General features: G+C 58.4%; 5 protein-coding genes across 6 annotated transcripts; 1 reads left to right on the top strand and 4 right to left on the bottom strand.

Annotated features, from left to right (window-relative positions):
• Positions 1-10,786: 10,786 nt before the first annotated feature.
• LOC121167220 (keratin, type II cytoskeletal 80-like) lies at positions 10,787-25,450 on the top strand. Its single transcript, XM_040996619.1, has 9 exons — positions 10,787-11,080; positions 15,575-15,783; positions 19,292-19,352; positions 19,583-19,678; positions 23,268-23,432; positions 23,790-23,915; positions 24,380-24,600; positions 24,974-25,029; positions 25,156-25,450. Exons 1-9 carry the CDS (start codon positions 10,787-10,789, stop codon positions 25,278-25,280), a joined length of 1,353 nt encoding a protein of 450 aa, XP_040852553.1. The 3' UTR covers positions 25,281-25,450.
• Positions 25,451-61,291: 35,841 nt separating this feature from the next.
• SMIM41 (small integral membrane protein 41) lies at positions 61,292-64,484 on the bottom strand. Its single transcript, XM_040996642.1, has 2 exons — positions 63,220-64,484; positions 61,292-61,358 (listed from the first exon to the last, which is right to left on the bottom strand). The coding sequence occupies exon 1, from the start codon at positions 63,604-63,606 to the stop codon at positions 63,331-63,333; it is 276 nt and encodes a 91-aa protein (XP_040852576.1). The 5' UTR covers positions 63,607-64,484; the 3' UTR covers positions 61,292-61,358; positions 63,220-63,330.
• Positions 64,485-64,788: 304 nt separating this feature from the next.
• ATG101 (autophagy related 101) lies at positions 64,789-70,103 on the bottom strand. 2 transcript variants are annotated; one of them, XM_040996641.1, is made up of 3 exons: positions 70,072-70,103; positions 67,789-68,082; positions 64,789-65,323 (listed from the first exon to the last, which is right to left on the bottom strand). In XM_040996641.1, the coding sequence occupies exons 2-3, from the start codon at positions 68,038-68,040 to the stop codon at positions 64,919-64,921; spliced, it is 657 nt and encodes a 218-aa protein (XP_040852575.1). In that variant the 5' UTR covers positions 68,041-68,082; positions 70,072-70,103; the 3' UTR covers positions 64,789-64,918. The 2 variants fall into 2 exon arrangements, with proteins under 2 accessions (XP_040852575.1, XP_040852574.1); XM_040996640.1 differs by lacking the exon at positions 70,072-70,103 and adding an exon at positions 69,733-69,897.
• Positions 70,104-78,208: 8,105 nt separating this feature from the next.
• NR4A1 (nuclear receptor subfamily 4 group A member 1) lies at positions 78,209-83,843 on the bottom strand. The gene is made up of 6 exons (XM_040996639.1): positions 82,797-83,843; positions 81,918-82,047; positions 81,509-81,660; positions 81,079-81,281; positions 80,769-80,947; positions 78,209-78,791 (listed from the first exon to the last, which is right to left on the bottom strand). The coding sequence occupies exons 1-6, from the start codon at positions 83,802-83,804 to the stop codon at positions 78,511-78,513; spliced, it is 1,953 nt and encodes a 650-aa protein (XP_040852573.1). The 5' UTR covers positions 83,805-83,843; the 3' UTR covers positions 78,209-78,510.
• A 36,935-nt stretch (positions 83,844-120,778) lies between these two features.
• TAMALIN (trafficking regulator and scaffold protein tamalin) lies at positions 120,779-127,000 on the bottom strand. The gene is made up of 8 exons (XM_040996636.1): positions 126,727-127,000; positions 125,301-125,350; positions 123,834-123,888; positions 123,632-123,734; positions 122,690-122,783; positions 122,542-122,608; positions 122,272-122,338; positions 120,779-121,954 (listed from the first exon to the last, which is right to left on the bottom strand). The coding sequence occupies exons 1-8, from the start codon at positions 126,949-126,951 to the stop codon at positions 121,440-121,442; spliced, it is 1,176 nt and encodes a 391-aa protein (XP_040852570.1). The 5' UTR covers positions 126,952-127,000; the 3' UTR covers positions 120,779-121,439.
• Between the last annotated feature and the right edge of the window lie 6,595 nt (positions 127,001-133,595).

Below are 133,595 nucleotides of genomic sequence, written 5' to 3' on the forward strand. Positions count from 1 at the left end.
CATGTTCACACTGTGACGACATGAATGTTCATGTTTACATAGTACCACCATGTACACATGTCCGCATGGTCACCTGGCGATCACATGCATGTTCACATGCACACGGTGATGACACACATGTTCACACACTTGCTGTACGATGTTCACACCGCATGTATGCACATGTTCTCACATACGCAGTAACAGCACACTTACGTTCACATGCACGTACATGATAACAGTATACACGTGTTCATACATGCGTTCAAAAACACACTGGTAATCACACATTTGTACATTCACACAACAACACAGCAGCCACACTTGTTTACATGCTTGAAAATGCTCATGTTCGGGCCCAGTGCAGTAACCTAGTGGCTAAAGTCCTCACCTTGCATGTGCCAGCATCCCATATGGACGCCAGTTCCAATCCCGGCAGCTCCACTTCCCATCCAGCTCCCTGCTTGTGGCCTGGGAGAGCAGCAGAGGACGGCCCAAAGCCTTGGGACCCTGCACCCGTGTGGGAGACCCGGAAGAGCTCCTGGCTCCTGGCTTCGGATTGGCTCAGCTCTACCTGTTGCTGCCATTTGGGGAGTGAATCATCGGATGGAAGATCTTCCTCTCTGTCTTTCCTCCTCTCTGTATATCTGACTTTCCAATAAAAATAGATAAATCTTTCTAAAATGGCACATGTTCACACACTCACATGGTAACAATACACACACATGTTCACACCCTTACACACAGGGTACCTCAGCAGACCTGCATTGTACACAGTAGCACAACACACATGTATTCACACACAGTAACAGCACACACACATGTTCATACACTTAGACACAGTAACACAGCGCACATGGTAACACAGCCCACACACACCAGGGGAAGCTGGGCAGGGCTGGCGGGGGAGGCTCAGAGGAAGAGGAGGAGGAGGGAGAGAAGGGAGACCCAAGCGCTGCCCAACCCCAAGTGTTCTCTCCTGCCCTCCTTGGCACGGGCCCTCCGAGCTGTGAGCCCAACTTGCCTCGGGAAACGTGGGCAGAGCAGAGGCCGAGCTCCCCACCCCCTGATTCAGAGAGTGGCTGCAGGACAGAGTATGGGGGACTGCAGGGCTGCGTCCTGCAGAAGCTTGGGGGAACCCCCATCTCCCAGCCTCTTCCAGTTTCCTGAGGTCGCCTCATGCCAGGGTCCCCAGTGCTCATGCCAGGGTAGCTATGCCAGGAGATAAGAGGCAAGAGAGAGTGTTTTCCTCACCCCACCCCTATCTCCCACCCCTTCTTCCACTTTCAAAGGGCTGCCTGCACACCCGGTGGGGGTTCTGGGGGCATCCCTCCAGCTCAGGACTCACACAGGCAAAGCCCCTGCAGCCGCATCAGGGAACAGATCCACAGGCTCTGGGACAGGGACGGCTATGGAGAGCGGGGAGGAGAGGGGTCATCGCTCTGCTTCTCACTTGGGCCAGACACCCCTCAGCTGCACCACAGAGTTCAGGGGGACTTAGGAAGCCATGTAAATGTGGGGAATGGGTTGGGGAGTCTTTGGGACAGTGGGGAGAGGCCTGGGGAGGCAGGCAGATGTCTGCAAGGGGACTTCGCAGCTCTTGGCGGTGACGAGTGGAGCCACCCTACCACCAAGAGCACCCACACCTGCGTGACCCGGGACTCGAGGCAGGGCAGGGTGGGGACATCACTCCTGTTTGTTCCCCTGCCTGCCTCTCTGGCACCTGCTGCCATCTGTGCATCAGTTAGGCGGGTCCTAGGGGCCAGCGTGCGGGCAGGAGGCTCCTGACCAGCCTACTATTACCCTGGCAAGTGTAAATGATAGAGCGATGACCGGACAAGATATGCCATCTCACATAGAGGAACAGCCCACTGAAAAACATTCATTAATCCCCGGTTGTGCCCAGCCCTGCATGCCCATCAGGGGCAGCCCAGGGCACCTCAGAAAGGAAGGAGCTGAGGTTGTCGGATTCCCTACCGGCTACTTCTGCTCCACTCAGCATCGCAGGCTGGGGACCTGGCACTGCACCTGCTGGCACCCCACACCCTCCCCTGCCTCCCAGAAGCTTTCTCCAGGAACTCAGACCCCAAGAAAGCACAGGGAACTTGGACTGCAGCCCAAGGTATGAAGTAGGAGACCAGGGCCCCACTCTTGGCCAAGTGGCAGTACAGAGGCATTTGGGTGCAAGACGACCTAGCACATGGGACTCAGCACTCAAACATACCAGTTCCCTCCCCTCAGTGTGAGCACTTGGGATACAAGCACCCGTCTCCCCCCACTTTCTCCCTGACGTGCAGGCTGATGTTTCGGGGACCGTGCCCCCAGCTCGCCACAGCAGAGTTAGGATGGCAGGGGGAGGGAAAACACAGCTGCCTGCATGCAGTAAATCCTCAACAAACACAGGCTCAATGTCTCAAGTTCACACACTGTGTTCCTGCTGCAAGCCAGTCACTGACCAGGGCCTTCCCTTCTGTCTGGGTCTTGGGGACACCTTCTCCCCCCGCCCCGCCACACCCCGCAGACAAGTGGACCATCCCCATGTGACTCTCTGGCTGGCTGCAGCTTCCCAGCACTGACTGGCCTGTGTCATCTGGAGCCTTGCCCAGCGCCACCCCGGGCCCACTGCCACCCCAGCATGCTCCTGGGCCACTCGACAGGGAGCAGACGGTGGTGGTTTCGGTCTATTATCAGAACAGATAAAGGCAGCGGCTGCTGTGCCAGGGCACGATCAGGCTCACAAACAAGTGTCTCCCCGTGCCACACCACTCCCCTGGGCCCAGTCAGCTGCCCGGCCTTCCTTCCTGAGCCTCTTTGTTCCTCTCTGAAAGCAGCTGGAGGGAGGGGGGGACACCTCTTAAGTGATGCCTGTGTGCTGTGGTGACCCAGAAGGGCAGGGCCAGGAAATTGGAACCAGACGGGCTGGGGCTGGCTAGAGAGCTTTCCTGTGCTCGGAACATTCTATCTTGGGAGGTAGAAGGGACCTGGAATTGGAGGGGCGAGGGGAGAGCAGGGTAAGAGCCCAACTCCCACCCTGCTTTAGCATCTCTGCACTGCCCCACTGCTCAGTACAAGGCGCGGGGGGGGGGGGGGGGGGAGAACACAAGCGCCCAGACAGTAGGGCTGGAGAAGGTAGGGGGAGATTTTCCTGGGACCCAGCTTCCAGGCATTAGGGGGACCAAGAGGGAGGGCAGAGTCCCCAGACTCTCCAATGGGGAGAGGAAAGAAAGAAACCTTGCCCGAGTGAGCAACAGGTGCCCAGGCTAACAGAAGGCCCAGTGTGCACTAACTGAACCCTTGTTTGTTGCACATCTGTTACATGAGCGGAACAATGTTAGCATGGCAACCACTTGTGACACTGACATCCTGGACCACAGTGCTCATTCCAGTCCTTGCTACTCCATTTCTGATCCATCTCCCTGCTAAGGAGCCTGGAAAGGCACCAGATGACGGCTCCAGAACTTGGGATCCTACACTCATGTGGGAGGTCTGGATGAAGTCCCTGACCCCTGGCTTTAGCTCGGTCCAGCCCCTGACAGTTGCAGCCACTTGGGGATGGAACTAATATATGGAAAATTCCTCTTTCTCTCATTCTGCCACTTTTTCACATCAACAGATCCATCCATCCATCAATCTTTTATTTTAAAAAATTTGTTTATTATTTGAAAGGCAGATTTTACAGACAGAAGGGGAGACAGAGGGAAAGATCTTTCATGTGCTGGTTCACTCCTCAGTGGCCAGAGCTAAGCTGATTTAAAGCCAGGAGCCAGGAGCTTCTTCTGGGTCTCCCACATAGGCAGTGGGGCCCAAGGACTTAAGCCACCCTCCATTGCTTTCTCGGGCCATTAACAAGGAGCTGGATGGGAAGTGAAGCAGTCAAGACTAGAACCAGTGCCCATGTGGGATGAAGGTACTGCAGGATGAAGGATTAGCCTGTTGAGCCACCACACTTGCCCCTAATCAATCTTTTTTGAAAGAACATCCCTGCCATGGTGAGGCTGCTTCTGAAAGTTTCCCTTGCAAAAGGACGAGTGAGGAGGGCTCCTCCTTCTGCAGGGAAGGCTGGGGGGAAGGCTCCAGGACAGAGAAAGAGAAAGAAAGAAAGCAAGCGAGCTCACGGGTTTGTCTGGCACATGAGCAATGATGGCTATGAGCACCAGGTGAGGTGGGTGGCCCAGGGCATGAGCCCAAATGGCATCCTGGGCTTGAACCTGGCCTTGCCTCCTAAGAGAGGAAGTGGAGGAGAGGATGAGGAATTTCTCAGAGCACCCAGGCAGCCCCGCTGTCCCCAGCCCTCCCTGGGAGGCATGGGGCGGCCACAGGAAAGCGCCTGCCAGTTTCCCTTTGTGCAATCCTTCTTCCTGCTCCTCTCCACCCAGAAGCAGGCCAGGCGACTGTGCCAAAAGGCACCTGGCATAACTGCAGCACCCACACGGCCTGGCAGGGGTTGGTGCTCCCCAGGTAGCCAGGACTACGGGGAGCCTGTAGTAGGGTCCCCGCTCAGCCCCTAGGGGCACATGAGAGCAAACTCCAGCCCTGCAAGTGTTGGGGGACAGGCTTCCTCTGCTTTTCTGTCCATCTCACCCCTCCAAGATAGTTTGAAAGCACTGACACGGAGCAGGAAAGAGCAGGTGGAGGGGAATCAGCCTGTGGCTCAACAAGCTCATCCTCCACCTCCAAGCGCCAACATCCTATATGAGCACCAGTTTGTGTCCCAGCTGTTCCACTTCCCATCCAGCTTCTTACTTACAGCCTGGGAAAGCAGTGGAGGGTGGTCCAAAGCCTTGGGACCCTGCACCCACATGGGAGACCTGGAGGAGACTCCTTGCTCCAGGTTTAGGATTGGCTCAGCTCTGGCTGTTGCACCCATCTGAGGAATGAACCAGCAGATGGAAGATGTTTCTCTGTCTCTCTTCTCTTTAAATCTGCCTTTCCAATAAAAATAAATCTTTTCTTTAAAAAAAAGCAGGCAGAGGATACAAGTGGAGGCTTGACCGCAGCATCCGTGGCCCCAGAAGTTGCTGAACTCCCAGCTCCCCCCGCCTACCCACTGCACCTGCTTATATTCCCACTTTCATCATCACCCCTGACCCACACAACCCAGCTCCTTGCACTACCCCACTCCCACCCCCAGAATACCATCTGTTCCCCTAACCTGGACAGCTGTCCCCTCTGTCTCTGAGCTTCACTCACTGCCTGCCTCTGAGAAGGTGACCATCCTGGGATCCACGTCTGGCAAGGGGACAACTACATCCCATGAGCCAGTCTCTCCCTGCCACACCTCCCAAGCTCTTGATGTGTCCCTGTGTCGCAATCTAACGTAGCAGAGGCCCTGGTGCAAGAGTGGCCTTCTGTTCATCCCAGCAGGACGCAGTCACCAGGCACCCCTATTGTGCATCAGGCACTAGGACACCCCACAAGTACCCAGAGCCTGTCCAGGGAGGTTGACACACACAGGTAAACAACCAACAACAAATAATTACAAATTGGGCTAAGTGCTTAGAGACAGGAAAGTGTAATTAACCTGCACTTCCTCTCCCGGCCCCAGAGGCCTGGCCTCATTAGAGAACAGCTGTTCCTGTCCATCACACTGGAAGCCAAGCACCAGGCCTAGCAACAGACTGAGGGACCGAGGTGAGGGGTGGAAGGGAGCGTGGAAACAGTGGTCACCCAGCACATCCCAATTTTACAGACCTTTTTGCCCAGAGAACCCACGTATTTGGCCCCAAGCCACACAGCAGGCATCTGGCTGCAGATTCAGGGCATGGACCACCACACCAGGCTGCCCTCCAGGTTCTCTTAGATAGCTCCCAGCCTGCAGCAACTCACAGCTCATGGTCCCAGTGCCATGCTAGGCATGAAGACGGGAGGCCAGAGGGTGCGGAGCAAAGGATCTGGTTGGACTTTGCCAGCAAACATTGATCCCATGAGCCACTCGGCCAGAAGAAGTCTTGAACACAGCATCCATTGCCCCCCAGAAGACATTGCACTTCTGAGCGCCAAGCCCCTCCCGCCCTGATGCACCTGCTCTTACTCCCACCCTCATCAGCATCATCCCTGACTCACACAACCCAGCTCCTGACACCACTCCACCCCCACCTCCAGAATGCCATCCCCTCCCCAACCTAGACAAATCACCACCCTCCCACCCTCTCTCTGAGTTTCTTCACTCACTGCCCAGTGCTGGAAAGGTGGACTGTCGTGGGGTCAGTGCTGCAACCTGCTCTACCCTCCCCAGGCCTTGCCTCTGCCCAGCCCTCATCCCTTAGCCCTCCTCTACCTATGACAATGAGGATATGTCCTGTGGCCCCGGAACAAGGGATCAACACCAAAGGGGCCTCCCTGGGTGTGGGGGAGAGGGGAGAAAGCCTGAGTCCTCCTTCTCATTAGCTCCCTTGTTCTTGACCTTGACCTTGTTCAAGCCCCCAACCCCCGTCCCGAAAAGCCTCCTACCACACAGCCCGCAAGTACAGCATGTCTCCCTAGACCTGGCTCCTCAGCACAGCCCTGCTCATGAGGAAAATCTAGAAAAAAAAAACAGTGTGGGAGCCTCTAGCCTCACCAGCAAGGGAAGCTGGTTAGGCATTCGGGAGAGAAGGTGAGAGGGTACCAGGGACTTGAGCCAGATCTCCAGGAAGACTTCCTGGAGGAGTGGCCCCAGGGCTGAGATTCTCCCCTGCAGAGCTGTATTCTCCCCAAGAAAAGTTGAGTCTAGCCAGGATGTGCCAACTGGAACATTCATCCAGCAGCTATGTCTTGCCACCATCACCACCATGGCCTGGGGGACCTGCCGCTCCACCAGCCAAACGGGGAACAGGGCGGAGAGGAGGCGATGAAACTGTGACACTGGGATGCCATTCCCATAAGGCCATCACCAGGTAGTTGGGGGGGTGGTGACCCAGACACCTCTCCTCTCCTCCCCCAGGGCTGACGGAGCCAGGTCTGCCTGTGTGGGCAGGAGACTCTGAGAGCTACAGCCCAGAGACCGGAAAGCATGGAGCAAGAAGGGGGCTGAGGAGGCAAGGGAGACACACACCAGGAGGGGTTGATGCAGAAGAAGACATGGAGGAAAGAGGAGCAGGCGCCCGTTGCACAAGGACCACCCCTCATCCAAGCCCCCTAGCCTCTGCCTTTTGATCAGGGAAGCCGGGTTGACTGGGGAAGGTTCAGCCCCTAGCCACAGAAAGAACAACACAGACAGGATGAGATGCCCAAAAGCCATCTCCAGCTACAGTCTCCCAGATCCACCTGCAGGCCTCGGCCCAGCAGGCTGTGTGTTAGTAACTGCAGGTTATCCCCTGCCCCCAGCCTGAACATCCCCAGAGAGGCCCTAACCCCCAGCTTCCCTAGGAGCTGAAACCCTAGGTGGGTTGGGGTTCTTTGCCAGAAAGCATGTCCTGGGGGAGAGTGGAGAGCCTCATGAACCCCCCACAGTACCCCCTCCCACCCTGTCCTGCCAAGGGGTGAAGGGAGACCTGGAGGAGTTAGGGAGGGGAGGAGCAGGGGGCTGAGGCAAGGGAGGCAGGGGAGGCAGGGGAGGAGGCAGGAGGAGGCAGGGGAGGCAGGGCTGGGCGGGGAGCAGTTTTGTTTATTTTGGGCTTTTCTGCTGCTGTTCCAGTTCGGCAGCTGGAGCTGACAGCCATCTCCACCAACTGCACCCTGGGGAGCCTCCACCACCGGGGGGTGGGAGCCTCACAGCCCCACCCCGGCTGGAACCCCAGGGCAGCAAGTCTCCATTCCTCCCACAGGAAAAGCCATCCGGGTGGGTGCTCAGGGCTCAGAAACAAACCCTCAAGCCTGGCCTGGGTGCCCAGGATTCAGCAATTCACTGCAAGCTATCCGGCAGCTCCAGCAAGAAGTCCAGCAGGAGCACTTATGGGAACCGGGCCGAGCGACCACCCTAAGCAGCCTCCTTGGCTGGCCCAGACCTCAAGCCTGGAGCAAGCACTTAGCACATTTGCTGCTTGGCACCTCTGCACCCCATAGGGAAATATCTAGTCTCCACTCTGCTTCCATCTTAGCTTCCTGCTCATGCGTACCCTGGAGAGCAGCAGGGGTCCCGGCCACCCTCATGGGAGACCTGGAGGAAGCTTCTGGCTCCTGGCTTCAGCCTGGCCCCTCCCTAGCCACCAGGGCCATTTGGGGAGTGAACCAGCAGATGGAAGTTTCTCTCTCTCTGCCCTTTAAATAAATAAATAAATAAATCTGTTTTAATATAATAATAATTTAAAACTCAGGGACTAAGATAACAGGAAGAACTGGCATTCCAAGTGTTGGGGCAAGTCCACTTCTGTTACACGGATCATGGGGCCTGAGGCCAGGCCCGCAGCCCCCCCAGCTTCCTGCTGTGTAATCCCCTCACCTAAGCTTGTGGCGAAGAGAAAGGGGGTGCATCTTTCAATAACACAGGGGATATCGTCCTCTCTATCTGCTTGGGCACTGGGGATGCCCCCAACGCTGACTGGCACAGGGGAGATCAGAGTGCCAGATCTGACAATACGCCATCCAGATACCAAGCCAGGAGGCAAGGTGGGTCGGGCAGCTGGTGTAGAGCAGAGGAGGGCAGCAGTGGCAGCTCTGGGCTCCTGAGGCCTCACTAGGGCCCTGAGTCCCAGTGGTCCTGAATGACCAGTGTGTGGGAAGGATGGACAATGTGGATAGCAAGAGACCACTCTCAGATCTCTCTTCCCTGGTCCCTTCCATCTCAGACCACAAGAATACACAGAGCGGGCCCGGCGCGGTGGCACAGTGGTTAAGGTCCTCGCCTTGCATGCCCGGGATCCCATATGGGCGCCGGTTCTATCCCGGCAGCCCCGCTTCCCTTCCAGCTCCCTGCCTGTGGCCCAGGAAAGCAGTGGAGGACGGCCCAAAGCTTTGGGACCCTGCACCCACGTGGGAGACCTGGAAGAGGCTCCTGGCTTCGGATCGGCATAGCATCGGCCATTGCGCTCACTTGGGGAGTGAATCATCGGACGGAAGATCTTCCTCTCTGTCTCTCCTCTCTGTATATCCGCCTTTCCAATTAAAAAAAATTAAAAAAAAAGAAAGAATACACAGAGCAGTTAGACCCCAGGGGCTCCACCTGGAAAGCTGGGGGTCAACTGGAAGTACCTCAGGTAGGGAAACTGCCTACTGGCACTCAAGAGATCCAGGGGTACCAGTAAAAGGAGGAGTAGGAGGTAGGCAGAAGGCAGCGGGGATGGTCTCCAAGCCACAGAGCTGAGGGGATGCTGACAGCTCCGCTGCAGGCCCCGCCCCTGGGCCAGCTGCCCTCAGCCCACCCGCAGCGACTTCCCATACACCTCCTCCTGTGAGTGAAGCCTTCTCACCCCCACTTTGTAACACAAAAGTCAAGTCACCTAGGTCGGACTGGCACGAGGTGTTACAGGTTAAGCCACCACCTGTGATATCAAATACAGTGCTGTTTCCAGTCCCAGCTGCTCCACTTCCCACCCAACCTCCTGCCAGGCACCTGGGAAAACAGCAGAAGATGGCCCGAGGGCTTCTGCCACCAGTAGGGGAGACCCAAATGAAGCTCCTGGTTCCTGGCTCTGGTCTGAGCAGCCCTGGCCACTGCAGTCATTTGGGAAGTAAACCACCAGATGGACAGTGTCTCTCTCTCTCTCTCCTCTCTCTCTCTCTCTCTGCCTTTCACTATGAAAATAAATAGGATTGGCACCATGGAGTAGCAAGTTAAACTTCCACCCATGGTGTTGGTGTCCCATATGGCCACTGGTTCAAATCCCAGCTGCTCCATTTCCAATCCATCTTCCCGCTTATAACCTGGGACAGCAACAGCGGATGACCCTGCACACATGTGGGAGATCCAGAAGAAGCTCCTGTCTCCTGGCCTCAGATTGGCTCAGCTTCTGCCATTACAGCCACTTGGAAAATGAACCAGCAACTGGAAAATCTCTCTGTAAAACTGCCTTTCCAATTTAAAAAATATATATATTTTTTTAAATGAGAATAAATAAAAAATGTTTTTGAAACATCAACTGGCCTGTCCAAGGTCACGCCAGAGACAATCGGCCAAGCTGGAACCTGGACCCCTCTCTTTTCCAAAGTCAAGGACTCCAAGCCTCCACCACCCATTTCCCAGCCGCTTCTGAGACTGAGGGGAACACACAGTGGGTTCTCAACAAACAACAGCGAGAAGTCAGGAAGAGGGAAAAGAAGGGTGTGTGTGTGTGTGTGTGTGTGTGTGTGTGTGTGTGTGTGGTCGGGGGAGATAAGCCAAGGAGACTCGGGCAGGGAGAATAAAGGTGCTGTTTTCCAGGGCCAGGCTGGCACAGTGCCCCGTAACAGCTGCCCTACACTAAGAGCTCAGGGCTGGCCTCATCTTTTCCAGAAGTATGCAAGCCCGGATGCGTCACCTTGCAGGTATGTGGCAAGGTCTGCGGCCAGAGGCACGCGCTCACGCGCTCTCCTCTTCTTCTTGGAGTTCCCCACCCCCGAAAACATCCAGTCAGCTCAGCCTCAGGCCCCCTCCCTGGGCCCAGCCCGACGAGGTCGGGGTTTGCAACCAGCACCCCCTTGGACAGGTAGCTTCCCCCGGGGCAGGCAGCTTCGGGGCGGGAGATGCCGCGAGGTGCTGGGGGCGGGGCAGGCACGCCACAGCATCCAGCAGGTTGGTCAGGCTGCGAGGCGCCCCGCCCTCCCGCAGTAATGAGCACTGTGCGACAGGTGTTTGCTTTTCAGTCGCCAACCTGCCCTGGCAGCGACAGGAGCCCACAGCCCACCGCCACCACCCGTCTGAGTCTCGCTCGCTCGCCCCTGGGCCCTGCCGCTTGCCGGGCCGGGGTGCGCCATGGCCTGCCGCTCCTGCGTCGTTGGTTTCAACAGCGACTGTGAGGTGACCTCGGCAGGCAGCCCCCGGCCTGGAACCTCAGGATGGAGCCGATGCGGGGACTCCGGGCTGGGGTTCAGCTCCCGCAGCCTCACGGGCTGCTGGCCAACCGGCACCATGCCGCAGGTGACCGTGAACCCCAGCCTGCTGGTGCCCCTGGACCTCAAGGTCGACCCAGCCGTCCAGCAGCAGAAGAACCAGGAAAAGGAGGAGATGAAAGTGCTTAATGACAAATTCGCCTCCCTCATTGGCAAGGTGAGCTGCAGCAAGGACTGGAGTGGGGTCCGGAGCCTCAGCCCAGGGCTGCCTGGCACCCCCGGAGGCAGGTGGCTAGGCTCTGCCTTCCAAAGCTTGAGTCGGGGGCCCCGCCCCTGCCCGCAGCCAATGACAAAGCTGCTAACCTGGGCAGCGTAAAGATGCCAGGCAGGGGGCAACAGGCCAGCCTCAGAGGCTGTTTGGGTAAGAACGCGCCAGTGTGAGCTGGAGGCGTGAGAGGGGGGGAGATCGCCCACCCACCACCCCCAATGTGAGGACCAAGGAGGAACCTGTGTGCCCATGACCTGCTAAGGTTTGGAACTCAAAGCAGCCCTGCTCAGAAGTCGCAGTGGGGCCCCAGGAGGTGTGGGGCTGCAGTGGAGGCAGGGAGGGTGGGAGAGTGGAGAAGCTTCTGGTCCACGTTAGGCTGTCTCAAACTCCCCCCTGAAGCATAGGGACCTAGTCCCGGCGCCCCAACCCTTACATGTCCTGCACTCCCTCCTATCCGGGGCCTGCAACCAGCCACAGGGCACCTATGTCCATCTCTTTCCCCGACCAAGGGTCGCCACTGCTGCTGCCTGCCTGCTTCATGCCAAGCCTTATGCAGGCACTGCTACGAAAGCAGACAGCTTCCTGCATCTCAGCCAGTGTGCCTGTTCCTCCTGGAGGGGGTGGGGAGGAGAGACTTATGCAGGGCAGTGGGAGGAGGAGGGCAACAGGCCCTAGCCTCTGTGGCAGGTAGCAACCCGCAGGGCAACACTGCCATAACTCTTACTTCCCCTACCACCACCACCACCAACCCCTGTGCACGTGAGAAAACCCAGGCCCACAGAGGTTAGCCGCCCAGCAAGCAGCACGGTCTGGATCTGAACTTGCATCTCTGAGGTGGACACTGCCCTCTGCCTATGCCAAGATGGGAATCTTTGTCTCCATGCTGAGGGTGCCCAGGCTGGGGTGGAGGAGGCAGGCAGAGTGGGAAAATGAGTGTGTGCAGAGAACACACCTGGCTTTGATTCACTCCAAGGGAGACCTGCCGTGTCTTCCAGCTCAGGTGGTGGGTGGCTTTGCTCCCTACGCTGCCAATGTTGGTATCAGTCTGGGCCACTTGCCACGGTACTGGGGCCCAGTGCTGGGGCCCAGTGCTGGGGCCCGGTGCTGGGGCCCCGGAGCAGGCACAGGGAGGAGACCCTCAGGGCGGGACTCAGGGAGCCATGGTTACCAGCCTGTTAGGGGCCATTGCCCCAGGAGCTCCACAGAGCCCCAACTCCATGGGGGGTGGGAACTTTGTTAGCCCCTATCCCTCTGCATCTAGGCTGTGAGAGCCCTAAGGGATAGGAGGTGGGGAGCAGGAAGGGAAGGGGGAGCGGGCAGACAGCCAGCAGCCAATGTGAAATCTGCAGCAGCATGATGGCTGCTCCATAGCTGAGCAACCTCAAGGAAACCACCCAACCTCTCTGGGCCTGAACACATTTGGCTGGAATGTGCTTGTGGGAATGGAATGGGGTCGTTTGGGAAAAGCAGCTAGAACACTGCTGGTCTGTGGTGTCTTGTGGCACTCCTTGGCTACTGAATACATCAAAATAATTAGACAGCAACTCAGGGAAATCCTCCTTAAACCCCATTAGCCACCTCCAAGCAGGAACCTGGGAGGGGAGGTCCCTGGTGGGTGGGCGCACAGCACAGGTGTGAGATGCATGGCCAGTGCAGGGAGCGGGTTCTGGACTAAGAGAGCGGAGGGAGAGGGTGACCCAGCTCCAGCATACCCTCCTCTGGGCTTGGAGACATCAGGGAACACCCAGGAGGAAGGGGAGGAAGACGCAGGAAGGGACATGGGGAGAGATTCAAGAGGAGGGAGACTCTGAAGCAGTTCCTCCCCCCAGCAGCTGTGCCTCCTTGGGCAAGACACCCTCTCTGTGCCTTGGTTTCCACCACTCTGCTATGCTCTGTGGTGCCAGGACTCGGAGTGAGGGATGGGGAACTGCAAAGGAAGGCAAGCAGGACTGGGAGAGGGCCGTGCCCAGGGCGGCTGCAGGGCTGACAAGAGGAAGGACAGTACAAGGTGGGGCCGGGCAGACTGTAGCAGGGGAGCCTTGAAGAAGAGGGGGGGGGCGGGAAAAAACACCAGCCCTTGCAGGCCAGCCTAGGGGGCTCCCTAGGGAATGGAGCTGAGGCCCCTCCCCAGGGAATCTACCTTGCATGGCCCAGAGGGGCGCCCTGGAGACCTAGGGGCCTGGACCCTCCCAGAAGGACGGCTTCCTCCTTGCCTCAGTGGCCAGGGGTTGCGGTTTGGCCCACTCAGTTTGTCCTACAAAAACTCTGTCACTCCCACAGGACTCTTGCCTGGGCAGGCCAATGCCACCAAGTCAGTCCTGGGCCTCCAGGCCTCAGTTTATTCATCTGTAAAATGGGGAGACAGATGAGGCAGACATGGGCTCCTCGTCCAGTGGCGGTTGCAGCATCTAAGGCAGGGGCTCCGGCCAGAGCAGAGAGGAGGAGAAGGGGAGAGGAACGGCAGCTTAGCAACCATTCTGCACCTCTCCAGGTACAGGATTCACTGGGTTTTTGTTCCAAGAGGGAGGAACCTGAAGGGGGCGCTGCTCCTAGTGTCCCAAGACCATAAGTGCCATGCGACTGGACCAGCTGCCCAAAGCCACATCATCAGGTTAAGCGCTGTAGCACACACACACAGAATCGAGGTTAGACTATGGGAAGAACTTCCCAGTGTGAAGGCTTTGCTGTTGCTCTTAGTTGAGGAAGGAACCTCCCATCTCTCTTCTCACCCCACCCTCAGTGTAAACATGGGGTTCTGCTTGTCAAAACAGGGGCGAGGTGGGGTGAGCGGAGGCCTCCCCCTGCAACGCTCCCTCTTGAACACAAAGCAGGGCACCCTTCCTTCGGACTTCCCTTCCTACTGAACCCGCCTGGCTGCAAGTGATGGCAGCCAACAGGAAGCCCTAAGGGGGCTGGCAGGCCCACAGACAGATGCCAGCATCCTTGCTATGAATATCACAGGGGGCTTCCCAGGTTCAACAACCTATCTGGGGGGAGACCCCCTTCCCGGCACCCACTTGAGGAGGCACAAAGTAAACAGGGGCCCATGTGGGAAGCTTGGCCAGCAGGAGGCCCCGGGCAGGTCATCTGCCCACCGTGTCACTCACCCCCATTGCCAATGCACAGGGCACTAGCCCAGAAGGCTGCCATTCCAGCTGCTGCTCCAGGCACAGATGCCCACTGGAAGCCTGGCCAGGGCGGGAAAGAGGCCCAGTCGCTCCGCTGTGGCTGCAGGGAACACCTGTGGCTCAGTGGCCTAGCATCCTAACGACAAGCCCCAGCCCTCCCTTCTTACTGCAGCGGCTACCACGGCCTGGGGAGCCAAGGGGCAGAGGACTCAGCCTGTCTGTGGCTCGGGACACACAGAGGGCACCTTGGTACCAAAGAGGTGGGGGTGAATCTCAGGCTCTGAATGCGCCAACAGGGCTTCCTATAGCGGGCGGTGCTAGGAGTTACAGGTGGGGACAGAGGGATGGTGTGAGGAAGAACTGCTGAGGGAGGCTGGGGTGCATGGGGGACCCTGACTGCCACAGGAGCCCCTGCACAAGGAGAGGCGTATGGGGGAGACAGAGCAGGAGAGAGGCAGTACCCAAAAGGCAAAGCAAGCCCAGGTTGGGCCACTGGGAGTCCCACAAGGGGCCCAACCCCAGATACGGAGCCCACGGAGCACCCCAGATTCCAGGGGCCAGTTGCCTGCGTCCTAGGCCTGGCTCTGCCTCATGCTAATTTTACCACTGTGGGCAAGTTCTTTGCTGCTGCTCGCGCTACTTGGTCGTGTATAAAACACGGGTTGATGTTGACACGAGTGGCTGCAGGGATTGACTGGAGCTAAAGGTGACAAGCATGTACAGCCAGGCCCGCACACAGTTGGCGTCACATGAGTGTTTGCTACCTACCGTCACTGCACCAAAGCAGCTCACAGGTTCTTCCCCCTGACAGACTTCAGGGCTTGTTCTAGCTATGTAAACTGAGGCTCCAGTGGTGAAAACGGGGGTTTGGGGAGGAAAACTCCTCACTTGAGTGCTAAGTGGACCCCGAGTTCTCCAAAGGCAGCGCGAGATCAGATTTGTTGAGGCCAGAAGCGAGCAGATGCACCTGCGACAGCCCTTGTCCCTGGAGTCCCCCATCCTTACTCAGCCCAGACAAACAGCCGTGGAGCCATGGAGCCATGGAGAGCCTGCCAGGCACTCCTGCACCCTGGGCCCCCCTCCCTCAGCCCGCAGGCCGGGCCTTCCCCTAGAAAGCCCTGCTGATTGGCTCTGCCTGTCAGAGCCTCTGCTAGTTTGGCACCTGTAGAGGATCGGTGTGTCACGGGAGGTGCACTCCCAGCACAGAGTCCCGGGTGGACGTGCACAGATGAGCTGCCCACTCCCAGGAAGGCCCCCAGCGGGGCACACCTGCGGGTCCCCATCTGACCCACTCAACGCCCTCCTACTCTCCCAGGTGCAGGCCCTGGAGCAGCGCAACCAGCTGCTGGAAACACGCTGGAGCTTTCTACAGGGCCAGGACCCCACCACGTTCGATCTTGGCCACCACTACGAGGAGTACCAGGGCCGGCTGCAGGACGAGCTGCGTGCGGTGAGCCAAGAGCGGGTCCAGCTGGAGGCCAATCTGCTGCAGGTGCTGGAAAAGGTCGAGGAGTTTCGAATCAGGTAGGGGCATCTGGGGGTAGGGCGAGACTGGGAGCCTGAGGGTGTAAGCAGGGGCACCCAGCAGTCCTGGGGCAGAAGGCACCCAAGCCTGAGAAAGAAAGACGCCCAATCAAAGTAATTCTATCAAGACCTAGGCATACGCCAGATGCTGCGTACAGGCACAACACCATGGTGGAAGGCACATGGCCATGAACCCGCGGCCACAGCCTCCAAGAGACCCCTTTAGCACAGTCGGTCTCCGTGCTCTGCAAGCTGCATCCCCTTCCTCGCGAACTTGTAAACACGCTGGGTCCTGCCCACACGCCTGCCTGGCAGGGAAATTATGTCACCGCAGCTGGAACAACACAGAGGATCCTTGCTGGGGACGTGGCTTGCAATTTTCATCTTGATTGAGCTGGAAGGCAGAGAGACATCCAGGGTGCCATGAAGGTCCAGAAGAGGTAGATTTCATGGGAATAAAGAAGTGTCCTCTTGAGGTGACCACATGCCTGGACATGAAGGGAACCAGCAATTAAAGAGAAAAGGAAAAGACAGCTCTGGGGGGCAGGCAGAGAAGTGGGGCGGGCGGGGGCAAGGGCAGCATACGGCTGAGTCCTGGCCCTCACACACACCTTGCACCAGGTGCTTCATGTCCGCACTGCTCCCACAAGAAGGGCAGTGGTGGCTGGGTTCCAAGGAGAAAGTGGGCAGCTCCCGCTCGGGGCCTGGAGATGTCAAGTAGCAGCCTTCTCCCACCCTGGAGGACTGGTGTTCCCAGCGCACGGCAGGGCCTTGCCACAGGTTTGCGGCACTGACTGGGACAGGCTGGGCAGGTGTGTGAGGGCTGGGGCCGTAGCTCAGTTTGCACATCCCCTCTCTGGGAGCCCTGCCCGCCCTGATCTCAAGTTCCCCAGTGCCTGACCATGACCCGGACAAGGAAAATCAAGTCAGCTCACCTGATTCCTCATCCCTTAAAGGTCTTTGGCCATCAAAGGGCTGAATGGGGCGGGGGGGGGGGGGGAACGGGGACTCCTGGGTCGTCCTTTTATGGAGAAGTAACCGAGCCCAGAGAGGGTAGGGCTGGTCCTTAGTCACACAGCCAGGCACGCTACGTCCCACCCCGAACCTCCTCGGCCAGCCACCCGCCCAGCCAGATCACTTTGCCACTGCTAGCTCTGTGCAAATGCCACACATTGTTCTCACCTGGCTCCGCCCATTCGCCTGGCTTGCTGCCTGCCTGCTGGTTGGCTTCACTTGCCAGAGGCTGGGGGCCTCTCTTCCCCTCTTCCCCTTCTCTGGCTAGGCTGGAGGCTCCACCATCTCCCCTACCACCGCCCCCAGCTGGGCCCCCCCCAGGGGCTGGGAGACGCCCCAGGGCGGAGCCCTGCCAAGGAGGGACTGCCAGGCCCCCCACAGGGAGGGTGGATGAGATCAGTCTCCCAGAAATAAACAAAGTGGGGAAGGGAGTCCCTGGGAGGGCATTGGAGGAACCCAAAGAGGCCTCAAGGCTGTCGGAGTACCCCGTAGCCGCCATAGCTGGCAGAGCCAAGGATGGTATTGGAAGGGTGGGGCATCGTGTGGGTAGCAGGGACCCCATGAATGGGCTGGCCTAACCCCACAGTGGAGCAAGGCCAATACAGATGCCCAGCCAGGGCAGGCTGTTTGCCTAAAGTCACACAGCAAATGACTCAGGCATGCCACTGGCAGTTGTGCAAGCCATTCAGTGAGTTACAGCATGGTCAGAGAGGTTCAAGGCCTAGCTGTCCGCAGCCCACTCCCACCACCACCCCTGGGCAGGCTGCTGTGATGATGGGGGCTGGTGTGGGGTGAGGGGTCCTGTGGTTCCACACCCTGGCCCAGCCCCCCCACTGTTCTCCACCTTCCCCCCCTGCAGGTTGAGGGGGGTGGGGAGCCCCAGTCCCAGGCCAGGGGTTCCCCTCCTAAGGCTTTTCAAGGGGCAGCAGGCCCCCACACAAGTAAAAAATGAGGGCATCTGATGAGGAAGGCAGGAAGAGTGCCAACCTGAGATCAGAGCGGACAGACAGCGAAGGGCGAGGAGGGGGCTGGGCACTTGGTGGGACTCTGCCGTTCAGACAGGAAGACAGAAGAAGATGGCACCCAGGCCTGCACAGGGCGGCCCCCTGCCACCACCACGATTGCTGGGGTCGGCCATCCCCAAGGGTTGGTGCTCAGTGTGCACAGCATCAGAAGCCACGGCAGTGGGGGAGAGCGCCAAGCTGCAGAGAACACCACGCATCACCGTGGGGGCCACGAGCCTCAGCCGACTGCCTCCCCAAGTCCCAGACATGCATGGGGGCTCACTGAGGCCTCTCAGAAAGGAAGCCAGGATTGTGCACCCCACGCAGGGCTCCCAAGCCCCTCCCCATAAAAGATGACGCCCCTCTCCCAACCCACAGTCTACAGATGCAGGCTTGCTGAGGGGTGCACCTGCCCTGGCATTCGCCCTCCAGCCACAGCACCCCCTCACCGCAAGCTCAGCATCTCCCCAGCACCCCCACAGCCCTCAGCGACCGGCGGAAGCCAGGCACAGTCAGGCAACAGGGAAGGTGTGCTCCAGAGGGCAGAGGGACGCGGTCCCTACTGCTGTGAGGTCAGGACCCAGGGCGGGCCAGCGGCTGTAATTAGGGCTGCCAGTGATTAAGGCATTCTTGGAGAGGAGGGAGGGAAACGCAAGGCAGGGAACCCCCATGGCTGTCAAGGCCAGCAGACACCCCACCCCCACCCCGTGAAGCCAAACAGCATCTTGAGTGTGAAGCCTGGGACCTGGGGGTCCAGCCCCTACCCCCCACCACCACACACACATCATCCCATCAAGTAATGTCCTTGACCCAAAGGCCTTGAGTAAAGAACTGGCCAGACGGGGAAGGAAGCTGCCAAACTTTACTATGCAATATGGCTGTGTGCATCCGAGGTGGGCTTCAGCACACACACACACACACACACACACACACACACGAGAAGGGAGGAAAGTAGGGTTCCTCAACACCTTATAGGTCTGCCAGGAAACCCCAAGCTCTTCTTACTGTCCCTTACGAGGGAACCAGCTGGGACAAGGTCCGTCATAGCAAAGCAAGGAGAAGGAGGGATAGGGCAGGGAAGGCTGGGAGGAGGGAGAAGGTGAACTGTGAGTAGCAATAGCCAAGCCCAGCTTGCCTGAATCTGAGGAACAGGAGGGCAGAGGTAGGGACAACATGAACAAGCAGAGTGATGAGTGTAAACACTGTACAATCCGGGGAGGCTTCCTGGAAGAGGCATATGTAGGCAAGAAAAGATAGGAGAGGAAAGAGGGGCTGAGCAGGAGGGGGTGAGGACAGGGGGCCAGTGTCAGGTGTCACAGCAGAGGAGCGCCCCTGCACAAAGGAAGAAAGGGCTACTCTCTTCACTGGCCCCAGGCCCCAGGTGGGGTGGCAGAAGCAGTGAGCCCCACCCAGGATAGGTCAGCAGGCCCCTCTGCCCTCCTCACCCCACGTCCTGCTGAGCCACCTACCACCCTGCTTCTCCCACCCAGGTATGAAGAGGAGATTTCCAAGCGCACAGACCTGGAGTTCACCTTTGTCCAGCTGAAGAAGGTAGCGTCAGCCCGCCCCAAGGTTCCTCCCACAGGGCCCCGGGCCCTGTCCCTCAGGGCCGCCTGCTGTCCTTTATACCCGTGCCAGCCGGCCTCAGAGGCTCGTCTCCAGGGCCAGCAGACAGCCCTGGCCACAGGCCACTCCCTTCCCAGGCCCCCATCGCCTCTGGGAGCCACACCCACTCTTACTCCATCGCTCTATCCGTACTCATCCCATCTCCCCAACCCTAGGACCTGGACACGGAATGTCTGCGACGGACCGAGCTGGAGACCAAGCTCAAAGGCCTGCAGGGCTTCGTGGAGCTGATGAGGACCATCTATGAGCAAGTATGTGACATAGAGCCGTTGTCCTGTGTAGCTCGGGGCTGACCCCACCACAGGCAAGGAAGCATCGAGTCGGGCCAGGGGAGGGTGTGCGGAGAGAAGGCATGGAACCTGTAGTACTCACGATGTCCTAAGCATCCTGCTGCCCACAATCCCACATATCACCTTGGACTCATTTTGTGGCAGCAGGTGCACCAGGCAGGGAGTGGGAGCCTGGCCTCAGCCCAGGAGCTTCAAGCAGCCATAGTGATGGCTCCAGTCTCTCTCTCTGTAACCCCTTAGAGGTCCTCGCGGCCGGGAGGAGGGGAAGGCTGTGGCCCTGGCAGGTACCACTGCACAGAGAACACATGGGCAAGCAGGCACACCGTCCACACCAGCCCAGCTCCCTGCAAAGCTGCCTGTCTCAAGCCAAGCCCTCCACAGCCAAGCAAGCCCACGGGGAGGCGGGCAGGGTTCCAGCCAGGGAACCGTGCCCATCAGCTTGCTGTGAGAGGTATGGAGGGGTGCGGTCAAGGCAGACATCAGTGCGGCCAGTGTTTCTGAAGCCACCCTTGACCCCGCTCATGGACACAGAGACTGGCTAGCCCTACCCACCTCTCCACTTCTAGCACCCGAGACCATGGACTTGACCTGCAGAGAGAGGGGGGTGTTACACTGAACTGGTTAGGAAAGAGTGACAAGAGCCAGGTCTCTGGGTTCTCAGAACAGGTGCAATATTTTGTCCTGCTATGTTCACTCCTCTTTGATTGGACGGGAGGATGTGGGGTTGACCTCACCAGAGGCACTGGGACCTTTGAAAGCAGCCAGGTGACAGAGAAGGCCACCCCAGCCCTTGGCTACAAAACCTCTGCACCCCGTCTATACCAGCGCTGTATGCTAGAACCATGAGCCACAGATGGGAATTGAAGCTTTCTGGCTGTCCCATTTCTTTTACGGAGAGACAGGTCCAGAGAGAGCTGTCATCGGCTGTCCCCCAATGCCCACAGTAACAGACCAGGCTAGTATCAAATCCAGGAACCAGGAATTCAACTTGGGTCTCCCATGTGGGAGCCCAATATCCTGAGCCATCAACACTGCCTTTTAGGGTCTGTGCCAGCAGGGAGCTGGAGTCCAGAGCTCAAGTCGGGTATTGAACCCAGGCACCCCAATGTGGGATGTAGGCATCTTAACCACTGGGCTAAACGCCCACCCCTACCTGCCACATTTGCTTAAAAAAAAAATAGGAGAGAGGGTAATATTTAACCATGCATATTGTTTAGCCCAATTTATTCAAAACAAATACAAATTCAAATACAAAAACAAAATACAACTTCCAGCTTCAGCATCTTCACCAGTTACTGGCTGAAATTACTTGCTTCTGTCTTTGTCATTAGACAGATGGCAGAAAGAGCGAGACAGACAGAGCTCTCATCCATTGGTTCATTTCTCAAATGCCCACAGCAGCTGCTGAGGCTGGGCCAGGCTGAAGCCAGGAGCCCAGAACTTGATCGAGAGCCACACATGCGTGGCAAAGACCCAAGTGCTTGAGCCATCATCTGCTGCCTCCCACAGGAGCAGGAAGACAGCCAGGCCTCACGCAGAAGCCCTCTCCGCTCTGGGATGAGGGTGTGAACCAGCAGCCTCGCCGCCAGGCAAACAGCCAGCCCCCTTACTGTTTACTGTGCACCTGCTAAATTCTGGGCTAATCTCAGTTAATCCCCACAACCCCACGAAGCAGGAGTGATGAAAACAGCACTGAGTTTTGAGCAATTGACTGCGTGAACGCTGGCTCCGTAACTCGGTATACTGGGACAGGTTCTTTGAAACCTTCCTGTTTCCGTTTCCTCACCTGTATAGTGGACAGAATACCAGTGCCTGCCTCACCAGGCTGTTGGGGGACTTTGTACTGCTAGCATCTCCTAAAGCATTGAGAACTGCGACTGGCATAGGGTGGGAGCTATATAAACCCTCGCTGTTTCTGGGTTTCCAATTATACCCATTTCACAGATGAGAAAGCTTGACAACCTGACGGAGCTGGGATGGGGGTGATGTCTGGTGCCATCAGCTGCTGCATTCCGCTAGCCAGCATTCAGGAGCCCATTAGAGTCCCCTTCTGACACAGGAAATGCCGCAGGAGTTGGTCACATAAGCCCCAGCCTGCTCTGTGTCCTGGCTCCTAAGGAAAGCCCCAAGCTGCATCCCAGTGTCCCTCTGGACAACTTGCTATTGCCCGATGAGGCCCGAACTTGCATGTGCCCTGAGAATTCTCTGGAGGATGCCCCACAACACATCAACCAGGAAACCACGAAGTGGCAACTCTAAAGTGGTCCCTAGCCATGCCAGCTCCAGGTGGAGATGGCAGTGTTGTTCCTGGGGGCAGCAGGAATAAGGACCATGGTCCCATGTGATGCTGGAGGGAGTCAGGGCTGCACCTGCTTCTGTTAAGTTCACGCACCATCCAGCCAGGATGCCCTAATGGGAGACCCCCCCCAGCCGGGATGCCCTAATGGGAAACCCCCAAAAGGCCTATCAGCCCCAGAGTAGAAGCCTGCTGCCCCCAGAGGGGCTCTGAATGCCCACCACCACTGCGCAGTTTCCCTTCCTTGCCAGCAGGCAATAGCCCGTGCGACAACCATCATCTTGTACCCGCCGCTCCAAGGTACACGGGCCACTGGAGGAGGCAGAAACCAGAGCATCCGCTGTGAGCCTGCAGGTAGACGTAGGTTCAGGAGGGGTCCCACGTCAGGAGCTGAGATCAGGGAGCCGTCCCAAACCAGGCAGCTGGACTTGGGTCTGAGGAGGCCTCCAGAACCAGCAGCCCCATTCTCGGGGTCCAGGTGCACCCATGAAGTCCACGGTGCGAGACAGCCAGCACGAGATAGGGAGTCAGAGGTGAGAGGAGATTTGGTACCAGGCCGTTTCAAAGCTATGCGGGTAGGAAAGGAAACATTGATGGGGCCGTATTTAACGAAGTGCAAGCCAGTCAGCCAGCTGGGCCCACCGACCACAATCTGATGGTTTAAACAGGGTCAAGAGGTGGGCTTCTGAGCCAGCAGGTGCAGGGCACAGGTGCTGTCCCAACCCTAGCAGCAAGGCCCTTGCCAGACCCCATGCCCACCAGCCTCCCTCTCTGCCTCCAGCCCTCTCTATGACTGATTCACCCCTTCTACAAGGCTGGCAGGGGCAGGTCTGTTGACCTCTCAGCCTCCCTCCCATGCTGGGGCCGCAAAGGCCCCAGGGCTATTAATCAATAAGAAAAGACCCCTTTTGCAGGTTTTGACGAGAGCACTGAAGCCAGGGGCTGCCAGGAGACCAGCCAACAGGGCTGGAAGGACAAACCATCCAGCTCCTGGCCCAGCCCTGCCACCTCCTGTGGCCTGGGGAGAGGGGCTGGCTACCTGGTGATCCCCAGAGAGGTAGAGGACTTCACTTGGCACTAGTCTGTAGGGCCACCCACCCCCATCTCTCTGGGAACATGGCATGAGCCCTTCCTCCTCTGGGACATACCAGGCCTGGGAGTGGCAGGAGCGGGGGTGGTGGAGGGAAGTCCTGGGACCCTGCCCTCCCTCAGCCCACGCCCAGCCCTGAGCCTCCCACATCTGTGCTGCACCAGGAGCTGAAGGACCTGACCGCCCAAGTGAAGGATGTGTCGGTGACCCTGGACATGAACAGTCGCTGCCACATTGACCTGAGCGGCATCGTGGAGGAGGTGAAGGCGCAATATGACGCCATCGCTGCCCGCAGCCTGGAGGAGGCTGAGGCGCACTCGCGAAGCCAGGTGGGGACCTGATGGCACAGCCAATGGCAGGAGGAGCTGCCTGGTGCCACGCTCTGGGGCCGCAGGAAGGGCTGTGGCCAGTAGCACCCCACATAGCTGCCGATCAGCATCCATGATTCTCAGAGGGGGCTGCACAGGGGCGGCTGAGAGCGTGGGACAGGGGGAACCCACGCTGTGCCCGATAACAGCACCAGGCCAGGTGGAGCACAACCCCAGGAGTTCACCTAGGCCATGGCGAGGTTAAGAAAGAAACAGGTCTGTGTGAGAGTGGTGGGGTACACAGGGGGAGCTGGGGGCGAGGAGGGGCCTCCCTCACCACCGCTGCCCTTCGCCCTCCCTCCATGGCTGACCCTGCAGCTGGAAGAGCGGGCGGCCCGCTCAGCAGAGTTCGGGAACAGCCTGCAGAGCAGCCGCTGCGAGATTGCTGCCCTCAACGTGCACATCCAGAAACTCCGCTCCCAGATCCTTTCCGCCAAGAGCCACGTGAGCACCTGCAGGACCCTACTGGGCAGGGGTGGGCAGGAAGGAAAGCAGCCTGGAGCGGCTGCCTCACGCAGCCTGGTCACCTCACACCTCCAAACTTTGGTTTCCTAACCTGTGAGATGGGATGGGAACAAGCCCCACCCCCAAGGCGGTAATGGGGGTCACGGGAGCCGTGTTCAGCAAAAGGCTTGGTAGCCACACAGAGAGAAGGCAGTGGAGGCCCCTGGAGCTGGCATCTGGCCGGGGCCCGGCAATGGCAACTGGCCAAGGACCCCCCACAGAGGCTCGAGCCCTTCCTCCACTCTTGGCAGGATGTGCATTTGGGTCTGGCACCATTGCCACAACCAAGCAAAACCACTGCTTCGTACTCCTCACCACACCCATGGGGGGGACAGAGGCGATCCCTGGCCCGCCCTGACCAGCACCCTCCCTGACTCCCCTCTCTGTGCTCCTACGGGCTGCAGTGCCTAAAACTAGAAGAGAACATCAAGGCGGCCGAGGAGCAAGGGGAGCTGGCCTTCCAGGACGCCAAGGGCAAGCTGGCCCAGCTGGAGGCCGCCCTGCAGCAGGCCAAGCAGGACATGGCTCGGCAGCTGCGAGACTACCAGGAGCTCATGAACACCAAGCTGGCCCTGGACATCGAGATCGCCACCTACAGGAAGCTGCTGGAAGGCGAGGAGAGCAGGTGCCTGGCAGGGTTGGGGAGGGGGGAAGTGCGGAGCTGGGCAGGCCTGTGTCCCATTCTGGCTTGGCCACTTACGCACTGGGATCTTGCCCCGGCACGTTGGATGCTCCAGTTTGCTCATCTTAGCAGGGCTCTCCAGCGATACGAGGGAGGGCTGGCCCGTGTTGCTTTTGCTCACTGATGAGAAGCGTGTTTGCAGAGAAGAGAGAAGGGAGCTCAGAGAGGCCAGGCAGGCTGGCCAGGGCCACACAGCAGGGCAACCTCCTAGCGCTTTCCACTTGCCAGCCCTTGAGGCTTGGTCCCTGAGGGTGTTAGAGCCCCAGGCCCCCTGCACCTCCCACCATGCCCCTGTCTCCCCTCAATTCCTCCCCAGAATGGACCTGCCCTCAGCTGCCGTGATCAGCTCAGTGCAGTCCAGATCCAGAGCAGGTAAGTCGGTGCTCCTCAGGGAACACCCCACGAGGAGGAGCGGGAGGAGGCGTGGTGACCCTGAAAGTGTCCCTGGCTGCTAACCTGTAGCACTTTCTCTTCCCCCACCCTCCCTGTGCCCAGCAGCTGCCTCCAAGTCGGGAGTCTCCAAGGGCCCCACCCGGAAGAAGAAGAACGGCAGGGGCCATGTGATTAAGATCACGGAGATGTCGGAGAAGTACCTCTCGCAGGAGTCGGAGGTCTCTGAGTAGGGTGGCCGGAGCCCCGGCTCCCAGGTCACTCCTGCTGCAGCGAGAGGGACTTCAGCTGGACCTAAGAAAGCAGCCAGAAGGGGCCACAACCTGACCCTGTGCTGATGGCAGGAGGTCTGGGGCTGCTTGGCTGTGGGCTGAGGGAGGCACGGCACCCCCACCCCGGGGACCACCTCCCCCACCCCCTGCCACTGCATTGCTTCTCACTGTCTGGGGGCCAGAGGCTCTCCCGACTGCGTGCACTGGAACTTGGGGTCTCAGGCTCTCACTCTGCCTCGGGGCTCCCGCACAGCGCCTTTGGCGTACCTGCCCCACGCTTGCCCTGGACTCGCTCAGCTCCAGCCTTGCCTGGCCTGCTGCCTGGGAGCAAGTCGCCCACCCACATATCACCACCCTGACCTCTGGCTTTTGCACCACCTGGGCTCCCCAGACACCTGACAGTATTAGGGGAGGTGGGCACAGGGGGTGTCTGTGACCTCAGGCCAACCTGGACTTCACGTCTCCTCCTCGCTCTGGGGGTCCCTTCCAAGAGACCATAGCCAGACCTGGGCATGTTACACCCAGCCAGCTCTAAGCACCTTCTCTAAAAGCTCTTCTTGCCGTGTCCCATTCCTGGGACAGTTCGAAACCAGGCAGGGAAATCAGACCCTCCCTCCAAGTCCCAACAGGTCTCCCAAGGCCCTCCCCTCTTCCAGCCCCCACCAGAACACCCAGCTTTGGGGCAACCTCACACCTGCCATGAAGCCCCAGGTTGCTGTCCATCCCTTCCAGGAGCCCAGGGTTGAGGCAACACTTCCCAGCCTTCCCCACTCCTGCACAGCTGCTCTCCCTGCCTCCAGCGGGCCATGAAGACAGCATAGGTCCCCACCAGGCCAAGTGTCAGAGCCCTTGAATCCCAGCAGGGGAGCAGGTGCTGTGGCCAGCAGGAAGCCTAGATGGGCAGGGGAGACCCCACTGCTGCCTCCTCCTGTCTCCCGCCCCATCCTCCTTCCCCTTCCTCCCCCAGGCTTTCCCATTATTATCTCCCACCCCGGGCTGGGGAGACCCCTGGCCCCTGCTCCCCAAGACCTCCTCCTCCTCCTAGTGGGCTACTGAGTCTCAGGCCAGAGGGGACCCAGCTCACCCCCAAAGTTCCAAAAAAGGGTGCTGACTGCTGCTTTTTCTCGGGCTACTTCTGGGCTTCCAGGGGCACCTGGCCCTTGGTGGGGATAGAAGAGATGTAAAGTATATATTATTTTTTCATAACTTATGTGGCTTTAACTTATTGCTTCCCTTCCTGGTCCTATATGCTCCATGCTGCAAGTACTATCTGAACATGTAAGTCAGACCCTAGCCAGCCCCCATCACCCGGCTGACTGGCGGGCTGGGGGGCCACACCCCTCCATCCCCCCACCGCCCCTGCCTTAGGGGTCAACAATAAAGTGTTGAGATTTGTCTGAAGATCAAGCTGTGGGTCTGGTTTCATCTCCGCTGTGAGATGGGTGAGCAGACCACCCTCATATCCTGAACAGTCACATGGATCTCATAACATCAGGGCTTCTCCAGTGGGGAAAGGGGTAGCCAGGCTAAGGTGTCCCTCCTGTAGACTCCAGCAGCTGCTGAGACGGATGTGCCCAGGAGGCACAGCATCCACAGGGTGTCCCCCAATGCTGGCGGGGCTCCCTCCCCAGCACCCCTGCCCAAACCAGAGCCCAATCCTGCCAGGTGAAGTTGTAGATCAACGCTTCAGGACCCACTCTTACTTCAGGCCCAGCTCAGTGCGCTCAGCCGCCATGACGAGCAGACGCTCATGGCAGCCAGTCCAAGATCACAGACACTGACCCGGTCCAGTCACCCCGGCCTCCGTGCCCAGGGCAGAAATGGATCCTGTCACAGGCGCCAGGAGACCGAGGCTGGAAGCTCACAGACCGAATTCCTCCATCCTCCTGAGGACCCCGAAACGCAGGAGAGACTCATGGGTAAATCACGCCCCCACCCGAGAAAGACCGCCAGCTGAGACAGGCTCCAGCCGCCCCTCGGTCTACGCCTGTTGTCCAAACAGGGACAACGCAGCCAGGAATACGATGTCACGTGTGTCACCTCCCTCCTCCGAGCATGATGCTGATCACCTCCCCGCTTCTGGCACTCCCCACCTTCCTCCACTCTCACCCCACAATGTCAGCATGCCAACATCACAAATGCCCCTCCAAGTCTTATTGGCAGCTTTCTTTTGTTTCCTGTGCAACGTTTTGATTATCACATGGTTAAAACAGTCCTATTTTCTTTTTAAGATTTGTTTTTATATTTGAATGGGAGGAGAGCGCGACGAGGAAGAGCATGCTTTTCCATCCACTAGTTCACTTTCCAAGTGGCTGCAACGGCCGAAGCTGATCCTCCCTCGACCTCCATCCGGGTCTCCCACATGGGCGGCTGCTGCATCGGAAGTGGAGCAGCCAGGACTTGAACCGGCATTCAGATGCGAGCCACAGTTTAGCATACTGCAGCACCACAACACAGCCCCAAAACAGTTTTTATCTTTGACTCACACGTTGTTTTTAGAAACTGATGACCCACAAGGCGGACATTCATTTCACAAACATGCGTGGGCCCCACATGCTTAGCCTGGGCCCAGCCCTGCCCTAGGCAGTTGGGAGCCGGGTCAAGAAACCCAACAAGTACCTCTGTGTCTTCCTCTCGCTCGCCCAGCTCTGCTTTGGCAGGATTTCGTGGCCTCCTCTGGGCTCCCCATCCCTGACCCCTAGACAGCCAGAAATGCCCATTCTACCCCCAGGGCTTTGCACGGGAGCCCTGGCCCATGGCAAGTACTCAGTAAACAGACTGAATCAACGAGTGTCCCTCCCACCAAGACTTCCAAGCCGGAAAATCTCATGAAATCAAGGCATGGCCATGATCTCTGGGTCCCCGGGAGGCGACAACACGGGACCTTGGCACACGCAGGCAGCCCCTTGGCACATCCAGAAGGGATGATGGCGGGGTTCTCCATCGAGGCAGACTGTGTCCACCCTTCCCAGCCAGCAAGTCCGGAGGGGTCTGACTGCCCCAGTCCTTGATCTCCAGCCCCCACTCCAGCCCTCTGCAGCGGTTCAGTGAATATGGAGCCAGTGGCTGAGGCAACAAAAAGAAGATCCTGCGGCTTGTGGCTGGGGCCTGCCCAGCAGGTGCAAGGGAGAGCGTTCGGCTTGTTTGGCTGCAAGCTTTTGTTTTTTGCCTGTGGCTACCGGCCACAGGGACAGAGCACAGAACCACCAGACCCAAACCTTGGCGAGGAGGTTCCAGGAAGGGCAGGGGAAGAGGACCCAAGGGGCTGGTGCCCAGACTGAATTCAAGGGCAGACCGCAAAGGGTTTGGGGGCCCCAACCAGCCAGGGCCCTTGCAGCTCCAGAGAAACCTTCCTTCTGGAGGGACCGAGGCTCCTGTGTGTCAGGGGTCAACCACACAACTTCCATTCCTGCTCTACCTGGGCTGAGGGGAGAAAAATCAATAACTAGAGCCACGTACAGGGACGCTACATGGGCCGATGAGGCAGGCCGGAGCTGGCACAAGAAGAGACACAGGGCTAGCTCGAGCCCCCATCCCTGTGGACCACAGAGCAACTGAGAGAGCTGCCCTGAGAGGACCTCCAGAGGAAGGGACATTATGGTTTGCAAAGAAGAGACTTGGGGGAAGGGTATGGGGGAACAGAGTTGGTCAGGCCCCAAGCTGGGGATGCAAGGGGCTGCATGGGGAGCAGGGAACTTGCGTTGCAAGGGAGGACCTGTGTGAGAGCAACATGGATGCCCTCACCAGGGACCAGAGGGGGACCATGCACGCAGTGGTGCTTACTAAATGCTGTTCCCTGAATGAGGCCATGGGTGGCCGGGACCATGGCCCCAAAGTGTTTTGAGCACCTGTGAGGCACTGCCCCTCGTTGAAAGGAAGCAGGGGACACAGGACAAGACAGGGCCTAGTTCCCAAAGTGGCCCAGGGTACAGCTCGGACGCCCCATTGTGCCTCAGTTCCCCTCTGCGGGGGGCCAGCTCCGTGCTCTGGGACCCTGGACAAGTCATCTGAACTGTCATTCACCTGTCAAAGGCAGGTCTTCAAAGTGCCCAGGAAGAACACACACTCTACTGCAGCCATGTTTGGGTACCACATAAACTTATCTTTTAAAAACACTGCTTGGGCCTGGTGGCGTGGCCTAGTGGCTAAAGTCCTCGCCTTGAACACGCCCCAGGATCCCATATAGGCTCCGGTTCTAATCCCAGCAGCTCCACTTCCCATCCAGCTCCCTGCTTGTGGCCTGGGAAAGCAGTTGAGGACGGCCCAAAGCTTTGGGACCCTGCACCCATGTGGGAGACCCAGAAGAAGTTCCTGGATTCTGGCTTCAGATCGGCATAGCATTGGCTGTTGCACTCACTTGGGGAGTGAATCATTGGACGGAAGATCTTCTTCTCTGTCTCTCCTCCTCTCTGTATATCTGACTTTGTAATGAAAATAAATAAATCTTAAAAAGAAAAAAAAAAGCTACTGTTTGTATATAAGAGATAGAACTCTCACCTACTTCTACAGGCCAGGCCTGGGCAAGGCCAAAGCAGGTGGCTGGCAGGGAGGAACTCCATGCTGGTCTCCCACATGGCTGGCAGGGACCTCAACTGCCTGAGCCGTCACTGCTGCCTCCCAGGGCCCCTCATGGGCAGGAAGTTGGATTCAGGAGGCAGGCCCCAGGCATGGAACCCAGGCCTTCCATCCGACCTGGGACCCGGGCGGCCTATGAGCTGCAACCTTAACCACTGGGCCACCTGCCCACCCCTGTACTTACATGCAAGTCCTATTTTGTGTGTGTGTTTGCATGCATCCTAGGTTTCTGGTCTTAGAAACAGCACCTGCTTGCCCCCTTGGTGGCCAAGCTTTGAAGCTGTGATGCATGAGTGAAGAATCTAGCACTGTGCCATTGTACACAGCAAGGGCTTTGTAATAACAGCAGGAGTAGGCGCACCTGCCTTCAAAGCCATTTCTGCTCTGCCCAGTGCAGCGGGAGCCTGCCCTCCCACCACCACCACTGCCAAGCCCCGGGCCTGGCCCAAGCACTCTGACCGAAGCACCACGTCTGCCCCAGAAGCCAGGGCTCAGGGGTCTGCTGAGAGGCGCTGCACCTCACAGGGCAGAAGGGAAGTGGCCTCGCCCGACTCCCTCCCTTCTGGGGCCAACCGCCCCAGCTGCATTCCTTCAGGGACAGATCAGTCCTGCTATGGCTGCTGACCCTGTGGCAACCACTGCCCTCTGCTGGCCATAACCAGACTGGCATGCTCCTCTAGGGAGAGGAGGAAAGATGGAGCAGGGGAGGCAACCAGGACTGGGTCTCACACACACACACACACACACACACACACACACACACACACACACGACTCAAACGGCAGGCCTGGAGTGGCTGTTGGGTTTATCAGTTAAGAGTCAGAGCTGTGTCAGAGCAGGTTATACCAGTTCAAGCCCCAGCTGCTCCACTTCCCATCCAGCTCCCTGCTAACGCACCTAGGAAAGCAGTGGGTCCCAGCTCCCCCTGTGGGAGACCTGCAAGAATATCCTGGCTCTTGGCTTTGGAACTTCCCAGCTCCAGGCATGGCAGCCAATTGGGGAGTGAACCAGCAGACGAAAGATCTTTCCCTTGCTCTCGCTCTAGTTCTGCCTTTGAAATAAACACGTCTTTAAAATAAAAATAAAAATAGATGGTCCCCAAGTCCTGTGTTCCATATTTCAGCCTGACTCAGCCCGGGGATTTGCAGGCATTTGGAAAGTAAATCAGAACAGCTCCACTTCCCACTCATCTCCACTGCTAAGGCATCCGGAGAAGCAGCAGAGCGTGGCCTAAGTCCTTCACGTTCCTTACCCCGGAGACCTGGAAGAAGGTTCTGGCTCCGAGATTTGGACCAGCCCAGCTTCAGACTCTGTGACTACCTGGGGAGTGAAGCAGCAGTTAGAAGATCTCTCTCTCTCTCTCTCTTTCTCTCTCTGGCCTCTGCAACTGCCCTGCCCATACCCCTCGGAACCTGTACATATCTAGGGACACTCACTGCTTGCTTACACGGCTCACTGATCTCCAGGAAGCCCCCTCCATGGACCAGCTCAGGAAGGACAGCCCAGGCCACAGCCCCTCAGCTCACTCAGCTTCCAAGAGAGGAGCCAGAGACCATCCTTGCCCGTCCTCAGCTCCCAGCACCCAGCAGTCACACACCAGGCAGGTAAACAGCCGCCCACACCTTGCCCTTGAGCAGGTTATGCACCCTCCCCCCGCCCCGTGTGAGGTGGAGGAGGGGGCTGTGGGAGGGGCAGAAGGCCAGGGCAGCCCAGGGCCATTGCACTTGACAATCCCTGAGCACCAGAACGGCCTCTTGGTGCCAACTGCCCTCTTGTCGTTCATTTTGCAATCAGAGAAGGAGGGGGACCGCAGGGCAAGGCCTCCATGTTGCTGGGTCCTGGGACCCCTCCTCCCCCTCCACGGGTGTCAGCTCTGATGCCACCATGCATGGGTGCCTGGCTCTTCCCATGCCCCACCCCCACCCAGCCTTGCAGAGGGCCCACCTGTAAACAGGGATCCGAAGGAGAGGGGACTCCGGAGCGGCATGTGTCCTGGCTTGAGTGACAGGACCTGGAGCGCCCTCTCCCACACCCCGCCTCAGCCCTGCCCGAGCCCCAAGTGTGCAGTCTGTCTGGCTCGGAGGTCCTGGCCTCCCCACCTGCCTGCAGGGGCGCCAGGGCCAGCTCGGTGCCTGCACCCTCCCCTGGACGTCAGCTCGGGCTCCCTCGCCACCCCGCGCGCCGGCCTGCACCATCCGCAGGCTCCGAGCGCCCCCTGCTGTCCACGGCCGCGACCTGCCGCTCCTCCGCGCTCTGCCCAAAGGGCCGGCCAGGACGCAATGCCCAGAGCCGGAGCTGGACCTCGCCGCTCTCTCGCCACCTGTGACCCCCAGAGAAGACTTAAGCACCCCCACCTCATCCTCTCGTTTCTTTCAAGGATCGGCATGATGGTCCGGCCCACAGATATGGGGACAGGAACCCCCACACACCCTCAGCTGGTGCTGGGCCACCTCCCTCCACCACGGTTGCAAGCTTTCTAGGCTTTGTGGGCTGGACTGGGCTGCCTGAGTCTGACCCCAGAGGGTCCTGAATCCTTGCTGTGGGGCTGCAGAAACCCAGGCCCATCGCCATCTCCAGCACAGCCCCTCTCATCCTCTGCCACCTTCTTGTTCAGCACACACGTGCACTCTTGCTCCATGCAGGTGCCTAAAGCAGACACAGCCCGGCCATCGCCAAAGCACACAGCTGCTCACACACTTCCACGTTGGTGCCCAGGTGTGCACGCTGAGGGTGATGCCACCAGACACCCTGCTGTGCCTTCCCCTCTCCCTGTGCCATGGCCTGGGCGTGTGTCACTCGCAAGGTCTCCGTTTCCCCAGCTGCAAGACAGTGGCATACAGGGTTGCCCGGAAAGCACCCAGCAAGCCTGTGCGTGTCCCACGAGGGACAATGGCCCCTGCCCGTGATGTGAGGCACAGTCCCACGAGTTGGCTGGCAGGAAGGCCTACTGCATGAACCTGCAGGGAGCCCGCCCCTCCTGCCCCGGCCCGCTGGGTCCAGGCTGCCTGCCCCCTTCCTGTTAGCTAGACACTTGGGGCGCAAGATGGATGCCTCCACCTCCCTGCTGTGGTGACTCAGGATGCTTTAGGGGCTCCCCTGATACTGAGTAGGGTTGGGGGTCTTCCTGAGGTGCCCCCAAGCCTGCCTGACCACCCCTCTAAATTCCATCACCCCAGGAGCCAGGGGTGTCTGGCACATATATCTTTGCCTCTTGGACCACGGGAGCCACCTGTGCCCCTGAGTCCTCCCATTCCGAGGACCCCAGCCCCTCTCAGATCCCTGTCCTGCCGGGTTTCAGAGGAGGCTGCCCCATCCTGTGGGCCAAGCTGGCAATGGCAGGCACCCAGAGGCCACTCTGAAGCCCCGCCCAGTGGCCCCATAGGACCTCAAGGTCATGTGTTGACCTTGAGCTTTCAGCTGCTGGACCCCTAAACTACAGGTCCCTGAAGGGCTGATCTGACACCTGACCCCCGCCCATCCTCACCCCCAGGCAGACAGGGAGCACACGAGGCCTGGCCATTTGTCCTCAGAAAACCCCGCTCAATAGCTAGTCACTAGTGAGAGCTGCTAGGCCGTTGCTAGAGCTGCTAGCTAGTAGCTGGAACTACCAGTTAGTAGCTAGAGCTGCTAGCTAGTAGCTCACGTTAGGTCTGTATCCCTTCCCACTCCCTGCCAAACAGGCCAGGTTTGCTTACACCTCAAGTTACAGCAGTTAAGACTAATATGACCCATGTGCCCATTTCACAGACAGAGAAACTGGTGCCCAGGGAGAGAGGGGACATTGCTCGAAGGTACCCAGCCTATGGGTCAGCTGCATCCCCACCCTCTCTGGAGACACAGCAGCTCTGCAGATCAGTGTGTACCTGTGAGCCTTGAGCCCCGAACTGGGGAGGAAGCTAAAAAGTCAAGAGCGACACCCCCAGCGCCACCCCAAGCTATTCCCTCGGTGGTGGGGGGCTCAGGCTGCAGGGCAGGCTCTCCCAGAACACAGGAGGCCTGGGCCAGTGCAGCCTGGGCTGCTGGAAGAAGACCCAAATTCACTCCCAGGCCCCTCCCTCTACACCAATGTGGCTTTGCAGGCTCAAACCAGCCCAAGGGACCTGCACAAGGGCCTAGTGACAATCCTCACCTTGCATGCACCAGGATCCCATATAGCGCCAGTTTGGGTCCTAGCTGCTCCATTTCCCATCCAGCTCCCTGCCTGTGGCCTGGGAAAGCAGTGGAGGACGGCCCAAAGCCTTGGGACCCTGCACCTGTGTGGGAGACCTGGAAGAGGCTCTTGGCTTCAGATCGGCTCAGCTGTAGCCTTGTGGCCATTTGGAGAGTAAATCAACAGACCAGAAGATCTTTCTCTCTGCCTCTCCTTCTCTCTGTAAAGCTGTATTTCAATTTTAAAATTAATTAATTAATCAAGACAGCCATAAATAAAGAGGACTGGACTGGGGGGACAGAACCAGCTTTTGCCAGCTCATGACTGGGGCAACTTTGGCCTTGGCTTACCCTCCTGTTTAATGGAAGCGAAGTTTGCACCCTCCCCTCACCACCACCACTTTTCCTCCCCTTCTGTTAGTGTGTAGGTCAAGGGCAGGGCCAACCAGGAGCCGAGCTGCCAGTCCTTCTCCAGCCTGCCTCATGTTCCAGGTGCCCCCAGCTTCCCTCAGGACCTGCGCTCCGGAAACCGTGCATCCCCACTTCCAGTGCCCAGGGTTGGGCCAGGCGGGTGACCGGGCGGGGTTCAGAAGCCCCGGTTCCCGCAGCCAGTGCAGACACCTGGTGTCCGCCCGCCCATCTGCCTGCAGGTTGGCATGCCCGAACAAGGAAGCTGCTCAGGGCCGCCCAGACGGGACAGGACGGGCCGGGACGCGGGTGGCGCCGCCACATCTGAGCCCGTGCGCCGCCTTGCAGGGTGCCCCACCCCGGGCAGGGCAGAGCTGTACACATCCCCCGGAGAAATCAGCAGTAGTGATGGGGGGGGTGGGAAAGGGGGCTCCTGCTCCCTGCAGAGCCCCCTACATTCATGCTGGGGCACCTTGCACTACTGGGCATCCCCTCTGGATCTGGGGCTCATTCAAGTCACATCGCCCTCTCCTACGTCTAAGTGGGCGAATTAACACTTCAGTGTGTGTGTGTGTGTACGCACCCCCACACTTCAGGCTGAAAGGACAAGTGCCCGGTCAGTGCCAGCAAAGGCTTATGTGGCACTGAGTCTGCCCACAGAGGCTGGAGCAGGAATGGGCAGTGAGCTCCCTGCTGCCAGGGCCGTAGTCAGATACCCACTATGGCCCAGCCAGTGCCTGGCGTGGGGTACATGCCACCTGAGACACAGAGGTAGAGCAGCCAGCCATACCAGAGGATGGGCATGTGTGTCCGGGGAGGGTCAGGGAAGTGTGTAAGATGGGCATCCTCAGCTGGCCTGCCAGGGTTTCCCTGAGACCAGCAGTTGGGAGACCTCCGGCTCCATGGGGATTCTGCACACGCCGGAGCACAGGCCCAGAAGAGAGCCTTGAGTCACACAACAGGTAGAACTTCCTACAGTTACTGTCAGAATTGCAAGCTAGCAAGAGGCTGGTGTCAGGGGGAGGGGGCCCAAGGCTGGGGGAGAGGGGCAGGGACACTGCACACAGGATTGGCAAGGGTTGGCAGCTCTGCCCTATGGCCCCTGTCCCGCATGTGGCCTCACTTCCTGCACGCTGTCAGGAAGGCTAGATGGGGGTCCTCCACGGATCAGACCCTGCCTCCCACCCACGCCCTCCCCCTGGCTAGGCCACACGTAGGACTGGGTTCCTGGCTCCACACCCAGCTTTGGAGGGGATGGCCACCCACAGATGCTCCCAGCCCCCAATGGTTCCCTTCCATGCACCCCGCTTCCCATGCTGTGGGGTGAGGGGGCTGGTGCCACAGGAGTCCTTGGGAGGTGTGGACTCGGTGGTCCAGTCCTGGCGCCCACAGGACAAGCGGCCATGGGCCAAGGTTGAAGGGAGGTGGGGAGAGCACAAGGTGGGGTGCAAACCTTGGAGGAAGGTGGGTTTCACTCCTGAGGGGTGGGCTGGGAACGGCAGGGGTTGGGCAGAGAATCAGGACATGGGGGTGTCAGCAAGCCTGCACCTGCTTCCTGGGGTGCTGTTTCTACCAAGCTGAGCAGGCCACAGTGCCCCAGAACTTGGGGCAGCAGGGAGCCGCATATCTGGGCCGGACAGTGTGTCAGATGTCCCCAGAATCCTCACGGGCTAGAGGAGGATGCCAAGGCTCTGAAAGTTCTCACAGTCACCCCGCAAGTCCCCCCCCCCAGGCGCCAGGCTCCCTTCCCCCCAACGTCCACCCCTGTCCCCCCCTGCCAACTTAGGCTCCCCACACCCCCACGCCAGGGCAGAGCAGCAGGGGGTTCCGGGAGAGGAGGGGTGTGGGGTGGCTGGACTCAGCAGCAGGCAGCCAGTGGGGTTCTGCCCATACCTGGATGGGGTGGGGCAGGCCTGGCTTCTCCCCAGCAAGCAGCGGCATTGTTACCTAATAAGGTGCTTTCTCACTGAGCGAGAAGCAGGGCCTGCGGGTGCAGGGGTGGGGCGCTCCTGCAGCTGCACCCCGCACAGGCGCAGCCCTGTCTGGGAGCTCGGGGACCAGGAAAGACCCCGTCTACCAGAGAAACAGGCTCACCCTGAGTGCCCATTCTCACGGCTGTCGTTAGCACCCTGCTTCCCCCACTAAAACACACACACAGAAGAACTGTAAGCTGGGGGCTGGGGGGGGCAACAAGGGCAGAGCAGGTGGCAAGATTCCAGAGCCCGCCTGCCCGCCTGCCTGCCTGCCTGCCTGCCTCCGGGCTTGGGAGCAGCTGCACGGCCTAAGACTCCCCAGGCTTGGGAATGGAGAGCGGGCAGCTGCCGCACGTCCTCCCCCAAGCAAGCAGCAGACTGGACCATGTGGCATCCCCGCCTGGCTCCAAGCCAGGGGTGCTGTAAGGGGCTGCTAGTGGGTAGGATCTGTGTCTCTGTTGTCTCCACACAGCTGGCCAAGCCACAGCAGGGCCCCCAACCCAGCTACCACTCGCTGGATGTGTGATTCTGACCCCAGTCCACATCTCCATCCCCTGCCTGCTCTGTAAAAGCAGCACAGTAGCACCCACCCCAGACTTGCATCCAAGGTATGGGGGGCTGGCCACGGGGCTCCTGAGCACACAGGGGCAGCTGAGAGGGGGTCCCTGTGCCCCCCTTGTCATCTCTGGCTGCACCTGCAGATGCCAAACCCAGAGGCAGCCCCTTGCAGGCCCTACCCAGAGTGGGGAGGCCGCCTCTGCAGCTGCTTGGGGTCAAGGGGCCACAGGATCCCCTGTCACCAAGGACCATCTCGGGATGGCTCACGGGTGGGGCTAAGACAAGCAACAACACCCACACTGGGCTCCTTGTGCCCCTCACCCACCCACCCACCATGCCCCAGTAGGAGATTGGGGGTGTCTGTGGGGAGGGGCCTCCAGGCAGCTCCGCCACACACCCTGATGAGTCAGGGCCGTGGCACGCACGCACCCCGGGCCAGTGGGAGAACAAAGCTAGCAGCTCAGAGCCCGGGCATCCAGCCTGAGTCATATACAGACACACCCAGCCTTGTGCTCCAGCCCTGCCACCCGCATGGGGTGGGAGGCAGGCAGGCAGCACCAGCACTGTACCTCAGCACACAGGGGGCAGCCGATGGAGGGACCCCCTAGCCCACCAGGGCACCCCATTCACAGAGACCCTCAGCTCTCTAAAGTAACACAGCTGGGCTTGCCTTCAAGGGGCCACTCTGGCTAAAGCCAGGCCACAGAGAGGGGCCGGGGGGGGAGGAGGAGAAGGTCTGGTTCCTCCCACCATCACCCCCAAACCTGCAGGAGCCCAGAGGAGGGGTCAGGCTTCCCAAACCAAGCCCTGGATGGAAGCAAGAAATTGGGCAGCAGAGGGCAGCTAGCAGCTGGGCACAGAGGTCTTGGCAAGCCCCTGGCAGGCAGGCAGGCACCCCAAACCCCAGGCCCCTCCTAGTATACCAGGGAGTGGGGTCCTGCTTCAGCTGGGAGGGCCCCAGGCCCTAGGGTGTCTGGGATCCAGCACAGGACACCCTAGAAGGAAGCAGAAATGGCCAACCGAGGCCACAGCTGAGAGCAACCCAGTTGAAGAAGATGGGTCCTCCAACCTTCTCAGAGGCTCCAATGTTCCCAAGCAGCGCCCCCCTAATCCCATCCCACCCACCCTGCCTCCCTGCCCTTCCCACTCCCAGGCCCTACAGAGCCCCTGTGCCGCCCTGCCCTGCCCCCAACCCACCCTCGTGGGATCGAATCCCTGTTACCTCAGTAGCAGCCAGCCCACCTCTGCCTCTCCCCAGCCAGCCCACCCCACACTCCCCAAGTCCCAGGCCCCTCATCAGCCCATCTTCCACCCACACTGCACACCACCCCCTCCACTGTGCCCACTGCCTGATCACCAGACGCCTCTTGTGGGTGTAAGAAGGACTGTGCCCGAGGGTGCTGGACCCCAGCAAATGGTCAGAGTTACCCAGGAAGCCAAGCTGGTATCATCCCAGCTCAGCCGCCTCTCCCTGCCCCCACACGATGGACTGGGTGTCCTCAGAGTCACCACCTGTGCCATGCCAGACCCCTGTCTGGCAAGGGTTCACCCCGGAAGCCCAGTCACAGGCCAGGGATATGTCTGAGAGCCATGGGATGCTGGGGGGGGGGGGTAGCAGGTGTCTCAGAAACCAGCAAGAGGCCCGTCTCCAAGCCAGTGGATCCCCAAGCCCTGGACCAGGAAGCCCTGGTCGTCTAACCCCCAACCCTTACAACACAGTTCAGGAAAGGAGGGTTCCTCCCAGATAAACCCCCACTGCTCCCTCCAATGGGGCCTGGCACGTGGCACCAGACCACCTAGACCCCTCCCAACCCAGCCCACAGCCTTGCCCTCCTCCACACTCCCCCACCTCACCGTGCCCTCCTACGAGACCCTGCGGCTGCCACCTCCTTGGCTTTGCCCATGTTGGGGTGCCCTCCCCATCCGGCTCCTGCAGCAGCTGCCACCCCCACACACCAAGCAGGCCCCCCTTCCCTCCACCCTGCCACTCGCCAGCTTCCAGAGGCCATGGCCTGCCCAGGAGGGGCAGCGCCCAAGGGGAAGAGGGTCTGCACCCCACTTCTCACTTCTCTAGCCATGGAGGGGATGCCAGAGCCAGGCATCTTCATGCCCAGGTCCTTTGCCACAATCCTATCACGCTGGCCTTATTATCCCATTTTACTGACAAGAACAACTGAGGCTACAGATGCATGCCAAGTGGGGTTAGACCCTCAAGCCCACCCTCCATAAGGGGGCTGAAGGGCCGGGGTCAGGCAGAAGTGGGTGCACACACATCCCAGCTATGGGCTCTCCAGGCCTGGGGAGCAGCCAGGCCCCCGGCCACCCCTCTACCATGCACACTGCAGCTCATCCCCCAACCCTCAGCACATGCCCATCTGGACGCACACACATAGCCCCACACCCTTCACAGCAGCTGGGCCCAGACACGCTGCTGGAAACCCTCACCAGGGCTCCCACCCAGACCGGCCGGGCGAGTCAGTCCAGCCGGCTCAGCCCCAGGGCTGGGAGCCTGCTCCACCAGCGGCTCCCCCACCCCCATTGTGCGTGCCTCCAGTGATTCCGTGGGGCAGGAGCGCCCCCAACTGGTGAGGATGAGACACACAGGAGATGTGCGCCCACCACCCACCCTTGCTCAAGCACTGTGTGTGACCTTACTGGACACCCAGGGCCGGATCAGAGAAGAGAGGAAGGGCAAGCCTGGGCACCTGCAGGAGGCAGAGGCAGGTGGCACGGCTGCCTTGTGGCCTAAAGCTTTAGCCTCGGCGATGGAGCAGGAGGAAGTGAACATGCCTTTCAGACTTGGTACACAGTGAGCCCAGGGTCTGGCAGAGCTCGCCCTGAACAGGCCAAGTCTGAAAGAGGTGGCAGCTTTCCCAGCAGAGGCCGGCACGACAGGGACATCCGTGTCTGAGAGTGGACACACGTGGCAGGACACTCCCTGGCGACACGGCTGACTGCAGCCCACTGAGCCCTCGGCTGTACCCAGGAGGTCACCAGCCTGCAGGGCCGCAGGGCTCCGTCACACGTGCTCCTGGGCGCCTCCTATCCTCCTACCTTCTGGGTCCAGAAAACCCCCTCACTTGGGTCTGGCAGCTGCCTGCAGTGCTGGCATCCCACATGGGCACCAGTTCGAGTCCTGGCTGCTCCACTTCCCATCCAGCTTCCTGTTTATGACCTGGGAAAGCAGTCAAGGACAGCCCAAAGTTTTGGAACCCTGCATCCACTTGGGAGACCCAGAAGAAGCTCCTGGCTCTTGGCTCTGGATTAACCCAACTCCAGCCATTGTGGTCATTTGGCGAGTGAATCAGCTGGTGAAAGATTTCTGTGTGTGTGTGTAATCCTACCTTTCAAACAAATTAATTTTTAAAAAACGTCCCCTCCCTTGTCCCTGTGGGAGGGGGGTTTAAGGCCTTGCCCCCAGTGCCTGCTCCGCCCTGTGGCACCAGGGAGAGCTGGGAGAGGAGCTGGCCTCCCCCAGGCCAGCAGGGAGCACCAGAGGAGGAATGGGGTTGAGAGGAGATGACCCTTCCCTCTCGAAGCTGCAGACGCTGGGCTCTGAGATCACCTGGTCTAGGCCTAGAATCTCAGGGACATCCAGAAATAAGGCACCCCTCAGCCCATACCCCAGAGCCATCCCGAACACCAGGCACTCGCCTGGCACCCCCTCCCTCTGGCCAAGCCGCGTGCTGTCACTGGGTGCCCCTGACTATGGTCCACAATGAATGCCCAGCAGAGGGTCAGAGAATAACCACACAGGTGAGTTGCAACCCAAGCGCCCCATGTGTGGAAGACCCGCATGGCTCCTGCCCGGGGACCAGGCCCACCTGTCCCCAGGGGTCCATGCTCTGTGCCCCGGCTCCCGCTTTCCAACAAAGCGCCTCCCACCCGTTAGCTAGGCAGGGGTTCCATCCCGTGTCACTCCAGTGCACACTGCTTACTCATCAGCTGAGCGCTTACTGACACTAAACTCTAGACCCCACCCAAGGTCTTGGTTGACCCTGCCCAGACGGCCTATCCACTCCAGCTGGGGAAACAGGACAGCCATGAGGGGCAGCTGACAGGCGTGCCACAGCCTGCCTTCCTGGCCTGGCCAGCCCTAGCGCTCAACGGCGTCCTTCTCCAGTTCTCAGGCCTTTTTTTGTTTGTTTGTTTTTAACATATTTGTTTATTCTAAGAGAGAGACCTTTCATCTGCTGGTCTACGCCCCAGTTGGCCACTATAATCAAAATCGGACTGATCTGAAGCCTGGAGCAAGGAGCCTCTTCCAGGTCTCCCGCACAGGTGCAGGGTCCCAAGGACTTGGGCCGTCCTCTGCTGCTTTCCCAGGTGCCTTAGCACAGAGCTGGACTGGAAGTGGAACAACAGGATAGGAACCAACGCCAGGCAGAGGCTTAATCCACTATGCCACAGCAACACCCCAATAAAATATTTTTAAAAAGAAGTGTGGGGCCCGAAGCCATAGTGGCTAAAATCCTCACCTTGCATGTGCCTGTATCCCATATGGGCACCGGTTCTAATCCCGGCAGCTCCACCTCCCATCCAGTTTCCTGCTTGTGGCCTGGGAAAGCAGTTGAGGACGACCCAAAGCCTTGGGACCCTGCACCCGCCTGGGAGACCTGGAAGAAGTTCCTGGCTCCTGGCTTTGGATCAGCGCAGCACCGGCCATTGCACTCACTTGGGGAGTGAATCATCGGATGGAAGATCTTCCTCTCTATCTCTCCTCCTCTCTGTATATTTGACTTTGCAGTAAAAAAAAAAAAAAAATTTAATAATAATTTTTTTTAAAGTGACTAAGGACCCAACGTGATGGCTTAACTGCTGATTCCCTACCTCCAGGCTCCAGGATCCCATATGGGCACAGGTTCTAATCTCGGCTGCTCCACTTCCCATCCAGCTCCCTGCTTGTGGCCTAGGAAAGCAGTCAAGGATGGCCGAAAGCCTTGGGACCCTGCACCCACATGAGAGACCTAGAAGAGGCTCCTGGCTCCTGGCTTTGGATCAGCTTAGGTCTGGCTGTTGTGGCCACTTGGGGAGTGAACTAGCAGATGGAAGCTTTTTCTCTGTGTCTCTCCTTCTCTCTGTAAAGATCTTTCTGGAAGATCATTCGCTACCCCTGCCTCAAGTCCATATGCAGTCCACACATTTACACCAGCAGCCTGCGCTGCCGGCTCTCAGCGGGCGCCAGAGTTTCATTGCTCCAATGGAAGCTTCTCCCTTTGTTGTCACTGGCAAAAAAAGCACGACTTCCCTCCAGGAAGACGGTGATGGTGCAGTGGTGCCACCTCGTGGCAGTCCTGGGCAGTGCAGAGGGACGTGAGCCAGGGACAGGCAAGGTCCTGTAAGAGCCTGCAGCTCAGGGCTGAAGGCAAAGGAAGCCCCACCCGGGTCTGGCTCAGAGGTCTCACCAGACTGAGGAGGTAGAGGCTGTCCACCCAAAGCCACGGTTGCCAAGCTCCCTTTCCTGCCTGGCTCCGGCACTCCATCCCTCAGACCTCCTCTGTCAACATCTTGCTCCTGCATCCTCAGAGAGAGGCGGTGTCTCTCGGCATGCTTTAGGCACTCACACAGCCCTGAGGGGACGGAGAGAGAAGCAGGAAGAGGAAGCTGGACGCTACCCGAGGGGCTGCCTTCTTGAAATGGGCTGGAGGAAGCCCCAGTCCCAAGGAGCCCCATGCTTTTTGCTTCCTACCAGCAAGTACGCGGCTTAGATCCAATGCGATGAGTTGATCGGTATTCCCCCCAAAAAGTCATGCCCACTCCCCAGAACCCGTGGTTGTGGCCTTCTCTGGGGTCTTTGCAGACCTGACGGGGCCTGCAGCCGACCCGACAGGCATCCTGTGAGTGGCAGCCGAAAGGCAGGGTGCGCAGACTCGCCAAGGTTCTGAAGGTTCCTGGGATGGGGAACAAGAAGGTGAGAACTTCTGGCTGCATGGAGTCTTGGAAATCCCTCGCAGAGCATCCTCATGGCACACACCGCCCACGGCCTTTAGGAAGACCCTGACCGAGCAGATGAGCTGGAGGAAGAGGGATGCAGAGGCCGAGTGATGGGGCACAACGGCAGGTGCCAGGGAAGGGAGACTCCTCCCCTGCAGTCTTCAGAAAACCAATGTGTGTGTGAAACAAATCACAAACGTTAACAGAGTGTACGCGGGCAGGCGTGTGGCCGAGTGGTTAGGAGCACGCTTTGGGGTCCACACCCGGGGTCAGAGCGCCTGAGTTTCACTCGTTCCTCTCCATGCCTGATCCAGGTTCCTGCTTCTGCACCCCTGAGGAGGCAGCAGGTGCCGGCTCTGGGCTTCAGCCTGGCCCGGCCCCAGCTGTCACAAGTGGCTGGGGAGTGGATCTCTCTCCCTCTCACATTCTCTCTCTACGCTTTTCAAAAAGAAAAGAGGAGAGGAGATGGGAGGGAAAGAAGAGAAGAGAAGAGAAAAAAAAAAAAGAAAAGGGAAGGAAAAAAAGGAAGAGAGAAAACATCTTCTTGCAGGCTTCAGTCACAAGGACTCCACCCAGCTGCCTGGTCCAGCGCAGTCACTTCCCAAGGCCTCCTTGCAGCCATGTCACGCCGCTGCCCGCTCCCCAGCCACGTCATGCAAATGCCACCTGCTGTCACAGCAGGAGCCTCCACAGGGGAAGGAAAACCCCACCTCCTCAGCCAAGCTCAGTGGAGCCTCTGAGGCCACAACATCACATCCAGCAAGGCGGGACATGCAGTGTGTGGTGGTCCACTTCTGCCTGCCAGGACAAAGCTGTCTTTTTAAGATCTGTTTTACTGATTCGAAAGGCAGAGTTAAAGAGAGAGAAGGGGGAGCGAGACAGAGAGAGATCTTTCCTCCACTGGTTGACTACCCAAGTCGCCACAACGGACAGAACTGAGCTGGCCCAAAGCTGGGAGCCAGGAGCTTTTGCCAGCTCTCCCACATGGGCGCAGGGGCCCAGCACTTGGACCATTCTCTGCTGCTCTGGATTCAAAGTGAAGTAAGTCAGGACTTAAACCACCACCCCTACCAGATGCCAGTGCTGCAGGCAGCAGCTTTACCTACTAAGCCACGGTGCCATCCCCATGCGCTGTCTTGTTTTATGTTTTTGTTTTTTAATTCTTGGCGAGGGGCTGCTGGTGACCAGCAGTCTCTGGGGTCCCCCACCCTACTCTTGCTCCCCTCCCCACATGGAATTCACACTAAAAACCTCCAGCCCTGTTATACACTAGGAGCATCAAGGAAGCAACGCTGTGTTTGGCAAGGGTTTTTAAGCCAGGCCTTGGCTGGGAAGCGCATGACCTGGCCCGCAGTAGGCTCCGTGGTGTCACCGTTTGCTCTGTCACCAAGCACCCCCAGCATCAGTTCTCTGGCCACCTGTGGGGTGGGAGACTTGGGAGCAGCTCCCACCAGACAGTGCTGTAGCCAAGTCACCAGCCGCCAGCCAGCCGGGGACACTGCCCCTCCCTCGGGACTAACACCTCCTTTGATTGTGGAGCCTACCCCACGTGTCGCTGGCTGCCAGGCTGCCTGCGTGTCCTCATGCTGGGGCAGCTGGCTTCCCCACCGGGAGGGACACAAGAGCATACAGACAGCCAGGAAGTCACAATGCCTCTCGTGAGCTGGTTCCGGAGGTCGGCCAAGGACAGCTGGCTGGCTGTGTCCTGACCAGCCCAAGCCAAGGCGGGTGTTCCCTGACGCGTCCTGACCAGCGCTGGGCTGAGGCTGAAGCTGGGAGCCAGGAACTCCTTCCAGGTCTCCCTGTGTGAGTAACAGGAAGTTAATTCATTCCCTGAGCCACCACCACGGCCTTCCTAGGTCTGTGTTTGCAAGAAGCTGGATCCAGATGCTGGTACATAACAGCCGTTTGCTGTGGGCTCTGGGCTCACAGCTGCAAGTACATAACAGCCAGGTCGCATAGCCCCTCCCTGGCAGCCAAGGCTGTTCCCTCTGTGGCCCTTGGCCAACTTCTCATCTAACTTGGAAGCACCTCCTGCTGTCACCTACTGATAAGAACCAAGTTGCTAAGGCTATGCCAGCTAGGCAGCCAAACTCGGTGGCCCAAGGCAGGCATTTAGGGTTTCCAGCCAGGCTTCATGACCAGCAGGTGCACGGATATTTGGGGTTCCCGGTCTCCAGTTCTCCCACTGCCCTTTTTGGGGAGGGCTCAGGGAATTGGTACCTGCCAGTCTGGCCATGTTTAGGACCGCTGGGGCTGCCCACATTTGCAGGGTGCAAGGTGATGACTGGCGCGCACGCGGGATGGGTTGTGGCAGCCTCGCACAGGGCGCCGGCCTTCTCTGCTTTCCCTTCCCCGGCCCTCTTCCCAGGCGCGGCTGCCAGATGAGCCGGCAGCCCTCCCAGGCTCTGGGTCAGTGTCCTTGGCTTTTTCCTCCAGGACTGGCTGCGCCGTCTCCAGGATACAACTCATCTGTTTGGCCCCGAGGGACTCCGCATCCAGCAAACCCTGTTCCCAGCCCTCCCCCTCCCCCAGGGGTCAGGTGCCCTTGGCCGCAGAGCCTGTGCTCTGTACACTCATCACGTCAGCCGGTTGACACCTCTGGCCTTGACCGTCCCGGTCCTCCCCCCACCAGGCTGTCCCTGATGCTGGGCACTCGGGGCCCCTTCTAGGTGGCCTGGGAAAAGGTGGCACGCTCAGCAGCCCTTCCCTTTGCCCTTGGTATGCCAGTGACAGGCGACTACTTGCTCCCCTCTGGGTGGCCTGCATCCCACCCTGGGATTCGTCCCAAGAGCCAGGGTGTCCCTGTACCTGCTGGTGCCTCTGCCCATGACGCGTTTACACCGTCTCTTCCTTTAAACCCTTGACCGTCCCTTCTGCGCGGAGATGTTGCCCACCCTTGACCCACCCCACCCCCAGCCAGCCTCTGCTCATCGCTTGAGGGGTCACCACCTGCCAGGCTGGAGGCTGCAGGGAGTGGGGAGGCGGGGAGAGTTCACCTCTGCCTACAGTGCCTCACAAAAGCGCTGGATATACCAAAAACATGCTCAGGGCACCACGGTTGTGCCTCAGCAGACCAAGCCACGACCCTCAATGCCAGCTCCTGTTACAGCAGAGCGCCAGTTCAAATCCCTGCAGCTCCACTTCCCATCCGGCTTCCAGCTGATGCATCCGGGGGAGCAATGAAGGATGGCCCAAGTGCTTGAACTCCCGCACCCACAGGGGAGACCCAGAAGAAGCTGCTGGCTCCTGGCTTGGAATCAGCCCGGCTCTGGCCATTGCAGTCCTCTGGGGAATGAAGCAGCAGATGGAAGATCTCTCTCTCTCCCTCTTTCTCAGTCTCTACCTCTCTCTGTGTGTAAACTCTGCTTTGCAAATAAATAAATCTTCTTTTTTTAATGTGCTAAAAAATAATAAAGCAATGGGCCCCACGCAATAGCGTAGTGGCTAAAGTCCTCGCCTTGAATGCATGGTCCTATTCAGTCGCCAGTTCTAATCCCGGCAGTCCCCGCTTCCCATCCAGCTACCTGCTTGTGGCCTGGGAAAGCAGTCGAGGTTGGCCCAAAACCTTGGGACCCTGCACCCATGTAGGAGACCTAGAAGAGGTTCCTGGCTCCTGGTTTCAGATTGGCTGAGCTCCAGCCATTGCGGTCACTTGGGGAGTGAATCATCGGACAGAGGCTGTTTGCCCAGGCTTGGGTAAGCCCCTGGTACCATTTCTGGCAAGAGCATCCTAGCAGGTGCACGTACTGGGCAGGGGGCAGGATGGAGGTTAACACTGCTGGGACAGGCAGGAAGCCAGCGTGGGGTCAGGCTGCCCTTACAGCAGCTGGCTCTGCTCCCCAGGAGAACTAACTGGCTTTACCATGAATCTGCTAACCCCTCCCCAAGAGGTTTCACCTCTCAAAGGGCCCACCATCACAGTCAGGACCCAAGCCGCCAAGTCAGGGGCCTCAGGGGAGCAAGCCACGTTGCAGTCTGAGCTTCCAAGTGACCTGGGCAAAGGCTGCGGGGAGAGGCTTCTGTGCGGGGAGGGGGCCGCCTGGACCTACCGCAGCTGCCAGGCAGGTGTGGAAGCGGCCCTCGTGGAGGGCGGGGTGCTGAGCCCTTCAGGACCCCCAGGAAGCTGCCAGAACACTGAGACCCCCTCCTCCCCGGGAGAAAAGCTGAATGAGGCCCCTTTGGACAGACCTCTCTGTTACGTATAAGATGAAGATACAATTCTTGTTTTACTTTTTACTGATGTATATAATACTCACATGGAAATATTTAAGTGTCTAAATTATAATATTTATAATTTATTATTATAATTATAAATAATACAAAATAAATTATAATTATTATATAATTTATTATTATAATTTATTATAAATATTTAAGTGTCTAAATTATAACAAAGCAAGCCCTTGTCTACCCAGGGGGAGAAAGAAGACACAGTCACCATCCCCCAAGGCCATGTCCATCCCCTCAGCTCCCGCACTAGAAGCTTCCATAATCTGACTTGATCTAGTTGGTCAAGTTTTGAGCTTTACGGAGAACCACGCAGCCCTCCTTCCTCCGTAGCTCGTCCCTGTTGTTCGCCTGTCTTGATCCACGTACTGGTGCTCCACAGCCTTTCCCTGCTGCATGGTACTCACTGGCCAGCGTTCACTCCATCGCTCTGGGCCTTGGCTCACGCCCCTTGGGGACATCACACACAACGGTGCGTAGACACAGCCGCCCGTGTGTCTCAGTGACCACACACATGCCTGGGCACAGACCTACGTCATAGAACGTGGGTGTCTTCATCTTTTTTCTTTAAACATTTGCTTTTATTTGAAAGGTGGAATTACAGAGAAGAGAGAAAAAGAGATCTTCCATCCACTGGTTCACTTCCCAAATGGCTGCCACGGCCAAGCTGAGCCCGCCAGAAGCCAGGAGCTTCTTCGGGGTCTCCCACATGGTTGCAGGATCCCAAAGACTTGGGCCATTCTCCACTGCTTTCCCAAGCCACAAGGCTGGAGCCGGATGGGAAGTGGACCACCCATGGGCCCGGTGTGGAGCCTAGTGGCTAAAGTCCTCGTCTTGCATCTGGCAGGATCCCAATGGGTGCTGGTTTGCATCCCGGCAGCTCCACTTCCCATCCAGCTCCCTGCTTGTGGCCTGGGAAAGCAGTCGAGGACGGGCCAAAGCCTTGGGACCCTGCACCTGCGTGGGAGACATGAAAGAAGCTCCTGGCTCCTGGCTTCAGATTGGCTCCTCTCCTGTCATTGTGGCCACTGGGGGAGTAAACCAAGCAGATAGAAGATCTTGTTCTCTGTCTCTCCTTTTCTCTGTAAATTTGATTTTCCAGTAAAAATAAATTAACAAATAAATAAATTAGAAAAAAAAAAGGACTCAAACTGCTGCCCATATGGGATTCTGCCATCATAGGTAGGTTGGGTTACTATGCCACAGCACCGGTCCCAAGATCTTGGCATCAAACTGCTTTCCAGTGTGCACAGCCACCAGCCGTGCCTGAGGATTTCTGCGGCTCCAGACCAACCACCTTTAAAAAAAAAAAAAAAAAAAAAAGACTCATTTATTTGTATTGCAAAGTCAGATATACAGAAAGGAGGAAGATCTTCCGTCCGATGATTCACTCCCCAAGTGAGTGCAACGGCTGGTGCTGTGCCGATCCAAAGCCAGGAGCCAAGAACTTCCTCCAGGTCTCCCGTGCGGGTGCAGGAACCCAAAGCTTTGGGTCATCCACGACTGCTTTCCCAGGCCACAAGCAGGGAACTGGATGGGAAGTCATAGCACGTGGGTGTCTTCATCTTTTTTCTGCTGCTGGTGTCTGCTGCAAACCTGCACAGTGGCCCCTCTCCCTTCCTCCGACTCGTTCCTGTCTGCGGTGAACGCGGGGTGCTCACATTGACAGAGCACCTACTATGCGTGTGAACGCAGGGTGCTCACATTGACAGAGCACCTACTACGCATGTCAGTTCCAACCTCTGACCCTCCCAGCAGCCCCTGGAGCAGCAACGACTGCCCACCATGCAGACGCACAGAGAGGCCACATGACCCGCCCAGGGTCACACAGCTGCACAGCCCAGGCTCCCGTCCCACCTGCAGCCTACACAGCCACGGGGACCCCTGGCGTCAGCTCGAGGCTTGCTGACCTCGCTCCCCTTGGCTTCCCTCTTTCTCAGACAGCCACAAAGCCCGCCCCTCCCAGCTGGGAGACTGGAGGTCGTGCCGACAAGGCTCAGGGCCAGGCCTGCTTTGCATTCTTCTGGATGAGAGCCGGCTTCTTTCCAGAGCAAATGTGGGAGGCTGTATGCAAGGCTTGGGAAAACAGGGACGCAGGACCCAATACAATAGCCTACTGGCTAAATCCTCACCTTGCATCTGCCAGGATCCCATACAGGCACCAGTTCATGTCCTGGGTACTCTCCACTTCCCCTCCAGCTACTTGCTGTGGCCTGGAAAAGCAGCCGAAGACGACCCAAAGCCTTGGGACCCTGCATCCATATGGGAGAGACCTGGAAGTATCTCCAGGCTCCTGGCTTCAGGTCGGCTCAGCTCTGGCCTTTGCGGCCAGAGTGAACCAGCGGATGGACAATCATTCTCTCTGTAAATCTTACTTTCCAATAACAATGATAAATAAATCTTTAAAACAAAAACAGGATGCAAAGAGGCTGGCCTGGGTGGCTGCCAAGGCTGGGCCCCTACTGTCAGGCAGCACCTGCAGGCTCCCCTTCTACATGTAAGTGACTGGTGGGGGCTGCTGACACTGAGAAGGCCCCACCAAGCAGTCATTTGGTTCCGGACCTAGAAAACCATTTGCACAGACAAAAAAAGCACGGGCTCCAGCTCACCGCCGATCAGCACACAGAGACACCCAGTCCTGCAGCAGCAAGGCCAGCAGGTCCAAGGACAGACTCTTCCTTGGGGAAAGATGGGGCAGTCAGGGCCAGAACGCAGGGTGCTGGCCAGCACTCAGGGCTGCAGAGCCAACCTTGCCCCCTCTGTGCCACAGCCCCTAGCCATGCCGTCTGAGGTGACTGGGAAGAGAGGACAGAAGGAGAAAGAAGGCCTCCTCGCCTGATGTGGCAGATGCATCGTTTGTCCCCCCACCCCCACTCCAGGCACCTGCTCTCTGCAGCAGCCGTGGAGCCCCAGTGTGTGGTTGGGAATGGGGTGGACCACGGTGCTCCCAGCAGCCCTCACAGCCGGGGAGATATGAGACTGGAGGTCAGTGTGTGGGACAGGAGTGAAAGTGATACGGTTGGGCTTCCCCTCCACAACACACCTGGTCCCAGGCTCTGGCTGGGACACAGAGGAGATGGTGTCTGGTCAGCTGCAGTCCAACCTGCCTGTTGGCTCATGGAGCCAAAACAAAAGGAAAAAGCTGCCAAAAAAAAAAAAAGATTTATTTTATTTCTATTGCAAAGTCAGATATACAGAGAGGAGGAAAGACAGAGAGGAAGATCTTCCATCTGATGATTCACTCCCCAAATGAGCGCAATGGCTGGTGCTGAGCCAATCTGAAGCCAGGAGCCAGAAACTTCTTCCAGGTCTCCCACATGAGTGCAGGGTCCCAAGGCTTTGGCCTGTCCTCGACTGCTTTCCCAGGCCACAAACAGGGAGCTAGATGGGAAGCAGGGCTGCCGGGATTAGAACTGGCACCCATATGGGATCTTGGCAAATCCAATGCGAGGACTTTAGCCACTAGGCCACCACACCGGGCCCTCCTCTTTTTTTTTTTTTTTTTGTTAGATTTATTTTATGGGGACTGGTATTGTGAGATAGTAAGCTAAGCCACTGCCTGGGATGTATCATCTCATATGGGCACCAATTTGAGTTCCCACTGCTCCATTTCCCATCCAGCTCCCTGCTAAGGGGCCTGGAAAAGTAGTGGAGGACAGCCCAAAGCCTTGCGACCCTGCACCCACGTGGGAGACCTAGAAGAAGCCCCTGACTCCTGGCTTCAGACCAGCCCAGCTCTGGCCATCTTGAGAATGAGCCAATGGAGAGAAGTTTATCTCTGCCTTTCAAATACACAATACAAATCCCTTTTCGTGTAAAAACACTTTTCCAACAAAAATGATTTACTTAAAGGTAGAGTTATAGAAAGAGAAGGAAGAAACCGAGATCTATTGGCTGGTTCCCTCCCCCAAGCTGCCACAACAGCCAGTGCTGAGCCAACAGAAGCCAGGGGCTTCATCTGGATCTCCCACATTAATGCAGCGACACAAGCAGTTGAGCCGTCCACCACTGCTTTCCCAGCTGCATCAGCGGGGAGATGCGCTGGAAGTGGAGCAGCTGGGATTTATGATCCGGTGCTCCAGCCCCCCGCACACGGTGGCCCCCAGCACACAGCCGCTTTCCTGGCCCTGCCCGGGAACAGCTCGGTGGCTGTGGGGACCCTCCGAGGGACAAAGGCTTGCTGGCCCCCCGGGGAGGAGGAGGAAGAGGAGGTGGTGGCTGCCTCCACCGCCAGCACCGACAGGCGCCCAGCACCGAGCCACAGGCGGCGGCTCTGCAGGCTCGCTCCTTTCCCTCGGGGCTGGAGAGCACCTCTCCTGCTTCCATCCGTCACCTCTAAAGCCGGCATAGCGGGTGACCAGCAGCCCAGCTCGCTGACCCAGCCCTGGCAGGTGCATTAGGGGTCAGCCCCGGGGTGTGTTCGCCGAGCGCCCACGAGAGGGAGCGCCAGGACCATCGGAACGCCCGGCCGGGACTCGGGGTTGGGATGAGATACCAGGAGCGAGCCAGGCGCGCGTGCGCCTTCGCAGGGCGCTGCGGGATCCGTGGGCCCCGGGAAAGAGGGGCGACTCTCTCCTCCTGCCCGCTGTCCATCTGGACAGTTCCAGCAGGGCGTAGCCGGGACAGGCCCTCCCACCTATCCCACACTCCCTGGCCTAAGTAGGAACGCGGGGAGGGGGCGCCCTGAACCTTTTCCGAATGTGCCTCCCCAAACTTCCTTGATAGCGGCCAATGGAGCAAGCATACTCTCCCTCAACTCCCCGACCCTGGGCAGGGAGAGGAAAAGCTGGGGACTCTTTTTTTTTTTTTTTTTAATGAATGAAAAAAATAAGATAAGCAGGGCTGGAACCTGATCCCGGGCACTCCTTGGAAACTTTACTGTTTTAACAAAGCCACCCTGAGCCGGAAGTCCTGGGAGCCGCTGTAGCCGTAGGCCACACGGGAACACAGCTGCTGCCCCAGGCCTGCAAGGAGCTGCCAAGTTGGGACACACTGGGACCCACCTGCTCCTACGCTGGCCGCTTAGCCCAGCAGGCAACAAGGCAATTAAGAGCCCACTGCTAACCCTAGGTGATTTCTCAAAATGTGGCCCTGAGTCTGGCGTGGTGGCCTAGTGGCTAAACGCCCCAGGATCCCATATGGGTGCTGATTCTAAACCCAGCAGCTCTAGTTCCTATCCAGCTCCCCACCTGTGGCCTGGGAAGGCAATCGAGGACGGCCCAAAGCTTTGGGTTCCTGTACCCATGTGGGAGACCTGGAGGAAGTTTCTGGCTCCTGGCTTCCAATCAACGCAGAACGGCTGTTGCGGTCACTTGGGGAGTGAATCATTGGACAAAAGATCTTCTGCTCTGGTATATCTGACTTTGAAATGTGGCCCCAACGCGTCCCCACCCCAGGGTATCCTGCTGGGTTTGGTCTGGGGATGCAGACAAGAAAGGGAGGGGCTGAGAGGGCTCTGCTAAAGGGTCTGTGGGCTGCTGGTGGTGTGTAAACCTGGGCGCTGGGGCAGGGAGCAAACCCCAAAGCAAGAGCAAGGTGCCGACCGAGCTCACAAGGAGCCAGGCTAGCCAGGCCAAAAGGTGGGTACTGCAGCCCTAGGCTGAGCAATCATTAAGAAAAATCAGGGCCCAGCGCGGTGGCCTAGCGGCTAAAGTCCTCACTTTGAATGCGCCAGGATATCATATGGGCACCTGTTCTAATCCTGGCAGCTCCACTTCCCATCCAGCTCCCTGCCTGAGGCCTGGGAAAGCAGTCGAGGACGGCCCAAAGCCTTGGGACCCTGCACCCGCATGGGAGACCTGGAAGAAGCTCCTGGCTCCTGGCTTTGGATCGGCTCAGCTCAGCCATTGAGACCATGTAGGAAATGAACCAGCAGATGGAAAATCTTTCTCTCTGACCTCCTATCTGTAAACCTACCTTTCCTGGCTCCGGTCTAGGCCTGGCACTCCTATGAAATGGCAATAGCTCAGGCAGCAACTTTACCTGCTACAGTAAAATGCCCACCCCAAAGTTTTTTAAATATATCTTATCAAAACATTCTTTTATCTTGATTTTTATTTTTAAACATGTATTTATTTTGACTTGAAAGGCAGAGTTCCAGAGAGAGGAGGTGAGACAGCGAGAGATCTTCCATCCGCTGGTTCGATCCCCAAATGGCCACAACAACCAGAGTTGGGCTAGTCTGAAACCAGGAGCCAGGAGCTTTCTCTGGATCTCCCACATGGGTGCAGGGGCTTGGGGACTAGGGCCATCCTCCACTGCTTTTCTCAGAGGCCCTAGCAAGGAGCTGGATAGGAAGTGGAGCAACTGGGATTCAAACCAGCGCCCTTATGGAAAGTCGGCACCACATGTCAAAACTCAGCCTAACACACCACAGCACTGGGACCCCAAAACATCCTTCATCTCCAAGCCCGAGTGTTTCTCCAGGCCAGAGTCTCCCCTCCTTGCCCCCAGTCCCAGAAGTCCACACCCTGAACCCCAAATTCTCACACTGAGTACTCAGGGAGGAGGTAAGAAAACTCGGGGAGGGCAAGAGAGTCTGGAAGCAGGAGCTGCAGTGTTTGTCCCAGAAAATCCACTTTTTTTTTTTCACAGTAACTCTAGCAACACAGCCAACCTTCACCAGAGGCCAAGTCCATCGCTGACTGCCAGAATGTGCTGGAATGAGCCAAGGTGAGCTCAGAACCGTGCCCAAGGAGGCAGTCCTAGCAGCTCAGCCAACTTCCCCCAGGAGCCAGCAGCAGGTCAGGCCTTGGGGTCTCCCCCACCACTGCCACCCCATGTCCTGATGCCTGAGCCTCTGGGTCAGCTCACCGCAGGCCAGAAGGTCCCTGGGCCACTACAGCCAGTCCAAAGTGAACGAGGCAGCTCTAAAAGGAACAAGCGAAGAGCCTTTGCAACAACCACACTAAGAAAAGCCAGCCAAGACCTGCCGCGTGGCTGGGACCACACAGTTTGGCGAGCAAACTCCGGGAGAAAATAGTCATGGCCAAAAGCAAAACTCCAGGACCGCATTTTGCATCCTCAAACATTTTTGGCCGTGGCTGCCTGGAGAAGCTTGTTTCCCACAAGCTGTAGATCGGAAATGTGTTTTTTAAATCACTCCTTGGGGGGGCGGGGGGGAATGGAATTAAATTTAGTAATGTGACATTACAATCCTTGGAAATAAAATTAATTTTATACTGCCATTCTGACAAAGCGAGGGAAATGAGCCATTCAAAGCAGCATCGTCTCTCTTGTTTTTCCAATGGGAAGAGACGACCTTTCTCAGCGCACGTTGTTGGATGGTGGCCCTGGAAGACGCTGCTTGAAGAAATACACATGGGCCCAGCGAGGTAGCCTAGCAGCTAGAGTCCTTGCGATGCCCCAGGATGCCATACAGGAGCCGGTTCTAGTTCTGGCGGCCCCACTTTCCATCCAGCTCCCTGCCTGTGGCCTGAGAAAGCAGTTGAGGTCAGGCCAAAGCCTTGGGACCCTGCACCCATGTGAGAGAGACCTGGAAGAAGCTCCTGGCTTCGGATCGACTCAGCTACAATCTTTGTGGCTACTTGGGGAGTGAATCATCAGACAAATCTTCCTCTCTGTGTCTCCTCCTCTCTGTATATCTGACTTCCCAATAAATAAATAAATAAAAATTTTTTAATGAATTATTGTGACTGCTGCATTGGCTCAACTGGCTAATCCTCCACCTCCAAGCACAGCATCCCATATGGGTGCTGGTTTGTGTTCTGGCTGCTCCGTTTCCCATCCAGCTCCGTACTTATGACTGGGAAAGCAATGGAGGATGGCCCAAGTCCTTGAGACCCTGCACCTGTGAGGGAAACCTGGGAGACGCTCCTGGCGTCAGCTCAGCTCAGCTCCATCTGTTGCAGGCGTTTGGGAAGTGGGCCAGCAGGTGAGAGATTTGGGGAACCCTTGGTTTAAGGTGAGGACCTTGAACGCAGTGGGGGAGGGGGGAGATTCTGAAATACTCATTTCTCCTGGTAAGACCGCAAAGGATGAAATATTGTTTCTGCTTTTCGTTCCTTCCTATTTAATGCTTGCGACATTTGCTCTGTGATAAAGATGCTTCAAACAAAAAGATACATCCAACGCCGGGATCCAACAGGCAGTGGACTTCTCCTTCCACCAGTAGCCACCTGCACATCTGAGGTGACTTCAGGGGCTCCAGGAGCCTCAGGAATGCTGTGCTGGGGGGGTCAAAAGCCCCCCTGCCCTGGTTGTCAAGTGCCCTGTCTCTCCTGCTGCTTGCAGCTTGGGGAAAACACACTCAAGGGGTTTTTGCAAAGCTGCCAGTGATGCTGTGCAAATGAAAGCTTTGCAATCGTGTTGGCGGGACTAATTTCCCCACAGAGCTTTCTTCTTGCTCTAGCCAGAGAAAGTCTCCCAGCGTCTACCAATTGTCCTGAAACATCACTGTTGCGTCTCTCCTGGGTCCCCCCACAGTGCATGTGGGTGGTCAGCACGCTGCCAGGCGCCCCTCAGATCCTGATTCATTTCTAGAAAACTAAGCCCCACCTTTATAATGCACTTGTCACTTCTTCCCTGTAAACCCAGCCTGGGATTCCAGAAGAATACACCGTTAATGATCGGTGCCAGCGATGCAAACGCATGTTTGCCGATGCTGGTCCTGTGTGCAGGCCACGTGGCAGAGCCGGCATTTGAATCTGCTGGCTCTTAGGGGAGAGCCAGGCTGGCCAGGAAGGCAAGCCCAGGCAAGGTTTTGCAGAGACTGCACTAACAGCACAGGACCGCAAAGGTGGGCAAGTTCACACGAAGGGTTACCCTCCTGGTGGCATAGGGAGAGCAGGGGGAAAGACAGAGCTGGAGTTCCAAGGCCACAGAACGCACCGGTGCAAAGAACGGCCAGGGATGCTCTAGGGACCACATGATGCCTGAGAAGGAGGGGCCAGAAACTTCACTTCAGCCTTCCCTCCAGCCACTCGAGTGCACTGGGCCAGTACACTGCCAGCTGTGGAGTCCCACATCCTGCCGGCCTCAGCCCTGTGCCCTGGCTCCCACCTGCTCCCTCAGGCCCTGTGTTCACTAACCACACAGCATCTTGGCATGACTCTCCCGTGACTCCCTGTTTGCACTCATCAGGTCTTCACTCAGGTGTCACCCCCTCAATGATTCTTTCCCTCGTGACCCCATTGGAAACCACAGCCTTGGGACCTGCATCGCAGGGTATCAGGCTAAGCCTCTGCCTGCAGCGCCGGTACCCCATATGGGCACTGGTTCAAGACCTAGCTGTTCCACTTCCAATCTAGCTCCCTGCAAATGTGCCTGAGAAAGTAGCAGATGGCCCAAGTCCTTGTACCCCTGTACCTACATGGGAGACCCAGAAGAAACTCCTGGCTCCTGGCTTTAGCCTGGCCCGGCCATGGCCATTTTGGCTATTTGGGGAATAAACCAGTAGATGGACAATCTCTACCTCTCCTCCTTCCTCTGTGTCTCTGCTTTTCAAGGAACTAAAAAATAAATCTCAAAAATAAGCAAAAACCAAAAGCTAGCCCTTGCCCCACACTCTCCCTGTTTTTCCCACCTACTCTGCGTTGAACTGTGACCCCCTCAGAGCGATGTTGAAACTCTGAGCCCCAGCACTTTGGAATGTGACCTGACTGGCTGAGGAATGTCCAGCCACTGCCAGAAGATGGGGGAATGGGAGGATGGGATGGGAGGGCCTGGGGGCAGGAGGGAGAGCGAGGGGGAGGGGGTTGGCCTAGCTGGGAGTGGGTGAAGCTGCTGCAGGACATGCAGGCCTTCCAATCCGCTCTGTCTACACTGCGTGCACAAGGGAAACAGGGACTTTATTATCATTTATTTGGAAGAGCGACAGAGAGCGCTTCCATCTGCTGGTTTATTCTGCAAATTGCAAGCTAGGCCACACCCAATCCATGAGCCAGGACCTTCTTCTGGGTCTCCCACGTGGGTGCTGGATCCCAAAGACTTGGGCCGTCCTCCTCTGCTTTCCCAGACCCCAAGCAGGGAGCTGAAAGGGAAGTGTAGCAGACGTGATTCCCAACCAGTGTCCATACGGATGCTGGTACCATGGAGGGAGCTGGGGTCTGAGTCCAAGGACAGCAGCCTCCTCCTCACCTCTGGGGACAGCCAGGGACAGGGGGGGACTCGGAGCCAGGGGGCGGGGATGGAGGCTGGCGATATTGCACAGGAGGCAGGAGGGGGTACCCAGAAGACATCAGGTGTCCCTCCAGGTAAGGGTTCACAAGGGCAGATGGCTGAGCCGACACCAGGGGCCAGGGCAGGACACGGTCACCTTCCTATCCACCCCAGGGAACTGAGCCCTTCCTTCACTCACCCAACACGCATGCACTAAGCATGTGCTGTGTACCCACTGCCACTGAATGTGGAACAGGGGACTGTGGGTAATCCCAGGGTGCTACACCAGTAACACCCCATCTCACCTGCAGTGCCATGACCCTGGAGTAGTCCCTGGGAGGCAATGGGAGGACGCATCCCAGAGGAGGAGTTGTCAGCAGGCAACAGAGGGCTAGGACACCACACTCAGACTCTGGGGCCAAGAGGTGGCGGGTCACTAGGGAGGGTGGGGCTGGACACTGCTAGACAGAGAGCTGGCCCCACAGTGCTGGCCATGGTGTGGAGAGTGGGGGCTGAAAGTGGCAGGGGTGGTAGCTAGGAGGGAGGTGGGACACAGCCTGGATGGGTTGGGTCAGGATGCATGTGGTGGAGTCGGGGAGGGAGGGAAGAATGAGGTAACAGCCTCACCACACCGGCCTCTTTTCTCTCCCTCAGGCACGCCAAGTTCATGGTCACAGCTGGACCTTTTCAGTCGTTGTCCCTCTAGCAGGAACACCATGCCCTGGAGCTTGCCCGGGCAGGTCAGCTCTGGACTCAGATGTCACCCTCTGCCCATCCCCCTGTTGTATTCTCGTCCCATCACCAGCAGTCACCTCATGCCTGACAGGTGCCTCCCATCTGACATCCATAGGCCCCGGACAGCCTCTGCTCCGACACATCTTTGCAGAATCAAAAGGGAACAGTTGGGCACCAGGCCAGCCTGCTGAGCTCAGGTGCAAGAGATGGTACAAGGTGGGGAAGAAGGTGGGTAGGAAAAAGGTCTAGGTTGGGTTCCCCAAACTGGGCCTGCAAGTGCAGGCAGAGCACCTCAAGGTCAGGGGTAACAGGTGAGAGTGACACCAACCCCCACCCTATGGGCACAGAGCTGGGGCAGTGCAGCTGGCCACAGGACAAGTGGCAGCCAGAGTAGCCAGCCATCCCAGCAGGGCTCGGTGGTTGGACCTACAGAGGGGCAGGGGCCAGGCTGGGACAGCCAAGAGGGACGGAGAATGCCAGCGGCCAAGAAACTGGAGGAGGAGGCAGCGGTAACAGAAACCTATTTTAAGGCAGAGGAAAGCCGAGCGTTTTAGCATCGGCGCCAGCGGAGACAGACACGATGCCAGGAGGCCTGGCTGCAAAGGACTCAGGCCAGGAGCAGTGCACACAGGAAGGCTACAGCGGGGGACATCAGAGCAGGGTTGTAGGGAGGAAGGGCTGAAACCTTACAGCACTGGGAGGAGGGAGATTGCAGGGGAGTGGGGGTGGGAGGTGGGACATCCTGTCTCCCAGCTCCAGGATACCCCTGGTGGCTCATCCCAAGGAGGTAGCCATCAGGCTGCCCAGAGCTGCGATGTTCTCTGTGGGCACCCTACAGCCCCAGGGCCAAGTTCAAAATGCTCCTTCAGCCAACAGGGTCAGAGAACTGGGTGGAAATGGGGAGGAGGTGGCAAAAGCAGCCGCACACCTCCCACCTCCCACCTGTACCACTCCACCTTAGCCACATCCTGGCCCCACACATCCCAGCAGTCACCTCCTACCGGGGACCTTCCCAGCCGCTCCATTTGTGTGCCCCGGGGACTGAACAGAGCCAGGCAGGGGGATATGGCAACTCCCCCACCTGCTAGGAGCACCATATTTTGATGGGGGGGAGGTATCCCCTAGTCCCAGTTCAAAGTCTAGAACATTCTAACATTCTACACCCCTCAGTGTGGGGCTGCTTCAGGATCAGCAGAGAGACAGGGGCCAGCTTCATGCATCCCAGCTTTGGCCCAAGTGTCCCAAGGAGATGACCCCTGCTTCCCTGGACAGGTTTGAACCCTAGAGGTCAGAGGGCCAGCCACTTGCCTAGCCTGGACTGGAAGCAGCGAAGGTCGGTGTCAACTTTCTCCAGCCTGCTGGACTCCTTGTGAGTCATGGCACATACTGGATCCTCCACCGGGCACCTGGCCATCTGCGGAACCCTGTGGCTCGGTGGCAGGCACAGCACCCAGTTCCCCGCACGTGTGTGTGTGTGATGGTCATCTCATCCCACAAGGAGATGGCACACACCAGGGCCACAGGCGACAGACCACAGAGGGGCCAAGCACTTCGCTCAAGTCACACAGCAAATGCGATGGTGGATTCAAACCCAGAAAGTATGGTGTCAGAACCCTGGCTACTGACCCGGCTGATGGAAGAGAAATGGAGAGTGGCCTGTGTGTGTGGGACCCCAGGGACAGGCACCCTGAGGGATGTGCATGCTGGTGAATCCCCCATGGCTACCCATATCTGGGCATCCTCCACCTTCACACCAACAAAGCCCCATCTGGTAAACCCCACCTCGCTAGAAACAAGGACATCATCCACCAGGCCTCAGCTTCACGGTTATGACCAACTCAATTAGTGCCCTCTACACGGGTTCTGGGCTGGTCCCTCCCTGCCCACAAATCCATGTGACTCCATCTCCACTGGGTGTTGCCAAGGGCCTCCTTGCTGCCTGCCTTCCACCCAGCCTTCTCCCAGCTGGAGATTAATCCCACCATTCTTAAAGCATTAATCTTGGGGTTGACTCTGTGGCATAGCCAATGTCCCTTTTGGGCACTGGTTCTTGTCCCAACTGCTTCACTTCTGACCCAGCTCCCTGTTAATGAGCCTGGAAAAGCAGTGGAGAATAGCCCAAATCCTTGGGCGCTTGCACCTGTGTGGGAGACCAGAAGAAGCTTCTGGCTTCAACCCGGCACAGCCCTAGCTGTTGTGGCCAGATGAGAAGTGAATCAGCAGCTGGAAGAGCTCTCGGTCTCTCTCTGGAACTTTGAGTTTCAAGTAAAAGAAATCTTTATTTCAAAAGATATGGATCTTACTGTGTCACTACCTCCAGACCTCTTGATCTTTCCAGCATGAATTCCAGCTCCTGGCCTTGGGGAGAGGGTGAGGGCTGACCCCTGCTTGCAAAGCCCTGCTCGCTGTCACTCCCAAGCCACCCCACCCCCAGGGAGCACCCACTCATTTTGCTCCCAGCCCTGCCGACCAGGGCCCTTCTCAGGGCGTGTTCTGACTTCAGTATATAGGGCTGTCTTGGTTCCCACTTTGTCCCTCAACATGGTCATCCTGGTTCCCTCTTTGTCCCCCAACATGGTCGACGGTCAACTCAGAGAGGAAGAGCATGAAGGCGTGTTCAGAAAACAGAACATGCATCACTTCCCTTCCTTTTGAGGATGGTCAGGTTCAGGCAGAATAATAACAAAGTCACATGGCAGTTACAGTACATGAAGCCTTTTATCAACAGGCAAGCGCTTGGCCTGCCTGGGACGCCCAGCACACCCTGGGGGGGTGGGTACCTGGTGTAATGAGGTGGAGTGCTTAACCACGCTGCCCACTAGGAGGCAGCAGTATGCTGGCCTGCCAAGTCTCTTGGTGCCAAGATGGCCACCATAAAGCAAGTGCTTAGGGGAGAGGGGCCCTGCCGTGCGCTGCTCTTTCAGTACCTGCTAGAAACAGATCGACTGCAGGGGGAAGAAGTCCCTGCTTCCAAGCACAGACCATAACAATGCAGAAAGCAATGGGGCACTGCTGGGTGCTGGGGTCTCCCAGCCCTCGCTAGGACAGGCCATGGGGCCCCTCAGACCATGGCCGTGCCTCACCTTCCAAGGCCTAGTGACAGAGGATGCATGGCCAGCCTAAGGGCATCGAGTGCCCAGGTCCCGCAGCAGCCCTCCAGGGCAGGTGGGTAGCTGGTCCGGTTTAGTCCTCCTTGGAACGTGGCCCACTTGCACCCATGACCACGAGCTTCTCAGGAGCTGGTCAGCTGCAGCACGCAGTCCCGGGTGGAGGTCTCGTAACCGTCTGCCCTGTTGGCTGCAGCATACATGGAGCAAAGTGTGCGATGTCCGGCGGCAGACCACACAGGGCTCAGAACCTGTAAGAGAGCCATCCCCTGGTTAAGGCACGTGCCCAGCCTTGCCCCACAGCACTCAGGCCACCCCCCAGCTGGAACCTCAGGGAGATGACTGCAGTGCCCACCCCCCAGTCTTCTGCCAGTCTTGACCAGGCCAACAGGCCCATGGCAAATGGCTTGGCATCTTCCCCAAGGGGGCACACAGGTCCTCAAGCTCCAGGAGAGCAAGGGCAGAAGTGGGATGGAGGAAGGCTTTGCCCAAGCCCCTTCATCCTCCTCCCCTCCCCTCCCCTGCCCAGTACTGCTGCATACCATCATTCTTATGCCCCTGTCACCTCCTGATGCTGAACTTGAACCCAAAGGACAAAGCACAGGTCAAATCTGACGCTTCCACTCTGACCGCTTGAGTCTCTACTCTTCAGACTGACCTCAGAGCCCCTCCCCACGTCAGGGTGAGTCAGGGCAAGGTGAGGCCAGTAGGTGGGCAGCTGCTGCCTGGGCACCAGGACTTCACAGCAGTGAGAGAGCTAGGGGACAGGGCCACTGAGAAACGGATACAGGAGGGGATGACGACACAGAACTGTGTGTCAAAGCCCACTCCTTTGGTGAGAAATGGATTATACCTCCCATCAGGGCTCAGAGAACCATGGGAAGGGGGAAAGCGGTCAGGACAGGTGGGGGAATGACACTCCCCCTCCCCGGGGCTTCAGACCTGCTCTTGTGAAGTGAGGGGCCTACCAGAGACCTAGGGAGCCCTCTCCCCCTGTTGGGGAGGTGTGGCCAAGGGAGTGACAGGATCCATCAGGCTGTGAGAGCCGGGGCATGACAGTCCCAAGGAGCCAGCCGTCTGGTGGGGACTGTCTCCTGGGCACAGCTGGAAACCCTGGGCTGGGACTTGGCGGGTCAGCATGTACACACACTCGCATCACTGCCCCACTGCGCCGGCCTCTCCACTAGGCACCAATGTGCAAGGTTCGAGAGGCGGTAGAGCAGCAGCGAGGCCAGGGTGGCTGCTGGGACCAACGCCAGGCCCCTGAGCTGCTCAGCAGGAGAGCAGACTATTGGCAGTTTGTTAGCTAAACTGCACCTGCCTGCCCTGCCCCTGGGCCCTCCCAGACACACACACTGGAGATCCCACCCCAGCACTAGGCCTCAGGAAGCCCCCTACCCCAAGAGTTCTCAGTAACACAGTTGAACAATAGTGATCTCCCCAGCCCATGACTCCCTCTCTGTCAGGGGTGGCCTTGGCCCCCAGTTACCTTGTCCCATGGGCCACCCAGGCCCTTCCCTCCAGATGGCTCCTGTCCTTGGAGAGACACAGGCAGGAGACCCAGACGGAGCCCCCGCCTGCAGCTGGGAACACTCAGCCCCACTTCCGGGGAAGAGCTGTGCTCCAGAGGCCCCCCAGCTGCTGGGAGCCTAGCCAGGGGGCGGCCTCCCCTGCCCCACCCCCAGCACACAGACACACGCAGGCCTGGCCTGGCCTCCAAGGGGTGGGGACCTGAGCACACCTCCCCATCACCCCCCCCCACTCCCACCCCAGCCTCAGTGCAGACCAAGGCAGAGGTCAAGGGGTGGGGAGGAAGCCGGTGGGGGTTGGTCCCAGGGACCACAGCTTTAACACACACTGTGGCTCTCCCGACCCCCCAGACACCCCTGCCCAGCAACATCATCTGTTGGCAATATAGGGAAGGACACTTGAGAAGGGAAGGGGTTTGGAGAGGGAGAGAAGGGGCCCTCCCTCCCCAGACCCCAGCACAGCGGCCCAGCCTGGCTCCAGGGCTCACACAAACAGGAGAGAAGTCCCCAAGGCAAAGCCTCCCCAAAGGGGGTTGTGGTGGGCCCCTGCACTCCTCCGCACCACACCCCCTAGCCTTTTCACCTGTGTTTGCTCAGGCCACGAATCTCCCTTCTCTGCCAAGGCCATCGGTGCAGGGCCCTGGCTCCTGGCTGCCTGGAAGCTGCCACCGCCCAGGGCAGCGCAGCCAGGCACCTAGGAGGAATCGTCGCCCACGCTGGTGTCGCTGGGCTGGGACTCACGGGAGGCACGCTGCTCCTGGGCCAGCAGTGCAGCAAGGCCCTGCGCACGCAGGAGGAGGCTGCCACCCAGGAACAGGACCCCGCAGAGCACCAGCAGTGACAGCACGCCCAGCACCACCACCTGCAGCGTGCGAGGTCCCTCGGGGAGCTCCGGAGGTGGCGCCCCCGACTGGTTGCAGCAGGTCAGCCAGGAGGCCGGGGCCACATTGCCCACCTGCGAGCCGTTCATCCTCTGCGGCAGCTGCCCAGATGTGAGCTAGAGGCCGCCAGCTGTGCAGAGCCTCAGGGGGCTGGCCGACTGGCGGCAGTGGAGGGGAGGAACACAAGGGGCGGATCCCTGAAGCCCTGGGCTCCCAGCCCCCCTTGCACAGTGCCCTGTTCAGACAAAAGCGTTCCGCCAGCATGGACTGGCCATGGCCCCTTCAACAGGCTGGCTGTGCCTGCCTCGGGCTTTGCATGACCACTTGGCAGATCCAGCCAGGCAAACCTAGGGCTCTTCCTGGCCACACCCACACAGGTAGCACCTCCTCCCAGGGGCTGGGAGGGGGCAGAAACCCCAAACCCTTCCCTGTGCCTCCCTTTCTCAGGCCCCCGTGAGCCTACAGTCATATTTACAGGTCAGTAAGAGGCTACAGATCAGGGTGACGAGCACCCCTCAACCCTGAATCAGCCGGTCCACCAACTCACAGGAACCACAATGCTAAAGGGGAGGGCATGTCACTGCTGCCCTGTCCGCCCAGTTCTCCATCCCAAGGCTTCCCAGGGGACTACTGGGACACTGCAGAAACTGCAGGTGTGACCCCAGGGCCATGGGTGGCTTGTCAACGCCCCTCCATCCCACGCCCCCATAGAGGTCCCCTCCACACACTTCCTCTGTCCATCTAGAAGTGATTTAAAAAGGGCCAAAAAGCATAGTAGTGTATGGAATAAATCCACGCAGGTCCAGTGCATGAGCGAGGAAGGGTCAGTCTGCACAGGTTAACTCGGCAGAGCAAGGCCCTCTCCAGCAGTGAGGACCAGCCCAAACCAGGTCCTCAGTCCACGGTGGCAGGCAGCCCATGGCCAAGCTCTCCAGAGGGAAACAGTCCGCTTCCTGCACGCTGTGCCTTCCCTCCAGGAGGGGACCAGAAAGCAGGCTCACAAGCAACACACAGGACCCAAGACTTCACTCACGGCTGGCCTGCGTGGCACCTGGGTGGGCAACACCTGGGTGTGGGGAGGTTGGTTTTCATGCATGCTTAACCCTGCTGCACCCATGTCCTTGCAGGAACACTCACAGGACCAACATCTGAGGACACAGTCCTGGAGAGAAGGCACATCCCAAAGTCACACTCACAACTTTATTTACCAGTGCCGTGGTGCTCTTCCACACAGGGAAGGTGGAGGGGCCTGCCCGGGCTGCGGGGCCAGGGCAGCAGGCAGGCCTGGACCAGCCGTGGCAGCAGCGGAGGCTGGCAACTGCCCATCGAGAGGGCACACAGGTCCCAGAGCCCAGGGGCTCCCAGCCCAGTCCCGAGCAGCTCCACTGGCCCCAGGGCGGCCTAGAGGGCAAGAGTGTCTTTGATGAGCCTGCGCATGGTGGTGGTGACCGAGGTGCCCAGCGCATCAGTGATCTGGAAGGAGATCTTGTAGAGGTAGGGCTGCACGTCCCGCAGGCCCGTGTCGAACACATTGTCCACCTCCGACTGCGTGGGCATCTTGGGCAGGTACTCGTGCCGGTTCATCACCTCCACGATGTTGATGAGCTTCTCGCACAGCTTCTCGCCCACCTTCTCGCGGCAGATCTGCCGCTCCTGCTCCGTGGCCAGCGCCACCACGTGCACCTTGACCGTCCACACCTCCCACGGGATGCACTCGTCCGAGAAAGGCCAGCGGGACTTCTTCTTCTGGTAGAACTCCAGGGATATCTGCCCCAGCCCGTCCCCGCCAGAGTTGCGCAGTGCTTCCTGGGGAAGATAGGGGCAAGTGGAGGAGCAGGTCCAGGCCCGTGAACTGCTGCTGCAAGCCACCCCAAATGTGCTCCCAGCTCCACCCAGAGGGGCAAGGATTTGTCTGCAGGGACTGAGCAGACTGCCAGCAAATTCGCAAAACCCAGCTACTAACCCACCCAGCCTTGTTAAGAGCTACCGTTACACGGGCCACCTTCTGTGCGCCAGCATCCCACAGTATGCCATTTTGAATCCTGGCTGCTCCACTTCCGAGCCAGCTTCCTGCTAATGCCCCTGAGAATGCAGCAGATGGCCCAAGTGCTCAGGGTCCTGCCAACCAGGTGGAAGACCTGGCCCCCCGCTGCTGTGGCCACTTTGGGAGTGAACCAGCAGGTGGGAAACTGTCCTTCAGACTCCTTCTCTGTTACTCTTTCAAATGAATACATTAAAAAAAGAGAGAGAGAGAGCTCCCATCTGCTGGTTCACTCACCACAACCCCCAGGACTGTGACAGGCTAAAGATGTGAGCCAGGAGCCAGGAGTTTCTTCAGGGTCTCCCACATGGGTGCAGGGGCCAAGCACTTGGGCCATTCTCTGCTGCTTTCCCAGGAGCATGAGCAGGGAGCTGGTGTGGAAGTGGAGCACCTGAGTCTTGGTCAGTGCCCCTATAGGATGCCAACATTACATGTGGCAGCTTTTGTAACTACACTACCGTGCCAGCTTCCGTGGTCTTCGTAAAAAGCCAGGTGGCAGACTCATAAAACCCAGTGTACCTCTGGTTTACGAGGAAGGGAACCAAGGGACAGACTGGGGAAGGTGGCGCAGCGGGCAGGCCAAAGCCACCGCTTCCCCTCTTCTCTGAAAAGCAGATAGGATGCTCTTGTCCAGCACTTCTGCTGACCCCCCAGGGGAGCAGGTGGTCCTCAACTCCTCCCCGAACAGCAGGAGCTCTGAGGCACCTGTCTGAACTCACGCCAACATGGAAGAGCTTTGGCGGCCTCCCTCAAATCCTAAACCACCTACTGGGAAACAGGCCCCCCTTCGAGGACAGAGCAAGGGCACGTGACCCTGGCTGAGCGTTAGCAACAGCAGAGCCTTTGGTAGTGCTGCCCCTCTGGCAGATGCCACTCCAAGCACCGGACACAGCTTCCCATATGCACTGCTCGCAAGACTCTGGGAGGCAGGTTCAAGGTCACTCCACTTGTATATCCAGAAAATCAAGGCTCCCAGGAAGCGAGCCCCTGGCCCAGGGTCACCTATGTGCTAAGCGCCAGAGCCTGCCTTGTTTCCGCAAGGACATAAGGGTGTAGGGCTTTCTGAAGGCTGTGGCCTGGGAGGTCACCGACAGCAGGCCACCCCATGCCACCAGCACTCAGTGCCCGGCCCTCCAGCCTGACACCACGTCACCACTCCCTGCTGCCAGCACTCAGCGCCTGGCCCAGTGGGAGGGGCTCTGCCAGTGTGTGAAAAGCGAGGCAGACAAGAGCCCCTGCACAGGCACTGTGGTACAGTGGGCAGAGCTGCTGCTGGGGGCACTCCATGCCATGTGGGAGTGCTGCTCTAAGTCCTGCCAGCTCCACTTCTGACCCCGCTTCCTGTCACTGCATCCCAGGAGGCAACGCAAGAGATTCAAGTGTCAGGGCCCCCGCCACCCACATGGGAGACTCAGGTGGAGTTCTGGGTTCCTGGCCTCGCCTGGACAAGCCCTGACTGTTCTGTCATTTGGGAAATGGACTAGCAAATCAAAGATAACTTTCTGTCACTCTGTTCCCTAGCAGACAAAAATAAACTTGCTAAAAAAAAAAAGTTCTGTCACTTCAAAATTGAAAAAACATCCATGGGTGGGAGCTGAGGGGGCTTCGGCCTAGTGGTTAATACCACTCGAGGTGCCTCATCCATCAGAGAACCTAGGTTCAAGTTCCGGGTCTGTTCTCCCATCCCAGCTTCCTGCTGATGCAATGGCGGGCAGGCAGCAGATGAGGGCCCAAGGGGGAGGCCCGGATGGGGCTCTCAGCTCCCGGCTGTGGCCCTGCGCAACCCCCGCCCCTGTAGGAACTGGATCGGAGCGCTATCATGGGCGCTCCCTGCAAATTTGTTAAAATATATATATATTAGCAAAAAATCACCTACTGAAAAAGCACAACACCATCATCCCTAAGTGACAATGACACTAACACACACACCCACTTCCACTTTGGCACGTGAGCACATTAGCAGCATAGCACGGCCCTCTCAGGCACGTATGCACGACCACGGACCACAGGGACAGCACCCCCACCCATGGTGCCACCTGGTCACCATCCTGGGAAGAACAGGAAAAGCCGGAGTAGAGGAGGTGTCCGTGGAGGGCCAGGAGCCAGAGGGCGTGCCAGCCAACACACCTGCTCCCCGCCCCTACACACACACAGGGGAGGCGAGCCTGCCAGCCAGCAGGGGCGCGGACGCACACAAGGGCGGTCCGCCACGGGCCTGGCAGGCTCCTACCTTGAACTCCCCAACCACCTTGCGCAGGGCCCGGTCCAGCTCGTCCGAGGAGACGCGCACGTAGGTGAAGTCGATGAAGTCACAGTCGACGTCCTGGGTGCCCACGGTGCCGATGGAGTAAGTGCCCTCCTTCTTGTAGTGGAACTTGCCCGTGCTGCGATGGAGCAGCACCGTGTGCAGCACGGCCAGCATGGCCTCCTCCACCTGCCGGCCCTCCACCGTCACCTCCAGCACCTCCGAGCGACAGTTCATCCTGCAGCCGGCGACGACAGCCCACGCCCAGGCTGGGCTGACCTGTGAGAGGAGCAGGTTAGGAGGCTGGGAGCACCCTGCAAGTGCCCTCTGACCTCTGACATTCAGTCCCCAGATCCTGGGCTGGGGGCTCAAGGTCCAGGACCCTGTGAGACGCATGAAACCCCCAGCCCCGGTACAGAGCCCACCCCTTGCACTCGGGGCAGCACTGTAAGGCCAGTGCGGCCCCCACCCCTGAGAAGCTCACAGAACGAGGGCAGAGCCAGGCAGGGCTAAGGGCAATTCCTGGGCCCTGGAGGTCGGCGGGAAGGGAGATGGGACAGCAAAGGGCGCACACCATCCGTGTGGGGATGAAACCCACACACTCCCTGGGGCTGGAGGGTACAGGGCTACGCTCTGCAAAGCCGCTGCAAGCCTCTAAGGCTGAGCATTCTTAAATTCGACTCTCACACACCCCCGCACCCCCAATCTCTGGGGGAAGAACGTGCTGAATGAGGCACAGGCTGGGCGGCGAGGCCAGGCCGGGGTCCCTACAGCGGCAGCAGCACCACCACGGTGAAACGTAAGATGAAGTGCAGAGCCAGGGGTGGGATGGAGGCAGTGTGTTCTGTCCAACAATTTGTTTTAAGATTTTATTTTTATTGGAAAGGCAGATCTACAGAGGAGAGACAGAGGAATATCCTCAGTCTGATGATTCACTCCCCAAGTGACTGCAACAGCCAGTGCTGTGCCGATCTGAAGCCAGGAGCCAGGAGTTTCTTCCAGGTCTCCCACGCGGGTACAGGAACCCAAGGCTTTGGGCTGTCCTCAACTGCTTTCCCAGGCCACAAACAGGGAGCAGGATGGGAAGTGGAGCTGCCAGGACTAGAACCGGTACCCATATGGGTTCCTGGCGCGTTAAAGGCGAAGACTTTAACCACTACGCTATCGCTCCAGGCCCGACTGTCCAATAACCTTGCCTTTGAATCTCAGCTTGCTTACACCTGGCGTGACCCCACACAAACCTCCCTCCGACCACCCTCCCTCCGACCACCCTCCCTCCGACCACCACCTCCATGTCAGGCCTCTAGCCTCTCCTCGCCTCGGGACAGAAGCCACTGCAGTCCCAGCCCCTCCTTATCTGAGCTCCTCTCTAAGCTCATCTGTTTCCCCTCCTGGCCATCAGCTCAGACCCCCGGCTGAAGAATACTGACAGGATCTAGGCTTCTCTCCCCGGGGGCCGGCAGTCCGTGCAGGGCAGGATCTAAACTCTTTCATCAGTACCAAGGCAAGCCAGCACCCAGCATAGCGGGACGGGGGAGGGGTACTGCTGCCAGCCTCCTCACCCAGGGGTGCGGTGGGGTTCCAGAAATGTCACACTTTTCCACCCTGAAACTCCAGCCCATACTTTCCCACCTAGGGAGACACGCGGCTCTGGCCCCAAGCTCGCGGACGCTTACCCCACCTCCTCCCCCTGCGGCCCCAGGCGCGCACACTGGCGCTGCTGCCCCACGATCCGCCCAGCCTCCTTCCCACAGCGGCCCATCCGCTGGCCGGACCCCACTGGCCCTCCCAGGGGTCAGCGGACAGTTCCCCGACCCCCCGTGCCCCCCGTGCGCGCGTGGGCTGGGACGCCGCTCGCCCAGCCCTTCCTCCCGAGCCGCGCCCCCGGAGACCCCAGCCCCGGTCCCGACCCTCCCACCGCCCGCGAACCTCCGCACGTCCAGGAGCCGAGACGCCTCTGACGCTTCGAGAACGACGCCCCGCGCCCAGCCCGGTCGGACGCAGAGGTCGGAGGGCAGTCCCCGGGGAGGGAGGCCGAGGACCCGGCGCCGGACCCCGCGCGACCACCGGCCGCCCCGCGGCCCCTCTGCCACCCAGAGGCCCCAGCCGCGCGTTCACCGCCCGGCCCCCCAGCCCCGCGGCCGGAAGCCCTCCCGCCCCGAAAGCCCAGGACGCTTCCATCTGCGCCGCGGCTTCCGGCAGGGGGGGCGGCGTCCCGGCCGGCGAGCCCCGGCTCCAGCGTGGCCCCCGCGTCTTCCGGATTGTCACCTGCGAGCACAGACGTGGTTCTGTATTCCTCCGCAACTGGAACGCTTTCTTCTTGGTTATCTCTGGACGTTAAAATATCACGGGAACCCTGTTTCCTCCCCCTGCCTCGTTTGGACCAATCCGTTCGCTCTCAGCACCAAGAGTGTTGTAGTCTGTTTGTTGTTTTTCCCGGCTGGAATGACGCATTTCCGCCATAGAGACGGGCGGGAAGGAGCGGCCGGAAACGCTCGGCGCTGCCTCTTCAGGCCAAGAGGAGTCACGGCGGCGAGACCGGCTGGCGGGGACGGAGACCGGGGAGCGGAGACCCGCGAGGACCGAGTCCGGGGGAGACGGAGACCCGGGGGGACCGAGACCCGGGGGAGATGGAGACCCCGGGGGACCGAGTCCCTGGGAGACAGACCCGGGGGCCCGAGTCCCGGAAGAACCGAGACCGGGGAGACGGAGACCCGGGGGGATCGAGTCCCGGAAGGACCGAGTCCGGGGGGACCGAGACCCGGGGGGACCGAGACCCGGGGGGGACCGAGACCCGGGGGAGATGGAGACCCCGGGGGACCGAGTCCCTGGGAGACGGAGACCCGGGGAGACCGAGGCCCTGGGAGACCGAGCCCCGGGTCCCCGGCCCGGCTGAGACCGGGCAGAGGGCGTTGATGACACGAACTCCATCAGCGGTCGGGGGCAAGGTTGCGTGTGCAGCGTGATGTCGCCAGAGTGGACGACCGCCCTGAAGCAAGCGCGCGTGTGTGTAGGGGGTGGAAGTGGGGAAGGAAAGAGGAGTCTTCACGTCATCCGCCTTTGAGTTGCGGCTGTGGAGACTGCAAGCAGCTGTGAGGGATCCCAAACAATAACTCCTGTGGGGACCTTGGGGAGGCCGCTTCCTCTTCATGCGCCAGCTCGGGAGGAGGCAGCAGGTGGTGACTCAAGTGCTCAGGCCTCTGCCCTCCTGCGGGAGACCCGAGTGGAGTCCCCCCACTCGCAACTTCAGTCTGGCGCGGTCCAGGCTGCTGAGCCGGCAGGTGGAAGCCCACCTCTGACCTGTGGTGTTAGGTCTAGCCCCTTGGTGACTTTCGGGGAACAGCTGAGGTCCACGGGAAGATGGTAAGCCGAGCTGGGCCGAGCCGTCAGTCGGCAATGCCCCCAACCTCCAGTAGGAGGCACCTCCGAGCCGTGTACTTGGGGTCTAACAAGCTAATTTTTCCCAACACAGGCTTTATCACCCGGACCAGTAATAGACAACATTTGTGGAATGCGTTTTTAAGGGGCTTAAAAAAAAAGAAGAAGAAGACTTCTTTTGTTGGCAGGAATGGTTCAATTGGCTAACCCTTCCACTGCAAGCGCCAGCATCCCATCCCATATGGTTTCTGATGTGTGTCCCAGCTGTTCCATCTCCCGTCCAGCTCCTTGCTTGTAGTCTGGGAAAACAGTCAAGGACAGCCCAAAGCCTTGGGACCCTGCACCTGCATGGGACCTGGAGGAAGCTCCTGGTTCCTGGCTTTGGATCGACTCAGCTCCAGCCATTTGGGGAGTGAACAGCAGATGGAAGATCTTTCTCTGTCTCTTTTTCCCTCCATAGATGTGCCTTTCCAATAAAAATAAATAATTTTTTTTTAAGATTCATTATTTGAAAGGCAGAAAGTGGCAGAGAGATGGAGACCTTCTCTCACTGTTTGATCTGTGTCAGCCATAGCTGGGGCCAGGCTGAAGCCAGTTGGATGGCAGGGACCCAACGTCTTCCACTGCCTTCCCAGCCCGAACGGGATGCCCGGGCGAGCAGGTGGCAGTGTGGTGCAAGTCAGCTTTATGAGGTGGTTAAGAAATTGACACTTAGGAGAGATGAAGCAACTTGCCCAAGGTTGTAAGTTGGGCTTTAAATCCAGGACTGCACAGCGAGGATGGTCCACACGAGAGCCCGTCTCAAGGCCACCCTCCCCCAGGCACTGCCACCTACAAACACGGGGGTCCCAGGGTTGGCGTCTGCCTCCTCCTGAGGCTGTGTGAAACTGTTGAATTCAGAGTCCAGAACAACTGGTTGGTTACATCTTGAGATGCAGCGGAGGAGGGGAGATCTGCCTGTAGTTGGCCCCCCAAGTGCAGAACCAGCTGTCTCCAGCACATCTCCCACACACACACCAAGGTGCACAAGCCCCTCCCCTGGCCCCCGCTCTACCCTTAGTACGTTCCCTGCCCACCCGGGGACTCTGCTCTTGTTTAGCACTTGCCTATCCCAGGCCTGGGGACTTGTCCCAGTGAAGAGGTGGAAGGGCAGGGAGAAGCCAACAACCTGTGCTAGAGCCTGCGCAGGAGGAGGGAGAGGAGCTGAAGGCCCAGCTACGCAGACAAGCAAAACTGAGGCACCATGACAGTAGCTCACTGTGATGGGTCATGCTATATGTCAGGGCAGAGAAGATCCAGACATGGGGTCCAACATCATTCTAGGTGTTTCTGGGCATCTAACATGGCCAACTAAGGGAGGGAGGCAGGTGGCCCATAACACATCAGCAGCGGCAGGCTGACTCTCCCAGCATCGGGCAGTTGGGGACTCCTCCTGCCCCACTGCCTTATGGCGTGGCCATGGCAGTGCCATCAGCTCACCTGGGCATCCAGTTTGCTGACAGCAGGGGACTTGTCCGAGGCTGCACAGGGGGTGTGAACACCTCTCCCTCCTTGCCACACCCAGGCGTGTCAGTCCAAGGACGCTGACACACCTGCCAAGGCCACTACCCCCTCCCTTTGCACGTGTAGCCTTGGCATCGCTCTTGTGCCTGCTCCCCACCTCCTTGAGTTCTTCCAGGCCAGCTGCATGGCAGCTCTGAACCTGGGTCACCCTCCCAACAGCAGTTCTGTCCCTCTCCCCATGTCTCAGACATAATGTGATGTTCATGCCACACCTGTGATACCTCAGCAATATGCAGGGGGACAAGGCACAGATCCAGCCCCTCTGAGAGCTCAGAGGTTTCCAGAGATGGGCCAGAGAAGCCTGGCGGCTGTGGGATTGGCTGCTGGCTTTATGGGAGGACCAGACGAGACCAGGATGGAAGTGACCGCTGTTGTCTCAGAGAGATGCTGGTGGCCTTGAACAGAAAGGGACACACTCGTGGGTGAAGAGGGGTCCCAAGGCTCCCGCCCTCAACAAGCTAGGAAGTGCTTGGGCACCACAGAGAATGCATGCAGCAGCCCAGGAGATGGGCAAGGAAGGGCTGGTGCCAGGAGACAATAGGATAATTCCGAGGAGATTTTCTGGAGGATGGAAGGGAGTTTAGGGACAGTCCCAGGCAGGGCTGCAGCTGGAAAAACTGGGTTCCACAGCCATAGAGGCAAGGACAGTGTCTGACTGACTCCTCAGCCAGAGCCCAGGGCCATAGCCAGCTGGGCACATGGGCCCAATAGTGCAAGGCCCGTTGGTGAGACCTTGAAGCCAGCCCAAGACCTTGGGAGGGGGCAGCTGGTTCCGCCCAGCCAGTGTGGCCTTGGATGGCCCCACCCCATCCTGGTGTGCGCCCAAGAAAGAGAAAGCTGAGCCCCAGAGCTGGCCTCGCAGGCCACCCCAGCCGCTCCAGGGCTGACCCCAATGGCGTCACGGGGAGTGACTCAAGCCCCAGCAACAACAATGAGCCGGCCTGACGTCAGGCTGGGCACTCCTGACGGTGGCCAGGCCAGCTGCAAGAGCTAGCGCTGAAGCGTCCACAGCCCGGGCCCGGCCATGCGTGGGGGCGAGAAGGAGCAGCTGTCCTCTTCTGACTTCTGCCCCCTGGGACCCTGGACAGGGCCTCCCTCAGCTTCCCACCCCTTCTGCGATGTCATTCCTGGTTGGTCCCCGCCCTCCACAGCAGAGAAAATGGCTGAGCCCCTTCTGACAGTGGCAAAAGGCATGAGACTGAGGTGCCTGCTGGCCACATCAGGAGCATCATGTTCAGTGTCCAGATGAGCATCTGGGACTCTGTGCCTCAGCATCCGGGTCGAGGCCCATGTGTGTATCCAGCCAAGTCAGGGGGTCGAGGGTGCTTTCTTACTGTGTATCAGTCCCTTGTCCTGTGCCTCTCTGGGGATGGGTGATTGTTCTTGCATGGGGCAAGGGCTACTCATTCACCCCTTGGGTTAGTTCTCTGTCCCAGTTGCTTGGCAGGTGGGGGCATCTCTCTCTGTTTCCTGGAGGTAGGCCAGTGACTGGGAGCCCCCGAGGTAGAGACTAGGCTTCTTGCTCGGCCCGCTGTGGCAGGACTCTCTCTGATGTGCCCAGCCTAGAGGGCACTGACCATCAGCACCCTGTCGGCCTGGCTGGCAGCTGGGCACTGCTCCCTGCTAACACAGCATGTACCAGTACAGGCACCCCACCCCCTCTGCCCGCGCTCCCCTCCCCGGCCCAGCTGCCACCCCCAGGCCCTGTGGCCTGATTTATGGTCTTGAGTTGGGGCTGGGCGATGCCAGTGCTGCCTGGATCAGAACTTAAGGAGACCTCAGGTGCCCCCCACCCAACCTGGCAGGTCGGAGCCCAGCAGGAGGCAAGGCAGAGCCAGGATGGAAGGGACGGACAGGGTAAGGGATAGCAACTGGCTGCTGGGGCTGGCTCGGAGTCTAGCCTGGGACCCCAGAATGAGCCTCCTACTCCTCAGAAGGAGAAGGAGATTGTAGGGCACAAAGGGGGCTTCTCCCCACTGCCTGGCACTGGCTGCTTCCCATCCCCATCATGGGGGAGCCACAGGCCAGCCTAGACCTTTCCCACACAAGCTGGGCCCAGGAAGGGCCTGGACAGGAACCTGAGACCAAGCAGGGGCCAGCCAAAAGAGAGGGGCAGCTGCCCGCTGTGCCATGGGTCCACACAGCCAGGCCCTCCCAGGACTAGAAGCCGGGTTCATGAACATTCATCTCAGAGTCCCCAGGGGTTCCCTGCATTTTGACAGTGTGGTGGAAGGGCAGGGGACACCCAAATATATGAGCCAAGCCCTCTCCCACCACCACCACCAACTCTCCTGTAAGAGGCCACAACTGACACAACCACCTCCTGCCGCTGCCCAGCACTCCCGGCAGCCTCCAAGCTGGCCACCATGAGCTAGGTGCGCTGGACAGAGCAGACCACGGGCACAACAGTGGGCTTGCCCTTGACCTTCAGAAGCTCTTGACCTCCACAAGGCTGAGCTTTGCTGATGGCTGGAACCCTGGTACAGAGTGGCTGCCTCTACCCCAAGCCCCATGGAAGACCACCAGGCACAGACCGCCCAGCCTGATCCCTGACCCCCTAACTCAGTGGCACTTTGAGATGCAGAATGGGCCGGCGTGGGCAGGACAGGGGAGGGCAGGATGCCACCTTCCTGGGTCCCTGGGTAAGGACAAACAGCAAAGGCTTTGAGGCCTCGGAAAATCCCGCCCGGGATTCCAGGCCCTGCTGGCGGGCTGCGTCATTGCCTTTTGACTATTGTCCCTGTCGGAAACGGGGCCCAGCCCCCCCGGGCCGGCAGGGACAGGGCAGCCATTGTGCGGCCCCATCAGGCTCAGTGGCCCCTTGTTTGCCCTCTGGGGCCCCGAGCAAGACGCGGAGGCCAGTTCTTCCAGTTGCTGAGTTGGGAGAAAGTGTTTAGCTGCAGCTGCCAGGCTCCTGGGCTAGACTGGGTGGGGCAGGGCGGGACTGGAGGCATCAGCTCCCCCCCACGCTGGGCCCCAAAGACCAGGAGCCCTGGGAGGGAATGCCCAGCAATGGGACTTTGCCTTCCGACCAGTGCCAGGCAGGAGCCCCTGCACCTAAGTCACATGGCATGCCTTGCTCAGCTGCTTATGGGTCAAGTGGCTTCGGACAAGTCACTGCCTTTCTCGAAGCTACGGCTGGGATTCCCAGGGTGCCCCTGCTCATGGCAGGCACGTTTGAAACATTTGACATAGACTCAATCACAGAGTGGGCACAGTGGTTTTCCTCCCTTTTAAGATGAACACATAGAGTCCAGAAAGGTTAACTCACGTGCCTGAAAGTGCCTGGCTCACAAGGGTGGAAGCGAAAAGCAAATGCGTGCTGCCCAGCTCCAGAGTACTCACTCTTCCCCCCCTGCCTTGTTGCCTGCAGACATGGTGGTAGACATCTGGGACCTTGCCCAGGGTCACCATGGGTGTCACCTTCACTCTGGACCTTGACATCTGGATCTAGACTCTGCAGCCATGCGGCTCGGCCCAGTACTCGCACCTGCCTGGGTGTGGCTTTGGTCCACAGGGAGAAAGAGCTAAAGAGAGGGACATCCTCTAACCATAGGGAGAAGGAGAGTTCGCAGCAAGCTCCACCAGACTCACGGCCCCACCAGATGGGGGAACCGAGGCTCAGAGAGGAACAGGGGCATGGTGCCAGAGGCGGGCTGGGAAGATGGCGCTGCCAATAAGGGGCCCCGTGGCATGCCAGGGTCACATGCCCAGGAGTCTACAGGGGCACTGGCTTGGGAACTCAAAGCACCACCCAGACGGAAGTCACAAAGTCAGGGTCATGGCCTCTCCACTCCAGCCACCCCAGTTTCCTTTAGGATGCCTAGGGTGAATCCATGGTCCTGTAACCATGTGAAGGTGTGTAGTTGGTGGGGGTGAGGCAGCAGGCTGTGGCTGGAGCCCTGGGGAAGGTCTCTGCTTACCCTTCCCAGCTAGCAGAGGATGCGGGCTCCTAAGTCAGTACCTGGAGCCAAAGATAGCGAGGAACAGTGCTAGGGCACTGCCTTTAGGACTCTAGCCAGGTCCCCAGGAAGGTGACAGTGGCTGTGGCCAGGCAGGCACTGGGCACGAGAATGGTTCCGGACTTTGGGCCCAAGGCTAGGGCCACTTAATACTAATGTCTCGGAGTGTTGGAGAGACCCCCGGCCAACATTATGATAAGCATCCAGATACTTGCTAACAACACAGGTTGTTGGGCCCCAGTGAGTCTGAGCTACAGGTGCTGGAGCCTGTGAGTAGGTATTTTAGTTAGTTTGTTTGTTTGTTATTTTAAGGTGTACTTTTCATTGGAAAGGCAGATATACAGAGTGGAGGAGAGACAAAGATCTTTCACCTGCTGGCTCACTCTCCAAGAGGCCGCAACAGTCGAAGTGGAGCTGAGCCTATCTGAAGCCAGGAGCCAGGAGCTTCTTCCAGGTCTCCCATGCGGGTGCAGGGTCCCAAGGCTTTGGGTCATCCTTTGCTACTTTCCCAGGCCTCAAGCAGGGGAGCTGCATGGGAAGTGGAGCATCCGGTTCATGATCTGTCATCCTATGGGATCCTGGTGCTTACAAAGGGAGATCAGCCGATTAAACCATCATACCAGACCCAGGTCTGCGTTTTAACCTAGCTGATGACTGATGGATGAATCTGGGGGTTTACAGGACCTGTGTGGAATCACCCGGACAAGTAAGAGCTCTTGGAACAGTCTCTTCCCCCACAGAAATCTGGGGCAGCAGCTGCCTGGCCCCTGTGTCTGGGGCAGCGGGGGGTGGGGGTTGAGGAAGAACACTGCTAATGGCAATGGGAAAACAGAAACCACTCGCAGAGCTTCCGTGCCTCAGCCCTGCATACACCGCTCGTCCTGAGCAAAGCTCTTACCAGACCCAGTCTCTTCCTCTTCCTGCTTGACGGAAGTAGAAACCGAGACTCAAAAGTTACCGACTGCAGGTGAGTCCTGAAGCCGGCAGGTGGCTGATTCAGCAGCCTCTTGGTTAGCCAAGAGCCAGGCCCTCGTCTGTGACCCGGGGGCTCCGTATGTGCTGGAAATGAAGCCGAGGCACTCAGCATGCCAGTTCCCTGCACAATGAGTACCCAAGCAGTTGGCAGCACCCAAGATCTGTCCAGGCTCACCTCAGTGTCTTGTGGGGTGATGGGGGTATGGCCGGTGGGAAGAGGGGGGCAGAGGGAGGGTTCAGAGGAAAACACAGCCCCAATTCCAGCTACAGGTCTATTTTTTAATCAATATATTAAATATATTAATCAGAAAAGTCACATACTACAAATCCAAGAAAAATACACAAGTATAAATGTCATAATTTTTCATTTGGCTTCTCTCTCAAATGATAGTCTATGTACACATGGAAAGAGGGCAGGGAGGGAGGGAGCATACACAGAAGGCTGCCCCTGTTCCTTCCCTCCCAACCCCCACTCCCACCTCAACCTCTTCCTTCCTGTATTTACAGCAGCATCTGGCTTATTTACAGCACAGCGGTGTGTGTTAAAAACGGTTTATCTTACAAAAAAAAAAAAAAAAAACACCACAAAGGCCAGAGCAGGGGTAAGACAGATAGCGGGGTTGCCCCCGTGAAAGCATGCCCCTCCCGAGGGCTTGAGCTCCCCTGCGCAGCCTCTGGAGTGCGTGAGGAGGTGGGCCAGCCTGCAGCTCGAGCCCAGGCTCCCACAGGTTCAGCAGAGAGGGAGCGGGGGTCCGTGGACTAAAGGCACGTGGGGTGGTGTCCGAGCAGCACACGCTTGTGCGTGTGCATGCAGGTCCTGGCGCTGTGGTCAGAAGGGCAGCGTGTCCATTAAGATCTTGTCCACGATGGGCGGAGGGGGCACCAGGTCCTCCAGCTTGAGGTAGAAGATGCGCTGTAGGCCCTGTTTACCCATGGTTCGCAGCTCAGGCAGTTTGCCCAGAAGACGGGACAGACGGCTGGCCGGCTGGGGCTCCCCCGTCACGGCCGGCTGGGGCTCCCCCGTCACCGCCTCCAGGTGCTCCTTCAGGCAGCTGAGGATGCGGTTCTGCAGCTCCTCCACCCGCCAGGGCTCCTGCAGCCCATGTCGCTCTGCAAGGGAAAGGACAGAATCAGTCACCCGCAGGGACCCCAGACACACCCTCACTGCAGCCCCGACTCAGGGGGTCTGAGGCAGGAAGCCTACTCAGGCTCACTTTTCCAATGAGGAACTGAAGCCAGGACAGCTTACAAGACACACCCAGGATCACACACAAAAACTGTAAAGCCCTGCGCCTGACTTTCTGGCTAGGCTCAGAGCTTTTCTTCTAGACTGTTCTGAGAAGCTGTAGAGCAGAGATCAGGAGCCACTTGGGAGTTTAGGATACCATTCATGGATGATACAAGATTTTTGTTTTGTTTTGTTTTTTAAAGATTTATTTATTTATTGGAAAGTCAGATATACAGAGAGGAGGAGAGACAGAGAAGAAGATCTTCCGTCCAATGATTCACTCCCCAAGTGAGTGCAACAGCCAATGCTATGCTGATCCGAAGCCAGGATCCAGGAACTTCTTCGGGGTATGCCATACGGGTGCAGGGTCCCAAAGCCTTGGGCCGTCCTCAACTGCTTTCCCATGCCACAGGCAGGGAGCTGGATGGGAAGTGGAGCTGCCGGGATTAGAACCGGTGCCCATATGGGATCCCGGCGCGTTCAAGGCGAGGACTTTAGCCGTTAGGCCACGCCGCCGGGCCCATGATACAACTTGGAAAAAACAATGAGCCTAGGGCCCGGAGTCACAGTGTAACGACCAAAGTCCTTCCCTTGAACACGTCGGGATCCCATATGGTTGCAGTTTTAATCCCGGTGGCCCCACTTCCCATCCAGCTCCCTGCTGTGGCCTGGGAAAGCAGTTGAGGATAGCCCAAAGCCTTGGGACCCTGCACCCGCATGGGAGACCCAGAAGAAGCTCCTGGCTTCAGATTGGCTCAGCTCCAGCAGTTGTGGTCACTTGGGGAGTGAACCATCAGATGGAAGATCTTCCTCTCTGTCTCTCCTCTTGGTATATCTTACTTTTCAATAAAAATAAATAAATCTTATAAAAAAAAAATGATCCTGAGATGCAGTAGAGGTGGGTATCCCATATGAATGCCAGCTTGAGTCGCAGCTACCCTGCTTCCCATGCAGCTCCCTGCTCCTATATTGGACAGGCAGAAGATGGCCAAGTGCTCAGGCCCCTGATGCCCATAAGGGAAACCCAGGTGGAGTCCCTGGCCCAGTCCTCGCCCACCCTGGCCTGGCCCTTGTGACCACTTGGGGAGTGAACCTGCAGGTGCAAGCATCTCTCACTGTCTCACTCTCTGTAACTGCCTTTCAAGTAAGTCACAGTAAAAAAAAAAATTTTTAATAAATAAATGAGCCTGCTACACACTTATTGAAGTTTGAGTCCTAAATGCAGTTGCTTTGGCAGGGCCAGACCAAATGGATTCAGGGGTTCTGTATGGTCCAGGGGCTCGACACTCCCCACCCGTACCTCAAGCTGACACCTTCCAGGAGAGCCTACAGAATTCCCTGCGCCCTCTCTCCAGCCCAGAGTACCTCCAATTTTGTTCTACATGACTGGGCCCCATGTAACATATATGTCAAAGAAAGGCCAGGGGAGGGGAAGGTGGACTCCAGTACCTGAAGGAGCAGAGACCGGAAACCCCTACACAGAACCCCGAGTCTGCCCTGAGCAACTGCAATGTGTCACTTGGAGCCCCAACATGCAGGGCTCATCTGTGCGGCCTGAAGCCACTACAGTGGCAACCTCTGGGGGCGGCTGGAACTAACACAGAGGTACAAGGAAGGACCCTGGGGTGGTGGAGGGGACGAGGAGCTGGCCAAGGTGCCGGCTACTCACAACACTAAAACCCTAGGCCAGCCACGTGCCACCTGCAGGCTGGCTTAGGCTTCGGAGCTGGAAGCAGCTGGTGAGCCCCCAACACTCCCCAAGCAGCCAGGAATCCAGGTCCTGCTCCTGTAGACCAGAGGCTCCAGGACCCCCAAATGCCAGCCACCTCCTGGGACCCAGCCTGGTGCTGAGCGCTCACCGTTGGTAAGCACAAGAGCAGAGAGGCAGGCAAAGGCAGGGACATCGACCACAAGGCCGTGCAGGGACCTCGAGAAGGCCAGGATGCTGTCGATCCAGTCGCCGAAGCCACGGGCACACTGCAGCCGGTGCAGCACCAGGCCGGAGCAGAAGATGAGCTTCCCTTCGCCCGGCTTAGACCTGGCAAGCGGCAGGAAATGCAGAACAGAGAAGGACTGGTCAGGGCTCGCTGGGGGAGGGGAGATGTCCCAAGGGCCCAAGACAGGGCCAGCAGGGGAAGGGGGCCCGGGAGCTGGCGGCCAGCAGCTCACCGGTAGGCCAGGCGGAGGCTGAAGAGCTCCAGGAAGGCCGACTCTAGCAGCAGGTCCTGGTCGCCCGGCGACAGCTCGGCAAAGCCAGGGATCTTCTCAGCCCACTTGCGGATGACCTCCAGGGACGCGGAGAGCAGGTCGTAGAACTGCTGCACATCCCCAGCGTCCTCCTTCCCAAAGCGGGGCAGCACCGGCTCCTGGAACTGGGTGAACAGTCCCCCAGGAGTCAGTGTCCCAAGTTGGGGACGCCTGATCCAAGATCAGGCCCAGCTCTCACGGATCCACCAGGTAGGGTTGGGGCTGGCCACCCAAAGGCATGCTCACTTCTCTCTCATCAACCCAGCTGACTCCCAATCCCCCTTTCCCAGCTTGTCCACCCAGAGCCGGCCTCTCACGAACGGCACCAAGGCACTGCACCTGCCCGCCTCACCTTGGAATAGTCCAGCTTGGCTGTGCTGGGCCCTGAGTCCAGGTGCGCCCGCACCAGCGCAGTAAGGAGATTGGCAGGAGTGGCATCTGGTGGGTGCTTGGGTTTCGAAGGCAGCCGGCCCCGCCGTCCTTTCAGGCTGTCCGTCCGGACAACTGTGGAGAAACAGACCAGGGATAAGGGGAGGGGAGAGGTTGTGCTCCTCACACTGCCAAGACGACCCCTCCCCAACCCCAAGGACCACCGCCCCATCCCACCTCCACCATCACTACCCACACGATCCAGGCTGCCTCCCACCGGACCTCCGGGGGTCCAGCCCCACGGCCCCACAGTGGGCATCCTAGCACACACAGGCCTGCCTGGGGACTCCACCCTGCCCCTGGCCGCACTGGACTGTGGCCCAGACACCCACCTTCCTTCACCATGCCCACAGCCAGGCACTTCTGGAAGCGGCAGAACTGGCAGCGGTTCCGCCGCCTCTTGTCCACAGGGCAGTCCTTGTTCGCCAAGCAGATGTACTTGGCGTTTTTCTGCACTGTGCGCTGGGTGGGGGAGGGGGACAACACGGAACAGGCTGTCAGAGTGGGGGGGAGCCCAGGGGAGGGGACCCATCCAGATCCTGCTGCCATGGCAGACAAAAGCGCCCTCTGTTCGTCGCTATTTTTCTAACATTTGGGTGGCAAGGAAGGGAAGAGATGGACGGGTGGGGGTGGGGAGTGGGGAAAAAATCTTAAGAGACGGGGTGCTTGAGACTTCTGTCTTAAGAGGAAGACCCCCTAGGACAGGAGATGGGGACCCTACAGTCTTGACACCTGCACCTTCTTAATGCGCTTGTGTCTGTCTGTCCTTTCCCCAGAGGGCACCAAGGAGAGGCCGTGGGGCTGGGGTTGGAGGTGGAGACCGGAAGCTGAGCAGGCCCCCAGCACTGGGGGACACAAACACAGCTTGTTCCTGGGTCCACCCCCAGCCCTCACGAACCAAATCCTCTCTACCCAGATTCTTTGATCTCATGCCAGGACCACGAGCGCCTGGGGCACCCCATCCCACGAGGCCCTTGCTGGAGAGCAGGGCCAGCAAGGGGCAAGTCAGAGGCCAGCCACTCAGATGCCCCCTCCTGGACTACCTCCCTCCTTCCCTCCCGCCAGCTCTCTGTGGCCCCTTAGGCACCAGGCCACCAGGAAGGGGGTCCTCCGGCAGGCTGAGCTGGGAGTAAACACCTCCCCCACCACCACCACTGCTGAGCCACCAGCCTCTCCTGCTCTAGGAAGCCTAGCCCGGGGCAACCAAGTACCTTGAAGAAGCCCTTGCAGCCTTCACAGGTGCGGACACCATAATGCTGGCAGGAGGCGTTGTCCCCACACACCGCGCAGCGGCCCTCACTGCCTCCGGAGGCCCCACTCCGGGCCTTGGCTGAAGTTGCAGACACATCGAGCATCCCCGAGCTGTCAAGGTGCGGGGAGGTGGGTGCCAGGCCTGGGAAAGCCCCCGTCATGGAATAACTATCCCCCTCTCGGAGCTGGGGGGTGGCCTGGGATGATGGAAACAGCTTCAGGGAGCTCTGGGCCAGGCTGGGGCTGGGGCTGGAGCCAGCCGGGGGGCTGAAGGAGAAGAAGGCCGGTGCTGTCGGCAGCGGCGGGGCAACGGAGTGAGACCCCGACGCCTTGGGCAGCTGCTCTGTCCATGCCCGCAGGCCATCGTAAGTCTGGCTAGGGGAGAAGTGGCCGAAGGAGCTGTCCCAGGGAGAGAGCTGGGGGGGCTGGAAACTAGGGGTGGATGGTGACGGTGCCGAGCAGGGACTGCCATAGTAGTCAGAGCCACTGGAGGACAGGGTCTCGTCCAGGGGGCCGCTCAGCGCGCCGGGGTAGCAACCGTACACGTGGAAGTCCTCGAACTTGAAGGAAGCAGAGGCGGGGGAGGTGGCTGAAGACGAGGAGGTGGAGGAGGCCGAAGAGGAGGAGGAGGAGGACGAGGAGGCAGAGGAGCAAGGCTGGGCCGTCGCCGGCAGCTGGTAGAGGAAGGTGTCAAATTCTCCCGCGTAGCCGTCCATGAAAGTGCTAAAGCTTGGCAGGGCAGTGGGGGCGGCTGGGGCCGCCTCAGGGCTGGCCAGGTCCATGGCGGGCTTGGTGAACTCGGGGGTCAGGGGGTCTCCTGCCAGATGGTCACGTGGTCCTGGGCTTGGCGCCGCTGTCCCATATTGGGCTTGGATACAGGGCATATCTGCAGAGGTTAGAGGGGCAGGGGATGAAGAATCAGTGAACAAAGCTTGGGCTCCAGGGCTCAGCCCAGGGTAGCCAGCCATTTTTGCGGCCCAATGAAGGGACACTGAGGCACAAGGGTTACAGCACCCAGCATCCCCCGACGCCCCACCCCATCCCTAGCCAGAGTGGGATCTGTGGGCAGCCCAGCCACACCCAGCCGGCCTGGGAACCCCAGGCAAGGCACACAGCCAGCACTTCTCTGCGGGAACAGGGAGAAGCTGTGTTCTTCAGGCCCCCTGCCCCTCCTCAAGCAGGGAAGGCGTGGGTGCGGGCTGGGAGAAGGCTGGGTGGGACAGTCAACCTTACAAAGTCTCAGCCCAGCCCCAACACCCCACGCCAAGGGTGGGGGGTGGTGCAGATATGCTGTGCCTCCAACCAGATACTTCCTTGGGCATATTCCCAGGCACATCCAACCATGGCAGAACCCCCACCCCACAGCTTCCCAGGGCTGAACAATGGCACATTCTAGAAATGGAAGAGGAACTGGAGGTATGGTTCACCCCATCTAGAAGGGGCCCCAGGCAGCAATGCACGGGACTCGTCCCAGCCCCAGCCTGCATACCGAGGCCAGGCGGCACAGCCCACGCACACCCCCCCAGGCCTGCCATCTGGGGCTGGGCACACGCCTGGCATTGCCTGGGATGCTCTCAGAGGCTGAGAGGAAGAGCGCCCAGCTTCCCCAAGGGATCAAGTAACCCGGCAAAACACTTTTAAAGGCCATATCCTAGCAGGAGGGGGCACAAGGCGGGGGCAGCGGGAGGAGACTCAGCCCCTCCTCCACTGCCAGGCCCAGGAGCAAGGTTGGGTCCCTCTGAGAAGTTTCTCTGTTACTCTTGCTATTGTGCTGAGAGATCTGTTAATGTGGATACAGTGGGAGACTTGAGGTACAGGACCCGGGGGGAGGGGAGACAAAGAGTTCGAAGGCAGCTCTGTGCCCTAAAGAATCCAGCGGCCAGGCAAAGGGGACCACCCGGCCCCCAACCCCATGGAGCCCGAGCGGCAGACATGGCATCACTCAGGGGAACCTTGAAATCATTGAGTGGTCACCAAGCACCTCCCTGGAAACTCCAGGACACTCTCCATCTGCACCTCCATGCTGGGGATGTGCCCACCTCTGCCCTCGCCAAGGCAGGGAACTAGAGTTGAGAGGGGAAATGGAGCCAGCGCAGAAAGTACCAAAACCAAGGGGACAGCGACGAGGACAAAGGCCGTCACCACTCCACTGCCCTGGCCACCAGCCCAGCAAGGCTGGCCTGATCCTCGCCCCCCTTCAACCTCCAAGGGGCCCCCCGGGCCTGCTCTATCCCAGCCTGACACTCAGAAAACCGACTGGGGACCTCAGAGCCCCTCAAAGTTCAAGCTCCACCCATCCAGTGACACCTGTGCCCAGAACTACAGCACCTGCCAGAGATAAGAGTGGCCACGTCTGCCCGCCCCAGGGACAGCCTGGGCAGGGATGGGTTGGGGGTGGAGGAGGAAAGGCTGGGCAGCCAGGCAGAACTGGGCGTTCATTCCAGCCTTATTCAAATCCTGTTTCTCCCTTGGCACTACCCACATCCGGATCAACCCCCACCAATCAACTCCCCCCTCCACACACACACACACACACAACACACACCCCTTCACGCAGGTACTGAACACAAGATATGGACTTACATGTTAGCCTCAGGGAGGGGAGGGTGGGGGAAGGTAGTCCCACAGGGAGGAGGAAGAGGTGGGGTTGAACGCTGGAATAGAGAGAATCCGGCTTCAGGCAGGTCCTGGCAACAAGGTGATTTGCACCTGCTTACACTGGACAAGCCTCAGACTGCACCCTAGCTTTTAAGACCCAACAGGGGCTACTGGAAACTGGGGGCAATCAGCAAGTAGGGCCAGAAAAGGGGCAGGGTCCACTAGGGAACACCACACCAAAACTCCAGTGCTGGCAACTTCCACGCAGGATCCGCCAGAACAAGCATTTCTCTCTCTCATAAACACACACTCCAAGCCACAGCTGAAACAATCCTTCTTGTGTTTGCAGACACCTTGCCCCTGTCCCTGAGCACCTTGCACTGCCCAGTCACCAAACTACCCATATCCCCACGTTAACAGAGACCTCCTCACACAGGGGTGGGGAGTGCTGTCTAACTAAGTGGCTAAGAAAAAAGCTGAACCAGGAGGAGTAGCTCTGACAGGTTAGGAGGAAAGAGACCTCTGGAAATATAGTACTGGCTGGAACCTGCGGATCCCAGCAGCACCCAAGCTGTGCATCCCCTCCTCTACTGAGATCCCCCATCTGTACCCAGTGGAGAGTACCATGTGTCCACTGGGGTCAAGTCCCCCACTCTCGGGGGCGGGGGGCGAGTCCAAAGCCTGTGGCTTCCACCGTGCACGTTCTGTACTGGCACCTCTAGCACCCGTAGATTCCAGGCACATGGAGGTTTTCAGCCGGCTGCAACAACTAACCCCCTCGGGGCCTTCCTGCCCGCGCGTACCCCCATCGCTCCCGTGCACCAGCCCTTCAACACAGATGCATGCTAACCGCGGAAGGCACCTACCCGACCGGCTCCAGCTCGCCCTCGGCTCGCCCTGTCCCGGACCAGCCGCCCGAATCGCAGCTCTGGTTCCCCGCGTGTGCTCCTGCAATCCGTTCCGCACGCTCCCCCAACTTTGGTAGGCTCTGCCACTGGGGCTCCCCGGGAGCGCCGGACCCTCCTCTTAAGCGCTCCGTGACGCACGGGGAGGGGCGGGGGCGCCACTGACGCACGCGGCCCGGCAAGCTTTGGCCATACAAGGGCGCGGGGGGCGGCGCGGTTCCGGCGGGAGGCGGCCAGGGGGAGGCGCAGGACCGGGGAGCCCGAGGAGGCGGGGCGAGGGGGGGGCCTGGAATGTCTGTGCGCGTGACGCACGCGGGGTTCCATTGACGCAGGGAGCGCGGATTGTTTGATCTAAAAATAGGCTCCTCGCGCCCGGCTAAAAATAGCAGCTCCCGGGCCCACCAGGCTCCCCACCGGCCGGATCCAGAACCGGGTCGGGGGGCGCCCTAAGTCCGAAATAACCCGGCCACCACCGGAGGGCCAAGCGCGCGAGGGGAGGGCGCTCTCGAGCCGCGGCCGCAGGGCTTCCCCTGCAAGGATCTTCTCGCCGTCCCGCTGCTGCTACCGCGACTGGTGCCTCCGGATCCCTGGACGCCCGGCCCCGCCTCTGCACCCTCCCAGGCCCTCCCCGGAGGCTTGGGGTGTCGCCCCGGGGCCGTTACTAGACCTGCAGGGCGGGCCCCTGCACCCCCACCTCCGCCCTAGGCGCTGCTTGTGCACCTGACCCGCTTTCCTCCTCCCCGGCCCCCCCCCCCGCCCTGCAAGGTATCGGTCGAGACACGGGGGCAACACCACCTACCCCCAGGCTTCTTCCCACCCCCAGTCTCCCCACAAAGTTTCTTTCCGAGGGCAGGGGTTTGCCGGAAGCAGTCTGGGCCTCTGGCTCCTGCGCTGCTCGCTGAACCTGGAGCCTCTCCAGCTTCTCCCCCAATCCCCCTTAAAAGGAGGGAGCGCGTCCTAGGTGGGCAATCACGGAATTTTAGGACCTGAAATTCCAGGAGCCTGAGCGATGATGACCGTTTCTAAACCCATGCCAGTTCTCCCCTACTTTTATAAACAAACAGACTGAGAGAAATCGCGGCACTTGTTCAAGGTCACCCAGTGAGGTGGCGGTGGCGCACAGGGACAGGAGCTAGGCTCGCATTCTTTTCACACGCCCCTTACCCTCTTCCATTCCCCCAAGATCTAGGAGGGAGGGGTCTGTCCTCCCAGGCTTTCCAGCCCAGGCGGGGAGAGCACGTGTGCCCAGGGTTGGGGTCACCGGGTGCCCCTTTCCCTGCTCTGGCTATCACCCTCCAGCCTTAGCTCTCAGCAGCAGGAAGGGCTCATCCCAGCCACTAAACCTCCAGCCTGTAACCCAACCGAGATTCGGCTTCCCAGGAACCCTACACCCACAGCCCTGGCTCCGCCCCCTCTGAGCACTTCAAATACATACCCCTTTTCTTGCATCAACACACAGATCCCACATGCCTCCTGCCCTGCTTCATGCACTCCAAGGTGCTTCTCTTCCCTGGCCCCCCTTGCCTACCACCCTCATTCAGCTCCACATACAGCTTGCCATGTGTTCCTGGAATTTGCTTTGGGAACAACACTTGTGTCGGCTCCACCAACGTGGTTCATCCAAGTGCTCAGCTCCTGATCTGTTTTTACAGTCCCTCCCCATTCCCTTCAGAGATCTGGTCAGACCTTGCCTGTCCACACTCCCCACCCCAGCATGCAGCATACCCGATGTTTTGGGGTCCCCTGCGATGGCTCAGTGGCTAAATCCTTGCCTTGCAAGCACCAAGATCTCATGTGGGCACCAGTTCGTATCCCGGAGGTCCCACTTCCCATCCAAATCCCTGCTGTGGCCTGGGAAAGCAATAGAGGCGGCCCAAAGACTTGGGACCCTGCACCCGCGTGAGAGACCTGGTAGAGGCTCCAGGCTCTTGGCTTGAGATTGGCTCAACTCTGGCCATTGCGGCCACTTGGGGAGTGAACCAATGCAAGGATCTTTCTGACTCTCCTCCTCTCTATATATCTGACTTTCCAACAAAAATAAATAAACCTTAAAAAAAAAAAGAGGAAGAAGAAGATAAACAGGCTTGAAACATCCTAGTCCCTAACCCTCCCATGTTGCAGATGATTCAGGTTCAAGGATCCCACAAGCTGGGTAATGGGCCCAAGTACCCTACTAAGCAAAGCCATGGTAAGACACCAGCCAAGTTGGGTTCTGCCCCCTCCAGCACAACCACACTGCAGCTCAGCCTGCCCGTGCCCTGGCATCCTCCTCATTCCCATACTGCCCAGCACTGGCAATGAGTGGCCTAGAGCAGGCATTGGGCAGGGGACTGAGCTAGGTAAGGAGCTGTCCAGTCTCCAGCATCTTGGCTGGGCACTTCCGGGTCTGTACCTGCAGCCCAGGCCCACCTCTCAGAGCTGCTGCAGGTTGTGGATCCAGGAGGGGAGGAAAAGAGGAGGAGGAACTGCAGAGGCACTGGCCAGGTTCACTCTGAACAGAAAAACTGGGATGAACAGGAGGGAAAGGCAAAGTCACTGTGGGACACAGCCACCCAGGCAGGGACCCCCTGGTGCTGCACCTGGCTTCAGCCGGATGGAAGAAAGACGGCTAAAGGGGTTTGGCCATCCCAGGCCTGGTAGGGGTACCCTCTGCTCCCGGGGGGGTGGGAGGGGGCTGTGCAGGGGTGCATTCCTGCTCAGGTGGAACCTGGGGGACCATGTCAACTTGGCAGGGACCTACAGTAAAAAAAAAAAAAAAAAAGAAGAAAGAAAGAAAAAGAAAAACTCGTCCTAGACTGGACAGAGACACCCCCTCAATGGATCCCCTAAGTCCAGACTTCAAGAATAAGGTCAGAGTGAACAGCTCTAGGCGGGAAGGGCAAATGCTTACGGGGGTCCTGCAGGTCAGGCAAGGCTGTGGCAGCAGGAGGACAGGAGAGGGGACAGATAGCATGCTGGGGACAAGACCATGTCAGCCCATGAGGTCCCTGCGTGACCACCCTCCTGCCACCCACTTTTGCACGTGCTGCTTCACCTCCCTCCCACACATACCCACCACTCCTCCTCTCTGTATGCAGAACCAAGGCTTCAGCTCCCTGCTGCCCTACCCAGAGCTGGTAATGAGTCACCTTCTGCTAGAGGGTGGGGCGGGGCCAGGCAGAGGAAGGGTGCTGAACGGGATTCAGGCCCCAGGGATGAAGCCCCTTTTAGGTGGATGTTTCCCAGAACACCCCCCAAACCCCAGCAAGGGATCACAAGTTGTGTTTCACAAATGTGCAAACAGAGGGTCCCCCAATCCCCAATTTCATGCCAGGACCCTCCCTTGACTCTGAGCCCTATACCGTGACTTCTGGCTACATGGGTCCAGATCCTTGTAAGGGTACCCCAAGACCAGGTGTGCACAAACACACACTAATATGTACACAGTGCACCTCGGCACAAAGTTCTTTGTTTTTGTTTTAAATTTTAACTTATTGGGAAAGGCAGATTTAGAGGTAAAGATCTTCCACTTGCTGGTTCACTCCCCAGAGAGCCACAACAGTCAGAGCTGAGCCCATCCACAGCCAGGAGGAGCCAGAAGTTTCTTCTGTGTCTCCCATGAGGGTCCTAAGACTTTGAGGCATCCTCTGCTGCTTTCCCAGGCCATAAGCACAGAGCTGAATAGGAAGTGGAGCAGTCGGGACACAAACCGACACCCATATGGTATGCTGGCACTGGCAGGTAGAGGATTAACCAGATGAGCCACTGTGCTGGCCCCAGCACAGAGCTCTTTATCCTCAGCAGCAGGCAGCTCAGGGTAGGCCCCAGGTGAGCAGCCAGTGTTTGCAACCATTCATCAGCCGGGGAAGGGGGGCGGCATGCAGGTGTGGGACTGGGGGGGAAGAAAAATAACACCGCTGCCCAGTGGTCTGGCCCGCCCCAGCTGAGGAGAGCACAGGACCTCACCCTACTTTCACCAAAACTATCCCCACCCACAGGCCTCCAGCCCTACTCACGTGGTAGGCAGAGCAAGCAAGGTTGTCCCTGGGAGCTTCCCCTCTCAGCCCCCAGGGCCTAGTGCCAGCCCCGCCCCCTCCCACCTGGCCACTTCCTCTTCCTGTCCTGGCAGAGGGCAGGGGGATTTGTGTTGTGGGCAGGGACGCCCTGCCTGCTGGCCCAGGGGCCTTCCCATGGGCAGCTCTTGGGACCCAAGGTTAAATAAAGGGTCAGGTCCCAGGCTGTTGGCCCTTCCCTAGGCGCTGCCGTGACCACATCAACGGGTTATGTTCTAGAGAACGGAACCCCAAGGATGTGGGCAGGTAAGCCACTGCACTGCTGCCCTCTTCACTTTCAAGGGGCATAAGATGCAAGACGCATCTCTGACCAGGAGCCAGGAACCCTGGGGACCAATCCCTTGCCATCTCCCCTTCACAAGGTCTGAAAGTGGCTCAGCATCCACAGGGAACATGGCGTTGTGGCATAGCGAGTTAAGCCAACACCTGTGGCACCAGCATCCCATGTAAGCACCAGTTTGAGGCCTGGCTGCTCCGCCTTGGATGCAGCTCTGTGCTAACATGCCCGGGGAAGGCCGCAGAGGCTGCTGAGGACCCAAGGTCACGGGCCCCTGCACCTTTGTAGCAGACCTGAAGGAAGCTCCTGGCCCCAGCCTGGCCCATCTTCAGCCACTGCAGCCACTCGGGGAGTGAACCAGCAGGTGGAAAAATCTCTCTCTGTAACTCTGCTTTTCAAATAAACAGAGAGAGAGAGAAAAAGCCAGAAATTAGTAGCAACCACAGCGCTGCCCCTTCCCGCCCAGGGCACAGGGAGAGGAAATGAGAGCGTAGCCAGGGATGTGGCCCCACCCAGAACTGGGAAAATTCCAGACTTGGTATACAGCAAGCACTCAATTCATACTCAATAGCAGCTGGCTAAAACTGAGAAGGTCAGCTACAGGGGTCCTGTGACTTTGCTGCCCATGCACTCCCGCTCAGGAGGCCAGAGAAAACCCACACACAGCACAGGGAAGTGAACTCAGACCCCCACAAGAGGAGGTAGACCCCACCAAGTCCCTCACCCCCGGGGCACCCCTCCCGCCCTCGCCCTGTCTGTCCAGGTCCTGGCTCCCTTCAGGGTCTGCCTCCACCCTGCACAACTCTTCTGGCCGCCCACCCATTCCCCTGCCTCTTCTCCTGCCCGGCTCTCCACTGTGCTCCACAGGCAAAATTTCAAAATTCCAGAATTTTAAAAAAAAAAAACCACTCTGATAACACGTCCCAGCCGGAAAGGCTGATGTACTTTCCTATTGTTAAAGTATTTTTAGTCACTGGCTCTGGATTCACTTAGAGACTCACATTCAGAAAGGGGAAAAAAAATTTTTTTTTTAAATTTTTTTGTTGGAGAACCAAGGAGGAGGGGACAGGGGCTGCCCGCGTGAGGAGCTGCCACTTGCTCCTTGCAGGCCAAAGCCCCTGGCCCGGGGCCCAGGCAGCGTGTTTGTGGCAAGCTGCTTTGGCAGAGCTGCCAGCCCTCACTCTGGCATGGCTCCTCAGCACCCAAAGTAGCTGGCACACGGCAGATGACAAGGGCGGGCAGGGGAGCAGGGGGCTCGACAGGAAGCCAGACCCCGGCCCAGCGCCCCCACCCCTAGTCCTGGGGCAGGTGGGTCCTTGACAAACACCAAACTCGCTCTGCCTACCACCTGTCACCCAACAGGGAGCCAGCTGCACTCTTTGCTCTGCCCGCTCGGATGCCCAAGCTCCCACCTCTCCCCTCCCAAGGCAGAACGGTTCTGGTTATGAGGGTCACAATGGAAAAAAAAAAAGAATAAATAAAACCCAAACAGCCCAGCCCTCGTGCCTCGATGTCTCCATCGCCATGACTTACTGGCTTCCTCCTCTGGATTCCGCACTGGTGGCTTTTCTGGAGGGGAATGCCAGGGTGGGGCAGGGGCTTGGGGACCTGTCCTGGTGGGCCCCAGGAAGCACCACTGGGAATGGCCCGTCACCCCCAGCGGAGGCCGTGCAGGCCTGCTGAACAGGCTGGAGATGCAGAACTGCCTCCACGCCAACCAGAGTGTCCTCCTCTGTTTATATAGCAGCAACCAGAGCCGGCCTCTGGGACCGGGGAGGGCAGGGGAGCCGCCTCAGGGCCCTCTTGGCTGGGACCTGACTTTGGCCCAAGTCAGCAGGAGCCCAAAATAGTCAGCTGACGGAGCCCCTGGTGTGGAGTGTGACCCTGGGCCAGTGCCCAGGGCCTGGCAGACAGGTGCCCACGTCACAAGACCAGTGACTTGAGGACTCACGGGGCCCTGGCTGGTAACCCTTTGGGGTGGTCTTGGCAAGTGCAGCCAGCAGGACCCAGCACAACCCAGAAAACAGGTAAACCCAGGGTAGGCTGCGCACCAAGAACTACTGTGTACCCAACGTGGGGAGGCCGGGTGCTCGGGGCTCGGGGCTCGGGTGGCAGAGGACACCCAGTGGAGGGAGGCACCTGGCCGCTGCCAGCAGGCTCGCTCACGTGCTTCGGCTCTCCGGCAGGCCAGGGACACCTGCCTCTCCCACTTGATGGTAATCCCTGGCCCTGGCCCTCCCTGTTGGTGGCAGCGCCTGGGGCACACTCAGCCCAGCTCCGGAACAGGAGGCCTCACTGCCCAGCAGGGCTTTCCCCTGCCACCTCCCCGCTTCCAGTCACTCCCCCCGACAGACCCAGTGCTTGTCTCAGGGAGACAGTGAGCTGGCTCCTGCTGCTTCTGGGATCTCTCCAGGCTGGGGAGCTTGGGGCTCAGAGCCAGCCCTGGGGATGTCCTGCGGGGAGGAGGAGGAAGAAACCACACCACCCCCACCCCACCCTGCCCTGGCCCAGGGTCCTGGGCTGAACTCCAGGTTCTATCACAGTTACCAGGGACCATGATGCCTTGAGTGCCAGCGTCTGAGTCCCCAGGGAGAGGCTCGGAGCAGAAGCCACTTGGACAGTCACATACATGGTTGTGCCTTCTCTGGGGGTCTGTCTCCTCCTGGGAGACCCAAAGTCCAGGTAGGGTTCACCATGGCCACCTCAATGCAGAGCCTGCCCCCTCTGTGACTCAGTTTCCACCTCTGTAAAGGGAAGAATAGGCCGAGATAGCCAGAGAGATCCCTGTGGCCACAGCCCCATTCGAGTCTTTGTCAGGCTAAGCAGGTATAATGAATAGTGGACACTGTGTCCCTGCCTCCACAGCCCTCCAGGGCCTGCCATGGGGAGAAGGGAGCTCACCCCCCTTAGGGAGGCAGCAGGTGGCTCAGGCCTCTGCTTCCTGTACTTCTGGGGTGCAATAGGGTCTGCACCTTGGAAAACAGATCAGCTCCCTGCTGGGTCCTATGTGCTTGTCCCCGCCCCCGACCTTCCCATCCCAGCCCTGAGAAGCTCGTTAGTCAGACACAGGCTGATAGGGAGGGTCCCGGGAGCCCATGTCACCAGGGCCCCAGAGCATGCCAGTCCATCCTGCAAAGAATGAAGGCTTCCCCAGCCCCACCTTGACTTCACTCCCACTTGCCAAGAAATCAGATGGTCCTGCCTCCAGCAGCACCTCCCCACCAAGTCTGCAGGGCTTTCCCCATCTGCCCCAAACCACATCCACCCCACCCACACCCACCTGTGCCCCTCCACCCCAATACCGGGGGGCTACAGGATGTCCAGGGGTGAACAAAGGACCATAGCATAACACTTACCCTTCTGGATGCTCTGGGCCCTGGTCCTGGGGAGTGCTCATGTGGACAGGAAGATCCTGGGGCCCATGGAGGAGCAGGGGCTGGCCTCTGTCCTTGGTGGGGGTCTGCAAAAGACAGCCAGAGTGAGTGCCAGAGAACCCTGCCAGCCCCCCAGGCGACAGCACAGCCAGGGAAGGGCAAGGACAAGACTGAGACCAAGGACCAGCTGACCCAAGGACCACCTTGGCTGTCAGAGACTGGGGGGCCTTGGACCCAGGCAGTCGGCCCTTGCGGGTCTTCAGCCAGGAGCCGAGTGCAACAGCAGGGGCAACTCAGTCCTTGAGCTCTCAGCCTCTGATATGCACAGAGGGGAGCCACTATGAGGACAGAGCAAAACGCCCCTCTTTTTCCTTAGGGGACTCCAGCTCAACCCGGGTAAAGCCTCAAGAGGTCCCAAAGGGCTGGGGCTCTCCCATCGGTTGCTGCCACCCACATGGGAAACCTGAGCTGGGTAGCCAGCATCCAACTTTAGCCACAGCAGCCACTGGAGGAGTGAGCCGAAGGAAGGAAGCTCTCACTCGCTCTCTCTCCAATAATTAAATAAACAAAGGGATAAAAACCAAATACACTATTGCGACTCCCAGACTCCACATCTGAATTCCAACCTCACTGTTTCACATCTTGGGCAACTACGTTATCTTTTCCCGCTTCTCATCTCCCATCTAACAAACTTTTCATCTGAGAGCTGATATCTCTAAGGTTAGCAGTCAGAGGTCCTGGGGCGTAAAATGAGTTAATACGCAGGCCCAGCACAATGGCCCAGTGGCTAAATCCTCGCCTCACATCCACCAACATACCAAATGGGTGCCAGTTTGTGTCCCGGCTGCTCCACTTCCCATCCAGCTCCCTGTTTGTGGACTGGGAAAGCAGTAGGGGACGGCCCAAAGCCTTGGGACCCTGTGCCTGCGTGGGGGACCTCGGAGAAGCTCCTGACTCCTGGCTTTGGATCAGCTCAGCTGTAGCCATTGCAGACATTTGGGGAGTGAACCAGAAGATGGAAGATCTCTTTCTCTATATATAATTCTGCCTTTCCACTAAAAATAAAGGATATTTTAAAAGACTTATTTAATTTTATTGGAAAGTCAGATTTACAGAGAGGAGCCGGGACAGAGAGGAAGATCTAATCCTGGGGCTTCCAAGATTAGAACTGGTGCCCATATGGGGTCCCGGGTCATGCAAGGCGAGGACTTTAACAACTAGGCTGCCGTGCCGGGTCCAGAAACATTTTTTTTTTTTAATTCCTAAATGAGGGCCCAGCGGCATGGCCTAGTGGCTAAAGTCTTCACCTTGAATGCGCCCCAGGATCCCACATGGGTGCTGGCTCTATCCCGGCAACCCCACTTCCCATCCAGCTCCCTGCTTGTGGCCTGGGAAAGCAGTCGAGGATGGCCCAGAACTTTGGGACCCTGCATCCGCGTGGGAGACCTGGAAGAGGTTCCGGGTTCCTGGGGTTCCCGGCTTTGGATCGGCTCAGCACAGATCGTTGCGCTCACTTGGGGAGTGAATCATCGGACAGAAGATCTTCCTCTCTGTCTCTCCTCCTCTCTGTATATCTGACTTTGTAATAAAAATAAATAAATAGGGCCTGGCGCGGTGGCGCAGTGGTTAAGGTCCTCGCCTTGCACGCCCGGGATCCCATATGGGCGCTGGTTCTATCCCGGCAGCCCCGCTTCCCTTCCAGCTCCCTGCCTGTGGCCTGGGAAAGCAGTCGAGGACGGCCCAAAGCTTTGGGACCCTGCACCCGCGTGGGAGACCCGGAAGAGGCTCCTGGCTCCGGATCGGCATAGCATCGGCCGTTGTGCTCACTTGGGGAGTGAGTCATCGGACGGAAGATCTTCCTCTCTGTCTCTCCTCTCTGTATATCTGCCTTTCCAATAAAAATAATAATAATAAAAATAAATCTTTAATTAAATAAATAAATAAATCTAAAAAAAATTGCTAAATGAGGACACTTCAAGCTAACTCCAGGCCCTGGCCCCTATTCCAAACCACTCGAGCACCTGCTTCTCCTGGCATAGTAAAGGCAACTGCATGCCCGCCAAATATCCCAACGTCCCCAGCTCCCCTGACCCCACGAGCTTCAAAGTCCTCTCCAGCCCAGGGCCCCTGAATCCACTCCTCTTCCTCCCTTTATCCAACCTCTCTCAGTGCCCAGCCAAGCCTTGTCCTCCCAAGCTCTGCGACCCCCTGCGGGCTGAGAAGATGTCTGGGGCGGGGGGGGGGGGGGGGGGGGGGGGCTGAGGTTTCCATGATGGCAGGTAGAGGCGACTAGGAGAAGGGCCCCGTAGGGCGGGGGAGAGGAGCTCCTCTGGCCTGTGGCACCTAGCCTCTCCCCTTGGAGAGCTCCCAGCACCCTTGGTGCTCTGGGAGTTGAAGGTGAAGGTCACAGGGCAGAAGGAGAGCTGCACGCTTGGAGCACTCCCAAAGTCAAGCATAAAACAAGCCCCAGGGCCCGGCGCGGTGGCGCAAGTGGTTAAGGTCCTTGCTTTGCACGCCCGGGATCCCATATGGGCGCCGGTTCTAATCCCGGCAGCCCCGCTTCCCTTCCAGCTCCCTGCCTGTGGCCCGGGAAAGCAGCCAAGGACGGCCCAAAGCTTTGGGAACCTGCACCCGTGTGGGAGACCCGGAAGAGGCTCCTGGCTCCGGATCGGCATAGTATCGGCCCGTTGCGCTCACTTGGGGAGTGAATCATCGGACGGAAGATCTTCCTCTCTGTCTCTCCTCTCTGTATATCTGCCTTTCCAATGAAAAAATAATAAAAAAATAAATCTTTAAAAACAAGCCCCAGCCAGCAGACTCTGACTGCCCAGGATGATAGCGCCATCCTCCCAGAGCCCAGAAAGGGGCTCCAACCTTCCCCTTCCCCCTTCACAATCCCTAGTGGAGGAGGAAGGCGTGGAGGGAGAGCAGAGGGTCAGCCCCAACAGTCAGTGGGAGCCAGGACTTTCCCCACCTGTGTCTGAGAACAGGTGCCAGCGTCTAGCACCCAGCGGGGCCCGGGTGACTCACGGCACAACAGAACAGGTGTCTGACTCCATCTCCTGTCCCAGGTCACTTACCTCCCTGCCAGTCACAGCCAGCATTGGTTGAGAGCTGGCTGTTAGCCACACCAAGTGCTTTGAATGGGAGACGCGAGAATGAGTAAACCAAGGCCCCAGACCCTAGGAGGTTAAGACGAGGGATGGAGGAAATCATTGAGGCTGGGCACAGGGCAGAGTAGGGGCCCAGTAAACCTGGAAGGGAAAGTGATCCTGTCAAAGGAGGCGGAGCCTGGGGGCCTGGCCCCGCCTCCCTCCAGCCACTGCCCTCAGGCAGGGCACCCAGGTCTTTGTCCCAGTTCAGGGCCTCTGCCCACCCAGGAAGTCAATCCCCCACTGGGGTGTGTGCACAGCTGCACGTCCCTCACCGCCTGCTCAGGTTTCCACCGCCATTTTACCTCCTGCATGAGCCCCAACCTATATCCACCACATCCACCTGTTTCCATTCTTGCCAAACTAGCATATATCTGTACCAACTTGCTGGTCACCTGCCGATCTCATTAGAACAGGAGGGGTCTCCCCAAAGTCTATGGAAAATGTAATTATGAAAGAGCCACGCAAGGATTTCAAACATAAAATGCACCCAAATAAACTTGTCTTTAAATTCTGTTTTCCTTTTTCTTAAAATAATAATAATAATAAAGTGGGCCCGGGGCAGTGGCCTAGCGGCTGAAGTCCACACCTTGAACGTGCCGGAATCCCACATGGGTGCCGGTTCTAATCCCGGCAGCCCCGCTTCCCATCCAGCTCCCTGCTTGTGGCCTGGGAAAGCAGCAGAGGACGGCCCAAAGCTTTGGGACCCTGCACCCATGTGGGAGACCTGGAGGAAGTTTCTGGCTCCTGGCTTCAGATCGGCACAGCACTGGCTGTTGCAGTCACTTGGGGAGTGAATCATCGGACGGAAGATCTTCCTCTCTGTCTCTCCTCCTCTCTGTATATCTGACTTTTCAATAAAAGTAAGCAAATGTTTAAAAAAGATTTATTTGGAAGTCGGTTGTGTGTGTGTGTGGACAGAGAGAGAGAGAGAGATCTTCCAGCTGCTACTTCACTTCCCTAAATGGCCATTAGCAGCCAGGGCTGGGCCAGGTCAAAGCCAAGAGCCTCATCTGGGTTTCCCACGTGGGGACGTAGGTCTAAGCCCTTGAGATATCCTCTGCTATTTTCGCAGGAGCACTGGCAGCGAACTCAATTCAAAGTGGAAGAGCCGGAACTCAAACCCCGTATTCATATGAGATACCAGTGTCACGGGCGTTGGCATAACCAGCTACCCCACAACATCGGTCCCCAAGTCCCATTTCTCCATGAAGCCTTTGGAGTGCCCTGGGATAAGGCCCGTGCCCGCCTCAATGCTTACTGTATTCAGTCTCTAAATGATGCCAACACTAGTAGGTGCTCCATCAATTCTGGAGGACTCCCCACCCCAGCAACCGCACCAGGGCTGGGCCAAACATCCAACTTGGTGAGCACTGTCCCTTCCACTATGCGACAGATTCACCAGTCAGAAGAGTCTTCCTATATTAAAGTCAGAGCCTCCGAGTCCCAGCACCGCCCCTACCCAAGCCCACTCTGCTTCTTGGCATGGTGTATTTGAATCTTTCCTACACTAAACTCCCTGTTGCAAAAGGACACGGCTGAGAGTCTCATCCATCCCTTGGTGGTTGTTGAGCACAAGTTCTGAATGGGACAATATTGCCAGTGTCAATGTTACTGTTCTCTCTCTCTTTTTTTTTTTTTAAGATTATTTTTATTGGAAAGTGAGATACACAGAGAGGAGAGACAGATAGGAAGATCGTCTGCCCACTGATTCACTTCCCAAGTGTCACAACAGCTGGAGCTGAGCCGATCCAAAGCCAGGAGCTGGAGCTTCTTCTGGGTCTCCCACACGGGTGCAGGGTCCCAAGGCTTTGGGCCGTCCTCTGCTGCTTTCCCAGGCCACAAGCAGGGAGCTGGATGGGAAGTGGCGCTGTTGGGATTAGAACTGCCACCCACATAGGATCCTGATGCAGGCAAGGCCAGGACTTCAGCCACTAGGCTACCATGTCAGGCCCAATATTACTATTCTTAACAGTGCAGTTAGCATTTGTTGAAGAGCATGTGCCAGATCCACAGTAAGCAAGCATTCACATGCTACCTTTTCTTCCACACACCTTCTACCAACAAAGACACTATAAGCAACAGCTCATCAGGTGTTGTAGGGGTAAGCTGTCCCTCGAAATGCCCGCATCCTGCGTCACGGCGCCCAGTTCTACCCCCAGCTCCCCCGCTCGTGCGCCAGCCTCTTGTCGGGAGCTGGGAGGCAGCAGAGGATGGCTGCCCTGCCTGGAATCCCAGCCAGCCCCGAGGCAGCTGAGCTCCAGGCTCTTACGGGAAGTTGGGACTTGCAGGCATTCCAGCTGGGAGATGTGTGTCTATTGGTCTACCTTTCAAAGAATCGAATCATTCCATCAACAGAAAGAATCTTTAAGAGCTCGCCCACAGTCACACAGCTAGGTGTGGGCAGAGTTCCCATTCCTAGCGCCTGGGTCTTTGTCCCACTCCCTGGAGGGGCATGGGGTGGGGAGGGGGTGGTAAAGGCCTCAGATTCCAAGGAGCACCCTCAGAGACCCGGGGGGGTGGGGGACTGTGGCTGGGGGGGGCCGGACTCAGGCTGGAGACGCGGGGGGGGGGGGGGGGGGGGGGGGGGGGGGGGGACTCAGGCTGGGGTTGCTGCGCCACAAGGCCTGAACCCTTGGGCTCACTCACCCGGCCTCAGCCACCTGTGCACCTCTTCAGCTAGCTCATCCTACCACCCTGTCACCATCACCTTGAACCTGGATACTGCCAGTCCTGTGCCCTCATCCTCAACTCAGGGTCCTCACAGGTACCAATTCACATTCGGGGCGGGGTGGCGGGGGATGGGGCCACTCCAGAGACGCACTGCAGTCCCCTACCAAATCAGCATGTTTTCGGCAGTAGCTGTGAGCCCACCAATCTCTGTCCAGCACGCCATCCCACCAAACCCAAATCCATCAACTCTCCCGGAATCACCTTTGCGGCCTTTCCACCAGACCCCCGCAACCGATAGCGGAGGCGGGGAAGGGACAACGCGCCCACCGACTCCAGGACTCGCACGCCTTCCACAATCACCGCCTTCTGCGACACTAAAGGCCACCGCCAGGAACCAGGCTGTCCGGCGGGAAACGGCCCAGGGGACGCGGGACCGAGTCCGAATCCCAGCTGCCCGCCGCACTCCAACTCCCTCTCCTGTCTAGGATTCGGATTCAGTCCCATCAAGAGACTGCGCCGCGCGACGCCGAGGCCTCCCGCCCGGGGACCCTGGCAACCCGCATCTGGACTCCTGGAACCGGTGGCCCACAGCCGGCCGGTTAATGGAAGGAATTCCTCTGGCCTGGCCCCCTCCGGCGCCCCTCGCGGGCCAAACCCCACCCTTGGCGAAGCTGGGGACTGAAAGCGCTGGCCGGCGCGTCCGGGGCGGCCCCAGGGCCAGCAGATTCCTCCAGGAGCCCAGCTCCCCCCCTAACGCCCCAGTTTCCAAGCAGGACTGCCGGTGATGGCGCGCCGCGTCCGCAGGGGCCCCGGTCAGCTCCTGCCCTGTCCCAGGGACCCACCTTGCCGCCTCCCGCACTGCCCACTCACCTGGCCCGCCGGGCACCGATGGCTTCTGCAGCCTTGCGGGCGGCGATCGCGCGCCCGCCGCCCGGGGGCTGCTCCGTACCGCAGGGACGCCCATGCCTGGCGGTCCGGGGGGCGCAGTGGCACGGGTCCCACCAGTTCCGCCGCCGCAAGCCGCAGCGCCCCCCGCTCCGGGGCAGCCCCCCACCGCCCCGCAGTTCCGGCCGCGCCCCCCGCCCCCGCCCCGCGGCCGCCCGTGCGCCCTCGCAGCCCCGGCGCGCCTCCCCCTGCGGGCGGGCGGGGACCGTGACGCGCGCCCGTTGACGTCTCCGGAATCCCGGCGGCGGCGGCCGACGCAGCCTCATCAATGGCGCTAAAAATAGCGGGGCGCTCGGAATAGCCGGAGCGCCCCGCCCCGCCGCACCCCCTTTCTCCCCAGCCGCCGCCACCACCACCACCCGCTGCACGCGCGGTTACATAACCCGCCGCACGACCGCGGGGAGCAGTTTTCCAGGTGAGGGAGGGTTCTGAGGCCTTGCCTACACCTCCGGACGTGGCAGGCCCCTCGGGGCTCGGAGATAAAAAGAAAACCTACCCGGGGCTTCCCCCCTGAGATAGGGGGTGGAAAAAGTGAGGCCCAGAGAGGCCTAGTGGCGGCTCGGAGTCACACAGCGACCAAGACGACCTGCGCGGGCACCCCTGCGCGCCAGGAGCAGAGGTGCTGCTAGGTGAGGTCGCTGACTCAGTTCTCCCCACCGGGCTGTGTGATCCAAGACAAGCCACTTAATCCCTCCGAGACTGGGTTCCCCCTTTAATAAGTATAAAATCAGGGTGCTAAAAAGATGCTCCACTGCAAGCCAGAAAACCTCAGGGCCCACCACGGTGGCCAGGAAGCCCAGCAGGCCCACCCCACCCTGGCTTCCTCATGGTCGGGGGGTGTTTGCAAGCAGTTCTTCTCCCACCTGCTGTCCACGCCCAAGGGGCAGCTTAGGGAGCCACCAGTGGCCACGTGGCTGGGTGGGGCTGGGAGTGGACATGTCCCTGTGCTGCCATCAAGGAAGGCCCCTGGGGAGCACCCTGTCCTGTGCCAGATCTCCCAGATGTGACTCAAAGTGGGGACCGCCCTAAGCTGTGTTCAGTGCCCAGCACCCAGGCCTGGCCCCTCACGGATTGATGTGCCCCACAGCTCTCCCACACCCCAACTCAGACCTCCTTCCAGGGGCCAAATTCTGCAACCAGTCCCCTACCCTGAACTCCTGATGCTACTCAAATGCCCATTACCTAATAAAATCACCTTCTTGGAATAGAATGCTAATCCTCAGCTTATAGCATCAGCATCCCATATGTGCTTCCTGTTGTGTCCCAGCTTCCCATCCAGCTCCTTGCTCGTGTGCCTGGGAAAGTAGCAGTCCTTGGACCCTGTGCCTGCTTGGGAGACGCGGAAGAAGCTCCTGGCTCCTGGCTTTGGATCGGCTCAGCTCTCGCCATTGTGGCACTGTAGGGAGTAAACTGTCTCTCCGCTCTGTAGATCTGCCTTTCCAACAAAAATAAACAAATTTTATTAAAAGAAAATCATCTTCTCCTCTGGGCCTGCACATTGATTGATGTGTCAGGCCAATCTACACATCTCCTCCGACTCCGGTGTGGGAAGACCTGGAGTGAGCGCCTGGCCTCCTGCTGTGTGCCTGCCAAGCCCAGCCCTGCCCAAGCTGTCCACTGCAATAGTTTTGGGAGTGAACTAGCAAATGGGAACTCTTTCTTTCTGTCCAGCTGTGTGTGTGTGTGTGTGTGTGTGTGTGTGTGTGTGTGCGCACGCCCATATGAGCACCCGCGTGCTCTCAAAAGCAGCAAGTGTCCCAGGAGGGAAGGAGGCCGGGCTGCTGGAGAGAGCCTTAGGACTCTCCTCATGTCCCCCTTACCCCAGGCAGCTTGTATCTGCCCCCATGGACCCTCAAAGAAGTAGCATCTTTTCCCAAAAGTTTCCCTTCTGAAAGACTCTTTGCAAAACACTTGCCTGTGTATGAAAAATGCACAGGAAGAGGTGAATGGAAAAAAAAATTTGTAAAAGGCCCAGTTAGCCATTTTTCCATGGAAGCTTCCAGCCCACAGAAGTCCCGCCTTTCCATAAATGCCTGAGTACGACTCGTCTTTATTCTACGCAGTCCTGTTTATACCCAAATAGAACACATTCTCAGCTGGGGAACGCCGTCACACACACGCATTCCTCTGGCTCCTGCGGCAGCTCGTGGCACTGGAAGACGTACTGGCCCACGGCCTGGCCTTGATGCTGGCTCTTGGGAGGACCTGGTGGCCAGCCAACAGCCTGGTGCACGCAGGTCACTCGGGGCTGGTCTCCTGTTTGTGTCTCCCCGGTAGCCAGTGTCCCACCTCCTCATCCACAACAATTTTTTTCCAACTCTGTAAGAACTTTCCACAATTATGCCTTTCTTTTTTTTTTTCTTAAACATTTATTTATTTTTATTAGAAAGGCAGATTTACAGAAAGAAGGAGAGACAGAGAGGAAGATCTGCCAGTTCACTCCCCATACGGCAGCAACAGTTAGAGCTGAGCTGATCCAAAGCCAGGAGCCAGGAGCTTCTTCCGTGTCTCCCACATGGAAGCAGCGTCCCAAGGCTTTGGGCTGTCCTCTGCTGCTTTCCCAGGCCACAGTGGAGAGCTGGATGGGAGGTGGTGCAGTTGGGACCAGAAGATGCCATTGCTACAAGCAGAAGATTAGTCTGTTAAGTCACTACAACAGTTCCATATGTCTTTCTTTACTTGAAAGGCCAAGAGACAGAGAGAGCTTCCTTAGCTGCCCACATTGCAGAGGCAAAGTCAGTGAGTCACCACGCATCCCCCCTGTGGGGGACAGGAAGCAACCCCTTGAGCTGTCACCACTGCCAATCAGGGGCCGTCTGAGCCAGAAGCGGAAACCAGAAGCCAGACAGGTATTCAGCCTGAGCACAGTATCTCACTGGGAGCTTGACCTCTAGGCCAAACACCTGCCCCAAGGGGTCCCCACTCAAGCCATCTGTGTGACTGTAGGGAGATCGTTGCCCTCTCTAGGGTACAGTGTCCTCATTCAAAACATGACTACAAACTTTGTGTCTCCCAGAGTTGACATTAGGAAGGCGTTTGTTGTTTTTTTTTTAATGTTCAGCTCCTATTACAGCTCGTTTATGGGCCCAGCAGCGTGGCCTAGTGACTAAAGTCCTCGCCTTGAACACACCGGGATCCCATATGGGCGCCGGTTCTAATCCCGGCAGCTCCACCTCCTATCCAGGTCCCTGCTTGTGGCCTGGGAAAGAAGTCAAGGATAGCCCAGAGTCTTGGGACCCTGCACCAGCTTGGGAGACCCGGAAAGAAGTTCCTGGCTCCTGGCTTCGGATCGGCACAGCACCAGCCATTGCCCTCACTTGGGGAGTGAATCATCGGACGGAAGATCTTCCTCTCTGTTTCTCTTCCTCTCTGTATATCTGATATCTGACTTTCCAATAAACAAATACATCTTTTAAAAAAAAAGCTCATTTATTTATCTGGCACTCAGAGAGACATACACTAGTTTATTCCCCAAATGTCTGCAAAAGCTAGGGCTGGGCCAGGCGGACGCCAGGAGCCTAGGACTCGATCCCATTCTCTCATGTACTTGGGTCATCACCTGCTACACACGAGCAGGCAGCTGGAATTGAAAGTGGAGTTCCAGTCCCTAGGCACTCCAGCTGGAAACACGAGGTACCAGGCAGCTTCTGAGCCCCTACATCGAATGCCCAGCCGGAAGTGTGTGTCTCCCCAGGAGACAGGAAGTGTTCAGCAAGCAGCCTGGCTTATGGTACAGCATCTGCCAGTTCTGTACAGAAAGACCTGGGGGGAGCCAGAGCTGGGCACTTTGTCTTAAAGGAGCTAGCTGGCCTGGCTTTGGAAGCTTGGGAGTCACGTCACCTCTTGATATCGTGGGCGTTTGGGGCATCACTGGTCAGTGATGGAAGCAGACGCCCCAGGCTGGCTTCTGACTCTCAAACCGGTACTCTTTGACTCACTGTCTAGCTCCTATACATCTTTCAATAGGAATATAAATATATATTTTATTTTTTTTTTGAAAGGCAGAGTTACAGAGATAGGAGAGACAGAGATCTTCCATCCACTGGTTCATTCCCCAAATGGTTGCAGTGGCTGGAGCTGGGCAAAACCAGGAACCAGGAGCTTCCTCTGGGTCTCCCACGTGGGTGCAGGTCCCAAGGCTTTGGGCTGTCATCCACTGCTTTCGCAGGCCACAGGCAGGGAGCTGGATCGAAAGTCGAACAGTCAAGATATGAACTGGTGCTCGCTTGGGATGCTGGCTTTGCAGGTAGAGGCTTAGCCCGCCATGACAGGGCACCAGCCCCACATTATCCCCTGGACAGTGCTACCCTCTATTCTGGGGTGGGGGGATAATGAGCAGGACTGACATGCAGCAGAAAGGGGCCTTCTGGTGTGGTGGGAGGCAGGCCTGGGAGTGGGTGTGCAAACAGCCAGAAGCAGATTCCAACAAGCCTCCGCTGGCATTAGGGTATAACCTCAGAGGGCTCCCTGGAGGAAGAGGATGTGGGGTATAGTGTGAAAAGAGACAGGAGTGGGCAGGGGAGCAACAGTGCATCTCACCAAGGAGAGAGGTGACGCTGAGTGGAGTTGAGCCAGGCAAGGTGGGCCACAGAAACCTTCTCACCATGGTTCAGGGAGATATTCAGTCATGCCACCCTGCCCCTGGCTGTCAGAAGGGCAGGGGGCAGGAGGTCAGGGAATCCCTGCACCCCAGATGAGGAAGGTGCTGTGTAGGGGATTCCCTTTCCTGCCTCCCTTCCTCCTTTTGGGGACGCAGAACCACTGGGCAGGCTTGAAGGGTAGAAAAAAAAAAAAAAAACCACGAAACTAGAGACACCATGCTGGCCTGGGGTTGCCCCAGGGACCGGGCTGTGGAGGGGCAACGTGACATGGCTCCACATGACGCCAGAGTGTGGGGATGCTCTCACCCCAGCGCCTCGTGGTGCTCCCCACATCTCTGGTTAGCAAGAAAAGTTTCAGGGTCAGCGTGGGATGGGGCTGGGGAAGGGGAAACGGCTCAGGTCACCGGGCCAGATTTCCCCTAAATGCAAGCCAGAGCTCTTGATGACAAACAAATAAAAACCCTCTGTCACTTTGTTTTTTTCTTTCCAATTACGAAATCAGACATGCCGGTGGGACAAAAGCAGACGCCCCAGAACTGCGTGGGTTTACGAAGTGCCTGTCTCTAATCCCTCTCCCAGAGGAGCCAGCAGCTGGGTCACTGTCTCTGGGAAGCCTCTCTGCAGCGTGGCCTCGGGTCAAGCCTGCAACGGGGAGCCGGAAGGCGCAGGGCCGGCCCCCCCGGTACCGTGGGGGCCCTGCAGCCGCCGCCGGGTGGGGCCCGGGGAAGCCGCTACGTCACGAGACCACGAGACGGTCCGGAGGGAGAGGCCGCGCCGGGTCCAGCCAGGATTCCATGACATCACCCGGCGGCGCAGGGTTGCAGAGCATTGGCTCCCAGGCCGCCCTTGCAGCCAGTCCCCGGCGCGCATGCAAAGCAGCGGCTCTGCCCACGCTTCCTCCGGGTCGGGTGGAGTGGAGCAGACGTCAGAGCCGGCAGCGTGGGGCGCGCCCGGGTCAGGGAGCTGCATGGTCCCTGGGAGATGTCGGAGGGACATCTCCAACGCGCAGCCCTCAAGGGAGAGCGCCCTGGAGCTGTTGTTTCCAGGGAGTCCGTGCTGCTTGGAAGAAGCAGGGGGGAAAAAAGAGGCAAAAGTCCAACCCGGAGAAGGAAGAACTAAAAAAAATAAAGAGGTACAGAAAACGGGGACGTGTTGCCCGTGCTTTCTGGGACGACCTAGCCCTGTGCCACACCTGCAGGGAGTTGCAAAAGTCAGCCCAGCTTGCAAGTGAATGGCACACACGCACCCTGCGAGGCAGGGGGCTGGCTCTAATGCTTGAATTCCAGCCATGTACCTGGGAGACCTGCATTACATTCCCCTCTGCTAATTCCAGACCTGCCCAGCCCCAGTTACTACAGGCTTGGGGGGGGAGTGACTGAGCAGACATACACTCTTTGTTTCTTTGCCTCCTAACTATTTTAATTTTTTTTTTTTCTTTAAAGCTGGCAGAGGGAGCTCAGATCTGTTGGTTCATGCCCGGAAAGACCTCAACAACATAATGTGGGCATCCCAGGGGGCAGAGCAGCCAGTGTGTCAAACACCTACTGCTCCCAATTTTATTTATTCATTCGTTTATGTTTATTGGGAGGCAGATTGATTGCTAGTTCATGCGACAAGTACCTGGAGCAACAACAAGGGGCTGGACTCAGTCCAGGGTTCGCTAATAACACCAGTGTAAAGGCATGATGACATGCAGGGGATCAATGAGATCTTTTTAAAAAGATTTGTTTATTTTTATTGCAGGGTCAGATATATAGACAGAGAGGAGGAGAGACAGAGAGGAAGATCTTCCATCCACTGATTCACTCCCCAAGTGACCGCAGTGGCCGATTCTGCGCTGATCTGAAGCCAGGAGCCCAGATCCTTTTCTGGGTCTTCCACGCAGGTGCAGGGTCCCAAGGCTTTGGGCCATCCTTGACTTCTTTCCCAGGCCACAAGCAGGGAGCTGGATGGAAAGCAGGGCCTCCGGGATTAGAACCAGTGCCCGTATGGGATCCTGGGGCATGCAAGGCAAGGACTTTAGCCACTATGCTATCGCTCCAGGCCAATCAATGAGATTTTTAACAGGTAGAAACCAAGCCCAGGCATTCCATCTGGCTGTCCCACATGGGTTGACAGGGGCCCTAACTCTTCATCCGTTCTCAGTCCATGGATTAGCAGGGACCCTGAGGGGAAGCAGAGAGAGAGGCACTCTGATATGGAATGCTGCTATCTGCAGGTGGAGGCTTAACTGGCTATACCACCATGCTGGCCCCACAGGTGGCTTCTAAAAGGAGGGATTTTGCCAGATGAAGAGGGCGGGCGAGACAAGTTCCAAGGAGACGGAACAATGTGTAGTGGAGTCCAAAGGCAGGAAGGAGCCTGGATGACTTGACAGTGGAGTGAAGTGGGGTGTGACCAAAGGAGGTGAGGCCAGAAGCAGGTCCTAGACCCACTCCTGAACGGCCTGGGCCCGCTGCTACCTCCATTCCTCTTCCGCAGGCTCTGTCAGCTGAGGGCTATTTTGGTATTGAGGAATCAAGGCTCCAGGGGCTTAGGGAGCTAGGCTAGGTGCACCGGCCAGCAAACAGCAGAGGGTGGCTTTGCGTGCCGTGCCTCGCAGGTTGGCCTCAGAGGCTGGTTCCCACCACCTTGTGGCTGCATGCATTTCTTGGCTCCCTGTTTGACACCAGGCTCTGACGGGTGTGGGCAGAGAGGCCAGGGGGCACAGGACAAAGGGTCCCGCTTGCCCGGCGAGTCTGAGCTGGGACCAGAGAGGGGTCTGCGAGCCTGGTTTCCGAGCCTGGTTTCCGGGGGTGTGCGCCTGGAGCCAGCAGCAGGGCCAGCCTGGGATTAGCTGGATCTTGCATGCCATCACCGTTGCTAGGAGACGCTGCTGCTCCTGCTGTCACCAGCAAGTCAGCTCTGGTTACCAGGAGGGTGCTGGGAGAGACAAGGAGGCACAGGAGGAGCAGGCCTGCCCAGGCAGGTGTACTAGGCATGTGCCGTGCACGTCTCTGGGGTGTCTGTGTGTGTGTGTCCACACGCGTGTGTGCCTGGGTGCACTGGTACTCATGCCTCTGTATGCATGAGTGTCCCCAGGTGTGTGCAGGTACCTGAGCCTGTGTGTAGCAGTGTTCACACACGTGCATGTTCACACATGCATCTGTGCATACGAGCGCTCACGTGTGTGTGCATGCATTCACACATGCCTGGGAGTACATGTGTGCACACGTGTTCACGTGTGTATGTGTCCACATGCATTGTGTGTGGGTGTTCATGTGTGCCTGCCTGTGTGTTCACACGTGGGTGAGTGTGCATGTGCCCAATCTACTGACAGATGTGGGACAAGAGAATTAGGGAATTGAACACATAGGTAATGTGTAAAGCGTTAATATATTTTTTTAAAGATTTGTTTATTTTTATTGGAAAGGCAGATATACAGAGAAGAGACAGAGAGGAAGATCTTCCGTCTGATGATTCACTCCCCAAGTGACTGCAACAGCTGGAGCTGTGCCGATCCGAAGCCAGGATCCAGGAACTTCTTTCTGGGTCTCTCACAAGGGTTCAGGGTCCCAAAGCCCTTGGCTTTCCCAGGCCACAAGCAGGGAGCTGGATGGGAAGAGGGGCTGCCGGGATTAGAACTGCCACCCATATGGGATCCCGGCATGTTCAAGGCGAGGACCTTAACCGTTACGCTATTGAGCCGGGCCCTAAAGCATTAATATTTTTAAAAGTCATTTGTTTGAAAGAGTTCCAGAGAGAAAGGGAAAGAGAGAGATCTTCCATCCACTGGTTAATTCCCCAAATGGCTGCAGCATCTGGGGCCAGGGCAGACTGAAGCCAGGAGCTTCTTTAGGGTCTCCCACACAGGTGCAAGGACCCAAGCACTTGGGCCATCCTCTGCTGCTTTCTGTGCCATCAGCATAGCACTGGAATGGAAGCAAGACAGCTAGGACTCAAACTGGTTTTCACAGTGGACACATGCCACAGCACCGCTCCCCACAAGCATTACTATTTTGGCTGGGAAAAATTTAAATTGCTATTTGTTGGAGGAGCAGGCACCTGGCCCACTGGTTCCCCCGCATTCCACACTGGAGTGCCTGGGTTGGAGGCCAGCCCCGACTCCTGACTCCAGCATCCTGCAGCAGACCCTGGGAGTCAGGAGGGTGGCTCAAGTGGCAGAGTCTCGGCTATGCACCTGGATGGCATGCCCATCTCCTAGTGCCAGCCCTGCCCAGCCACAGCTGCTTCAGGCTTCGGGGAGTGAACAGGCAGACACGCATGCTCCATTTCTGTCTCTTTACCCCTCAAATAATTTTGTTTAAGTAAATGAGACAGAGCCTGGTACAGCAGCCTAGTGGCTAAACCCTCCACTTGTATCTGCCAGGATCCCATATGGGTGCCAATTCTAATCCCGGCTACTCCACTTCCCATCCAGCTACTTGCCTGAGGCCTGGGAAAGCAGCCAAGGATGATCCAAAGCCTTGGGACCCTGCACCCACATTGGAGACCCAGAGGAAGCTCCTGGCTCCTGACTTCAGATCAGTTCAGCACCAGCCATTGTGGCCACTTGAGGGAGTGAACCAGTGGACTGAATAACTGTCTCTGTATCCCCGTCTCTCTGTAATGCCCCCTTTCTAATAAAAAACAAACAAACAAATCTTTAAAAATTAATGAAACAAGTGAAGGAAATAGCTGTTGGACCTGTTGGCTCATGCCCAGAATGACCATGGCTGGGTGACAGCAGCTGCATCGGGGCTCCCCATGAATGCCCGAGTCCTCCCAGCCACCCCCAGTTTCTGTGTTAGCAGGAAGCTGGGTCGGGGGCTGGAGCCAGGCCTTGAACTAGACGCTTGGTCGGGGCATGTGGGCATCTTAACCCACATGCTAACTACTGGGCTAAACACCTACCCCCATGTATCTTTCTTTTTCTTTCTTTCCTTTAAGATGTATTTATTTTTACTGGAAAGGCAGATTTACAAAGAAAAGGAGAGACAGAGAAAGAGATCTACCTGCAGATTCATTCCCCATGTGGCCACAACAACTGGAGCTGAGCCTATCCAGAGCCAGGAGCCAGGAGCCTCTTCCAGGTCTCCCATGTGGGTGCTGGGTCCCAAGGCTTTGGGGCATCTTCTGCTGCTTTTCCAGGCCACACGCAGGGAGCTGGATGGGAAGTGGATCAGCCGGGACATGAACCAGCGCCCACATGGGATCCCAGTGCACTTGCCGAGTGAGGATTAGCCAATTGAGCCATCATACCACCCTCCCCTATCTGTTGTTGAGGAATAGGTGTTCAAGGACACAGGAATGGCCATGGTCACAACTCTGAGTACACGAGCATGGCCCATTCCCATCAGTCTGAGACTGTCTGCCCAAGGCCTCTTGGCACTTTGGGGCTGGTGCACCTGGTCCCAGAGGCAGCCTGTGGCTCTGTCCTCTCCTGTGAGTGCCTCCCTGTGCCTGGAGTCCCTCCCTCACCCACAGTTCCCCAGGCTCAGGCAACGCTTCAGCCCACCCTCTCTTTGGCAGACGCCCCTGTGCCTGGCGTGGGCTGCTCGGGTTTGTATAGTGGATCCGTGCCTTGGGCATGCATGCCATAAATGCCCAGCCCCACATCCTCCCCTCCCACAGGCCAGGCTAGGGCTGGGGTAACCCGAGCTGCTGATGGGGCCCCTGGGTCACCTCGGGAGCCCAGGCAGGGTTGTCAGCTGATGGCCCGGGACCATTCATCATGCCCCCAGCCCAGCCAGCCAGCCTGGCTATTTCCAGGCCCCCGGGGCATGCAGCAGCTTATGTAACCGGCTGGCAGCCAGGAGGCGCTGAGGGGAGGAGTGGATGGCATTCGCAACAGGAACAGGGCTGTTCCCACCTCCTGTCAACCCCCCACCCCACCCAGAGCCCCTGATGCACCTGTGGAGGTGGGCAGTGACACCGGGCAAAGGCGCACCTGTTCACCGGGTGGCTTTGTATGCTCTCCTTTGGGGCTGATGACAACTCCTTGAGAATGGGGGTGACCATGACCCTGTGTCCTTTGCCTCTCCTTCCGGGAGGCACACTGCTTCCTGAGCTTTGAGTACCAGCTGTCTCAATGTGTGTGTGTGTGTGTGTGGAGGAAGCGCTCGGGCCAATTCCTTAGGTTCTCGTGCCTCAGTTTCCCTGTGTGTGGGACAGCGACAGCAATGCCACAACGTGAAGATTCACTTCATGCTTGCCTGCCTGCCTTCCCGGAGGCACGATGAGGCAGTCGCTGGCACCAGGGCAGCCCGCGTGTAAGCGTTGTCTATAATTAGACCTTGTTTGGAGGCGCTGTCCTCAGCCTTGGCTCCGAATAAGCCCCTGGTGAAAAGGAGCTGTTATTTTTAACCTCCGGCTCCTTGGCGGCCTTCATCCCCCTTCGTTAAACCCACCTCCTCGGAGCAGCCTCCCAGCAGCTCCCTTCCCGTCGCCTCTCGCGGACCCTGCTTTTGTCAGGTAAGGGCGCTCGGAGCTCCCCGTGTCTCCCGCGCCTTCAGCGGAGTCCCCGGGCCCGGTGAGATCCCGTGCAGACGCATGGGCTGTGCAGGGGTGTGTCCAGCCGTCAGTCGGGGTATTCCGACCTGGGCACCCAGCACGCCGGCCGCCGCCGCCAGGGCATGCCAGCTCCGCCTGCCAGGGCAGATTAGCGCGGGGGGCCCTCGTGCTTCCGCTCGCGGCGGCGGCAAAGATGGGATTTGGTCATAAATCATTTGCGCTCCAACCCGCGTCGCCAGCGCCCAAAAACCTGTGCGCTGGGGTCCTCTGCCGGACACAAGTGGCACTGCCGCCTGTCGGGTGAAAGGAAGCTTGAAGATCGGTGTCCCCACAGGAACACATCAGCAGGAGTGCGCAAAGAACCGCTCCTGCATCCCAAGCCTCTGCTTTCCACTCACGTGGCTTCTGGGCCCAGGCGACACAGATGACACCTGTCGCCTAATGAGGAGGGTAGCAGCACCACAGGCCCTCGCCCCTCTTCTCTCCAGGGCTGGCCGTACCAGCGCCAGGAGCACCCAGGCCGCCTCCCAGCACAGCTTGGTTGGCCATGTCTTGGGCTAACCTGCCTGGAGGCTTCATCCCTCCCTGTAAGGTGCTTCACCCACTCCCCTGCCCAATCGCTGCCCCACTTCGCACACAGTAGGAAAGAATGTAAGCTGAGGAAGGTGGAGGTTAAGTGGTTTCTTCAAACACAAAAATCTAAAGCATCAGAAACAGCACCGTGGCACAGTAGGTCAAACCATGGCCTGTGGTGTTGGCATTCCATATGCATGCTGGTTCAAGTCTCCATTGCTCTGCTTCCCATCCAACTCCCTGTGAATATGCTTGGAAAATCAGCAAAAGGGCCTGGCGCGGTGGCGCAAGTGGTTAAGTCCTCGCCTTGCACGCCCGGGATCCCATATGGGCGCCGGTTCTAATCCCGGCAGCCCCGCTTCCCTTCCAGCTCCCTGCCTGTGGCCTGGGAAAGCAGTAGAGGACGGCCCAAAGCTTTGGGACCCTGCACCCGCATGGGAGACCCAGAAGAGGCTCCTGGCTTCGGATTGGCATAGCATCGACCGTTGCGCTCACTTGGGGAGTGAATCATCGGGACAGAAGATCTTCCTCTCTGTATATCCGCCTTTCCAATAAAAAATAATAAAAATAAATCTTAAAAAAAATAAAAAGCTTTTTTTAAAAAAAAAAAAAAAGAAAATCAGCAAAAGATGGCCCAAATACCTTGGAGCCTTGTACCCAAGTGGGAGACCAGGAAGAAGCTCCTGGCTTCTAGCTTCAACTGGCCCAACTTTGGCTGTTGTAGCCAACTGGGGAGTGAACCAATGCATGTAAGCTTTTTCGCTCTCAGGCCGGCAGGATGGCCTACCAGCTAAAGTCCTCACCTTGAATGTGCCGGGATCCCATATGGACACTGGTTCTAGTCCCAGCAGCCTCACTTCCCATCCAGCTCTCTGGTTGTGACCTGGGAAAGCAGTCCAGGACGGCCCAAAGCTTTGGGGCGCTGCACCTGTGTGGGAGCCCTGGAGGAAGTTTTTGGCTCCTGGCTTCGGATTGGCGCAGCACCAGCCATTGCAGATGTCGCTGCCCCGCAGCGATGGACGAGAATAACACGCGTGGACTCTGACTGATGGTCAAAGCCGAAGTTTATTAGTGGGATAAGGGAGGAAGTATTGAGCTCATCAACAAAACCAGTAACAGTTTCTATGCTTTTGTTTGGAACTCTTTTTGTCTTGTATATTCCACCAAGTGTTCTCACACACATACTATCCATTCAACTGCTCTTATACAAACAAAAGGTAGCCATTCGGTTGTTCTCATGCAAATATTATCCAACCAACTGTAATCCTGTGCTCGCTGACCCTCTAGGGTCACAATGTCCTACAGCGGACACTTAGGGAGTGAACCAATGGATGGAAAAATCTTCCTCTCTGTGGCTCCTCTTCTCATATCTGACTTTGCAATAAAAATAAAATAAATCTTTAAAAAAGATGTTTCAGTTTCAACCGCCTTTCTTATAAATTCTGAGATAAATCTTAGATTTAAGGCAACTTGGACACAATGGTAATGGTTGTATTAAGATAGAAAAGAGGATTACCTGGGCAGGGAAGTGGAAGTCAGCCAGGGTAACCTCGGGGCAGAGCTGGACAGGGTCAAGGCCAAGCCCCCACCCACCCTCAGTCTCCTTTCATTAGTGTGTTTATCTCCAACACAACACGACTGCTCCACGGGGCCAGTACGAGGCCCTGGCTGGCCCAGGGAGCGCCGGGGCCCAAGGCTGCCACCTGCTGGCTTCCAGTCCTGCAGGTCTCCGTGCAAGCCAGAGGCCAGGGGGCATGCGTCCTGGCGTGACAGGTGCCAGTCTTGCTGACCAGCATGAAACACACCTCCTCCCCACTCCGCACTCTGTGCCCCCCGCGAGGGGCCGCCGCCTCCCGCTCCCAGAGTATGGATGCTGCGGGAGACCTAGGAGCTGGGGAGCCTGATGCGGAGCGCAGCGGTTGGGAAGGCCCCCTCGTGGGGAGGGGGCACAGGGGGCGTGTCGCCGCGTCTCTGGGACTTCCTGGGTTTGCTGCTCCCGGAGGCTCTGCCACCTGCTTCCCTCCTGGCTCCCCAGCTCCCCAGCTCCATGCCCACCCCGACCCCCGCGCGTTCCGAATCTGCCTCTGCAACTTAGCCCTGAGCCCCTTAGGGTGGCCGAGCCTGGGGGAGGCAGGATGCCTAACGAATCCACGCTCAACCCAGGTTTCTCCTGGTCCAGAACTGGGTGCTGCAGGCAAGCCGGCCACGTCCCCCCGCTGCCACCGCTGCCTGCCTTATCTAACTTCTGCTGTGGACCTGTATGCCCTCCCCTCTTGCGTTGGGCAAGCCTGGCCTGCACCTGCTCAGCAAGCAGCCAGCAGGCATAGACCATCCACCAAACTGGGGGCACAGGTGTGGCTGCTGGGATCCCAGTCCCAGGCGGTGACCACAGATAGCAGACTACAGCCAGCAAAGATCACTTGTGGGTCTGTAGTCATTAGCGGTCCTTGGCTTCCCAAGCAGGCCAGAGTTGGTGGTGAAGGGAACCCTGGGGTCTCTAGAATCATCTTCATTTTGGCATACAGCAGAACCCCAGGGCAGGGCCTGGTGCAGTCACAGTAGCCTTGTGGCTACATCCTTGCCTTGCATGCTCCAGGAACCCATATGGGCACTGTTTCATGTCCCAGCAGTCTCACTTCCCATCCAGCTCCCTGCTTGTGGCCTGGGAAAGCAGTTGAGGACGGCCCAAAGCCTTGGGACCCTGCACCCACGTGGGAGATCTTCTTCTCTGTCTCTCCTCTGCTCTGTATATCTGCCTTTTCTTTTTTTTCTTTTTTTTTTTTTTAAAGATTTATTTTTATTATTTTTTTTAATTGGAAAAGCGGATATACACAGAGGAGAGACAGAGAGGAAGATCTTTCATCAGATGATTCACTCCCCAAGTGAGCACAACGGCCGATGCTATGCCGATCCGAAGCCAGGAGCCTCTTCTGGGTCTCCCACGCGGGTGCAGGGTCCCAAAGCTTTGGGCCGTCCTCGACTGCTTCCCAGGCCACAGGCAGGGAGCTGGAAGGGAAGCGGGGCTGCCGGGATTAGAACCGGCGCCCATATGGGATCCCGGGCGTGCAAGGCGAGGACCTTAACCACTTGTGCCACCGCGCCGGGCCCATATCTGCCTTTTCAATAAAAATAAAAGTAAATCGGGCCTGGCACCATGGTCTAGTGGCTAAAGTCCGGCTAAAGTCCTCGCCTTGAACCCGTCACGATCCCATATGGATGCTGGTTCAAATCCTGGCAGCCTTGCTTCCCATCCAGCTCCCTGCTTGTGGCCCAAAGCCTTGGGACCTTGCAACCGCGTGGGAGACCTGGAAGAAGCTCCTGGCTCCTAACCTCGGATCTGGGCAGCAGTGGCCATTGCAGTCACTTGGGGAATAAATCATGGGATGGAAGATCTTCCTCTCTGTGTTTCCTCTTCTCATATCTGACTTTGCAATAAAAATAAATAAATCTTTAAAATAAATAAATCTTTAAAAACAACAAAAAAAAAAAAAGAAAAAAACCCCAGAACACACGTGGGTGCCTCTACAGGTAGCACCTTCTTCCCACCCCACCTCCCAGCACCTCCCAGCATGCAAGGGGTCAGAATCTCCTGGGCCCCAGCGTGAGAGTGTAGCAGTTAAGGTCTTCGTCTTGAACGCACTGGGATCCCATATGGGCGCTGGTTCTATTCCTGGCAGCCCTGCTTCCCATCCAGCTCCCTGCCTGTGGCCTGGGAATGCAGTCTATGATGGCCCAGGGCTTTGGGACCCTGCACCTGCATGGGAGACCTGGAAGAAGCTCCAGGCTCCTGGCTTCAGATTGGTTCAGCCCCAGCCGTTGCAGTCGCTTGGGGAGTGAACCATCGGACGCAAGATCTTCCTCTCTGTCTCTCCTTCTCTCTGTATATCTAGCTTTCCAAAAAAAAAAAAGAAAGAAGAAGAAGGGGCCCGGCGCGGTGGCGCAAGTGGTTAAAGGTCCTCGCCTTGCACGCCCGGGATCCCATATGGGCGCCGGTTCCAATCCCAGCAGTCCCGCTTCCCTTCCAGCTCCCTGCCTGTGGCCCGGGAAAGCAGTCGAGGACGGCCCAAGGCTTTGGGACCCTGCACCCATGTGGGAGACCCGAAAGAGGCTCCTGGCTTCGGATTGGCATAGCATCGACCGTTGTGCTCACTTGGGGAGTGAATCATCTGATGGAAGATCTTCCTCTCTGTCTCTTCTCTCTGTATATCTGCCTTTCCAATAAAAAAATAATAAAAATAAATCTTTAAAAAAAAAGAAAGAAAAAGAATCTGCAGGGCGGGATGAGGGAGGACCCTGCTGTGAAATGTCTCCAAGGCCCGTGGGCAGTGTGACTTAGAGGCAGTGTTGGCATCACTGCTACATTCTGAGGCGTGTGTGTGCCTCCCTCGCCACCACCGTGGCCTTTCCAGCTTGGCGTCAGCCACTGCTCTGCAGCCTGCTGGTTGCGCTGAGAGGATGGCAAGGGGTTCTCAGACAAGCCTGTAGGTTCATGCAAGTTGAAGTTCCCAGTGTTGTGTCTCTGAAATAGGTCATTCCCTCCCTGGGGTGTGCCTACCATCAATCTCAGCGCTTGCTGGGAGCCCCCAAGGGGATCACTTGCGCTGTGGGATCAAGGGTTGTGTCTTCACAGGCCTGGCCAGGCTAGAGCCGAAGTCTCTGCAACCTCCGTGGGGTCAGGGCTTCGAGGGCCGCAGTGTTCCCAGGCCTCCACCAGGGGTCAGCGCGCCACTGGGCATCCATCCCTGGGGCTGATAGTGCCCGCCGGGGCGCGTGCGTCTCTTTCTCTCTTTCACTTCCTTGAAGGCCTTGTCCTTGGCGTCAGTGCGGGACCGGGACGCCTCCCCACCAGCAGACCGCCCGATCGCATCTTCTGACCTCGGGGGAATCCCACAGCCTCCCTCCCTGGACCCGCTTCCCCAGAGACTGGCTGGGGTTTCTTCTCTGTCCACTGCGAGCTCACATGGTCCGGTTTGATCTCTGGGGAAAATGGGAGGATTCGCGCGTTCTCTCCTAATGGTTTTGTCACATGTGCCAGAAACCAGTCCCCAGAGTCCTCCCCATTGCCCACTTGGGTGGCTGTGTGCTCACCAGCCTGCCCTCTCCTCTTTACTCTCCAGCATGGCTCAGGCCTATTATTTCCAGCACCCGCTCCCGACCCCGCAGCCACCTTCTCCCACACCTTGTTCCACATGCAACTCCCTCCACCCTTGGAGACCCAACTCATCACCCATCACGCTGAGGCCTGTCCTGACCACCCAGAGGCCTGTCCTCAACCCCTTCCTCCAAAAACCCCGCTCTCTCTCTCTCCCTGCTCAGGGCCAGGAGACAACCATGAGAGGACCCTGGCGGGCACATGAGCCAACTAATCCTGTTTCTCAGTCTGTAAACTGCAAACACAGTGGTGAGATCCCAACAACATGAGGTACAGGGGTGGGTAGGAGGCTGCTCTGGGTGGCAGGCATCTCCCCTGCCCTTCTGGCACCACTTGGCCCCCATCACCACCCTTTTGCACACTAACTATTTCAGCACATGCTCCCCCTGGCCCCAGGGCACACATGGGAGGTGGCACTAACTGTAGGCTCTGTGGGGACCTCCGGCCTGCACCTCATCTGCCAGGCCACACCCCAGCCATGGCAGGCAACAGCTTTGTAGTGGTCTGTTTTCTTCCCTTGGGGAGCGGGGGAGAGGAGGTGGTCCTCCCCCACCCCAAGTCCCCTGAGGCTGAGCAAGGAGCAGAAGGCTGGTGGGAGGTGCAGGAGGGGAGGGGAGGCGGGGCAGGGGAATACCGACCACACAATATTCCTAGTCCCAGCTCCCTTTTCCCACTCACCCCCACCCCCTCCGCCAAACACGATCCCTGGGTTAATTTTTAGCATTGCAGCTCGCACATTAGTCACTCCCTGTCACCCACCTACACCGCAGGAGGCTGCTGTGGGGGTGCCGTCATCCGCCCATCAGCTGCGAGGTGGGATCCAGCCCCTCCCTGGGTACCCCTCCCCTCCACGAGTGTGCACTGCAGGCCTGGAGCCCCCTCAGCCCAGAAGAGCCATTGCTGCGGAGAGCTGTGTGACATAGGCTTGGGGGCTGGGCTGCAAGGGCCCCAGGGGATGCAAGCAAGGAAGCCAGCGTGCAGCCCTCACCGGGGTGGGGTGCTTAGGCTGGGCCTGGGCAGCTGGTCTCCTAGGAGCCAAGGTGTAAACGGCCACTCCCCTGGACCTGAGCTGCTGTTTGTCAGTCTGCACAGCAGCTGTTCAAACAGGGAGCTGGGGAAGGGGGAGGGGGGGGAAACTCCATTTTCTTAATCAGATGTTCTCCATTTCCAGGACCCGGGGCAGGCAGGGAGCCAGCTGCAGGTGCCCTGCCTCAAGCGCAGACCCAGCCCCCAAGGGAATTTCTGGAGAAGGATCCACAGATGCCAGTTCCAGATGTGGCAGAGAAAGGGCCGGCCCCACCCCGTTCCCCAGGGCTGGGGGGCGGCGGGAGCTTAGCAGCCAGCCGTGAGCAGGGTCGCCCTGCAGGTGCAACTTTAAACAGGACTGGGCTTCTGATCTTGAAAAGTTTTGTTACCAGTCGGGGAAACACTGCCAGGGGAGGGACTTGCGACCTCAGGGATCAGGGGGCACCCTCCAAGAGTGGCTGCTCAAGTTGAGAGCCCCCTGTCCTGCAAGCACAGGTTGGTGGCAGCAGAGTGTGACTGGATGAGATGTGATGGATGCATAGGGAGAGGCAGGTGCAGACTGGCCTCACGCAGGGCATCCCAGGAGAGGTGAAGCAGTTGGGAACCGCACAAACGCACTGTTCTTTTGTCAACTGGCCCTCCCAGAGGGACAAGGTGCTAAGGAGAGGCCATCATAGTGTGAGGACTTTTTTTAAAAAAAAGATTTATTATCTTTATTAGAAGCATAGACTTTAAGAGGATATACAGAAAGATCTTCTGTCTGCCAGTTCACTCCCCAAATGGCCCCAATGGCGAGCTGAGCCCATATGAAGCCAGGAACTTCTTCCAGGTCTCCCACACGGTTGCAGGATCCCAAGGCTTTGGGCCATCCTTGATCGCCTTCCCAGGCCACAAGCAGGGAGCTGCATGGGATCCAGGTGCTTGCAAAATGAGGACAGGCTTTAGCCATTGGGCCACTGTGCCTGGCCAGTACTTTTTATTCCAGAGGAAAGCTCCATGGGTTTTGAACAGTGAGTCATGACTTGATTTCCTTTTTGAAAAGATTACTCAGTTGGTTATATGAAGGGCGGCCAAGGGGTGCCTGAGGGACCATGGGAGGCCAGCAAGGAGGGCAGTACTGCAGGAAGGAGGTGAGGGGGCAGCCTGGTCAGGAGACAGCCCACTTGAACTTTTTACACACTTGCATCTAATGGTTCATTTCCCAAATGGCTGCATTAGCAAGGGCTGGGCCTGGCCAGAGCCAGGGGCCTGGAACTCCATCCCATGTGGACAGCAGGAGCCCTTGTAACTGCGCTTTCTGCTGCCTTACTGAGCATGTGAGCAGGCAAGCGGTACAGCTGGGACTCAAATGGGTGCTCCCTGGAGAGACGCACTGTTGTCAAGGGTGGCTTAACCTGGTCCGCTGACCAGTAGCAGAAGGGAGGAGCCCCAAGACCAAGACCCAGCTGTGCCAGTGGCTTGCTTGCAATGTACCCCCGACAGGTTGCTTTCCCTCAAAAGGTGATTGTCTCTCAGTGATGCCAGGGCAGACATTGTTGAGGGGCAGTCTGCTACCCAAGATGGTAAAGCTACATATAAGACAAGGGGTTGCTGTAAAGAGTGTGTATCCAGGCAGGTGGGACCAGCACGCAAAGACCAGAAGACTCCTGGCTGTTGTCACATGGCAAGGTAACAGATGGGAATGAAACAGGGCTATCAGAGGCTGGAGTCCATACCTCTGAGTCAGTGGTGGTGGGAGGAGCCAGGAGCTCACTGGGCATAGCAGGCGCACACTCCCCAGGGGCGGGGTCTCCAGCAGGAAAGGGGTGCCCAATAAGTAGATTCCTGCTAGGATGAAGGCTTCATGCCACCTGCGCCAGTGTTGGGGAAGGGAGGTGAAGGGGGTGGGGATGTGGGAAGCGAGGCTCAAGGTCTGTAGCCGGTAGGCATGAAAGGCAGGCCCACACGTGTTAGGGAGAGCCTCCCAGACTATTCCCTGGCTGCAGGCTGCAAGAACTGCAATGTGAAATACACTGTGTGTAGATACAGCCACGCTGAGGGGGGGCGGGATGCCGAGTCCCAGCCTGCCTGGCCCAAGTCCTCCCCCCAGGCAGGCACCACACTGACACAGATGCAAAACACTGTCAATTTTATACAGTTTGTGGTTCATAAGCAACAATATGCAAAAAGTGGTGGAACAGTCTGTGCTGCCCCCACCCCCCACTCCTTCGCGGCCCCCACCCGGGCTGGGCCTCACGTACAGGCCCCTGGGGAGAGGAGCCCAGCCCTTAGGACATGTCTGGCCAAGAGGGGAAGGAGTGATGGGGGGCCCAGCACCTGCCATCCCTCCCCCCCAAGACCCTTGGCAACTGTGTGTATTCATACACAGAAACAGGAAGGGGGTGGTGGGGGCCAGTCACAGGTCGGGGGAGCCAGGGAGCAAGTAAAGCTGAGGAGAGGGCTTCGTGGGACAGGCACCCCGGCCCCTTGCAGGGAGGGGGTGGCAGCCCTGAACACCCCACAAGGCACTACCAGCCCAGGCTGAAGAGGTGGCACATCCCACCCCGTATCCCTACAAAACCTCTCCCAGATTAGGTCTGTTCCCCTCCTGCGACTTAAGACAGGAGAGAAGGGGTCCAGGCAGCCTACTTGCTCGGCAGGGACACACCTGGGCTAGCCAGGACACTGTCCCACTGCTCCAGGATGCTTCTGGCCCACGGACACCCCACTCCCAGGCCCCTTGGGCCCTTGCCCATTATGAATAAATAAATAAATACCTCCCCCGCCAACTTGCCCACCCACCCCTACAGCTGGCTCTCCTCCTCCTCCAGGGAGCGGTTGAGTCCGGGAATGAACTTGAGAAGCCTCCGGCGGAAGCTGCGATACTTGGTTTTGCGCAGGCCTGGGCCGCACAGGGCCTGCTCCCGGGCCTCAGTCCAGAGCGAACCACCCCCACCCCCACCGCCACCTGCCGGGCCCGGGCACCGCACACTGGCGCTGCGGCTGAGTGCAGCCCGTGGCCCGGGGCCCGGCCCAGTGGCTGGGGCTTCGACTGGGTTTGGGCCCAGACCCAGTGTGCGGGCAGGAGGTGGTGGCGGCGGCAGCTGGGGCGCTGGTGGCTCTGTGCCTCCGAAGAAGCACGTGTGATAGACGGTGTCGTCGGTGTCACCCCCGGCTCGTCGAGCAGCCCCGCGGGAACCCCCGGGCGCAGCGAGCAGAGGCCCAAAGGGCAGAGAGCCAGGGAGCAGGCCAGCCCCGTACAGGCAGGAACGCACCGACTCCAGTGTGTCATAAATGCTGGGGTCCTTGACCACGAGGCCTGGGGGTATCAGAGAGGGAGAAAGAGTAAGCCCAAGAGCCCCAAGGTCCTCACAGCCCAGGCAGGATCACCTGGGGGCCCCTGAACCTCCCTCCCACATCTGTCAGACAGGAACCCTCTGGAGACCCTAGGGGAGGATGGAGGCCCACTCTGGGCCTTGGTGTTCCCATCTACAAATTGGGGACAATACATTTACTGCTTGGAAATGAGTGAAACGTCCCAGGGCATGCCATGCCCAGCACTGTGAACACACAAGGGGACAATGGGTCATCGACTGGGGGAGCAAGTACCACCTCCATCCCCTCTCCCCAACTCACCGTGCACCAGCCGCTGCTCCTGCACCATGAGGGACCTATACTCGCCCCACTTCTCATACAGGGTTTGCTGCAAGAAACCCCCAGCCCCATGGTTAGGAGCTACAGGGAATGTGGCAGGCAGGTGCACACACCAAGAGCCAGGGCGGGGCGGGGGGGAGCAAGAGTAGAGTCGGGGGAAGACCCTGAGGTTAGAAGAGGTCAAGGGGTGGGGTCTGAGGGCCAGGGTGTGGGGAGTGAGGGGGTGAGCCTCTCACCACATGGACTCCTCACCTTCAGGTACTGCAACCGGGCTTCCAGTTCAGCCTTGCGAATCGACGTCCCATACAGGGTTTCCAGTCTAAGAGGGAGGTGGGTGTGTCAGGCGAGGGGGCCCGTGGGCTGAGCCCGCACTAGGAGGCCCTGCCGCCAGCAGCCATACCTGAGGACGTTGCCCGACGCCTTGATGATGTCCACAATCTCCCGGTGCCGGATGCCTTCCACGTTCAGGCCGTTCACGCTGGCGATGGTGTCCCCTGCCGGGCAGGGAGACAGGAATTAACAGGTGTTCCCAGGGCACCATGGGAAAAGTGCAGCCCTGGCCTTGCCTTGGCTGCAAAGTGAGGATGGATAATGACCCCTAGGGATATTCAATGTCCTCAATAACCCCCTCGCAGTCCAGGCGGACCTCCTCAGCCAACACACACACACACAAAGCCACAGCCGTCTGCCCGGCCCATAGCATCTGCCAAGCTGAGCGGGGAAGCCTTCAGACAGGTTGAGGGTTGGGCCCTTGCACACCCACACCCTTGTCCTACCCTATGGATGCTCTGTCCCAAAGCTGGGCCCTCCTAGGCGGCACCCCAGACACCAGACACCTCAGCTTCTGCCACCTGGTGACACTGCTCAGCTGCGTGCCCATGTGTACCAAGGGGCTGTGGGTCCTCCCTGGGGTCAGCTCCAGGATGCGCCTCAGGCAAGCTGCAATGTGTCCCTTAGCTACGAGGGGCTGCTGGTGAACGGACAACACAGGGGCAAGTCTACATAGCACGGGCAGCCAGAGGTGGGTCAGGACAGACTCTGGGTCTGATGGATGTCACTTCTCCCCAACTCCCGCCCGGTGGCACTGCCAGCTGGAACTCGAGGAGGTGGCAGTGTGCACCACTGGTCAGGCTCCAGGCTCAGGGAGTGCCTGACTGTACCAGGCTGCAAGGCGTCTTGCAGGTGGGAATGCGTTGGGAGAGTATACAGCAAGCTACCCTGGACCCGGAGTCGGGCTGTCCCTCCTTCTGGCTTTCCCATAGCAGGCAGGGGAAGCTGACTCCAGCACACACTTTTCACACCCTTTCCCGGAGCCCTCGTGGTTCCCCGGGCTCAGGCCCACCTGGCGTGAGCCCAGCCAGCTGGGCAGGGCTGGCCTCGTGCACACGGCAGACAAAGGTCACCATCTCCACACGCTGCTCTTCCCGATGGTGAAGGCCGTAAGTCTGGAGTGGACATGGGGTAGACAGTGGCTCAGTGCAGTAACGAGGCATGGTCCCTCCACCTCCCAGACCCCCAGTGGCCTCTGCACCCGCCTCTCCCACCTGGATCTCGAAGCCAAAGGTTTGGTGATCCTCCTTCTCCAAAGTCAGCACTTTCCTGCAAGAAGGCAGGGAGGCAGGTGGTCCCCAGGGTGCACCACCACACCACCGGCTCCCAGGGTGCCAGGGTGCCCAGCTCAGGGGCTGCATCCCTTAGGGAGCCACCCTAGCCCTGAGTGGGGAGCAAGAGGTGGTGGGGGGCACTGGCCACCAGCGGGAGGCGGGCTGGCTGAAGCTCACAGCTTCATAGGGGCTGTCCAGCAGCCCCAGAGAACTACTGACTCTCAAGGCCCTAAATTCAGGCCCCAACTGGGAGCCTCCTGGGTTTTAGGGGAGGACCCGGCCCCACCCCCTCAAGAGCCAGTCACGAGGCTCCAGCTTCAACGCAGACCACAGCTGCTCCTCCCAGCTGTGGTGGGGCCAGCCCACCAGATGTGAGGACTGGGGGAGGGGCACCTCGAGGCCGCCCCTTCCCGCACTGAAGGCCTGCCAGGCCCGCTGGACACAATGGTCTGGAGCCGCTCCAGGTCCTAGCCTGCTGGGGCGCCCAGAGTTTCCTCTGCCCAGCCCCCCACCTCCAGCCCTTCCCTTCCCGCTCCTGCCAGAGGCCCCTCTAAGTCTCCCAGGCTCAGGAAAGCCCCTGGAGACCAGGGCCTTTTTAGTCCCCTTGCCTGGTACAAAAACAGCCCCCCCCAGGACTGAGTGCACCCCCAGCTCCATCCAGTGACCCCTCTGACACCTGAGGGTCTGGGACCTCAGCACCCTCAGGATTTTTCTAGAAGGGGGTCAGTAATCTTTCTCAGTAAAGGGCCTGGGTGTGTGTGAATAGTTCAGGCTCTTCCTGTAGGCCCCAGGCCCAGCCTCCCGAGTATATTCGCCACCCTTTAGTAAATAAGGAAGCATTTCCTAGCCCACGGCCAAACAGGTGACCCTGGCCAGCAGGCAGCCCTGCGTCCTGAACCATTTCAGAGGTGAACAGGCCCAAGACAGAGAGAAGTCAATACAGCAAGGGGTTGCACACTACTCCTGTCCACACCCTGTACCCTCCCCAAGACAGCTGCCCGGGCTGGGACCAGCACACCCTGGGTCTGGGGCAGGACTGGCTGCGTGCAAGCCGACCTACGTGCCTTGGCTTTTGTGGTCTGGGTTTATGGAGGGACCCAGGGGTGCCCAGCAGAACCTGGGTGAGGGCAGTCTCTCCCCCTACCCTCCCACATGCCCCGTGGCCCACCACCTCCCGCCCTTCCACATCTCCCCAGGGAGGAGTGACTGGCAGGGACTGGGGGTGGCTCAAGGAGCACTTAATGACTCAAAAGTCCCCGTGTCTCTCTCCCTGTCATCCCCTTAACGCAGCCCACACCCCCACCTGCCCCTCACTCCCAAGCAGGGGAGCCATGCTCAGAGGGTGGGAGGACCCACTGACTGTGTCGTGCGCCCCCCCATTCTAGGCTGGGTGGGGGCGTGACTCACCGCTGTTGCTCTGGACTCTGGGTGAGATTCTTCCAGCGGAACCCTGAGCCCTAAGTGGGGAGATTGGAAGGGTAGGAACCAGTGAGGTCGGCTGTCCGTCACCCGGGACCCCGTGCCCATCTGTTGTTCCTCCCCAACGCCGTGCCTGTTAAGGCATCACTCTTTCTAAGCCTTCTATGGGTACAGCCCTTATTCTAGAATGATCTCCCCCGCAAGGCCATGTCTGGGGGCACTAGGGCCTCCTGCAGGCTCTGAAAGTGGAGAGAGGAGGGCAAGGACTGTCTTCCAGGGGTGTCTGTACCCCAGGGGGGCTGCAGCCAGGGACAGAAGTCCTCAAGCACGTGTTACTTCAGAGCCAGCTGCACCCTGCTACACCTGGGCTCTAGCGCATTGCCAAGGGTTTTGTTACTTTCTCCAAGAAGATCTTAAGAGTTCCAACTTGTAAGCCTACCTGTACCGGGGAGAGACTTGTGGGGCGGGGGGGGGGGGGGGTGATTGGGGGAGAGAGGCGCCAGAGCTGAAAGTCCCTGCCTATTGTAGGCCCTCGATGTCTCCTTCTTGGAAGGAAACCCCCTCCCAGAGTGGCTGGGGGCCCCTCCAACTGCCCCGAGGCAGGGGAGGGAGGTCTTATGGAGGGCCCCCCCAGGGCCAGCTACAGAAAACAGGACCCTATTTTACAAGAATCAAAGATTAGCTTCAAGGGTGGGGAAGGTTCCCAACCCGGCCAGGGAGGAGAGAGACCCTTTTGTCTTTCAACCGGATTTTCATAAAATGCAAATTCATAACAGGCTGTTCATTGTATGGGGGGGGGGAGGTGAGCCAGGGGGAGGAGGGGGCTGAGCGCAGAAGGCCAACACCCCCACCTAGCTCCTGAACCGGGGGCGTCGGGGCATGGGGTCCCCTTCGGGACAGAGGAAAAGCTTCGGGCGACCGGGTAGAGGGCGGGCGCCGCCCGCATCCTTCCTGCCCCGCGGGCGCCCTGCGACCCCTCCCACCGCGTCCGGTGGCGGCCCAGGCCAGGAGGCCCTGCCTCGCCGTCCGCACGTCCGGCGGGACAAGGCCGGGAAGCCAGCCGGCCGCGCTCTCACCAAGGCGGTGCGCTCCTGGGTCGGCGGCGCACCAAGCACTCTGCGCGCCCGTCCCGTCCCCGGGGACCCAGGACCCTCAATTTGTCCACCACGAGGGCCACGACCGCCATCCTCGACCCTTCCGTCTCCAACTTGGTAGGGAAGCCCTGGTGATAATGTCCCGAGTGTTTAACGAGACCCCTCGGGACAGGGAGACACGGGACATGGGGGGAGGGGGCCGAAAGCCAGTCGGAGCGATCGGAGAAAGGGGGTGCCGGGGCGGGAGAGCGGAGGGAGGGAGCGGCGAGGAGCCGCTCGGGGGTGAGGGGCTGCGCGGGGAGGCACGGGCGGGGGCGCACCTTGCGGCGGGGCAGGGTGCCCCCGGACACGGCGAGCGCGCGGTACAGCTCGGCGGGGTGATAGTCCTCCAGCGCCGCGTACAGCTCGTCGGCCGGCGGCCCGGGACTGGCGGCGGCGGCGGGGGGCCCCGAGGCCGGCGTGGCGGCGGGGGCCCGGGTGCTGGGCTCCGGGGCCGCCGCCGCCTCCTCCTTCTGCTGCAGCTTCCTGAGGCGGCGGAGGGTCATGGCTCCCGCGCGGGGCGCCCCTGGCACGCGGCGCTCGCTCGGCTGGGCGGCGATGCCCGCGGCTTGGAGAGGACCGCGGGGCGGGCCGCGGGGCGCCTCCCTTTGTAGGCTCCGGGAACGGGGGGCGGGCTGCGGGGCGGGGTCTCGTCGCTCCTCTCCGCTCGCCCCTCCAGTCCCTTCCCAGCGCCGCGCCGCAGGCTCCACCCCGCGCGCTCGCCGGCCGCGTGCTGGAAAGTCGGGGACCCCCCCCTCCAGATGTTGTGAGGGCGCTGCGCCGCGGGCCGCGGGGCTGGGGGAGTCTCTGTGCGTGATTCGTCCACGGCGGTGTGGTTTTGCTTGCGGGAGACTCGAAGTTTTGGGGTGGTGGTGGTGGGTGACTAATGTGCGGGGGACAGACACAGCAAGAGACCATCCATTATAGGAAAGTTTGAGGGTTCTTGAGAAGTTTGGGGGTTCCTGAAGAGAAGCTCGGGGGCCCGAGACCAGGGGACTGGGCAAAGGCAGGGGCTGGAGTTGGGGTGGGAGGAGCGAATAGGTGAGAGGAGGCGCCCCTAAAACGCGCCTAGGCATCTGCCCCATAATTGCCTTCCCTTCCCGCGCTAGATGAGAAGCAAGTGCGGTGGCGGCCCTGAAAGCCGCAGACTGCGTTCTGGGCTGTCCTCCTCCCAAACCTGCTGTGGTCCCCGGGTGAATAAAACGTGTGTTAGCTGTCAGGAGTGGTCGTGGTGGCGGTGTGCGGATGGGGGTGGGCTGAGTGACTGTGCCCAGGGGGACCCTGTCTCCGGGACGCCCCCCCCCCCCGCCCCACTGGTTGTTGCCATGGCTGCCAGGCTGCAGGAGAGGTGGGCAGGGCGCAGTCCAAGTCTGGCGTCAGTTGGTATCCAAATAAGAAGTGAGAGGAGGAAGTGGAAGGCCGCTGCTGGTGTGTGAGCAATGAGGGGCCAGCCGCCACAGGCCGACAGCCCACCCCGAGGGGCTGGGTCTGTCTGCTCCCTGGCTTTCCCCTCCTTCCTGTCGGTCAGGCCACACGTGGCTGACCTTTAGCAGTGTACGTGAAGCTGGGCACCTAGATGTTCTTGCATACTTGGGTGAACGTTTCTGCTTGCCATCAAAACCCTAGAGAAAGGGTACCAGTTATGGTCCGTTTAGGAACCAAGAGTAACTGCCCCAGGACATTCCGTGGACTTGTGGCCCAGGTAGCCTGGATGGAAGTATCCTGCCTGGGTTAGGTCTTCCTCGCCCCTTCCTGTCGCTGTTCCGCTGGGGACCAGCGGTGCGCAGTACCTGTGCTGTGTTACTTAGGAGCCCTTGGGAGTTCACGGGGTGTGTAGCTGGGCACCCCTGGGGGGTGCCTCCCTCTCCTCTATCTCAGCTTCTTTTTCATGACTTTGCGTTTGCTCCCCAGGGACCAGGCCTCTGGGGCCCCCAAGCGCCTACAGGTGTGTGAGTGGGAGCGGCTGTTTCTTTACCCCTTAGCCATTGTGCCAGTCCAGATGGCAGGATGCTGGCTGGTGGGAGCAGGGGTGGATCCGGGTAGGGGCGGAGGGAGCCTGCCTCTCCCTCCTCCACTGAGTGGGGTGTGGATGAGGAAACATGGGGGCTGACTGTACTTGGCACAGCTGGGCCCCCTGCCCACCTGTTGCCCCTCCTGGCCCTAGCGTCTGTGTGTGTGTGTGTGTGTGTGTGTGTGTGTGTCATCTCCTCCCAGTAAACAGCCTCTTCTGGGGTAGTTGCACCTGCCCATCCCAGAGGCAGCTCACAGGGTCACCTGTGAGCCTGAAACGGGGAGAGGCCGCCAGCTTAGGTGTCACACACACACACACACACACACACTTCCTGTGTCCCACAGTCCCTGCTTCAAGCAGCAGACAGGTCAGGGTCCCCCCCCCCACCTCTCCCAAAGAGAACACATTTTCTCATCTCCAGCATCTTCCTCCTGCCAGGCAGAAGATTCTAGAGAACCCAAAGGAAGGGTGAGCCCCGGAAATGCCCTTGGCATGGTTTCCTGAATTTCTGCAAGTTCAGAGCTGCAGAGTGCCTTAGGATCCGGCAGGGCTGCCCGGTGGCCCAAGCTCTCGTTTAACAGGAATGATGTTGGCTGAACAGACGCTGGACCCCAGGTCTCTGCCTTCCCAGGCTGTGTAAGTTGGCTGCTGGTCTCCCACCCCTCCGCAGCACCCTAGGCACCAAGGTCAGAACCTGCTCCCAGCACCCGCTTCCTCCAGGGAGGCGAAGGAGTGTGCCCGGGATGCCTCTCTGTGGAATGATGATGCCCTCTGCTGGTCATGAGTCTCTGGCTGGGGGGGGAAAAAAAAACTTCCAAGATAAGGGCCACTGATGTTCCCCCAGGCCTCTCTCCCTTCCAGGTAGCTGTGTGTTGGGCGAAGACACTGCAGAGCCCTCGCACCTGGCGCAGGTAGCCAGTTGTCTGGTAAGGTGCGAGCTGCTACCGCCCAGCTGTGGGGGGCGGGTGGCTGGAGTGAGGCGCACCCCTCCTCTGCGACCTTCTTCCAAGCCCGGGTGTCTTGTTTGGCCTCAGTTCTGCTTCTCATCCTGGCTCCCGCTGCCCTTTGAGATTGGACTGGCAGGGGAAGAAGGGGATGATGGGGAACGTGCGAGCATTTTGCACCTGATTGGAACTTCCTCTTCTAGGACCCCGCCCCCTCCATTCCCCTCTCTTCTTGCAGCTCCCCTATCACCCCCCCCCCAACTCAGGCTCCTTAGCCATCTGAGCTTTTCCAAAGCGAGCTCCCTGGTTCACCTTCTTTTTGCTCTGGCTGTCCTCACTCTGGCTCTCAGGATGGGTTTTAGGCCAGGGTGAGGCTTGGCTGACGGACAAGCCTGTTTGATGCCCCTTCCCTTCAGGACATTGAAATTGACTTGGTGAACGAGCCATGCAGAGTTGGAGCCTGCCCACCTCACCCTGCCCACGTTCTTGGGGACTTTAGGAAGCCCCCCAGCCGCCACCACCATGCATTCTTGCAGAGTCTGGGGCGATTCTCAGAGCTCCAAAAGGGAGCTGCTGGTGCTGTGGCGTCCTTAGAAGCTGAGGAGCTGGGAGGGATGGGGCTTAGTGCCCAGCTGGCTCTCTGGCCTGCCAGGAATGAGGGGCTGGGCCTCCAGTGACATGACTTGGCTGCTTGTGGGAGGCATGGACAACAGGTGGGCAGCTGACTCGGTGGGGAGTGCTGGTGTTTCCTTATTGCAAAGGCTGAGTTACATAGAGAGAAGGACTGACAAAGGAAGAACTCTTCCTTCCCCTAGTTCACTCCCCAACTTCTGGGCTTCCCACGTGGTTACAGGGCCCTAACCACTTGGGCCATCTTTTTCTGCTCTTTCTGGCGCATTAGCAGCAAGCTGGAGAAGCTAGGACATGAACCAGCACCTGTATCCGTTGCCAATACTGCAGGTGGCAGCTTAACTCACTGTGCTACAGTACCAGCTCTGATTTTTTTTTTTAATCGCAAAGATATAAAGAAGAAGAGGAGAGATAGTGAGGAAGATCTTCCGTACAATGATTCACTCCCTAAGTGACCACAATGGTTGGTGCTACGCTGATCCAAAGCCGGGAACCAGGAGCTTCCTCCAGGTCTCCCACACGGGTGCAGGGTCCCAAAGCTTTGGGCTGTCCTCGACTGCTTTCCCAGGCCTCAGGCAGGGAGGTGGATGGGAAGTGGAGCTGCTGGGATTAGAACAGGTGCCCATATGATATCCTGGCGCATTCAAAGCCAGGACTTTAGCCGCTAGGCCACCGCGCTGGGCCCTGATTTTTCTTAATGATTGCTCAGCCTAGGGCTGCAGTACCCATTGGTTTGTGTAGAAGACAGGGCTGGAGACAGAACTGACCCAGCAGTTGCAACCACCAGCATGTGCATAAGCTGATTGGGGCAAAGGACTGTGCTGGACCCTGTACTAGCAAGCACACACAAGAATCAGGTCTGGGATCACTTCAGATGAAGTTTCTATGGGGATCCCCCAACTGAATTGCTGGACTCAGAACTCCAACCATGGAGAGAATTGCAGGTTCCATGGTCTGACTGTGGAGTGCATGTGTCAGAGCTGGGCCTCCTCAGTGGCTTAGATGGAGCAGTGGACAGCATATCCAGGTGCACATGGAGGATATGGCAGTCCATTGGAGCCTGCAGAGGACACCTGGTACCATAATAGAGGACAGAACAAATGAATCAACTACCCCAGCCAAATGTTGGCAGCGAAAATCTGGGCAAACGGAGACTCTAAGGTGGATTATATCAACCAGTAGATTCTGAAGACATTTCATCATGCATGGAATGGCAAGATCGGCAATAATTCAAATATACTGAACTATCAAAACCTCATGAGCAGGACCCTCGGAGCATGCCTCACACTGGGGACCCTGGGGTGGTGTCAGGTGGCTGTCCTCCATCCCAGGGTGCAGAGGCCTTTGGGAGGCTGGGTGTGGCTTCTCCCCTTGTCTCCTCCTTTCCCCCAGATACAGGAAGGAGAAAAAAAATGTGGAAATGGTGGTCTTACCCACCTTCCTGTTGCCCCTGATCCTTAAACCCTTAATCAACTATGTAAAAATCACCAAAAATAAAAATAATTATTGTTTTAAAAGAAAATAATAACAATAAAAATATAGAAATACAAAAAAGTAAAAGAAAAATTGCTTAGCTTAGCAATCTCCGTGGGATAGTGTGTGTATTGGCCCAGGGAGGAGGCCAGTGGTAGGACTGAGTGGGCTCAGTCTGAGCATCCCATTCGGGGTGGCTGGCGATAGGGAAGCTGGATTTCACGGGTTCTTTTTGCCTTGGGTGTGGGCAGGGTCAGGGTCAAGTCCCGCCCAAAGACCGGGGACTGCCTTGCATCTGTGGAGGTGCCGCTGAATCTCCAGCTCAGACAGATTTGGGGGTCCAAAGAAAGGTGAATTGCTACCCACTAATCCCCAAGCCTGGGCCAGGAGTCCCCCCGGGAGTCCAGCTGAGGCAGGTCGCACCCACCCATGCCTCAGCCTGTGGGTTCTACCCACCCTCTCCCCTTGGTTCCAGTTCACTGGGAGACCTTCCACACCACCCCCTCTGCCGTGGTGCGGCTGTTGCTGAAGAACCACTGGGACAGTTCCCAAAGATGGGGTCATAGGAGGTGAGTGAGCCATGAGCGCTGTGTCCTGGTGTGGAATAGGCTTGCGGGAGCTATGTCCTGCTGAGGCCCTGCAGAACGCTGCACCTGCTCGTGTGTTCATCCAGAACCTTCCAGTTTCCAGACCTTTGAGCCAGACATTTCTGCTGGTTATCAACTGTCCAGCTTCCAATGGCCTGTTCCTTGCACCAAAACTGATGACAGTAGGTCTGCTGTTACAAAAATAAATAAATAAAAAATGTGGAGCCCAACTGAAGAGGAGGACAAAGAAGTGACCAGAGTGGACGTTCAGCCCAGGGTTTGGGAGGCCTGGATCCCATGTCACAGGACCCGGGTTTTCGTTTGTTTGTTCATTCCACAAATGGTCACAATGCCAGGGCTGGATCAGACCAAAACCGGGAGCCAGGAGGGTACAGTAGCCCAAGAACTTGGACCATCCGCCACTGCTTTTCCAAGCACATCAGCAGAGAGCTGGATTGGCAGAAGAATAGCTGGGACGTAAGCCATAAAGGATACAGGCATCCCACGCTGCGACTGTTAAGATTAATTTTTTAAAGATGTATTTATTTTATTCAAAGGGCAAAATGACAGGAACAGGCAGAGAGAGACCTGGCTGCTGGTTCACCCCCTGAGGCTGAGGCCGGGCCGAGCTGAAGCCAGGAGCTGAGAGTGGCACTTGGCTCTCTCTCACCCAGGTGACAGACACTTGAGCACTTCAGCCGTCACCACGGCCTCCCAGGCTCCCCAGCAGGCAGCTGAGTCAGAAGCAGAGGCGCTGGGACTCAAACCCGGCTGTGCTACCTGACAGGTGGGTATCCTGAGTCACCGGACCCAATACACCTGCTCCCGCAAACCGGGGGCGGGGGGGCGGAGAGACAAACAGACAGACAGACAGACAGACTGCTGGCCCACTCGCAGAACGCCCCCTACAATGGGGGCCCAGTCGGGAGTTAGGAACTCTACCTGAGTCTCCACATGGTTGGCATGGACGTGACCCCTCAAGCCATTACTGCTGCCTCCAGGGTCTGCGTGAGCAGGAAGCTGTTGTCACCTGAAGGAGCCATCTATCTCCCTGAAGAGGGTCACTATAGACCATCTTACCTTTCCCGAGGAACATGTCTCTGGATCCAAGATAGCCTGTAGCTTTGGCGGCATCCCAGCCAGGCACATGGGCTTCTGCCTCCACTTCTGTGGCCGGGACACAAGGAGGCTCGGACTAGGGAGCAACTGTCCACGTTACTGGGACACGCACCAAACTTAAACCTTTGGAGGAGAGAGGCTAAGTTTTCTCCACGTCGCCGGCATCTCAGCTAGGGGAGAGATGGGGCTGTTACTGAGACTGGGTGCTAACAAGGACAGGGGCCCGACATTGTGGCATACTGTCACATGGCCACTGCTTCGAGTCCTGGCTGCTCCACTTCTTGATCCCAGCTCCCTGAAAGCAGTGGAGGATGGCCCAAAGCCTTGGGACCCCACATCTGTGTGGGAGACCAGAGGAGGCTTCTGGCTCCGGCCTGGCCCTATCA

The sequence above is a fragment of the Ochotona curzoniae genome, unplaced genomic scaffold (genome assembly GCF_017591425.1).
Source record: "Ochotona curzoniae isolate NIBS_2020 unplaced genomic scaffold, NIBS_Ocur_1.0 patch35, whole genome shotgun sequence".
Lineage (NCBI taxonomy): Eukaryota > Metazoa > Chordata > Mammalia > Lagomorpha > Ochotonidae > Ochotona > Ochotona curzoniae.

Coding starts and splice junctions, on each gene's coding strand:
- ATG101 (XM_040996641.1), bottom strand. CDS start 68,040: ATGAACTGTCGCTCGGAGGTGCTGGAGGTGACGGTGGAGGGCCGGCAG. Junction 65,324..67,788: donor AGGTGGTTGGGGAGTTCAAG/GTAGGAGCCTGC, acceptor TATCTTCCCCAG/GAAGCACTGCGCAACTCTGG.
- LOC121167220 (XM_040996619.1), top strand. CDS start 10,787: ATGGCCTGCCGCTCCTGCGTCGTTGGTTTCAACAGCGACTGTGAGGTG. Junction 15,784..19,291: donor GTCGAGGAGTTTCGAATCAG/GTAGGGGCATCT, acceptor TCTCCCACCCAG/GTATGAAGAGGAGATTTCCA. Junction 19,679..23,267: donor TGAGGACCATCTATGAGCAA/GTATGTGACATA, acceptor GTGCTGCACCAG/GAGCTGAAGGACCTGACCGC.
- TAMALIN (XM_040996636.1), bottom strand. CDS start 126,951: ATGACCCTCCGCCGCCTCAGGAAGCTGCAGCAGAAGGAGGAGGCGGCG. Junction 123,735..123,833: donor CCTTTGGCTTCGAGATCCAG/GTGGGAGAGGCG, acceptor TGTCCACTCCAG/ACTTACGGCCTTCACCATCG. Junction 122,339..122,541: donor CCCGGTTGCAGTACCTGAAG/GTGAGGAGTCCA, acceptor GGTTTCTTGCAG/CAAACCCTGTATGAGAAGTG.
- SMIM41 (XM_040996642.1), bottom strand. CDS start 63,606: ATGAACGGCTCGCAGGTGGGCAATGTGGCCCCGGCCTCCTGGCTGACC.
- NR4A1 (XM_040996639.1), bottom strand. CDS start 83,804: ATGGCTGGCTACCCTGGGCTGAGCCCTGGAGCCCAAGCTTTGTTCACT. Junction 81,282..81,508: donor CCAAGCTGGACTATTCCAAG/GTGAGGCGGGCA, acceptor CTGTTCACCCAG/TTCCAGGAGCCGGTGCTGCC. Junction 80,948..81,078: donor AGCCTCCGCCTGGCCTACCG/GTGAGCTGCTGG, acceptor GCCGCTTGCCAG/GTCTAAGCCGGGCGAAGGGA.